The 144,179-nt window shown below is 39.1% G+C and overlaps 3 protein-coding genes across 7 annotated transcripts; 2 read left to right on the forward strand and 1 right to left on the reverse strand.

Annotated features, from left to right (window-relative positions):
* Positions 1–5,223: 5,223 nt before the first annotated feature.
* On the reverse strand, positions 5,224–7,918 carry LOC132357135 (melanoma antigen preferentially expressed in tumors-like). The gene is made up of 3 exons (XM_059910428.1): positions 7,629–7,918; positions 6,572–7,174; positions 5,224–5,737 (listed from the first exon to the last, which is right to left on the reverse strand). The coding sequence occupies exons 1-3, from the start codon at positions 7,916–7,918 to the stop codon at positions 5,224–5,226; spliced, it is 1,407 nt and encodes a 468-aa protein (XP_059766411.1).
* A 49,008-nt stretch (positions 7,919–56,926) lies between these two features.
* Positions 56,927–113,311, forward strand: GPRASP1 (G protein-coupled receptor associated sorting protein 1). Of its 5 annotated transcripts, XM_059911951.1 has the most exons (8): positions 56,927–57,081; positions 57,305–57,363; positions 58,935–59,014; positions 59,352–59,451; positions 61,234–61,290; positions 107,631–107,698; positions 108,052–108,127; positions 108,451–113,311. In XM_059911951.1, exon 8 carries the CDS (start codon positions 108,777–108,779, stop codon positions 112,926–112,928), a length of 4,152 nt encoding a protein of 1,383 aa, XP_059767934.1. In that variant the 5' UTR covers positions 56,927–57,081; positions 57,305–57,363; positions 58,935–59,014; positions 59,352–59,451; positions 61,234–61,290; positions 107,631–107,698; positions 108,052–108,127; positions 108,451–108,776; the 3' UTR covers positions 112,929–113,311. The 5 variants fall into 5 exon arrangements, with proteins under 5 accessions (XP_059767934.1, XP_059767932.1, XP_059767935.1 ...); XM_059911949.1 differs by lacking the exon at positions 58,935–59,014; XM_059911950.1 differs by lacking the exons at positions 56,927–57,081; positions 58,935–59,014 and adding an exon at positions 57,088–57,201.
* Positions 56,962–61,656, forward strand: ARMCX5 (armadillo repeat containing X-linked 5). Its single transcript, XM_059910430.1, is given in 3 exon segments — positions 56,962–57,406; positions 59,640–59,825; positions 59,828–61,656. Coding segments are annotated over 3 exon segments (2,133 nt in total). The 3' UTR covers positions 61,330–61,656.
* Positions 113,312–144,179: the final 30,868 nt, after the last annotated feature.

A 144,179-nucleotide genomic window follows, 5' to 3' on the forward strand; every position in this document is an offset into this window, starting at 1 on the left:
ACTTGTCATATACAAGGGAACAGCATAAGGCTATCAAGAGATTTCTGAAAAGAAACCTTGCAGTCCAGGAGAGAGTGGGATGATATATTCAAAGTGCTGAAAGAAAACAAGCGACCACCAAGAATACTCTATTCAGAAAAGCCGTCCTTCAGAAGTGAAAGATAGATGATGACATTCCCAGACAAACAAAAGCTGAGGGAGTTATTCACCACTCGACCTGCCTTACAAAAAATGCTAAAGGGAGTTCTTTGAGTGGAAACAAAAAATTAACAACATGAAAACCTACGGAAGCATATAACTCATACGTAAAAGTAAGCATATAGTCAAATTCAGAACACTCCAACATCGTAATGGTGGTGGGTAAAACACTTTTAACTTTAGTATGAAAACGGAAAGACAAAAGTATTAAAAATAAATACAGTTGCAATAACTCATTAGTACTCACAATATAAAAGATACAAACTGGGACATCAATAACCTAAAATGAGGTGGGAAGAGGTAAAAGTGTAGAGATTTTGCATATGATCAAAGTTAAGCTGTTATCATCTTAAAGCAGACTGGCATAACTAAAGATATTATATGTAAGCATGGTGTTAACCACCATGGTTAATTAATTTTAGTTTTCTTTTTTTTTTTTTGGTAAGTCTTTGAAATGCGGTGCATTATCTCAATATGTAAGCAATATGAACAGATTATTAAATAATTTTGCATCCTTTCTCTTCTTTTAATTGAAATATAGTTGATTTACAATATTATATTGGTTTTAGGTGTACAGCAGAGTGATCCAACATTTTTTCAGATTATACTCCACTACAAGTTATTATCAGATAATGCCTATAATTCCCTGTGCTATACAGTATATCATTGTTGCTTTCCCATTTTATACATCGTAGTTGTATCTCCTAAACCTATGCCCCTAATTTGTCCCTCCTACCTTCCCTCTCCCTTCTGGTAACCAAAAATTTGTTTTCTATATCTGTGAGTCTGTTTCCATTGTGCATGTGCATTCATTTGTATTATTTTTTAGATTCCATATATAAGTGGTATCATACAGTATTTGTCTTTCTATATCTGACATTTCACTAAGCATAATATTGTCTAGGTCCATCCATGTTGCAGCAAATAGCAGAATTTCATTCTTTTTATGGCTGAGTAATATTGCACTGTGTGTGTTTGTGTGTGTGTGTGTGTGTGTGTGTGTGTGTGTGTGTGTATGCCATATTTTTCTATCAATTCGTCCGTTGATGGGCACTTGGGTTGCTTCCATATCTTTGTTATTGTAAATAGTGCTGCTGTGAACCTTGGGGTGCGTGTATCTTTTCAAACCCATGCTTTTGTTATTTTTCTGTATATGTATCCAGGAGTGGATTTGCTGGATCATATGGTAGTCTTATTTTTAGTTTTTGAGGGAGCTCCATATTGTTTTCCATAGTGGCTGCACCAATTTACACTCCCACCAACAGCATACAAGGATTCCCTTTTCTCCACATCCTCTCCAATATTTGTTATTTGTAGACTTTTTGATGATAGCCATTCTGACAGGTGCGAGATGATATGTCATTGTTGCTGTGATTTGCATTTCTCTAAATATTAGTGATGCTGAGCATCTTTTCATGTGCCTGTTAACCATGTGTACATCTTCTTCGGAAAAATGTCTATTCAGGTCTTCGGCCCATTTATCATTGGGTTGTTTGTTGTTTGGATATTGAGTTCTATGAGCTGTTTATATATTTTGGATATTAACCCCTTGTCGGTCACATCATTTGCAAACATTTTATCCCAATCCTTAGGTTTTCTTTTCATTTTTGTTGATGGTTTCCTTTCCTGTGCAAAAGCTTTTACGTTTAATTAGGATTCGTTAGATTATTTTTGTTTTTATTCCTTTTGCTTTAGGAGATTTATCCAAAGGAATATTGGTATGATTTTTGTCAAAGAGTGTTCTGCTTATGTTCTCTTCTAGGAGTTTCATGTTTTGAGGTCTTGCATTTAGGTCTTTAAACCATTTTATTTTTGTATATGTTGTGAGGGAACGTTCTAATCTTTGTTTTACATGTAGATGACCAGTTTTCCCAACACCACTGATTGAAGAAACTGCCTTTTCTCCATTGTCTATTCTTGCCTCCTTTTCTGTAGATTAATTGACCATACGTGCATGGGTTTATTTCTGGACTGTCTATTCTATTCCATTGATCGATGTGTCTGTTTTTGTGCCAGTACCATGCTGTTTTGATTAGCTTCATTGCATAGTCTGAAATCTGGGCTGGTTATACCTCCAGCTTCACTCCTTTTTTTTCTCAAGATTGCTTTGGCAATTTGGGGTCTTTTGTGGTTTCATATGAATTTTTGGATTCTTGGTTCTAGTTCTGTTAAAAAAGGCATGGGTATACGGTAGGGATTGCATTAAATCTGTAGATTGCTTTGGGAAGTATGGACATTTTAACAATATTAATTCTTCCAATCCAACAGCATGGGATATCTTTCCATTTCTTTGTTCATCTTCAGTTTCCTGCATCAGTGTTTCATAGTTTTCAGATAGGGCTTTCACCTCCCTGGTTAGGTTTACTCCTAGGTGTTTTATTCTTTTCAATGTGATTTTAAACGGAGTTATAAAAAAAAAACCTTTCTGTTTGTGATATTTCTTTATTAGTGTATAGAAATGCAACAGATTTCTGTATTTTAATCTTGGATCCTGAAAGTTTGCTGAATTCATTCATTAGTTCTAATAGTTTTTGGGTGGAGGCTTTAGAACTTTCTATACAAAGTATCATGTCATCCGCAAAGAGTAACGGTTTTACCTTTTCCCTTCCAGTGTGGGTACCTTTTCTTTTTTCGCCTGATTGCTGTGGTTAGGACTTCCAATACTATGTTAAATATAAGTGGTGAGAGTGGGCATCCTTGCCTTGCTCCTGAATTTAGTGGAAAGTCTTTCAGCTTTTCGCCATTCACTATGATGTTGGCTGTGGGTTTGTCGTAAATGCCCTTATCATGTTGAGACATGTTCCCTCTATACACACTTTGTTGAGAGTTGTTGTCATGAATGGATGTTCAATTGTGTCAAAAGCTTTTCCTGCGTCTATTGAGATAATCATGTGATTTTTATCTTTCATTTTGTTAATGTGGTGTCTCACACTGATTGATTTGCAAATGTTGAATCATCCTTGTGACCCTGGAATAGATCCTACGTGATTTATGGTGTATGGTCCTTTTGATATATTGTTGGATTTGTTTTGCTAATATTTTGTCCAGGACCTTTTCATTTGTATTCATCAAAGATATTGCCCTCTCATTTCCTTTTTCTGTAGTGTCTTTGTCTGGTTTTGGTGTCAGGGTATTGGTGGCCTTGTTGCATTCTTATTTTATGATGTCTTTGAAATGCCATGTGTTATCATTTCAACAAAGCAACAACATATACAATTCATTTAACCTGTTTGTCTTTCTAAGTCAGAAATGCAGTAACAAAATGGAGGTAAGAACAGGTTATTAACTATTTTTATTAATTATTAATTTTTACATTATTTTCTCTGTTTTTGAAATGCAGTTTATCACTTCAACATGTAAGCAATAAGAAAAAATAATTGTAAAAACTTTTTTACTGAGTCTTTAAAATGTGTGTGTTATCATTTCAACAAGGAAACAGTGTAAACATCATTCATTACTTTTACATTCTTCTTTCTTACTAAGTCTTTAAACTGCAACCTGTTTTCATTTCAACAAGGAAAATGCAATCTGTTTTCATTTCAACAAGGAAACACTATACACAAAATACTAATTATTTTTCCATTCTTTTCTGTTATCAGATCGTTGACATTTTCTATGTTACCATTTCAACATATAAACAGTAGGAACAACCTATTAATTAACTTTATTTTCTCTCAGTTAGTCTTTGAAACGCAATGTTTTATCACGTTGACACGTAAAGATATAAACAGGTAATTATTATAACATTTTTCTTACTAAGTCTTTGAAATACAACGCTATCATTTTAACAAGTAAGGATATAAAGAATTTAATTTACATTCTTTTATCTGTACTGCCTTTGATATGCAGTATGTTATCATTTCAACATGTAAACAATACACGTAAATTATCAATTAGTTATTCTACACCCTTTGTTTCCTACTAACTCTTGGATACACGGTGCGCATTCAACACCTAGGGTACATCACATTTGAGAGTAGCCAAATTTCTAGAGTTCAGAAGCCACATATGGTTAGTGTGCACCATACCGAGCAGTGCAACTCTAGTGGAAGAGCAGAGGGAGCAAATACATATGCAACAATGTGTACCATGAAGGAAATATACATGGTACATTAAGAAAAAGCAGCAGCAGAATAAATCTACTTAAATGGGGAAGTAAGAGAAAACCTATCTGAGGAGGTAACATGTAAGCCATGACCTGAGGCCTGAGCAGCTATCCAACAGCATAAAAAGGCCAACATCATTTGAGCAGACTATATAAGGGGAAAAAGCGAAAAAAATACTGTGTTATGTGGGAATAAATAATTTCCCAAGTCCTCTAAGAAAGAGTAGAGAAACTGATAAATCATAGGAATGTCTACACTCTGAGTGAGATCAGGGACTTTATCTTTCTTAGCACCTGGAAAAGTACCTAAATCATAACAGATACTTGGTGAATGTGTGTGGAATAAGGAATAACTGAGCCAGGGGTCTGAGAACTGGGAAATCAGGCAGCGTTATGCTGATGAAGATACCAGTAGGTAGTGGGCATAGTTTGTTTCCTTTTAGTTGCATTTGGTTTCTCACAGGCCACCTGAGGTAATCAGAAACACAAGAAGTTTGCAGGTCCCTAGAGGGTAAAATTATTCAACAACTACCACCTCTAGGAAGAGTTTCAATTGATCTGACTTGTGTCAAGTGCCCATAAATGGATAAGTGAACCAATCAGTGTGGATAAGGAAATGATGTACCATGACTGGGTCAGCTTACGTCACATACCCAACACTCCGGTTAGTAACCAGAAGACGTAGCGGGCAGTGGCCAAGAGATCCAGAGGACCTTTCAAATTCCTGTATTTCCTTTTAAAAGTTCCTCTTTTATAGAGATCAGTTTACATATCCAGTGTTCCTAACCCAAGTTTCCTAGAACAGTAGAACTTTACATATGTGTCTCTACAAACTTGGGTTTCAGGCGAAAAAAAAAAAAAAAAGTGAACGCTTTAATGGCCACACATCAGTGTTGAAACACCTCCTTGTACTGTGGACATCACTTTGAACAAGTGGACCAGGTCATGTCGTCCCGCTGTGCCCCGTGCAGCATCGCCTCCAACTGAGCCTGGACTTCAGCAAGTTTCTGTTGGTCCAAACTCTCATGAAAATTCCATTCCTCGTAGCAATGGACAGGGACAGGATAAATCACGTACTTCAGCTTCATCAAGGATGTCAAGTGCTGCAGAAGGCTCTTGAGCACAGGCATCGTAATGGGATTGAAGGCAAAGCTAAGGACACGGAGGTGGGTACAGTGGCTCAGGGCTGGGAGGACGGCAGAGAGAGTAGAATCAGTTATCATACAATTATTTATCTCCAGATGTTGCAGGGTGCTTGAGACCTTCTCCAGCAGAGTCTGGAAGGGCTCATAAACTTCTGAGAAGATCTGGTTGTTACTGAGACTCAATACCCTTAGGTGGGTGGCCTGAGAGCTCTGGGACAGGACAGTGACATCTCTGCTAGAAAGGCTACAGAAAGGTAGATACAGTGTATCCAACTGAGATGGCACAACTCTAAAGAGAGAAAAAAGTAAGATTATTTCAGAAGAATGAGGGCAATGAGCCCCAAATTATAGGTACCTAAGGCTCTAGAATAAACTACTGTGTTCATGGTTTGCAATAGGTGGTTAACACTGTGGACTTTGGGATCAGACTTTATAGATTTGTGACCCTGAGAAAGTTACTTTACCACTCTGAGGTACAGGGTTTTAATCTTGAAAATGTGCACAGCAGTAATTATTATACAGAAGTGCGGGAAAGATTAAGTGAAGAAATTGCATGCACTTAGTATATACGACATAATCAGTGTTGGATCTGATTCACTAATTTGGCGAGGATGGGTCTGGGAAAGCAGCCAGCTGAGGGTTTCCTTTGACTAGTTCCCAGATGACAAGCTCTCAGTTCAGGGTCTAAGCCTTGGGGAAAATACAGGAGCAAAATTATCTGGCAGTGTTAACTATTGGGGCCCATCCATGGGCATGTGCATTAGTCCTATAGCTTAATGTTTCTCCATCTGAATGCCTCCCCTTCCTCTCTAGAGAGCTGTAAAGTCCAATAGGAGAAGGACTGAGTCTTTTTCACCAATATATTTACAGACTTATCATAGTGTCTGCCCACGGCCACTGAATGAATGAATGAATGAATGAGCACAGCTTCCTTTTCTAACCTCATCTGCTGCTCACCATAAGGTAGCCCTCTCTCCCCCAGCTAGGTTCAAACTCCCAGCAGTGCCTATGCTGAGGCAAAAGGAGAAATGGTTTACAAGGAGCTTAGGAAGACCCAAGCATGGTCTCTTCTGTCTTAACAATGAGGTGTTCAGGGAACCCAGGTTCTTCCCCACCCCCTCACCTGAGCAGTTTGTGCAGTTGATCTGTGAGGCAGAAGAAAGTCAAGCTGAGCTCCTGGAGATTGTCCAGCTGCCCAAGCCAGAGGAGAAAAGATCTGAAGTTCCTTCTCTTATAAGATCTAAAGGGGATGTTACACAGAGTAAGGCTGTTCAGGTGGATCACCCGAGCCAAAAGGGTGACAACTTCACTCAGATTAGCCTGATCCATTTCCAGGTGCTCAATGCACCCCAGATCCAGAAACTGCAGGATACTTTTGTGGGCAGACATTCTATCGATTTGCAAACCTCTGCAGCAGAGGTGCAAGGACCCAAGGTTCTGCTGAACTTTACTACAAAGGAAAGAGAGGAATTGCTCTGTTCTCACAGTACTATTGAGGGAAATTTCCACTAGTAATTCCATGGGTTCCTGAGCTGATTGAGGCTCAGACCCGGAATTACCAATCCCGAGGCACCTGACACTATGCTCAGCTTCTTCTATCTTAAGGATAGAGTGCTGAGAGTAAATGCATGACTGAAAACAGAAAGGGAATGCGGTCCCAATCTCAGAGCATATTGTCTCACAGTCCAGGTCACGCCTTAAATCTAGGATCCTCAGTTTGGGCCCCCTGTAAGGAAAGGAAGAGACAGAACACATGAGAGATAGCTGATTTTAATATAACCCAGCAAGATCAATGATGAGAAGCAGGGACAGAACACTTTAACCCTGGTTTTCACTTCATTGCCATTCACCAAGAAGTTCTTGCCACACAAATGCAGCGTCTTTCATCCTTTCCCCACCCCCTCCTTCACCTCCGGGCTTTCCCTGTCTCAATGCCCATATTCCACTTCTGTGTAATCGCACTCAGATCCATTCATAGTGTCCTCAAACACCTCTGTTCTATAATCAACTCTATAAGGCAATAGAGTCCCGAAGGTGACCCCAAGTGCTGACCGACAGCTCTGCAAAGACTGCAGTATTCACCATTGGCTACTGTTGGGAGACGGTTAGGTATCCCCCTGCCCCAGGCTACAGCATACCCTCCTGCTGACTCCCTGTGTCTCTACTGGTCATAGTCTTACCAAGAGGAAGAGTTCTGGGCAGGGAGGATCTGTAGACCATCAATCATGGCTTCCAAGATGTCATAGTATGACTCTCGTGTGTTCAATGACCCAATATGGAGACAGCGAAAAGGCCAAACCTGCACCATTGCCTTTAGCATCGTCTTATGCCCACCCAAGAAGGCAGCATTGAACAATGGAACAAAGAGGTCTCTTGGGATTTCGTCCAGGGCATGGATAGCTGCAGGCTCATTATTCAGCAGACTCTTTGCAGCAAGCTCTAGGAGTGTGCCTGTGGTCTTTTGGTCCATCTTCAAAAACCTGCTTCAGAGTAGAGAATATTTAGAAATCCTGAGAAGATATCTAGAGTCACTTGTTTGCTTCCAGGGTTAGCTATGGACAAAATACTTATTGAATAAGTATGTGGTGAATCATAGGGCCAACTCAAGTGACCTCTACTATAGGACTAGAATGAAAATGGACTTGTGTGTATATTTAATTATATATGTGTACACACACGTGTGCGTGCACACACACACACACACACACACACTTACGTGAGATAAAATGCCATTAGAAATCAGAGGTCAGTTAGCAGAAGACAATGCTGACCACCTAGCTGCCTTCCTCAAATTATTTCCTCCTGAGGAGCTTCAAGATGGCAGAAGAGTAAGACACGGAGATCACCTTCCTCCCCACAGATACATCAGAAATACATCTACATGTGGAACAACTCCTACAGAACACCTACTGAACACTGGCAGAAGACCTCAGACCTCCCAATAGGCAAGAAACTCCCCAAGGACCTGGGTAGGGTAAAAGAAAAAAGAAAAAAGAGACAAAAGAACAGGGACGGGACCTGCACCAGTGGGAGGGAGCTGTGAAGGAGGAAAGGTTTCCACACACGAGGAAGCCCCTTTGTGGGCGGAGACTGCAGGTGGTGAAGAGGGGAGCTTCGGAGCCACGGAGGAGAGTGCAGCAACAGGGGTGCGGAGAGCAAAGCGGGGAGATTCCCACACGAAGGATCTGTGCCGACCAGCACTCACCAGCCCGAGAGGCTTGTCTGCTCACGCGCAGGGATGGATGGGGACTGGGAGCTGAGGCTCAGGCTTCGGAGTTCGGATCCCAGGGAGAGGACTGGGGTTCGATGCGTGAACACAGCCTGAAGGGGGCTAGTGCACCACGGCTAGCCGGGAGGGAGTCCGGGAAAAAGTCTGGAGCTGCCAAAGAGACAAGACACTTTCTTTCCTCTTTGTTTCCTGGTGCGCGAGGAGAGGGGATTAAGAGCGCTGCTTAAAGGAGCTCCAGAGAAGGGCGCGAGGAAATAGTTAATCAAGTCCAGGAAGCACAGAGAGTCCCATACAGGATAAATCCAAGGAGAAACACGCCAAGACACATATTAATCAAACTATCAAAGATTAAACACAAAGAACAAATATTAAAAGCCGCAAGGGAAAAACGACAAGTAACACATAAGGGAATCCCCATAAGGTAAACAGCTGATCTTCCAGCAGAAACTCTGCAAGCCAGAAGGGAGTGGAAGGACATATTTAAAGTGATGAAAGAGAAAAACCTACAACCAAGATTACTCTACCCAGCAAGGATCACATTCAGATTTGATGGAGAAATTAAAAGCTTTACAGACAAGCAAAAGCTAAGAGAATTCACCACCACCAAACCAGATTTACAACAAACGCAAAAGGAACTTCTCTAGGCAAGAAACACAAGAGAAGGAAAAGACCTACAATAAAAAAACCCAAAGCAATTAGCAAAATGATAACAGGAACATACATATCGATAATTACCTTAAATAAATGGATTAAATGCTCCAACCAAAAGACATAGATTGGCTGAATGGATACAAACACAAGACCTATATATATGCTGTCTACAAGAGACCCACTTCAGACCTAGGGACACATACAGACTGAAAGTGAGGGGATGGAAAAAGATATTCCATGCAAATGGAAATCGAAAGAAAGCTGGAGTAGCAATTCTCATATCAGACAAAATAGACTTTAAAACAAAGACCATTACAAGAGACAAAGAAGGACACTACATAATGATCAAGGGATCAATCCAAGAAGAAGATATAACAATTGTAAATATTTACGCACCCAACATAGGAGCACCTCACTACATAAGGCAAATACTAACAGCCATAAAGGGGGAAATCAACAGTAACACAATCATAGTAGGGGACTTTAACACCCCTTTCACCAATGGACAGATCATCCAAAATGAAAGTAAATAAGGAAACACAAGCTTTAAATGATGCATGAAATAAGATGGACTTAATTGATATTTATAGGACATTCCATCCAAAAACAACAGAATACACATTCTTCTCAAGTGCTCATGGAACATTCTCCAGGATAGATCATATCTTGTGTCACAAATCACGCCTTGGTAAATTTAAGAAAATTAAAATCGTATCAAGTATCTTTTCCCACCACAACGCTATGAGACTAGACATCAATTACAGGAAAAACTCTGTAAGAAATACAAACACATGGAGGCTAAACAATACACTACTAAATAACCAAGAGATCACTGAAGAAATCAAAGAGGAAATCAAGAAATACCTACAAACAAATGAAAATGAAAACACGACGACCCAAAACCTATGGGATGCAGCAAAAGCAGTTCTACGAGGGAAACTCACAGTAATACAATCCTACCTCAAGAAACAAGAACCATCTCAAATAAACAACCTAACCTTACACACAAAGCAATTAGAAAATGAAGAACAAAAAGACCCCACACTTAGCAGAAGGAAAGAAATCATAAAGGTCAGATCAGAAATAAGTGAAAAAGAAATGAAGGAAACAATAGCAAAGATCAATAAAACTAAAAGCTGGTTCTTTGAGAAGATAAAGAAAATTGATAAACCATTAGCCAGACTCATCAAGAAAAAAAGGGAGAAGACTCAAGTCAATAGAATTAGAAATGAAAAAGGAGAAGTAACAACTGACACTGCAGAAATACAAAGGATCATGAGAGATTACTACAAGCAACTCTATGCCAATAAAATGGACAAGCTGGAAGAATTGGACAAATTCTTAGAAAAGCACAACCTTCCGAGACTGAACCAGGAAGAAATAGAAAATATGAACAGACCAATCACAGGCACTGAAATTGAAACTGTGATTAAAAATCTTCCAACAAACTAAAGCCCAGGACCAGATGGCTTCACAGGCGAATTCTAGCAAACATTTAGAGAAGAGCTAACACGTATCCTTCTCAAACTCTTCCAAAATATAGCAGCGGGAGGAACACTCCCACACTCATTCTACGAGGCCACCATCACTCTGATACCAAAACCAGACAAAGATGTCACAAAGGAAGAAAACTACAGGCCAATATCACTGATAAACATAGATGCAAAAATCCTCAACAAAATCCTAGCAAACAGAATCCAACAGCACATTCAAAGGATCATACATTATGACCAAGTGGCGTTTATCCCAGGAGTGCAAGGATGCTTCAGTATACGCAAATCAATCAACGTGATGCACCATATTAAAAAACTGAAGGAGAAAACCCATATGATCATCTCAATAGATGCAGAGAAAGCTTTCGACAAACTTCAACACCCATTTACGATAAAAACCCTCCAGAAAGTAGGCATAGAAGGAATCTTCCTCAACATAATAAAGGCCATGTATGAGAAACCCACAGCCAACGTCGTCCTCAATGATGCAAAACTGAAACCATTTCCACTAAGATCGGGAAGAAGACAAGGTTGCCCACTCTCACCACTATTATTCAACATAGTTTTGGAAGTTTTAGCCACAGCAATCAGAGAAGAAAAAGAAATAAAAGGAATCCAAATTGGAAAAGAAGAAGTAAAGCTGTCACTGTTTGCAGATGACATGATACTATACATAGAGTATCCTAAACATGCTACCAGAAAACTACTAGAGCTAATCAATGAATTGGATAAAGTAGCAGGATACAGAATGTATGCACAGAAATTTCTTGCATTCCTATACACTAATGATGAAAAGTCTGAAAGAGAAATTAAGGAGATACTCCCATTTACCATTGCCACAAAAAGAATAAAATATCTAGAAATAAACCTGCCTAAGGAGACAAAAGACCTGTATGCAGAAAATTATAAGACACTGATGAAAGAAACTAAAGATGATACAAATAGATGGAGAGATATACCATGTTCTTGGAATGGAAGAACCAACATTGTGAAAATGAGTCTACTACCTAAAGCAATCTACAGATTCAATGCAGTCCCTATCAAAGTACCACTGGCATTTTTCACAGAACTAGAACAAAAAATTTCACAATTTGTATGGAAACACAAAAGACCCCGAATAGCCAAAGCAATCTTGAGAAAGAAACACAGAGCTGGAGGAATCAGGCTCCTGGACTTCAGTCTATACTACAAAGCTACAGGAATCAAGGCAGTATGGTACTGGCACAAAACCAGAAATATAGCTCAATGGAACAGGATAGAAAGCCCAGAGATAAACTCACGCACCTATGGTCACCTAATCTATGACAAAGGCGGCAAGAATATACAGTGGGGAAAAGACAGCGTCTTCAATAAATGGTGCTGGGAACACTGGACAGCAACATGTAAAAGAATGAAATTAGAACACTCCCTAACACCATACACAAAAATAAACTCAAAATGGATTAAAGACCTAAATGTAAGGCCAGACACCATCAAACTCTTACAGGAAAACATAGGCAGAACACTCTATGACATAAATCACAGCAAGATCCTTTTTGACCCACCTCCTAGAGAAATGGAAATCAAAACAAAAATAAACAAATGGGACCTAATGAAACTTAAAAGCTTTTGCACAGCAAAGGAAAGCATAAACAAGACGAAAAGACAACTCTCAGAATGCGAGGAAATATTTGCAAATGAAGCAACTGACAAAGGATTAATCTCCAAAGCATACAAGCAGCTCATGCAGCTCAATATCAAAAAAACAAACAACCCAATCCAAAAATGGGCAGAAGACCTAAATAGACATTTCTCCAAAGGTGATATACAGATTGCCAACAAACACTTGAAAGAATGCTCAACATCTTTAATCATTAGAGAAATGCAAATCAAAACTACAGTGAGATATCATCTCACACCGGTCAGGATGGCCATCATCAAAAACTCTACAAACAATAAAACACATATCACATTATTAAACTAGGAATCTTGTTGAAAAACCAATATCATACAGATGGACAGAATGAAGGGAATTCCATACAAAACTTTGTAAAAAAAAAAAAAAAAAAAAGATAAGGAAACAAAAGTGCACACATATTAAACAACCATGAAGGAGAAAAAGACTGGAAGTCAACACTCCAAACAAAATTAATTATACTCAAGCAAGCATTGGAGGATATGAAACCCACCTTAAATAGAATATTTTAAAAAATCAAAAGACAGAGATTGACTAAAAAGAAAGGCTGAAGCAAAGATTTTATAACCAACTGGGGTGTCCTTTAAATATCACAGCCTACAGAAAAAGCTTTTCAACTCGTAGAAACTTAGGAAATTCTGCACCCCTCAGCCCTTCCTAAGGAAGCTACCAGAGCAGGGGTCTGCAAGCTGGCCCACTGAGCCAAATCCAGCCCACTGCTTGATTTTGTAAATAAAGTTTTATTGGAACAAAGCCATGATCAATCATTTATGTATTGTCTATGAATGCTTTTGCACTCCAGTAGCAGAGTAGAGTGACAGCGACACTGTGACCCAGGAACTTACAATATTTCCTATACTTCTCTTTACAGAATGTTTGCCAAGTAATCTAAAAGAGGAACTGGGATTGTGATCCCACTGCGATGAGAAGGAAAACTTCACCAAAATACCTAATGGTGAGTATTTTACATACAATAATAAAATCAAGGTGGAGGAAAGGGGAGAAGACTAATGTACAAAAGTTTTATGCTGTGAAAAAAAGACACGGAAACTGTGCAACTAAAAATGAGAGAAGGGAGAGAAGTAGAAGAAAATAGAACAAACTTTTTATCATAATGCACCAGGTGAGTGTTAAAAGATACTGGAGGAAAAAATGCGTAGACCAGAGAGTAAAGTGTTAAGAAAACAGGTGGTTCAGGATGATTTTAAGAAAGCATTAAACGGGACCAAAAACATGTCTTAATGATAAAAGCCAAAACTCACAATGAAGATATAAGCCTTAGGAATATTTATGCACCAATAACAAGCAAACACCTTTATAAAGCAAAAATGCAAGAAGACGTAGATAAGATAATAATAATAACAACAGGAAACAGAAACAGTAGGAGATTTAATACACCAAACTCAGTCTAAGACTGATCAAGTCATATAAAAAAAAGAAAGCTAATCAATAATGTTATATAGGCAATATATTCTTGTCAAAAATGCATCATAATTATCTCACAGAGTTGAGATAATTAATTTCTATAAAGTAGAAATAGTACAAACAATCCTCTCTAACCCCAATGCAATAAAAGTTAGTAACAAAAATTGAAAACAGAAAGGCCTTTCCACCTGAAAAAAATTTTTAAAGCTTCTCTTAAAAAATGTTGAACATAAGAGGAGATGCAAACTCAAGTTGCAAAGAAATTTTTTAAAAGAATGACTATGAAATACTACATATCGGCATCTATGGGATACATTTAGAGCGGTGATCTGAGGCAAGTTCACACAGTACACACTTTTATGAGTAAAAATGGAAGAATGAAGATAAATGAATTAAAGTATGGCCTCAAAAAATGAAACAAAGAAAAAAAAAACTAGGAAAAAAAGAACAACTAAAGAAAGCAAAACATAAAAGCAGAAATGAATGAGATACAAAATAGAAAAACAAAATCTTGCTTTTCAAAACGGACAAACCCCTAGCTGGCTTGATGAAGGAAGAAAGGGAGAGATCACACATAGACAAAATAATAAATGACAAAGGAGAAATAATCACTGAAACAGAAAATAGAAGAGATTACTTTGCCAACCTCTATGCAAATAAACTTGAAAATCTATGTGAAATAGGTAACTTCCTAGATAAATACAGATTACCAAAACTCTGATTCTAGTGTTAGAAAGCTTAAATTAGGCAATTTTCATAGAAGAAATAAAGTTATTACAGCAATACCCCCAAGAAGCACCTTGCTCAGATGGTTTTACAGGTGAATTCTAGTAAACCATCAAAGAACAAATAGTACCAAAGCCCTATGAGTTATGTAAGCACATTAGAAAGGAAGGAAACTTCCCTAACTTCTTTTATGAAGCCAGTAGGATGCTAACAGGTAAAACGTGGATACCAAAATACTAAATAGAATATTAGCAAACATCCAACAATACATTTAGAAACTAATATACTGTCATCAAGTGCAATTTATTCCATTAATACAAGGCTGGTTCTATATTAGGAATTCCATTGATATCATTCACCATAGTAATATAATTAAGGCCAAATATCATATGATTAAAACCACAGATGCCAAACAAATCTTTGGGAAACTTCAACACCCATTCATGTTAAGAAAAGAAAAACCTCAAGGAATGGGAAAGAGGGATGCATTCCTAACATGATAAAAGATATATAATTAATTCCTCATGCAAGTATTTTATTTAGTGGGGGACTACCAGAGGTTTTCCAATAAGGTCAGGAACAAGAAAAGTATGCCCATTATATCATTCCTGTTCAATCTTCAACTACGAGCATTAGTCAGTTGACTAGAGAAATCAATTAGATTTATGAGAATGAATAACAAGAAGTAAAGCCACCTCTGTGTGCAGATGATATTACCATACACCTGAAAAGCCCTATAGAAACAATGACAGATTAAGTAAAACAATCAGAGAAATCAGCAAGGTAGTAGGATATAAAGTTACATACAAAAGTCAGTGGTCTTTGTGTACACACACACACACAGCTGGAGGACACTTTAGTAGAGAAAATTCCATATACAGTAGCAAAAACAAAGCTTAAATGCATAGAAATAAACTTAATGAGACCATCTACGCAAGGAAAATTTTTAGACACTCCTGAAAGACACAGAAGGAAACTTGAATAAGCACAAAGACATTGGTCAATGTTCTTGGATAGAATAACTCAACATTAAAAAGATGTCGGTTCTCCCTAAACTAATGTATAAATTTAATATAATCTCAAAAATACCAGCAACCGTTTTTATGGAGTTAGATCCATGGATAATAAAATTAATATTCTTTTTTAAATCATGCAAGAATAGCCAGGATATAAGTGAAAAAGAAAACCTATACGTGGGGAGTAATGATACCAGACATTAAAGCACGCTATAAAGCCTCGGTAATTATAACACCGTGGTACTGGTACATGAATAGACAAATAGTCCAGTGAAATAGAATAGGAAACCCAGAAAAACAACAATAACATATGGACATTTCAGTATATGATGAAAGGGCATTTAAAATCACTGAGGCAAAGATGGACGTTCAATAAATGATGCTGGAACAACTGAGACATTTGGGAAAAGAATCAATGTAGATCCATATCACACACCATACACAAAAATAAACTGTAAACGGGTTAGGAATCTAAACAAATGAAACCATAACAAAATCTTTAAGAAAATATGGCAGGACTCTGCTTTAACCTCAGCGTAGGGAAAGGCTTTCTAACTGTGACTCAAATTTCCAGAGGCAATGAAAGAAAACAACGATCTATGTGACTACAAAGGATTTTTTTAACGTACGGCAAACACATCATAACTAAGTCAAAAGGCAATTGACAAACTGAGATAAAGTATTTGCAGCATGCCTCACGGACAAATGAATAATAGTCCAAGTATATACAGAACTCTGTATTCCTACAGAAAAATGGGAAAAGACATGAACAGAAAATTCACAAAAAATATATAAAACAGTCCTCAAAGTATAGTCAAACTTTCTCTTAATTAGACAAATGCATACGAAGACAATACCGAGATATCATTTCTCACCTACCACATCAACAAAGGTCACAAAAGTAGGGCAACATGTTCTCTTAGTGAGTCTGTGGGGAAACAGTCACAGTAGCTAGTGGGAGTGAAAACCAGTACAACCCTTCTGGAGAGAAATTTGGAAATACCTAACAGAACTACACATGCACTTAGCTTTTGGCCCAACAATACTACTGCTGGGAATAAAACTTGAAGATCCATTTCCACCAACACAAAAATACTTATGCCTAAGGTTATTCACTGCAGCACTGTTTGTAGTTGCAGAATGTTGAAAACAAGTTAAATGCCCCTACATATGTCAGCAGAGTCCAATGCAGTTGTAAAAAAACAAAAACAAAAAGAAAAACAATGAAGCCCTCTATGGCATAAAGAGATTTTTAATGGAATGCTGCTAACTGAAAAAGGAAAAGTGCAAAGGAGCATTATAAAATGCCGTCCTTCATTTAATAAACAAGGGAATATAAGAACACATATATGTATCAGTTCATTTGTGCAGAGTAAATACAGGAAAGATTAAACCAGAAACTAAAGAGATTGGTTATCTACAGGGGGAGTGTGGGAAATAAGTGGGGAACGGGAGGGGGTTAGAAGGCATGAGGAAAGAGTGACAGTTGTCTAATAGATGTTTCTGTGCAGCCCTGACTCTTTGAGTCACAGTAATATTTCACATACCCCAGAATTAAATAAAAAATTAAAATCAACTAAGATGTGGGGAGGAGGCAAACTCAAACACAAACACCAACAAATTAACCTAACTATACTACAAATGAATGTCTTAACCACAACTGAAGAGGTGAGAAAGAAAATAGCTAAGCTAAGCAACTTGGGAAAATAGTACTTCTTTGATTGCATCCTCTGAGGCCTATGGCATAAAGAACTGTACACAAACACAAGTTATCAAATCTGTTTCTAACAGGTGTATTGGGTAGCATTTCTGCAACTATTTCATGAATATATCAGGAATGAACAAGTAAGTAAATATTGAAGATAAGGAGAGCCAGGTCGGACAAAGAAGTTACAAACAAGGCTACAACGGATTAAAATTAGAAGTATCAGTATGAGCTCCTGGCTTTCAATATCTATACATATAGGTAGAGAAATTGAGAAGTATCTGTAAGCACGAGCATATACATACAGGATATTTCCTTCATTTGTGGATGGAGAGGGAGGACGTAGCAGCAATGAAACCGCAATAGCAACGAACACACACTGAGATATTGGTTTCTAAATGTCATTTTCCAAGAAAAGGAAGCATGGCTCTTTGCAGAAGTGTTTTGATTTCAGGGCCGTGGTGGGGACAAGAACACAAGACGAACAGGAATACCTTACAATGCCAGCAAGGAAGTACACAGAAAAGGATCAGGTCATGCTGAAAGAACACAGACCCCACCAAAGGGAGCTTGCGGTCACCAAAGCTGGAACAATTCAAGAAACTAAATAATGATATAATTTGATTATAAGTCACAATATAACATAGTTATTCATGATTCAATACTGACATAAATCATTTGATTAGTTATTTGATTCAATAATTTGAAATCAATTTTATAAAACAATTTTTATAAACAACTTGAAAATTTATAAATAAATACGTGGGGGAGAAAAGACAGCTCTTCAGAATTCCAATGAACCAATGTAGTAGGAATAAGGAAATAGAAAGTCACCATTAAGTCATAATTGTTGTAGGCAAGATCAACAGATGGATTTCAAAAGTCGTGAATAACAGTCTGAGAAGAAATAGGACATTTTCATAGCCTGAAAGTATTTCCTACACGATATTTACTACTTACAAATAGGAAAACAGTACCATTACAATGGAGCAACACAGTTGTCCCTACCTTAATCAAGTGTTGCAAATGAATATCATCATTAATACAACATATGGACACCATGTACCCCCTCACATGATGCTTGCAGAAGGGAACAGAATCGCTTTTGCAGCGCCGTGGTATAAGACCCAAAATTAAGGCACAGTGACATGTATGCCCTGACATTCGGGGGAAAACCCAGAGGGTCTCAAATGGACTAACCACAAGTTCCCAGTCCCCTTTTGTGCTCCCAGGAAGAAGGTCCCCTAGCCAAAGAACCAGCCTTATCATGGGAACTAGCCACAGTGCCTGCTTGCCCCTGACTATCGGGTTTCAGTTCCCTACCAGCTCACAGAAGTATTCAAACAAGCCAATCACATCCTCCCATGTGACCCAAGGGTCACCTCGTCCTCTTGCTACTACAGACTGCCCCCCACAGCCCCTGCTTGTTCACTCTCTTCCAGAGAAGGACTCCTGTGAGGCTCTACCTGGCCAGCAGTGTCCTCCTCCCCAGGCTGTGAGTAAAACGTTACTAATAAGCTGCTGTGGGTAGTATCTGTCCAGTGTCAGGTGTCGTGTGTTCAGCCACCCCCAGAGCACTAGGGTGGAAATTCCTCCATCACCAATGGGATGAAGGGGAGGAGAATAAAACAGGTATTGTTGCCAAAAATGTATAAGTTCAATCAAGTCACAAGAACACATCAGACAAACCCAAGTCGACAGACATTCTATAAAATACCTGACCAGTATCTTCAAAAGCGTCAAGATTGGGAAAGACCCAGAAAGCTGAAGGAACTGTCAGCCTGGAGGAGACTAAGGAGAAATGATGGCCAAATGCAATGTGGTATCCAGAATGGGATGCTGGAATAGAAAAATGAGATTACTGGGACAAATGGTGAAATTCAAATAAAGTATGTAGATTAGTTAATAGTACTGCATCAATGTTAATTTCCTAATTTTGATAATTTTTCTATGGCTATGTAAGATGTTAACATTAGGGAAATCTGGGTGAAGGCTTTCTATACTATTCACAAAGTATCTGTGAGCCTAAAATTATTTCAAAATAAAGCATTAAAAAAAATTCAGTGGTTAAAGGAATGGTTATTGTATAAACGACACTGTTTAATAATAGTTTAACTAATTGAAATACCGTTAGGAGGATGGATAAATGCTCGAGCCGCATCATCCATTACAAAACTATTTCAAACTGCTTTAGAGAGCCCATTAAAATAAATGAAAGTGCAGTCATCTCCAAGATGTAGATGAGTATTTATCTGCTCTTCAGAAGATAACCATTTTAAGTATAAAAGCAATGGAATACCATACATATAGAGAGAGAGAGAGAGACAGAGACCAGAGAGATACAGAGAGAGGTGGGGGAGGGGGGAGAGAGACATACATTTCAATACTTACAATTTAAAGTCTGAGATATCGAAACAAACCGCAAACAAAACTGAGGTGCAAAGGAGAAATGCCTTTTTTTTTTTTTTTAAGAAGCGGAAGGCTGATCGAGGGATTTTAAAGAGAGAGCGCGAAATGATTAGCCACACGACTGAAGCGAATCACAGCTGAGGAAAGAGGAACGCACGGAGCATGGACAGGACAGTGGACCAAGCAATCCGTTGGATTGCCTTTCCTATTAACCCCCAAACCTTGACCCTGGGTAATTTAATTTAGGTCAACAGAGGCGTAATTTATAGAAAGAATGCTGTTGTAACTTACCTGATTGGAACAAGAGTTGGAAAAAACTTGAGCTGTCCAAGACCCCAGCAGTAGGAGCACGTTCCTCCCTCTCTGAAGCTCGCAGCCGACAAGCCTCAGTGTTTCCGGCACTGGGCGTCTTAACGCTTCTCTCTCAAAGTTAAACTCGCCGGAAAAGGACTTGGATTGGTGCAGCTCAGGTCAGGTGACCCCCTATCCCTCAATCTACTGGGAGGCGGGGCCAGATTCCCGACCCCACCCAGAGGGACCGAGGGGAGAGAACCCTAGGCGTGAGAGGGTTCTTCTCAGGCGCCAACCCCACCCTCCTACATCTCCTTGGCACAGTGTCTCTCCTCGTGGCCTGGGCAATGCCTGGCCAGGGTTTCTGCCAGGCCCCGTCTCAAACCTAGAGAGCTGACGTCCAAATTGATAGGCTACACAACAGGGTGTGTGAACTTAAAAACGAGTGGCCACTGATGACAAAAAGCCGTCAGACTTTAGTGTCCCTGGGGCTCTGCTATAGATAGATAGATAGATAGATAGATATAGATATATATCTATATATCTATATATATCTATATTTAACATCTTTATTGGAGGATAATTGCTTTACAGTGGTGTGTTAGTTTCCGCTATATTAAACAAGCGGTCGAGTCCCCACCAAAAGATAGGAAAAATGTATTCTTGCCTCTGTGCAGTAAAGCCAGCAGAGCACTTACATTATTTGACAAAAGCAACGGAATGGAGAAAACTGCCGCCCGCTGATAACTCTCCTATCAATTGCAAGGATAGCTAATACTAATTTTTTCCAACCCTCTCCCTGGACTCCTGATTCCACTTCTTCCCTGTCTGCTTCCTTTTCTGGTCCCAATTGTTTACCACCTTTTGGAATACAATACACTTTATTCATATGCTGTTTTGTAAATTGGCCATCTCCCGTGGTGGAAAAATATAAATTCCAGGAGGGCAGGAATCTTTGTTGGTTTGTTCATTAACATATCCTAAGTGCCTATAGTAATGCTTGGTTCACTGGATACTTGAATATTTGTTGAATGAATTTTTCTCCAGCCACACTAGCCTCTTTTTTGTGCCTCTAACCCTAACTCACCAAACATGTTCCCCTACAATTATGTGTTTTCCTGTAACAGCCTGCCCCAGATAGCCCTATAACCACCTTCCTGACTAAACTCACATCTCTGTCACTTTATCAGACAAGCCTTACTTTTCTTCATGACACTTAGCATTTGATCACAGCTTTTCTGGGTTGTTTTTCTTTGTTTGTTCATTTGTTTTCATTTTTGTTTTTTATTTTGCTTTAGTTTAATTTTGTTTTTTTCTGTTTTCTTTCTTCAACACTTTTTCTTTTTTTCTGTGTTCTTTTTATTTATTTTTGGCTGCATTGGGTCTTTTTTGCTGCACACAGGCTCTCTGTAGTTGCGGCGAGCGTGGGCTGCTCTTCATTGCGGTGCGCAGGTTTCTCATTGCAGTGGCTTCTCTTTTTGCGGAGCACGGGCTCTAGGTGTGCGGGCTTCAGTAGCTGTGACACACGGACTCAGTAATTGTGGCTCACACCGTCTAGAGCACAGGCTCACTAATTGTGGTGCATGGGTTTAGTTGCTCCCTTGCTGTGGGATCTTCCTGGACAAGGGCTCGAACCCGTGTCCCCTGCATTGGCAGGCAGATTCTTAACCCGTGCGCCACCAGGGAAGCCCAACATTTTTTCTTATACTCTAATTGCAGACAAAGAAGTAGACCAACCACGGCCATTTTAATTTTTTTTTTAAAGACACTCCTCGTATTCTTATTTTTTAAATTAATTTATCTATTTATTTATTTTTGGCTGTGTTGTGTCCCCCTTTCTGTGCGAGGGCTTTCTCTATGCGGCAAGCTGGGGCCACTCCTCATCGCGGTGCACGGGCCTCTCACTATGGCGGCCTCTCTTGTTGCGGAGCACAGGCTCCAGATGCGTAGGCTCAGTAGTTGTGGCTCACGGGCCCAGTTCCTCCGCGTCACATGGGATCTTCCCAGACCAGGCCTCGAACCCATTTCCCCGGCATTGGCAGGCAGATTCTCAACCACTGCACCACCAGGGAAGCCCCCATTTTAATTTTTGCAGTACAATGTCATCTTTCAGTAGATGAGGTAATGGCATCAAATATCTTAAGACTGGATCCCTGGTTTTATGGCTTTACCACTTAGTGGTACCACAAGCTACATGACCTTGGCCAGGCACATCAACTCTTCCAAGATTTCATTATCCATATTCAAAAGGAGAATGGCAATTTTTTTTTGGAATTTTATTTATTTATTTATTTATTTTCAGCAGGTTCTTATTACTTATCTAGTTTATACATATTAGTGTATACATGTCAATCCCAATCTCCCAATGCATCCCACCACCATCCCCAACCCCCCTCCACTTTCTCCCCTTAGTGTCCATACATTTGTTCTCTACATCTGTGTCTCTATTTCTGCCTTGCAAACCGGTTCATCTGCACTATTTTTCTAGATTCCATACATATGTGTTAATCTACGATATTTGTTTTTCTCTTTCTGACTTACTTCACTCTGTATGACAGTCTTTAAGTCCATGCACGTCTCTACAAATGATCCAAATTTGTTCCTTTTTTATGGCTGAGTAATATTCCATTGTATATATGTACCACATCTTCTTTATCCATTCATCTGTCGATGGGCATTTACATTGCTTCCATGACCTATCTAATGTAAATAGTGCTGCAATGAACATTGGGGTGCGTGTGTCTTTTTGAATCATGTTTTTCTCTGGTTATATGCCCAGTAGTGGGATTGCTGGGTCATATGGTAATTCTAGTTTTAGTTTTTTAAGGAACCTCCATACTGCTCTCCCTAGTGGCTATATCAATTTACATTCCCACCAACAGTGCAAGAGGGTTCCCTTTACTCCACACCCTCTCCAGCATTTGTTGCTTGTAGATTTTCTGATGATGCCCATTCTAACGGGTGTGAGGTGATACCTCATTGTAATTTTAATTTGCATTTCTCTAATAATTAGTGATGTTCAGCAGCTGTTCATGTGCCTCTTGGCCATCTGTATGTCTTCTTTGGAGAAATGTCTATTTAGGTCTTCTGCCCATTTTTTAATTGGGTTGTCCATTTTTTTAATATTGAGCTGCATGTGTTGTTTATATATTTTGGAGATTGATACTTTGTCCGTTGATTTGCTTGCAAATACTCTCTCCCATTCTGAGGGTTGTCTTTTTGTCTTGTTTATAGTTTCCTTTGCTGTGCAAAAGTTTTTAAGTATCATTAGGTCCCATTTGTTTATTTTTGTTTTTATTTCCATTACTCTAGGAGGTGGATAAAAAAGATCTTGCTGTGATTTATATCAAAGAGTGTTCTTCTGATGTTTTCCTTTAAGAGTTTTCAGGTGTCCACTCTTACATTTAGGTCTTTAATCCATTTTGAGTTTATTTTTGTGTATGGTGTTAGGGAGTGTTCTAATCTCATTCTTTTACATGTAGCTGTCCAGTTTTCCCAGCACCACGTATTGAAGAGACTGTCTTTTCTCCATTGTATATCCTTGCCTCCTTTGTCATAGATTATTTGTCCATATGTGCGTGGGTTTATCTCTGGGCTTTCTACCCTGTTCCATCGATCTATATTTCTGTTTTTGTGCCAGTATCATATTGTCTTGACTACTGTAGATTTGTAGTATAGTCTGAAGTCAGGGAGTCAGATTCCTCCAACTCCGTTTTTTTCCCTCAACATTGCACTGGCTATTCAGGGTCTTTTGTGTTTCCATATAACTTTTAAGACTTTTTGTTCTAGTTCTGTAAAAAATGCCATTGGTAATTTGTTCGGGATTGCATTGAATCTGTAGATTGCTTTGGGTAGTATAGTCATTTTCACAATGTTGATTCTTGCAATCCAAGAACATGATATATCTCTCCATCTGTTTTTGTCATCTTTGATTTCTTTCATCAGTGTCTTATAGTTTTCTGAGTACAGGTCTTTTACCTCCTTAGGTAGGTTATTCCTAGGTATTTTATTCTTTTTGTTGCAGTGGTAAATGGGAGTGTTTTCTTAATTTCTCTTTCTGATCTTTCATTGTTAGTGTATAGGAATGCAAGAGATTTCTGTGCATTAATTTTGTATCCTGCTACTTTACCAAATTCATTGATTAGCTCTGGTAGATTTCTGGTGGCATCTTTACGATTATCTATGTAGAGTATCATGTCATCTGCAAACAGTGACAATTTTACTTCTTCTTTTCCAATTTAGGTTCCTTTTATTTCTTTTTCTTCTCTGATTGCCGTGGCTAGGACTTCCAAAACTATGTTGAATAATAGTGGTGAGAGTGGACATCCTTGTCTTTTCCTGATCTTAGAGGAAATGCTTTCAGTTTTTCACCACTGAGAATGATGTTTGCTGTGGGTTTGTCATATATGGCCTTTATTATGTTGAGGTAGTTTTCCTCTATGCCCACTTTCTGGAGAATTTTTATCATAAATGGGTGTTAAATTTTGTTGAAAGCTCTTTCTGCCTCTATTAAGATGATCATACAGTTTTTATCCTTCAGTATGTTAATATGGTGTATCACATTGATTGATTTACATATATTGAAGAATCCTTGCATTCCTGGTATTAATCCCACTTGATCCTGGTGTATGATCCTTTTGACGTTGGTGGATTCTGTTTGCTAGTATTTTGTTGAGGATTTTTGCATCTATATTCATCAGTGTTATTGGTCTGTAATTTTCTTTTTTTTGTAGTGTCTTTGTCTGATTCTGGTATCAGGGTGATGGTGGCATAGTAGAATGACTTTGGGAGTGTTCCTTCCTTTGGAAGTTTTTGGAAGTGTTTGACAAGGATGGGTGTTAGCTCTTCTCTAAATGTTTGATAGAATTCACCTGTGAAATCATCAGGTCTTGACTTTTGTTTTTTGGAAGATTTTTAATCACAGTTTCAACTTTATTACTTGTGATTTGTCTGTTCATATTTTCTATTTCTTCCTGTTCAGTCTTGGAAGGTTATACCTTTCTAAGAATTTGTACCTTTCTTCCAGGTTGCCCATTATATTGGCATATAGTTGCTTGTAGTAGTCTCTTATGATCCTTTGTATTTCTGCTGTGTCTGTTGTATCTTCTCCTTTTCATTTCTAATTTCGTTGATTTGAGTCCTCTCCCCCTTTTTCTTGATGAGTTTGGCTAAAGTTTTATCAATTTTGTTTATCTTCTCAAAGAACCAGCTTTTAGTTTTATTGATCTTTGCTATTCTCTTCTTTGTTTCTTTTTCATTTATTTGTGCTCTGATGTTTACGAATTCTTTCCTTCTACTAACTTGGGGTTTGTTTGTTCTTCTTTCTCTAGTTCCTTTAGGTGTAAGGTTAGATTGCTTATTTGGGATTTTTCTTGTTTCTTGAGGTAGGATTGTATTGCTATAAACTTCCTTCTTAGAACTGCTTTTGCTGCATCCAATAGGTTTTTCGTCGTCGTGTTTTCATTGGCATTTTTTTAAACATCTTTATTGGAGTAAAATTTCTTTACAATGGTGTGTTAGTTTCTGCTTTATAACAAAGTGACTCAACTATACATATTCATACATCCCCATATCTCCTCCTTCCCTCTTGTGTTCATTGTCATTTGTCTCTAGGTATTTTTTGATTTCCTCTTTGATTTCTTCTTGATCTCTTGGTTATTTAGTAACATATTGTTTAGCCTCCAGGCGTTTGTGTTTTTTACGTCTTTTTCCCTATAATTTATTTTTAGTCTCATAGCTCTGTGGTCAGAAAAGCTGCTTGATATGATTTCAATTTTCTTAAATGTACTGAGGCTTGACTTGTGATGCAAGGTGTGATCTATCCTGGAGAATGTTCCGTGTGCAATTGAGAAGAAAGTGTAATCTGCTGTTTTTGGATGGAATGTCGTATAAATATCAATTAAATCTATCTGGTCTATTGTGTCATTTAAAGCTTGTGTTTCCTCTTTAATTTTCTGTCTGGATGATCTGTCCATTGCTGTAAGTGAGGTGTTAAAGTCCCCCACTATTATTGTGTTACTGTCAATTTCCTCTTTAATAGCTATTAGCAGTTGCCTTATGTGTTGAGGTGCTCCTATGTTGGGTGCATATATATTTATAATTTTTATACCTTCTTCTTGGATTGATCCCTTGATCGTTATGTGGTGTCCTTCCTTGTCTCTTGTGACATTCTTTATTTTAAACTCTATTTTGTCTGATATGAGTATTACTACTCCAGCTTTCTTTCGATTTCCATTTACATGGAATATCTTTTTCCATCCCCTCACTTTCAGTCTGTATGTGTCCCTAGTTCTGAAGTGGGTCTCTTGTAGACAGCATATATATGGGTCTTGTTTTTGTATCCATTCAGCAAGCCTGTGTCTTTTGGTTGTAGCATTTAATCCATTCACATTTAAGGTAATTATCAATATGTATGTTCCTATTACCATTTTCTTAATTGTTTTGTGTTTGTTTTCATTGGTCCTTTACTTCTCTTGTGTTTCCCACTTAGAGAAGTTCCTTTAGCATTTGTTGTAGAGCTGGTTTGGTGGTGGTGAATTCTGTTAGCTTTTGCTTGTCTGTAAAGCTTTTGATTTCTCTGTCGAATCTATCCTTGCCAGGTAGAGTAATCTTGGTTGTAGGTCCTTCCCTTTCATCACTTTAAATGTATCGTGCCACTCCCTTCTGGCTTGTAGACTTTTTGCTGAGAAATCAGCTGGTAACCTTCTGCAAGTTCCCTTGTATGTTGTCATTTTTCCTTTGTTGCTTTTAATAATATTTCTTTGCCTTCAGTTTTTGTCAGTTTGATTACTATGTGCCTTCGTGTGTTTCTCCTTGGGTTTATCCTGCCTGGGACTCTCTGTGCTTCCTGGACTTGGGTGGCTATTTCTTTTCCCACGTTAGGGAATTTTTCGACTATAATCTCTTCAAATATTTTCGTGGGTCCTTTCTCTCTCTCTTCTCCTTCTGAGACTGCTATAATGCAAATGTTAGTGCGTTTATTGTTGTCGCAGAGGTCTCTTAAGCTGTCTTCACTGGTTTTCATTCTTTTTTGTTTATTCTGTTCCACAGCAGTGAATTCCACCATTCTGTCTTCCAGGTCCCTTATCTGTTCTTCTGCCTCAGTTATTCTGCTGTTGGTTCCTTCTAGTGTATTTTTCATTTCAGTTATTGTATTGTTCATCTCTGTTTGTTTGTTCTTTCGTTCTTCTAGGCATTTGTTCTTTCATTCTTCTCAGTCTTTGTTAAATGTTTCTTGCATCTTCTCGATCTTTGCCTCCTTTCTTTTTCTGACATCCTCAATCATCTTCACTATCATTATTCTGAATTCTTTTTCTGGAAGGTTGCCTATCTCCACTTCATTTAGTTGTTTTTCTGGGGTTTTATCTTGTTCCTTCATCTGGTACAAAGTCCTCTGCCTTTTCATTTTGTCTATCTTTCTGTGAATGTGGTTTTCGTTACACAGGCTGCAAGATTGTAGTACTTCTTGCTTCTGCTGTCTGCCCTCTGGTGGATGAGGCTATCTGAGAGTGGCAATTGATGTGACTTCTTAAGACTGTTGATTGTGTTCCATTCAGAAAATGCATAAATAGGGCTTAGCACAACACTTGACAGTGATGATAAATGGATAATTATGATCATTATCATTGTCTTATGTTATCAGAATTGAGCATCAAGAGATCTAGGGTTCTTCCTAGTCTCTATTGCTTAAAAATATATTTTCAATTTCCAAGAAGTCACTTTATTTTATTTTATTTTTTAAAAATATCTCCAAATTAAGGAATGTGCAAACTGTATTCAGCATTTTTTTAAATAAATAAATTTATTTATTTATTTATTTTTGGCTGTGTTGGGTTTTCGTTTCTGTGCAAGGGCTTTCTCCAGTTGCGGCGAGCGGGGGCCACTCTTCATCACGGTGCGCGGGCCTCTCACTGTCGCGGCCTCTCCCGTTGTGGAGCACAGGCTCCAGACGCGCAGGCTCAGTAGTTGTGGCTCACAGGCCTAGCCGCTCCACGGCATGTGGGATCTTCCCGGACCGGGGCACGAACCCGTGTCACCTGCATTGGCAGGCGGATTCCTAACCACTGCGCCACCAGGGAAGTCCAAGAAGTCACTTTAAACCACACTGTGCTTTAAATTGTGTTTCAGTCCAAGGGAATAATAACCCCTGTCAATACTATTTACCATAGGTGGTTTAAGGAAAATATAAGTATTTAACGTATCTCAAACCCAGTATCACTTTTTTAATGGGTAATCGTCAGTTAAAGTGCTTAGGCTGTCCAGAAAAATTTCTAAAGAGCCCCAGGCAAGGATAATGAAAACGCCTGTTCTCCCTCCATCAAAGGACAAGACATTAGCCCAGCCTAATGTCAGGTTCTTCCCAGACAATCCTGAACAGAAAACAACTGATAGGTTGAATTGGTGTGCCACTTATACAGACAGCAACTGGGCAGGGTGCAATGATAATGCATTTAACATCTTCCTCTAGGTGGACCATTGCTGGGTGAAGATCCAGAACGGCAGAAACTTTTCAAAAGAAGAATTTTAAGGTAATATTTTCCTTCTCATACCCCTACAAGAATCTTGAAAACAGGCTTCTCATATTTCTAATTTGAAAAGGATGTAATTTCTGGTATATTGTAGATATACCAGATGGATATGTTTTAGATATCCTTTTTCCAAATCTTTGTCCCAGATTACCCTTCCCCCTCCCCATATCCTCAAGTCCATTCTCTAGTAGGTCTGCATCTTTATTTCCATCTTGCCCATAGGTTCTTCATGACCAATTTTTTATTTTAGATTCCATATATATGTGTTAGCATATGGTATTTGTTTTTCTCTTTCTGACTAACTTCACCCTGTATGACAGATTCTAGGTCCATCCACCTCACTACAAAAAACTCAATTTCGTTTTTTTTTATGGCTGAGTAATATTCCATTGCATATATGTGCCACATCTTCTTTATCCATTCATCTGTTGATGGACACTTAGGTTGCTTCCAAGTCCTGGCTATTGTAAATAGAGCTGCAATGAACATTGTGGTACATGACTCATTTTTTTTTTAATTATGGTTTTCTCAGGGTATATGCCCACTAGTAAGATTGCTGAGTCATATGGTCATTCTATTTTTAGTTTTTTAAGGAACTTCCATACTGTTCTCCACAGTGGCGGTATCAATTTACATTCCCACCAACACTGAAAGAGGGTTCCATTTTCTCCACACCCTCTCCAGCATTTATTGTTTGTAGATTTTTTGATGATGGCCATTCTGACCGGTGTGAGATGACATCTCATTGTAGTTTTGATTTGCATTTCTCTAATGATTAATGATGTTGAGCATTCTTTTATGTGTTTGTTGGCAATCTGTATATCTTCTTTGGAGAAATGTCTATTTAGGTCTTCTGCCCATTTTTGGATTGGGTTATTTGGTTTTTTGATATTGAGCTGCATGAGCTGCTTGTAAATTTTGGAGATTAATCCTTAGTCAGTTGCTCCATTTGCAAATATTTTCTCCCATCCTGAGGGTTGTGTTTTCGTCTTGTTTATGGTTTCCTTTGCTGTGAAAAAGATTTTAAGTTTCATTAAGTCGCATTTATTTATTTTTCTTTTTATTTCCATTACTCTAGGGGCTGGATCAAAAAGGATCTTGCTGTGATTTATGTCAGAGCCTTCTGCCTATGTTTTCCTCTAAGAGTTTGACAGTGTCTGGACTTACATTTAGGTCTTCAATCCATTTTGAGTTTATTTTTGTGTATGGTGTTAGGGAATGTTCTAATTTCATTCTTTTACATGTAGCTGTCCAGTTTTCCAAGCAACACTTATTGAAGAGGCTGTCTTTACTCCACTGTATATTCTTGCCTCCGTTATCAAAGATAAGGTGACCATATGTGCATGGGTTTATCTCTGGGTTTTCTATCCTGTTCCATTGACCTATATTTCTGTTTTTGTGCCAGTACCATACTCTCTTGATTACTGTAGGTTTGTAGAATAGTCTGAAGTCAGCAAGCCTGATTCCTCCATCTCCGTTTTTCTTTCTCAAGATTGCATTGGCTACTCGGGGTCTTTTGTGTTTACATACACATTGTAAAATTTTTTGTCCTAATTCTGTGAAAAATGTCATTGGCAATTTGATAGGGATTGCATTGACTCTGTAGATTGCTTTGGGTAGTATAGTCATTTTCACAAAGTTGATTCTTCCAATCCGAGAACATGGTATATCTCTCCATCTGTTTGTAGCATCTTTAATTTCTTTCATCAGTGTCTTATAGATTTCTGCATACAGGTCTTTTGTCTCCTTAGGTAGGTTTATTCCTAGATATTTTATTCTTTTTGTTGCAATGGTAAATGGGAGTGTTTTCTTAATTTCACTTTCAGATTTTTCATCATTAGTGTATAGGAATGCAAGAGATTTCTGTGCATTCTTTTTGTATCCTACTACTTTACCAAATTCATTGATTAGCTCTAGTAGTTTTCTGGTAGCATCTATAGGATACTCTATGTATAATATCATGTCATCTGCAAACAGTGACAGCTTTACTTCTTTTCCGATTTGGATTCCTTTTATTTCTTTTTCTTCTCTGATTGCTGTGGCTAAAACTTCCAAAACTATGTTGAATAATAGTGGTGAGAGTGGGCAACCTTGTCTTCTTCCTGATCTTAGTGGAAATGGTTTCAGTTTTTCACCATTGAAGATGATGTTGGCTGTGGGTTTGTCATATATGACCTTTATTATGTTGAGATACGTTCCCTCTATGCCTACTTTCTGTAGGGTTTTTATCATAACTGGGTGTTGAATTTTCTCGAAAGCTCTCTCTGCATCTATTGAAATGATCATATGGTTTTTCTCCTTCAATTTGTCATATGGTGTATCACATTGATTGATTTGCATATATGGAAGAATCCTTGCATTCCTGGGATAAACCCCACTTGGTCATAATGTATGATCCTTTTAATGTGCTGTTGGATTCTGCTTGCTAGGATTTTGTTGAGAATTTTTGCATCTATGTTCATCAGTGATATTGGCCTGTAGTTTTCTTTCTTTGTGACATCTTTTTCTGGTTTTGGTATCAGGGTGATGGTGGCCTCATAGAATGAGTGTGGGAGTGTTCCTGCCTCTGCTATATTTTGGAAGAGTTTGAGAAGGATACGTGTTAGCTCTTCTCTAAATGTTTCATAGAATTCGTCTGTGAAGCCATCTGGTCCTGGGCTTTTGTTTGTTGGAAGATTTTTAATCACAGTTTCAATTTCAGTGCTTGTGATTGGTCTGTTCATGTTTTCTATTTCTTCCTGGTTCAGTCTTGGATGGTTGTGCATTTCTAAGCATTTGTCCATTTCTTCCAGGTTGTCAATTTTATTGGCATAGAGTTGCTTGTAGTAATCTCTCATGATCCTTTGTATTTCTGCAGTGTCAGTTGTTACTTCTCCTTTTTCATTTCTAATTCTATTGACTTGAGTCTTCTCCCTTTTTTTCTTGATGAGTTTGGCTAATGGTTTATCAATTTTGTTCATTTTCTCAAAGAACCAGCTTTTAGTTTTATTCATCTTTACTATTGTTTCCTTCATTTCTTTTTCATTTATTTCTGATCTGATCTTTATGATTTCTTTCCTTCTGCTAACTTTGGGGCTTTTTTGTTCTTTTTTCTCTAATTGCTTTAGGTGTAAGGTTATGTTGTTTATTTGACATATTTCTTGTTTCTTAAGGTAGGATGGTATTGCTATAAACTTCCTTCTTAGAACTCTTTTTGCTGCATCCCATAGGTTTTGGGTCATCGTGTTTTCATTGTCATTTGTTTCTAATTATTTTTTGATTCCCTCTTTGAATTCTCCAGTGATCTCTTGGTTATTAAGCAGTGTATTGTTTAGCCTCCATGTGTTTGTATTTTTTACAGATTTTTTCCTGTAATTGATTTCTAGTCTCATAGCATTGTGGTCAGAAAAGATACTTGACAGCATACTTGAGAGAAAATTTCAATTTTCTTATATTTATCAGGGCTTGATTTGTGACCCAAGATATGATCTATCCTGGAGAATGTTCCATGAGCACTTGAGAAGAAAGTGTATCCTGTTATTTTTGCATGGAATGTCCTATAAATATCAATTAAGTCCATCTCGTTTAGTGTATCATTTAAAGCTTGTGTTTCCTTATTTATTTTCATTTTGGATGATGTGTCCATTGGTGAAAGTGGGGTGTAAATGTCTCCTACTATGATTGTGTTACTGTCGATTTCCCCATTTTTGGCTGTTAGCATTTGCCTTATTTATTGAGGTGCTCGTATGTTGGGTGCATAAATATTTACAATTGTTACATCTTCTTCTTGGATCGATCCCTTGATCATTATGTAATGTCCTTCTTTGTCTCTTGTAATAGTCTTTGTTTCAAAGTCTATTTTGTCTGATATGAGAATTGCTACTCCAGCTTTCTTTTGATTTCCATTTACATGGAATATCCTTTTCCATCTCCTCACTTTCAGTCTGTATGTCTCCCTAGGTCTGAAGTGGGTCTCTTGTAGACAGCATATATATGGGTCTTGTTTTTGCATCCATTCAGCCAGTCTATGTCTTTTGTTGGAGTATTTAATCCATTTACATTTAAGGTAATTATTGATATGTATGTTCCTATTACCATTTTCTTAATTGTTTTGGGTTTCTTATTGTAGGTCTTTTCCTTCTCTTGTGTTTCCTGCCAAGATAATTTCCTTTAGCATTTGTTGCAAAGCTGGTTTGGTGGTGCTGAATTCTCAAAGCTTTTGCTTGTCTCTAAAGGTTTTAATTTCTCCATCAAACCTGAATGAGATCCTTGCTGGGTAGAGTAATGTTGGTTGTAGGATTTTCCCCTTCATCACTTTAAATATGTCCTGCCACTCCCTTCTGGCTTGCAGTGTTTCTGCTGAAAGATCAGCTGCTAGCCTTATGGGGATTCCCTTGTATGTTATTTGTTGTTTTCCCCTTGCTGCTTTTAATATTTTTTCTTTGTTTTTAATTTTTGATAGTTTGATTAGTATGTGTCTTGGCATGTTTCTCCTTGGATTTATCCTGTATAGGACTCTCTGTGCCTCCTGGACTTGATAGACTATTTCCTTTCCATATTAGGGAAGTTTTCAACCATAATCTCTTCAAATATTTTCTCAGTCCCTTTCTTTTTCTCTTCTTCTTCTGGGACCCGTATAGTTCGAATGTTCGTGCATTTAATGTTGTCCCAGAGGTCTCTGAGACTGTCCTCAATTCTTTTCCTTCATTTTTCTTTATTCTCCTCCGCAATAGTTTTTTCCACTATTTTATCTTCCAGGTCACTTATCCGTTCTTCTGCCTCAGTTATTCTGCTATTGATCCCTTCTAGAGAATTTTTAATTTCATCTATTGTGTTGGTCATCACTGTTTGTTTGGTCTTTAGTTCTTGTAGGTCCTTGTGAAATATTTCTTGTATTTTCTCCATTTTATTGCCAAGATTTTGGATCATCTTCACTATCATTATTCTGAATTCTTTTTCAGGTAGACTGCCTATTTCCTCTTCATTTGTTAGGTCTGGTGGGTTTTTACCTTGCTCCTTCATCTGCTATGTGTTTCTCTGTCTTCTCATTTTGCTTAACTTACTGTGTTTGGGGTCTCCTTTTCACAGGCTGCTGGTTCATAGTTCCCGTTGTTTTTGGTTTCTGCCCCCAGTGGCTAAGGTTGGTTCAGTGGGTTGTGTGGGCATTCTTGTGCAGGAGACTAGTGCCTGTGTTCTGGTGGATGAGGCTGGATCTTGTCTTTCTGTTGGGCGGGTCCATGTCTGGTGGTGTGTTTTGTGGTGTCTGTGGCCGTATTATGATTTTAGGCAGCCTCTCTGCTAGTGGGTGGGGTTGTGTTCCTGTCTCGCTAGCTGTTTTGCATCAAGTGTCCAGCACTGTAGCTTGCTGGTCGTTGAGTGGAACTGGGTCTTGGCGTTGAGATGGAGGTCTCTGGGAGACTTTTGCCATTTGACATTATGTGTAGCTTGGAGGTCTCTTGTGGACAAATGTCCTGAACTTGACTCTCCCACCTCAGAGGCACAGCCCTGACGCCTGGCTGGAGCACCAAGAGCCTGTCATCCACACGGCTCAGAATAAAAGGGAGAAAAAAAAGACAGATCAAAAGAAGATAAAATTAAATAAAATAAATAAGTTATTAAAATAAAAAATAATTATTAAAAAATTTTTTTAATTAATAAAAATAAAGAAACAAAGAAGAGAGTACCAAACCAAAAAGCAAATCCACCAATGATAACAAGAGCTAAAATCTATACTAAAAAAAACAAAAACAAAAAAACAAAAAACGTACAGACACAACCCTAGGACAAATGGTAAAAGTAAAGCTATACAGACAAAATCACACACAGAAGCATACACATACACACACACAAAAAGGGAAAAATATATATATATCATTGCTCCCAAAGTCCACCTCCTCAATTTCGGATGATTCGTTGTCTATTCAGGTATTACACAGATGCATTGTACATCAAGTTGATTGTGAAGATTTAATCCGCTGCTCCTGAGGCTGCTGGGAGAAATTTCCCTTTCTCTTCTTTCTTCACACAGCTCCTGGGGTTCAGCTTTGGATTTGGCCCCGCCTCTGTGTGTAGGTCGCCTGAGGGCGTCTGTTCTTCGCTCAGACAGGACGGGGTTAAAGGAGCAGCTGATTTGGGGGCTTTGGCTCACTCAGGCTGGGGGGAGGAGGGGTACAGAGTGTGGGGTGAGCCTGCGGCGGCAGAACCCAGCATAAAGTTGCAACAGCCTGAGGCACGCCATGTGTTCTCCCAGGGAAGTTGTCCCTGGATCACAGGACCCTGGCAGTGGCGGGCTGCACAGGCTCCCAGGAGGGGAGGTGTGGATAGTGACCTGTGCTTGTACACAGGCTTCTTGGTGGCTGCAGCAGCAGCCTTAGCGTCTCATGCCTAATCTGGGGTCCGTGCTGATAGCCGCGGCTCGCGCCCATCTCTGGAGCTCCTTTAAGAGGTGTTTTTAATTCCCTCTTCTCGCACACTGGGAAACAAAGAGGCAAGAAAATGTCTCTTGCCTCTTCGGCAGCTCCAGACTTTTTCCCAGACTCTGTCCCAGCTAGCTGTGGTGCATTAGCCCCCTTCAGGCTGTGTTCATGCAGCCAACCCCTGTCCTTTCCCTGGGATCTGACCTCTGAAGCCTGAGCCTCAGCTGCCAGCCCCCACCCATCCACGCGGGTGAGCAGACAAGCCTCTTGGGCTGGTGAGTGCTGGTCGGCACCAATCCTCTGTGTGGGAATCTCTCCACTTTGCCCTCTGCACCACTGTTGCTGCACTCTCTCCTCTGTGGCTCCGATGTTGCCCCCCTCCACCACCCGCAGTCTCCGCCCACGAAGGGGCTTCCTAGTGTGTGGAAACCTTTCCTCCTTCACAGCTCCCTCCCACTGGTGCAGGTCCCGTCCCTATTCTTTTGTCTCTTTTTTCTCTTTTCTTTTGCCCTATCCAGGTACGTGGGGAGTTTCTTGCCTTTGGGGAGGTCTGAGTTCTTCTGCCAGCGTTCAGTAGGTGTTCTGTAGGAGTTGTTCCACATGTAGATGTATTTCTGATGTATCTGTGGGGAGGAAGGTGATCTCCACGTCTTACTCTTCCACCTGCTTGAAGCTCCTCTGCAATATAGTTTTGTAAGATGTCACCCTGGGGAAACAGGATAAAGAGTATATGAGATCACTATGTATTATTTCTAACAACTGTATGTGTATCCATAACCATTTCACAGTAAAGAGGTTAAAAAGAATTTTAAAATATGGGACTAAATAAAGAATGTAGCATAGAAAAAATTAAAATCTCTGAAATTTTGCTATGTTAGGACAGGAAGCTCATGACAGATACCATTTCGTGTATTTCTAAAAGTCCCTTTAAAATTTGTTATTTCAACAAAAACATGGTCATTTAGGTGGATATTATGGAGTATTTCATATAAGACCAACCTCCCTCTGAGCGTTCACTAAAACTGAAAAATATGATAATTCACGTTAGTATCTCATTAGGTTTAGCAGCAGTATAGACATAGCAGAAGAGAGTTAGTAAACTTAAAGCTAAATCAGAAAAATATCCAGGCAGAACCACAGAGAGGAAAAAAAAAGAAAAAACAGATGAAAAATACAGACAAGGCATAAAGGCCAACATAAGTTGTTCTACTATATGGGTAATTGACATCATAAGACTTGGGGGGAGGGATTGAATGGAACAGAAGCAATATTTGAAAAGATACTTGATGAGGAATTTTCAAATCTGATGAAAAATATAAAGTCACATATTCAAGAATCTCTATAAAATCTATGTAGGATAAACACACACACACACACATACACACACTCACACTTACATACCTGGGATCATCATCTTAATAAAACTGCTAAAAAAATAAGTTAAAAAATAAAATCTTAAAATCAGCCAAAGGAAAATAGTCCATTACCATGAAAGAAGAACCAATAAAATTGATAGCTAAATTTCAACAAAAAACAATTGGAGGTGAAAAGATAATAGAATGACATTTTTAAGTGGTGAAAAGAAATGAGTACCAACCTAGAATTCTGCGCAGAGCAAAAATAATCTTTATATATTATGTTAAATAAAGGATTTTCAGACAAACAAAACAAGAATTCATCTCCCACAGATCCACATCAAAAGACAGGAGTTATTCAAGCAAAATAAAAATGAACCCAGACAGAAGTAGAGAAATGCAGAAATGGATGAAGATCACTGCAACAAGTAAAAGTGTGGACAAATGTAAATGAATGTTGATTGTATAAAACAATAACAATAATAATGTCTTTAAATAATATGTGGAGATAAAACCTCATTGAAACAGTAGCAGAAAAGACTGGAGGCATATAGTGTTAAAATGTACTATGGTTTTAACATTGACAGGGGAAGACTTAAAAACACTCATCTATCATAAATTTGAGTAGGTCAAAGCTGCATGTTGTGAAATCTAGGATAACCTAAAGGAATGATAAAAGAATGCACACCTAACAACTTAATAGAGGGGAAAATTGAATAATAATTTTTTAAATAATTGATTTATCCAAAAGAACAAAGCAAATGAGAGAAAAGTGGATCATGCCACAAGTGGGACAAATAGAAAATAAATAGTAAAATGGTGGAATTAAAACCAATTATATAAGTAATCACATTAAATGAAAGTGAACTAACAGGGATGATTGTGAGGCTGAATTTAAAAAGAAACTATTGAGCTGCAACAAGAGACATACATAAAAATAAAAACGCAGGAAAATTTAAAGGGGAAAAATGAATATATCATGCAAAACACTAACCAAAGGGTAACTGATGTAGCTATAATAATATTAAAAATGTAGACATGAAGGGAATAAGCAGCATTATATCAGATAGGATGCTTTCATGATTAAGGGTCAATCCTCCATGATGATATTACAATTCTAAATTTGCATATTCCAAATAACATAGTTCCAAAACATACAAAGGATAAATTATGGAACTAAAAGAACAAATACACAAAAACAGAGAGTGGGAGGCATTAACATAGCTCTCTTGGTAACTGTTAGAACAAACAGAAAAATCCAGTTGAGATATGAAAAATTTGAATAAAAAGACTAAGAAACAACCTCATTGACATAGATAGAATATTAAAATGAACAATTAAAGAATATGCATTCTTCATTATATACATTTATATACCATATTAAATACATACTTCCCAAGTGAATATGGAACATTTACCAAAACAAGAACAAATTTCTCACTACATTTCCAACAATTGAAATCAATAGGCCCAAAATGCCTGCTATAAAGAAGACAACAGAACCAAAATAGTCACTTATGCCAAGATCCTTGTTACCAAACTGAGAGTTAACTTAATTACATTTTTGGCCTCTCCCAGAGGTGTAATATAGGACCAGTCAGTCAGGAGCTGCCTGATCAGCACTAGTGAGGTAGTCTGCTTGGTTGACCCCTGTCATCTTCTAAAGCAAAATGACCTTGCCTTCATCTGGGACATATTCCTCTGCCATCTCATTTTGTCTAAATTTCTGTGGTTATGGTTTCTGTTCTACAGGCTGCAGGATTTTAGTTCTTGCTTCTGCTGTCTGCCCTATGGTGGATGAGGCTGTCTAAGAGGATTGTGCAAGTTTCCTGATGGGAGGGGTTGGCTCCTGCCCAGTGGTGGGTGCAGCTGGGTCTTGTCCCTCTGGTGGGCAGAGCCATGCTGAGGGAGACTTTAAGCCACTAGTCTGCTGATGTCGGGGGGTACTGTGTTCCTGCTCTGTTAATTGTTTGGCCTGAGGTGTCCCAGCACTGAAGCCTACAGGCTGTTGGTGGGGCTAATGGTGGCCTCCAAGAGAGCTCACGCCAATGAATATTTCCCAGAATTGCTGCTGCCAGTGTCTTTGTCCCTGCAGTGAGCCACAGCTGCCCCCCACCTCTACAGGAGACCCTCCAATACTAGCAGGTAGGTCTGGCCCAATTCCTTATGGAGTCACTGCTTTTTTCCCCTGGGTCCTGGTGTACACGAGACTTTGTGTGTGTCCTCCAAGAGCAGAGTTTTTGTTTCCCCCTGTCCTATGGAAGTCCTGCAATCAAACCCCGCTGGCCTTCAAAGCCAGAATCTCTAGGGACTCCTCCCATTGCCAGACCCCCAGGCTGGGAAGCCTGATGTGGGGCTCAGAACTTTCATTCTTGTGGGATACCATCTCTGATATAACTATTTTCCAGTTTGTGGGTCACCCACAGAGTGGGTATGGATGAAACCCCAGGTGAACAAGTAAGTGAAGTGGAGATAGCCAATCTACTGGGAAAAGAATTCAGAATAATGATAGTGAAGATGATCCAAGATCTCAGAAAATGAATGGAGGCAAGGATCAAGAAGATGCAAGAAATGTTTAACAAAGAACTAGAAGAACTAAAGAACAAACAAACAGAGATGAACAATACAATAACCAAAATGAAAAATACACTAGAAGGAATCAATAGCAGAATAGGTGAGGCAGAAGGACGGATAAGTGACCTGGAAGACAGAATGGTGGAAATCACTGCCACAGAACAGAAAAAAGAAAAAAGAATGAAAAGAAAAGAAGACAGTCTAAGAGACCTCTGGTACAACATTAAATGAACCAATATTCACATTATAGGGGCCCCAGAAGGAGAAGAGAGAGAGAAAGAACCTGAGAAAATATTTGAAGAGAAAATAGCTGAAAATTTCCCTAACATGGGAAAGGAAACAGTCACCCAAGTCCAGGAAGCACAGAGAATGCAAGGCAGGATAAACCCAAGGAGGAACATGCTGAGACACACAGTAATCAAACTGACAAATTAGAGACAAAGAAAAAATATTAAAATCAAGAAGGAGAAAGCAACAAATAACATACAAGGGAACTCCCATAAAGATATTAGCTGATTTCTCAGCAGAAACTCTGCAGGCCAGAGGGAGTGGCATGATATATTTAAAATGATGAAAATACTCTACCCAGCAAAGCTCTCATTTAGATTTGACAGAGAAATCAAAAGCTTTACAGACAAGCAAAAGCTAAGAGAATCCAGCACCATGAGACCAGCTATGCAACAAATGCTAAAGGAACTTCTCTAAGTGGAAAAGAAAGGACCACAACTAGACACAAGAAAATTACTAATGGAAAAGCTCACCAGTGAAGGCAAACATACAGTAAAGGTAGGAAATCATCCACACACAAATATGATATCAAAATCAGTAATTGTGAGGAGAGGAGAGCACAAATGCAGGATATTGGGAATGCATTGAAATTAAAAGACCAGTAACTTAAAACAATCTTGTTTATATATAGACTGCTATATCAAAAGTGCCTGGTAACTAGAAACAAAAATCTACAATAGATACACACAGAAAAAGAAAAAGGAATCCAAACACAACACTAAAGGTAGTCATCAAATCACAAGAGGAGAAGAGAATGAAAAAGGAAGGGAAGGAAAAAGACCTACAAAAACAAATCCAAAACAAGTAAAAAATGGCAATAAGAACATACATATCAATAATTACCTTAATTGTAAACGGATAAATGCTCTGACCAAAACATATAGACTGGCTGAATGGATACCAAAACAAGACCCATATATATACTGTCTGTAAGAGACCCACTTCAGATCTAAGGACACATACAGACTGAAAGTGAAGGGATGGAAAAAGGTATTCCATGCAAATGGAAATCAAAAGAAAGCTGGAGTAGCAATACTCATATAAGACAAAATAGATTTAAAATACTATTACAAGAGATAAAGAAGCACACTACATAATGATCAAGGGATCAATCCAAGAAGAAGATGTAACAATTGTAAATATATATGCACCCAACATAGGAGCACCTCAATATATAAGGCAACTACTAACAGTCATAAAGGGAGAAATCGACAGCGATGCAATAATAGTGGAGGACTTTAACACCCCACTTTCATCAACGAACAGATCATCAAGACAGAAAATCAATAAGGAAACACAGGCCTCAAATGACACATTAGACCAGATGGACTTAATTGATATTTATAGAGTATTCCATCCAAAAGCAGCAGAATACACATTCTTCTCATGTGCACATGGAACATTCTCCTGGACTGACCACATGCTGTGCCACAAAAGGAGCTTCAGTAAATTGAAACAACTGAAATCATATCAAGCATCTTTTCCGACCACAACACTAAGAGATTAGAAATAAACTACAAGAAGAAAACTGTAAAAAACACAAACAACGTGGAGGCTAAACAATATGCTACTAAAACCAATGGACCACTGAAGAAATCAAAGAGGAAATCAAAAAATACCTAGAGACAAATGAAAATGAAAGCATGATGATCCAAAACCTATGGGATGCAGCAAAAGCAGTTCTAAGAGGGAAGTTTATAGCAATACAACCTTACCTCAGGAAACAAGAAAAATCTCAAATAAAAAACCTAACCTTACACCTAAAGCAACTAGTGAAAGAAGAACAAACAAAACCTAAGGTTAGTAGAAGGAAAGAAATCATAAAGATCAGAGGAGAAATAAATGAAATAGAAACAAAGAAGACAATAGCAAAGACCAATGAAACCAAAACTGTTTCTTTGAAAAGATAAACAAAATTGATAAACCTTTAGCCAGACGCATCAAGAAAAAAAAGGGTGAGGACTCAAATCAAAAAAACTAGAAATGATAAAGGAGAAGTTACAACTGAAACTACAGAAATACAAAGGATCGTAAGAGACTACTATAAGCAACTATATGCCAAAAAAATGGACAACCTGGAAGAAATGGACAAATTCTTAGAACGGTACAATCTCCCACAATACACCAAGAAGAAATAGAAAATACAAACAGATGAATCACAAGTACTGAAATTGAAACTGTGATTTTAAAATTCCCAACAAACAAAAGTCCAGGACCAGATGGCTTCACAGGCAAATTCTATCAAACATTTACAGAAGAGTTAATACCTATCCTCCTGAAACTGTTCCAAAAAATTGAAGAGGAAGGAAAACTCCGAAACTCATTCTATGAGTCCACCATCACGCTGATACAAAAACCGACAAAGATACCACAAAAAAGAAAAATTACAGTCCAATATCACTGATGAACACAGACGCAGAAATACTCAACAAAATACTCTCAATCCGAATCCAACAATAAATTAAAAGGGTCATAGACCATGATTAAGTGGGATTTATCCCAGGGATGCAAGGATATTTCAAAATCCACAGATCAAACAGTTTGATACACCACATCAACAAATTGAAGAATAAAAACCATATGATCATCACAATAGATGCAGAAAAAGCTTTTGACAAAATTCAACACGGATTTATGATAAAAAAAAAAAACCCCTCCAGAAAGTGGGCATAGAGGGAACCTACCTCAACACAATAAAGGCCATATATAACAAACCTACAGCTAACATCATACTCAATCGTGAAAAGCTGAAAGCATTTCACTAAGATCAGGGATAAGACAAGGATGCCCACTCTCCTCACTTTTATTCAACATAGATTTGGAAGTTCTAGCTATGACAATCAGAGAAGAAAAAGAAAGAAAAGGAATCCAAATTGGAAAAGAAGATAAACTGTCACTGTTTGCAGATGACATGATACTATACATAGAAAATCCTAACGACACCACCAGAAAACTACTAGAGCTCATTAATAAATTTGGTAAAGTCGCAGGTTACAAAATTAATACACAGAAATATGTTGCATTTCTATGCACATTAATGAAAGATCAGAAAGAGAAATTCAAGAAACAATACCATTTACCATCACATCAAAAAGAATAAAATGCCTAGGAATAAACCTACCTAAGGAGACAAAAGACCTGTACTCCAAAAACTATAAGATGCTGATGAAAGAAATTGAAGATGACACAAACAGATGGAAAGATATACCATGTTCTTGGATTGGAAGAATCAATATTGTCAAAATGACTATACTACCTAAGGCAATCTACAGATTCAGTGCAATCCCTATCAAATTACCAATGGTATTTTTCACAGAACTTGAAGAAAAATTCTTAAAATTTGTATGGAGACACGAAAGACCCAGAATAGCCAAAGAAATCTTGAGAAAGAAAGACAGAGCTGGAGGAATCAGGCTCCCTGACTTCAGACTATACTACAAAGCGACAGTCATCAAAACAGTATGGGACTGGCACACAAATAGAAATATAGATCAATGGAACAGGATAGAAAGCCCAGAAATAAACCCACACACTTATGGTCAATTAATCTATGATAAAGAGGCAATACTATACAATGGAGGAAAGACAGTCTGCTTAGTCAATGGTGCTGGGAAAACTGGAGAGCTACATGTAAAAAAAAAATGAAATTAGAACACTCTTTAACACCGTACACAAAAATAAACTCATAATGGATTAAAGACCTAAATGTAAGACCAGACATTATAAAACTCTTATAGGAAAACATAGCAGAACACTCTTTGGCATAAATTGCAGCAATATCTTTTCCAATCTGCCTCCCAGAGTAATGGAAATAAAAACAAAAATAAACAAATGGGACCTAATTTAACTCAAAAGCTTTTGCACAGCAAAGGAAACCATAAACAAAACGAAAAGACAACCCACTGAATGGGAGAAATTATTTGCAAAAGATGCGACCAACAAGGGATTAGCCTCCAAAATTTACAAACAGCTCATGAGGCTTAATATCATAATAACAAAGAACCCAATCAAAAAAATGGGCAGAAGACCTAAATAGACATTTCTCTAAAGAAGACATACAGATGGCCAAGAGGCACATGAAAAGATGTTCAACATTGCTTATTATTAGAGAAATGCAAATCAAAACTACAATCAGATATCACCTCACACCAGTCAGAATGGCCATCATCAAAAAATCTATGAACGATAAACGCTGGAGAGGGTGTGGAGAGAAGGGAACCCTCTTACATTGTTGGTGGGAATGTAAATTGGTACAGCCACTGTGGAGGACAGTATGGAGGTTCCTTAAAACACTTAGAGTTACTATATGATCCAGCAATCCCACTCCTGGGCACATATCTGGAAAAGACGAAAACTATAATTCAAAAAGATGCATACGTCTGAATGCTCACTGCAGCGCTGTTTACAATAGCCAACACATGGAAGCAACCTAAATGTCCATCGACAGATGAATGGATAAAGAAGATGTGGTACATATATACAATGGAATATTACTCAGCCATTAAAACGAATGAAATAATGCCATTTGCAGCAACATGGATGGACCTAGAGATTGTCATACTTAGTTGGTGAAGTAAGTCAGACAGAGAAAGACAAACATTGTATGATATCACTTATAGAATCTAAGATAAATGATAAAATGAACTTATTTACAAAGCAGAAACAGACTCTAGACTTAGAGAACGAACTTATGGTTACTAGGGAGGGAGAGTGGGGGGGAAGGATAGTTAGGGAGTTTGGGATTGACATGTACACACTGCTATATTTAAAATGAATAACCAACAAGGACCTATTGTATAGCACAGAGAAGTGTGCTCAATATTATGTAATGACCTAAATGGGAAAAGAATTTGAAAAAGAATAGATACATGTATATGTATCACTGAATCAATTTGCTGTACACCTGAAACTAACACAACATTGTTAATCAACTATACTCCAATATAAAATTAAAAGTTTAAAAAAAAAGATATAGCAAAAAACAATGAACTTGCCATAAGCAATGTCCTTGTTGCTAGCATAACTTCCTTGCCCCGCTCCCTTCAGCACCATCAAAATCAAGATATAGAATATTTCCATTATCTGAAAAAGTTTCCTCATGCCTCTTTGCATTCATACTTCCCCCATTGCACACTCAGAAATGCACTGATCCGTTTTCTATCACTGTAGATGATTTTTGTTTTTTCTAGAATTTTATATAAATGTAATCATATCTTATGTAGTACTTTGTATATGGCTTATTTTTTGGAGTATAATGCTTTTGAGACATTCCGATTCCATGTTGTGGCATGTATTCATTGTTTGTTTCTTTTTTTGATACATAATATTCCATTGAATGTATACACAATGTTTACATTTCTGTTCACATATTGATGAACATTTGGGTAGTGCCTAGTTTTGGTGACTATGAATAAGCTTTCACGTGCAGGTTTTCATGTGAACATAAACTTTTTTTTCTCTTGAGTAGATATCTGGGAGTGATATTGACATATCACTTGCCACATATTATGGCAAGTATATTTTTAACTTTATAAGAAACTGCCCAACTGTTGTCCAAAGTTGTTGTACCGATTTTCATTCCCATCAGAAATGTATGGTAGTATTGTCAGCCTTTTTAAATTTAGCAGTTATAGGGAATTCATACAAGTTTTGCATTTTAGTTTTAATTTGCATTTTCAGGATGATTAATAATGTTGAACATTTCTTTACATGCTCATTGGTCACTTGTATCTCCACTTGTGATAAATTCATTCGAGTTGTTTGTTCATTTGATATTTTTATATTTCATTTTGAACTTTATATTAGATTGGATTTTTATAGGATTTTAAAATATTTTTTATTTGATCTTATATTGGGCCATCTGTCTTTATATTATTGAGTTGTAAGTTTTCTTTTTATAGACTCCTTTTGCAAGTCCTTTGTTAGAATCTCCAGCAAGTCTTTTTATTATCTTGGTGTTTTTTTTCTAAGAACAAAACTTTTTAAGATGTCTAATTTAATTTTTATTCTCTTATGGTTCATGCCTTTTTGTCCTAAGAAATCTTTTGTCTACCTCAAAGGTACAAAAAATTTCTCCTATGTTGTTTTGTAGATGCTTTATAGTTTGAGTTGTTATGTTTAGGTCTATGATAAATTTCAAGTTAATTTTTGTGCAGTATGTGAGTTAAGAATCTAGGTTCATTTTTTTCCCCAAAATGGACATCAAGTAGTATCAGCACCATTTGTTGGAAGGACTATCAATTCCCTTGATATCTCAAAGTATTTGAGTACTTTTTCAAAAATCAATTGACCACTTATATGTGGGTCTATTTTGAGCCTCTATTCTGCTTCATTAATCTAAATGTATGTCCTTTAACCAATGCCTCACTTGTAGCTTGAAATCAGTAGTGTAACTCTTCCAACATTGTTTTTCCTTTTTGAAATTTTTATTGCTATTCCAGTCCTTTGAATTTCTAACTAAATTTGAGAATCTGGTTGTCTATTTCTATGAAAAATATATCTAATAAGAAACTTGGATTCAGAATATATAAAGAATTCTTAAACTCAACACCAAGAGACAAAAAAATCTAATTAAAAATGGACAAAGGACTTGAATAGGCACTTCTCCAAATAAGATATATAAATGAACAATAAGCATATCAAAAGATGATCAACACCAGTAAACATTAGGGAAATGCAAATTAGAAACAACAATAAGACTCCACTCTATACCCCATAGGACGGCTATATTAAAAAACAAAACCCACAGAACATAAGTGTTGGAAGTGTTGGAGAAGATGTGGAGAAACCCTTCTGTATTGCTGCTAAGAATGCAAAAATGGTTCAGCCACTGTGGAAAACAGCATGGTGGTTCCTCAAAAAAATTAAACATAGAATTGACATATGACCCAGCAATTCTACTCCTAGGTATATGCCCAAAAGAATTGAAAGTAGGGACTCAGACAGATACCTGTACACCAATGTTCACAATAGCTAAAATGTGGAGACAACCCAAATATCTATTGACAGATGAATGGATAAACAAAATATGGTACATATTGAATACATGCAGTGGAATAATACTTAGCCATAAAAAGAAATGAAATTCTGATACATACTACAACATGGATGAACCTTGAAAACATTATACTAAGTGGAGGAAGTAAGTAACAAAGGACCACATACTGTATGATTCCATCTATATGAAACAACCAGAATATGAAAATCCATACATATAGAAAGTAGATTAGTGTTTGGCAAGGGCTAGGGCAAAGGGGAAATGGGGCATGACTTCTTACTGGATATGGGGTCTCCTTTTGGGGTGATGAGAAAGTTCTGGAACTAGATATTGGTGATGGTTGTACAAAATTTTATTGTACTAAATGCCACTGAGCTGTACACTTTAAACAGGTTAAAGGGGTGAATTTTATGCTATGTGACTTTTTCCACAATAAAAATATAGCTAAAACATGGATGAATCTTGAAGACATTCTGCTAAGTAAAAAAAGACACTTATATGAAATAGGCAGAATAGGTAAGCAACAGGAAAAGAAAACAGATTAGTGGTTGCCAGGGGCCGTGTGGAGGCAGAATGGGAGTGAGGGCTTAATAGTACAGGATTTCTGAATAATTTGTGAAACTAGATAATGATGATGATTATACAACCATGTGGATGTACTTAATGCAACTGGATTGCACACTTTAAAATGGTTAAAATGGTAAATTTTATGCTGTCTGTATTTTACCATAATTTTAAAAAATCCACAGTGGAGTCCTTTAAAAGTAATACTGACTTCATCATGAATATAATATACTTACTGTAGAAATGTAGAAAATACAGAATAGTATAAACCATAGGGAAAGAAACCTCACATAAACCAGATCATAAGTGCAATCACTACTGCTGATTTTTGCTTTTCTATGCACATATCTTTTAATTATATAATATGTTCTGGATAAAATCAATTTTGAAAATATATTCTTTTACTTGATATCATTTCATAAGAATTCTTCCTATGTCATTAAAATATACCTAAATATTTTTTGAAAGTCAAATGGCAAAATACTAAAAATAAACAAATAGAAAAATCAATGAAGCAAGAAGTGGCAGGAGCAGAAGATTTTGGAGGAAGAGGGGTCAAGAGAGTGTGTTTTTAAAATAGGAGAAATAAGGACCCTGCACTGGGAGGCCAAGGAAAGGAGTTGCTGATTGTTGGAGGTTCTTTTGGTCATTGTGGGTTTTCACAAATCCATTATGATGCTGAGAAGATTAAACCGTGTGGCTGACAAGGTCTTGGTGCTCCGGCCGGATGTCAGAACTAGCAAGACAGGAACACAACCACACCCATTAGAAGAGAGGCAGCCTAAAATCATAGTAAGTTCACAGACACCCCAAAACACACCACCAGACGGGGTCCTGCCCACCAGAAAGACAAGATCCAGCCTCATCCACCAGAACACAGGCACCATTCCCTCCACCAGGAAGCCTACAAAACCCACGGAACCAACCCTAGCCACTGGGGGCAGACACAAAAAACAATGGGAACTACGAACCTGCAGCCTGTGCAAAGAAGACGCCAAACACAGTAGGTTAAGGAAAATGAGAAGACAGAGAAATACACAGCAGAAGAAGGAGCAAGGTAAAAACCCACCAGACCAAACAAATGAAGATGAAACAGGCAGTCACCCTGAAAAAGAATTCAGAGTAATGATCGCAAACATGATCCAAAACCTTCGAAATAGAATGGAGAAAATACAACAAAGGTTTAACAAGGACCTAAAAGAACTAAAGAGCAAACAAACAATGAGGACCAACAAAATAAATGAAATTAAAAATTCTCTAGAAGGAATCAATAGTAGAATAACTGAGGCAGAAGAAAGGATAAGACCTGGAAGATAAAATAATGGAAGTAAATACCACAGAGCAGAATAAAGAAAAACGGATGAAAAGAACTGAGGACAGTCTCAGAGAATTCTGGGACAACATTAAACGCACCAACATTAGAATCATAGGGGTCCTAGAAGAAGAAGAGAAAAAGAAAGGGACTGAGAAAACATTTGAAGAGATTATAGTTGAAAATTTCCCCAATATGGGAAAGGAAATAGTCTGTCAAGTCCAGGTAGCGCAGAGAGTCCCATACAGGATAAATTCAAGGAGAAACACGCCAAGACACATATTAATCAAACTATCAAAAATTAAATACAAATAAAAATATTAAAAGCAGCAAGGGAAAAGCAACAAATAACATACAAGGGAATCCCCATAGGGTTAACAACTGAACTTTCACCAGAAACTCTGCAAGCCAGAAGGGTGTAGCAGGACATATTTAAAGTGATGAAGGGGACAAACCTACAACCAAGATTACTCCACCCAGCAAGGATCTCATTCACATTCAAAGGAGAAATTGAAACCTTGACAGACAAGCAACAGCTAAGAGAATTCAGCACCACCAAACCAGCTTTACAACAAATGCTAAAGGAACTTATGCTAAAGGAACTTATCTAGGCAGGAAACACAAGAGAAGGAAAAGAACTACAATATGAAACACAAAACAATTAAGAAAATGGTAATAAGAACACACATATGGAAAATTACCTTAAATGTAAATGGATTAAATGCTCCAACCAAAAGACATAGACTGGCTGAATGGATACGAAAACAAGACCTGTATATATACTGTCTACAAGAGGCCCACTCCAGACCTAGGGACACATACAGACTAAAAGTGAGGGGATGGAAAAAGATATTCCATGCAAATGGAAATCAAAAGAAAGCTGGAAGAGGAATACTAATATCAGACAAGATATACTTTAAAATATAGACTATTACAAGAGACAAAGAAGGACACTACATAATGATCAAGGGATCAATCCAAGAAGAAGATGTAACAACTGTAAATATTCATGCACCCAACAAAGGAGCAGCTCAAAACATAAGACAAATGTTAACAGCCATAAAAGGGGAAATCGACAGTAACACAATCATAGTAGGGGACTTTAACATCCCACTTTCATCAATGGACAGATCATCCAAAATGAAAATAAATGAGGAAACACAAGCTTTAAATGATACAATAAACAATATGGACTTAATTGATATTTAAAGCACATTCCATCCAAAAACAACAGAATACACTTTCTTCTCAAGTGCTCATGGAACATTCTCCAGGATAGATCATATCGTGGATCACAAATCAAGCCTTAGTCAATTTAAGAAAATTGAATCAGTATAGAGTATCTTTTCCAACCACAGTGCTATGAGACTAGATATCAATTACAGGAAAAATTCTGTAAAAAATACAAACAAATGGAGGCTAAAAAATACACTACTAAATAACCAAGAGATCACTGAAGAAATCAAAGAGGAAATCAAAAAATACCTAGAAACATATGACAATGAAAACATGATGACCCAAAACCTATGGGATGCAGCAAAAGAAGTTCTAAGAGGGAAGTATATAGCGATACAACCCTACCTCAAGAAACGAGAATCATAACAAATAAACAACCTAACCTTACACTTAAAGCAAGTAGAGAAAGAAGAACAGAAAAACCCCAAAGTTAGTAGAAGGAAAGAAATCATAAAGATCAGTTCAGAAATAAATGAAAAAGAAATGAAGAAAACAATAGCAAAGATCAATAAAACTAAAAGCTGGTTCTTTGAGAAGATAAACGAAATTGATAAATCATTAGCCAGACTCATTGAGAAAAAAAGGGAGAAGACTCAAACTAATAGAATTAGAAATGAAAAAGGAGAAGTAACAACTGATACTGCAGAAATTCAAATGATCATGAGAGATTACTACAAGCAACTATATGCCAATAAAATGGACAACCTGGAAGAAATGGACACATTCTTAGAGATGCACAACCTTCCGAGACTGAACCAGGGAGAAATAGAAAATATGAACAGACCAATCACAGGCACTGAAATTGAAACTGTGATTAAAAATCTTCCAACAAACAAAAGTCCAGGACCAGATGGCTTCACAGGCCAATTCTACCAAACACTTAGAGAAGAGCTAACACCTATCCTTCTCAAACTCTTCCAAAATATAGCAGAGGGAGGAACACTCCCAAACTCATTCTATGAGGTCACAATCACCCTGATAACAAAAATAGGCATAGATGTCACACACAAATAAAACTACAGGCCAATACCACTGATGAACATAGATGCAAAAATCCTCAACAAAATACTAGGAAACAGGGGCTTCCCTGGTGGCGCAGTGGTTGAGAGTCTGCTTGCCAGTGCAGGGGACATGAGTTCGAGCCCTGGTCTGGGAGGATCCCACATGCCGCGGAGCGGCTGGGCCCATGAGCCACAACTACTGAGCCTGCACGTCTGGAGCTTGTGCTCCGCAACGGGAGAGGCCGCGACGGTGAGAGGCCCGTGCACCACGATGAAGAGTGGCCCCCGCTCACTGCAACTGGAGAAAGCCCTTCCACAGAAACGAAGACCCAACACAGCCAAATATAAATAAATAAATTAATTAATAATCTTCTTTAAAAAAAGAAATACTAGGAAACAGAATCCAACAGCACATTAAAAGGATCATACACCATGATCAAGTGGGGTTTAACCCAGGAATGCAAGTATTCTTCAATATACACACATCGATCAATGTGATACACCATATTAACAAATTGAAGGATAAAATTCATATGATCATTTCAATAGATGCAGAAAAAGCTTATGACAAAATTCAACACCCATTTATGATAAAAATTCTCCAGAAAGTAGGCATAGAGGGAACGTATCTCAACATAATAAAGCCATATATGACAAACCCACAGCCCACATTGTTCTCAATGGTGAAAAACTGAAACCATTTCCACTAACATCAGGAACAAGACAAGGTTGCCCACTCTCACCACTATTATTCAACATAGTTTTGGAAGTTTTAGCCACAGCAATCACAGAAGAGAAAGAAATAAAAGGAATCCAAATCGGAAAACAAGAAGTAAAACTGTCATTGTTTACAGATGACATGATACTATACATAGAGAATCCTAAAGATGCCACCAGAAAACTACTAGAGCTAATCAATGAATTTGTTAAAGTAGCAGGATACAAAATTAATGCACAGAAATCTCTTGCATTCCTATACACTAATGATGAAAAATCTGAAAGAGAAATTAAGGAGACACTCCCATTTACCATGGCAACAAAAAGAGTAAAATATCTAGGAATAAACCTACCTAAGGAGGCAAAAGACCTGTATGCAGAAAACTGTAAGACACTGATGAAAGAAATTAAAGGTGATACAAACAGATGGAGAGATATACCATGTTCTTGGATTGGAAGAATCCACACTGTGAGAATGACTATACTACCCAAAGCAATCTACAGATTCAATGCAATCCCTATCAAACTACCACTGGCATTTTTCACAGAACTAGAACAAAAAATTTCCCAATTTGTAGGGAAACACAAAAGACCCCGAATAGCCAAAGCAATCTTGATCAAGAAAAATGGAGCTGGAGGAATCAGGCTCCCTGACTTCAGACTATACTACAAAGCTACAGTAATCAAGACAGTATGGTACTGGCACAAAAACAGAAATATAGATCAATGGAACAGGATAGAAAGCCCAGAGGTAAACTCATGAACATATGGTCACCTTATCTTTGATAAAGGAGGAAAGAATATACAATGGAGAAAATACAGCCTCTTCAACAAGTGGTGCTGGGAAAACTGGAAAGCTACATGTAAAAGAATGAAATTAGAACATTCTCTAACACCATACAGAAAAATAAACTCAAAATGGATTAAAGACCTAAATGTAAGGCCAGACACTATCAAACTCTTAGTGGAAAACATAGGCAGAACACTCTATTACAGAAATCACAGCAAGATCCTTTTTGACCCACCTCCTAGAGAAATGGAGATTAAAACAAAAATAAACAAATGGGACCTAATGACACTTAAAAGCTTTTACGCAGCAAAGGAAACCATAATCAAGATGAAAAGACAACCCTCAGAATGGGCGAAAATATTTGCAAACAAAGCAACTGACAAAGGATTAATCTCCAAAATTTACAAGCAGCTCATGCAGCTCAGTATCAAAAAAACAAACAACCCAATCCAAAAATGGGCAGAAGACCTATATAGACATTTCTCCAATGAAGCTATACAGATTGCTAATAAACACATGAACGAATGCTCAACATCACTAATCATTAGAGAAATGCAAATCAAAACTACAATGAGCTATGACCTCACACTGGTCAGAATGGCCATCATCAAAAAATCTACAAACAATAAATACTGGAGAGGGTATGGAGAAAAGGGAACCCTCTTGCACTTTTGATGGGAATGTAAATTGATACAGCCACAATGGAGAACAGTATGGAGGTTCCTTAAAAAAATAAAAATAGACCTACCATGTGACCCAGCAATCCCACTACTGGGCATATATCCTGAGAAATCCATAATTGAAAATGAGTCATGTAGTACAATGTTCATTGCAGCACTATTTACAATAGGCAGGACATGGAAGCAATCTAAGTGTCCATCAACAGATGAATGGATAAAGAAGATGTGACACATATGTACAATGGAATATTACTCAGCCATAAAAAGAAATGAAATTGAGGTAATTGTAGTGAGGTGGATGGATCTAGAGTCTGTCATACAGAGTGAAGTAAGTCAGAAAGAGAAAAACAAATACCGTATTCTGACACATATATATGGAATCTAAAAAAAAAAAAAAAAGGTTCTGAAGAACCCAGCAACAGGACAGGAATAAAGACACAGACGTAGAGAATGGACTTAAGGACACAGGGAGGGGGAAGCGTAAACTGGGATGAAGTGAGAGAGTAGCATGGACATATATACACTACCAAATGTAAAATAGGTAGCTAGTTGGAAGCAGCTGCATTGCACAGGGCGATCAGCTCGGTGCTTTATGACCACCTAGAAGGGAGGGATTGGGAGGGTGGAACGGAGACGCAAGAGGGAGGGTATATGGGGATATATGTATACATATAGCTGATTCACTTTGTTATACAGCAGAAACTAACACACCATTGTAAAGCAATTATACTCCAATAAAGATGTTAAAAAATGATAAAAAAATACTAAATAAATAAAATAAGAGAAATAATAGCGTGTTTTATGCTGCTGGAAAGATAACTGATTACAGTGAAATAAACATAATGAAATCATTTTTGGTGAAGATATATGTGTATATTTGTGTATGCATGTGTATGTGTGTGTCTGTATAGACACAGACTGCCACTGATATAAGTCTGGAAAGATATATACCAAAATGTTAGCAGTATTTATCAGTGTTAGGATATGCAATACCTTTCCTAAAAGTTTTTCTTATAATTACCAATTTTTCTACTGTGAGCATATATAACTTAGGTAATAAAAAATAAGTTAAAGGATAGGGAAAATAGACATTCCCAGAAATTTCAATTAAACAAATTGCAATAGGACTTCCCTGGTGGCACAGTGGTTAAGAATCTGCCTGCCAATGCAGGGGACATGGGTTCGAGCCCTGGTCTGGGAAGATCCCACATGCCGCGGAGCAACTAAGCCCGTGTGCCACAACTACTGAGCCTGTGTACCACAACTACTGAAGCCCACATGCCTAGAGCCTGTGCTCCACAACAAGAGAAGCCACCACAATGAGAAGCCTGCACACTGCAATGAAGAGTAGCCCCTGCTCGCCACAACTAGAGAAAGCCCGTGCACAGCAATGAAGACCCAATGCAGCCATAAATAAATAAATTAATTAATTTAAAAAATTGCAATAGAAAAGTTAAATGAGTTTCAGAACAAAGGACATTTCTAAAGCAGCATATGAATTCAGTTAAGAGTATAATCATGAGAACTATCTCACCATTCTTTGTTTCCTCCAATGGAAGGACCAAAATCTGGGACCACCCTAAAACAAAAAAGGTGCCTAAAAAATAGAAAGCTTATCTTCCATAATCATTATTTTCAATGGCTACCCTTTCTGCTCTTTGGATATTTTCTAAATATCAAGAGTGCTGTTTCACGTCACACTTCTATATGGATCCAGATACAGTCTCCTCGATGGAAAGCAAAATTATCTTTAATAGTAGTAATAGTGTCCATACAACATTTATTATGGACTTACCCTGTAAAACAGATTGTGAATCTCACAGGAGAAATGTGTAGTTAAGGGCCTCTTGGAAGTTTGTCCTTCAAATCTGGAGGATAAACCATCTACCCTCGTTAATGCCATTTCAGAATTGGAAACATTTCTAAGACAACCAGTGGGCCTTTCTCACTGTCTTTTACTAACATGGTGGCCTGGTTTAGAATCTAAGCATGTAAGTCTGAGGATTTGGAGCATTTCTAAGAATATGTGGTGTGTTTTAAATATCCTCTGATTATAAGGCATATTTTATTTAAGTTAAAATTTATTTTTGAATAGTTATTATAAATATGAGGTTAGAAATTCGAAAAGCACACACAAAAGTTCATACAAGTAAGCCTCCAAGTCTCTTTCACATCTTTGTCTATCAATAGGTTACCCTCCAAAAGAGGCAAGCCACTAACAATGTATAAGGATGCCAGTTTTCCCACCTTTTCTCCAATCCAATTTGTTTCCAAACTTCTTGTTCTTTGCCAATATGATTGATGAGAAACTATATATCATTGTAATTATAATTTGCACTTCTGTTATTATCAGTGAGATGAAACATTTTCTCATATATTTAAGAAACGTTGATTTGTCTTTTTTATGAACAATCTGTTCATATATTTGCTTATTTTTCTACTGGGTTGTTGGTCACTGGTCTTTTCTTTATGATTTCATAGGGGTTTGCTATATATTAAGGAGCTTAGTAAGGCATAGTTTCAAGCATGAAAAGAAGACAGAAAAGGAAAAAAAAAGCTATCAAATCTAAATTACGTGTATCCTCCCAAATGTTCATTGCAAAATGTAATATTAAGATTCTCCAGGTTTCTTTCCAAAATGTATTTTTAAAAAAATCTTTGCTTCCTTCCTACATTGAAAATTATACACAGAGCATCTCCCATGTGGCAGACACTAGGCTAAGCCTTGGGGTTACAGACATCAAAGGCAAAGACAAACCTAGAGATAGGCCTTGATCTGCAAACAGTAGAAGGTGCCATGGAATTTTCATGACTCAATGGCCCCTCACTTTTTTCAACTTGGAATGGAAAATCAAAAAAAATTTATATGTTCAGGGAGAATGAGCATATGCATTCATTAGGCAGGATGTAGTGGTGAGAGAAGTCAGGAGAGCAGCTAGGATCTCCCTTGAGAAGTGCATGGGTAGTGTCCCTTTTTCCTTACAGAGGACAGTGAAGAGGAGCCAGGTGAGGCCCTACCTGGTGCCTGACACCTGGCTGTGGGGTGAGACAGGGAGGGTTGTCTGAGCCGGTGCGGGTTCTGACAGGGAAAGACCCTCTTTCCTGGGCAACTGTGGGGACGGCGAAATGGCAAAGTGTGCTACCGTGCTACCACTGCGACTGAGAAAATGGCAGTGTGGCAGAAAGAATGACGACACTGGCACAGACAGGTGGTTTGTTTCCTCAGGCCAGAGGTCTATCTAGGGCTGCCGTCCCTTAGAAGAGGGGCAGTGGCTCGGCCTCCACGGGCGCCGCCTGCCACCTTCCTCCCGTCCGTGGTCCCAGGAACAGTGAAAGCAGAACTGGGGAGGGCTGCCCAGAACCTCGGGGGTGGTCTGGCCTCAAATCGCCTCTCCTCTCCCAGCCTCCTTTTCTGATATTTCCTCTACCTCATCTGACTTTTTGTGCAGGCAATATGGTGGGTCAGGCGTAAAAAGGGCCCCGCAACGAGATAGTTAGGCATTTAATCCCTTCTCACTTTAGTGCTGCTTTCTTAACTCTCTTCTACTTCATCTTCCATTTTAGGTGACAAATAAGGAAACCCTGCGGCGGGGTTGTGGGGTGGGAAGTGGCTCAAGAGTACAAAGATATTTGAGATTCATCCTCTTCCATGAGTACAGAGTTGTTTTCCACATACCCATGCTCAGGCTCCTGCATGTTTAGGTGCAGAAAATATCGTGGGCGTCAGGGGGGGAGGCAGGGCATAAGAATGCCTTATGTACACACCGGGGTAGTTTGGTATTAATAGGCTTCTCTCCGTCCATCTGTGCTTTCCCTATATTCTCATCCCACCTTACCTTCGACTATTTCTGTGCAAGAAATACGGTAGGCAATAAGGGCGAGAAACTTAGAGAAGAACAAGAAAAGACTAAGGTGTTTGATATTGATCAGCAAGTCGGACTAGAGCAGCTTTCCAGACGCCCCGCCCCGCCCCTGCCCTTTAGTTCAAAAGGCTGATTGCTGAGAAGGGCGCTTTGAAGGGGCTTCTCTCATAAAGGGGACGCATAGTTTTTGGAATAGATCAGAATTCACCTTCCTCTTTCAGTCTTGAGCCTCTTTCCTGACCTTCTTACCTCGGCCCCCTCCCCCAACCCACCCACTACGGCGGGCCGCAGGCTTTGGAGAAGGGAATTTGTAACAACTATATTTTGGTATCCGTCCGCCTTATCGGGCCGAAGCGGATTCACTGATGCCACCTCCCGAAACCCGTATACATTTCAGTTCAGGGGAATAGATTGTAGGTTTGGGGTGGAGGAGCTCCCTAACAGAGGGGAACTAATACCGAGACCCTTTGGTTTAGTCGGCTTCTCTCCGTCCAGCGCTGCTTTCTAAAAATCCAGACCCCGCCCCTGCCCACTCCAGTACCGAAACGGCCAGGGTAGGCGGGACGGAGCTCGCGGACAGAGAAAGTGGCGCTATGCAAGGCCTGGTATCACTCCGCTTCGGTGAGGCCGAGTCGCCTTCAACTCCCCTTTGCTGCTCCCGCTGTCGGTTTTGGTTCTGGGGACGTGGAGAGACAAAGTCTGCGGAGGAAAAGGTAGCTGTTAAAAGAATCACTAGGAGCGGGTCCCTGAGGAGTCCTGGGGGCGGTAAGGAGAAGGAAATTCCAGAAAGTTACAGTCGTTTGCCAGTTACGGCCCTTCATCTGATAAAGCAGGTATCTCGTCGTGAATCCGCCGTGCCGGGCCAAACCCCAAACATAGTCGCCGCCATTGTCTCGTGTCCTTGTATCCGTCTGACTGTCCGTCCCTCTTTCTTAGGGCTCGGCAACCCTCGAGGCAAGGAAATGAAAAAACTGCTTCTCATCCAAGCAGAGCAGGTCAGTGAGAAGGCGGGCATTGCTTGGGAGTGTGGATATGGGTGTCAGAGATGAACGTGGGAAATGTGACTTGGTCATGGGGCGCGGGTGGTGAGAGGGAGAGAGGGACAGGGGTCATTTGAGCGGCACGCAGTGATAAATTAAAATGATCTGCCTCTTGCTAGCTTGATTTCCAGACACTGCCCTCCCCCCACCCACCATGTTTGGGGAGGGAAAGGAGTGTAGTAGCGGCTTCTAGCGGAGAAATGATGGATTACATTAATAGGAGGAGGGGCTGCTGCTTGCTGTCTGTGAGAGCAGTGGTCTGGGGAGCCCTGGGAGGGAAAGAGTGTAAAAAGCGGTTGTAAGTGTTTGATAATCAAGGCCCTGGATTAGAAAAGGGTCTCCTGTCCTGGTTACTAGGCTAACTATTAATAACCAAGTCTCTCCCACTGTCTTTTCATTGGGTCGTTGAGTATGTATCATGCGTTTATATGTGTAGGTCTGTTTCTGCATTTGCGGTACTCTATGTTTCTGTAAAGACCGGTAGGGGGCAGTGAACCTCAAAGGGTATAAGAAAAAGAAAATTGGCTTAATTTCTGTAGAGAGGTCAGTGCTTGGATGTGGTAGATGGCTAAGACTAGAGCAGGTAGGGATCTTGGGGAAATTCCAGATCTCCTTTCTGCCAGCTTTCCAAACAGCCCTCCCTTATTCCCGTTGTGTTGAAGAAAATGATAGGCTTTGGGGAGAAAAAGGAAACACAAGAACTTAGATGAAATTTGGAAATCATACTTTTCATTGATTTCGAAGCCAATTTCCATGGTTTGAGCATTCCATCCCTACTAACACCACCACTATCTTGCAGCGATTTTTGAGTTGTCTCTGCAGGGGAATTGTCAGACTTTGAGAATGGAGCAGAGGAGCTTGGAGATTTGGGGGAGGGGAGGAAGAAAGAGAGAAATTTTTGGCAATCAGGTACTTGTATCCAGAAAGGATCAGTGTCCTATGTGCTGATCTCTACCAAGGGCTCGGTCTCCATTGTCTCTATTTATTTATTTATCTCTGCATTTGTGAATCTTTGCGTGTAGGTCTGTCCTTAGGTCTGTGGAACTCTCAGTTGTTGTGAAGGCTTGTAAATGGTAACCCAACTTGAAGCTAGGAAATAATGAAGAAGAGAAATGTGTCCTATATCTGTTTGGATTGGTGTGAGGGTAGAGTGATTGAGACTAGAGAATTCTATCTCTTCTGTTTTGCCAGTTTACTAACCCGTTTGGTCCCCTGCTGAATTAGTTGGGAGCCTTCCTAAGCTTTGGGGGTATAGAAGGGTAATACCTGCTTTTATTACTTCCCACTTGGTTTTACTATTCTTATACTTCACCCCAGCCCATTTTTGAAACAGGGAAATGCCAGGGCAGTCACTGAAGAGGAAAATGGTGGGAAACAGGGAGGAGGAGCAGTCCTGAAGCAGGCAATGGGGGAAGGGACCAGAAGGAGGGAAACACTAGACAAACTACATATATAGGGACCAGGGACCAAGGTCAGTCTACCAAGAGATCAGTTTCCAATCCTCCTGTTTGTTTATTTGTCCATAGATCTGCCTTTAGGTCTGCTGTAGGGCTTGTCATCATTGGAAGCAAGGAAAGGAGGAGAAAATTACTCCAGATCAGAGAAGGTTAGTGTATGTGGAGACTTCCTCAGTAGACCTGTAGGATGAAGTAGTGGAGATGTGCTTGGGTGCAGTAGGGGTAGAGAGCCAGTCTAGGGATTCTTCAGTCTCTCTCACTCCCATTCAGCTTTTCCACTCTCCATACTCTTGATTTGTGTCTGGAAAAAAGATCGGTTGCAACTGCAGTAGTAGGGAGCATGAAATGAAGGGAGAAGGAGTTTGCTAATTATCTGCCTTTTACACTTAGCACTGAATTTTCATACTTTCCTGTCTCTCTGTGCTAATCAACATGAGCAAAAAGTTGGAAAAGACTCAAAGCCCCATTTCCTTCCTCCACCCCTAGGTCCAACTTCAGTGGCAGATCTGGTGGCCTTGGAGTGGCTGAAGACCACCACCCTCCACAGGGCTGCGCTCAGGCACACAGCCATCCTTCCCTTCCCTGAGTGAGCTTCCTCTGCACGTTGTTTATATCACTGGCAGAGCCTATAGTTGGAAAGGGGGCTGAGTGACAACTGGACTTTGTATGAAAACACCAACCTGGGAGAGACCTTCAGTCAAGGCTGAGACGGGGGTGGGGATACATAACTTGGCCTTGCCTTTAACTTGGATCATGACTGGCTTCGAGGCTAAGGCAAGGGCAGAGGAGGGGCTGGAGCTGGCCTGAAAGCTGGAATCAGTGGCCCTGCCAACACTAGAACCAAGGCTAAGATCCAAGCCAAGGCAGTGGCTGAGGCAGAATTGGAAACAGGACCAGTGACCCAGGCCAAGCCTGGGGATGGAGCAGTGGCCAGGACACAGGCAGTGACCTACGCTGAGGCCGTGCCTTGAAAAGGGAAGTGAGCAAGATGGAAGCTAAAACTAAGACTAGAGTTGTGGCTGAGACTAAGGCAGACCCCCCTACAGAACCTGGTATAGTGTCCCAAACCAAGTCAAAGGCCATGCCTATGTCCAGGGTCAGTGCTGTGACCAAGTATGAAGTCAAGGCTGGTGCTGGAAGTGAAGCCAATATCAGGTCCTTTGCCAAGGCTGATGATAAAGACAATATTGGGTCCAGGTCCCAGAGAAGGAGAGAGGCCAGCATCAAGTTGAGGGTGGGGGACAGAGCTGGTATTGTAATCGAGTCCAGTGATGAGGCTGAAGAAAATGTCTGCTCTTGGTTTTGGACTGGAGAAGAGCCTAGTGTAGGATCCTGGTTCTGGCCTGAAGAAGAGACCCCTTTTCAAGTGTATAAGCCTCCACGTAAGATCCAGGAAAAGCCCAAGCCCACACCCAAACCCAAACCCGAACTTACTATAAAGCAAAAAGCAGCAGCATGGTCAAGGGCCAGGTTTTGTGTCCTAGTCCCAGTAGAGGGAGGGGAACGATCCTTGCCTCCAGAAGGGAACTGGACTCTGGTTGAGACCTTGATTGAAACTCCTCTTGGGATTCGGCCTCTGACCAAGATCCCACCCTATAATGGGCCTTACTTCCAGACCTTAGCTGAGCTCAAAAAACAGGTTAAGTATAGGGAAAAGTATGGGCCCAATCCAAAAGCCTGCCGCTGCAAATCACGTGTTTTTAGTTTAGAGCCTAAAGAATTTGATAAACTCGTTGGCCTACTTAAGTTAACTAGGGATCCTTTCATTCATGAAATAGCTACAATGATAATGGGTATCAGTCCTGCTTATCCATTTACCCAAGATATAATTCATGATGTAGGTATTACTGTTATGATTGAAAACTTGGTCAATAATCCCAATGTTAAAGAACACCCTAGAACTTTAAATATGGTGGATGACAACTCTGAGTCTTCTGGAGGACCAAAAACAGGAGAGTCATATGTAAACCAAGTTTGTAAGGACATAATCTCTTATACTTTGAACTCCCCTGAGCAACTGGCTGGACTAAAATTATTAGTGCAGCTGAGTGTAAAATTTGAGGACCACCATATGATTGTCAATTACATTCCAGGTTTCCTCACCTTGTTAAACAAGGGAAGTGGCAAAACCAAGTTTTATGTTTTAAAAGTGTTTTCGCGCTTGTCTAAAAATCAAGCCAATACAAGAGAACTGATCAGTGCCAAAGTACTGTCATCATTGGTTGCGCCCTTTAACAAAAATGAGTCAAAGGCCAATATTCTTAATATCATTGAAATATTTGAGAATATAAATTTCCAATTCAAAAAGAAGGTGAAGCTATTTACCAAGGAAGAGTTCACTAAATCTGAACTTATTTCCATATTCCAGGAAGCAAAAGAGTTTGGTCAGAAACTACAAGACTTAGCAGAGCACAGTGATCCTGAGGTGAGAGATAAAGTTATACGATTAATACTCAAACTCTAAATAGTCGTATATTCTCACAAAGCCTTGAATAATTTTTTGGTGTTGTAATATGAAATGAATGCATATTATAAGTTCAATATTTATGCCATCTGTGCTGATTGAAGGAGCCAGTTTTATGGATACCAAATGATCTTGAGAGCTTGAATGTTTGTTGATTTTTATTGTGCTATATAAATTGAGATATTTTTAGTACTTCTGCAATATGACCTAATAATGAACTTATTCATCCTGAGTAAGCTATACTTCTGTGCTTTATATTGACATAAGTGTATTCATTTAATACTTCATTTACGTGTAAATAAAGTTGCATGCTAAAACTGGTGAAAACATTGTCCTAGTTCTTCAGTTGAAGTCTAGTCAGAGGGATAAAGCACAAGTAACAGAATAGTAAAGAGCACTGTCTGTGTCTGTAGTGGGGTACAAACAAAACAAGTTTACATTGAAAGATCACTTAGTTTCAGCATGTTCAAAGAGTAGAATCACTCTTTACACAAGAAGACAGGACTGTGCTACTGGCTGACATCTGGGCAGACCTGGAGAAAGGAGTGAAGACATAGACTTAGCAGTAAAGGAACACAGATGCTTTCATTCCAGTCTGAGTCCCAGAACTTGTGCTCAGCCTTTCACATAAGATGTCTCATCAGGATATCTTGAAGCTTTTTAACCTCCAAGAAAATTCCTGGTTCTCATTCCCATTTAGCAAAGCCATGGAAGTGTGGTTCTAAAAGGACCTAGTCCCACTGTGCCCTCAACATCCAGGTGCCCCATCTTGGGGTACCGAGTTTACTGCTTCATCTGAGGCTCCCTCCCCCTGTATTCCTGGGTCTCAGAGGAGGGCCTTTCTAGGGTCTAACTACAAAAATTGCTTCATGGAAAATCTCATTTGCCCCATCTTTATGACTGTTTGTTCTCATACTTGCTTTTGTTTGCTGACCAATGCTTTGGACTTGGTGATTTGCACCTATGCTTGATGACAGTGCCGTGTTTGTGCTGATCCCTTTTGATTAGAGCTCAGCTCTATGAGACAGCCACAGGAGACCAAAGTCCTTTAGGAGTGTGTGGTTAGGAAGAAATTAATTCCCCTAATCCCACTATCCTATTTATTTGTACAGTTTACAGAGCTGAAGCTATGTTGTCTATACTACCTCAGCTCCTCCTGTTTATACCTAATAAAAGCTAAGTTCTGGTTAAGAGTTTGTGGCATAGAATGCCAGAGTTTAGATTGGGATCTGGGGTCACCTCTGCCTCTCCTACCCTCTGTCTCCTTTGCTGTTATCATTCCTCTTTCCTTAACTGCCCAGAATTGGGAAATTGGGTATTGAGAAATACAGTGTACAAATACTGGTCTTTCTATTGAGCTTCCTCTCTCTCCTAACTTTTTATGTGTTTGGGGGAAGGACTAAACCTACAAATCTCAACAAGGTGTCATGTACCCCTAGTTTTAGCAGCTGTCTTTAGTTTAATTTCTGTTGAGGTCAAATCTGAATCTATCTTCTGTATATCTAGGACTTAAAATGAAAGACAACCAACCACATTTGTGCATTAAGGGTGAAAAAATGTAGGTAGGCTTTTTGCAACATACAGTTGCAACTTAGATGATTTTTGGAGTTCTTTATAACTTGTTTTTAATCCACAAAACTCCCATAGTCTGGAATTCCAGCTGTGGATACTGCTTTCAGAATTGGGGATCTTCACAGTACAATTGGACCAGACCCTTTGGAAATATTCTGTGTCTCAAATGCCCTATGGAGCACACACTTAATCAGTTGATGGCTGTGGAATTTTCCGTTAGTTAAAGAGAACAGTGAGTTTGGGGTATGTAGGTGTTTGTATCAAAGCAAGAAGCTGATGGTCTGTCCTTGAGTAGGAATTACGGAAGACAGAGTCAGTTCCCAAATTGTTCCTGGGGTGTACTCAAAGTCAAAACCCCATTGCTCATCTCTTGTTTCATGTCCTTTTCTGGAAAAATAATTCAGGCAAGCCCATGTAGTATCAGGGCTGATCCAGATGTTACTTGTCTCAATATGTTGCTGGCTGGGGGTAAAAATCAGTGTAGATTTCTCATCTTTCCTGTCATCAAGTAAAGCAGGAAATCTTCCTGCAACACAGCTGGACTATTAGCACCTACCGACCCTTTGCTGGGCCCTCAATTTTATTTATTTATTTATTTATTTATTTATTTATTTATTTATTTGCCCTCAATTTTAAATGAGGAACTTTCAGGGGAATCCATCTGTATAACATCACCAAATTCCCTAGCAAGTCTTTCAAGGCTCTATATCCTTCAGCATATTTTCATTGTCCCCATTATATCCCACCTGCATTCAAGCCACATGGGACTTCAAGCTCTCTTAAGCACCTTAGGTGAGAAATCCTCATCCAGAACTAATGATTCATCCCTCAGTGAGCCAGTGACCAAGTACAAAAAAGCTTTTAGAGGAGGGGCACACTATCATCCTTCAGTTTTCATAACAGATAATTTCTTCTGAGTCAAAACTAGTCTGGTATGAAAAACAAAAACTTCTGTGGCTGTCATCCCTTGGTGTATAAATCTCAAATGGATAAGAAACAAGAGGAAATGGCTCAAAGGTTGTGCCTTTTCCATTTGAGCCTCCTGTTAAAGTAATGTCGTTTTTCTGGTATACCAAGAACAATGGTAGGAACTTTTATAATTTACATAAATCCATTAATGCCATTATATATAAAGTTTTGAAATACAATATTAAAATTACCAAAGATAGCCTAGATGAACGACTCTATTAAGTGAAAAGCTTTACAATTAATTCCCGCTCCCTTTCTCTTCATTCTGCCAGAAACCCATGGCTCCACTGTACAGAAAAATATGTTTTCTTTTTGGGACTGTTGTGGCCACCCCTCAGAGACAGGATACACTATCACCCCAGATTTGGTTCAGATGCTGCTACTGATGATGTCACACACATACACACACCAAGACAGAATGAAAAGTTATTACTCAATAATGAGTGTGTGTATCTTCTTTGTCCATTCATCTGTTGATGGACATCTAGGTTGTTTCCACATCTTGGCTCTTCTAAATGCCACAATGAGTATAGGGGTGCGTATATCTTTTCAAATTAGTATTTTTGCTTTCTTCCAGTGAATACTCAGAAGTGGAGTTGCTGGATGGTATGCTAGTTCTATTTTTAATTTTTTGAGGAACTTCCATACTGTTTTCCATAGTGGCTGCACCAATTTACATTCCCACCAACAGTGCATGAGGGTTCCCTTTTCTCCACATTCTCGCCAACATGTTACTTCTTGTCTTTTTGATAATAGCCTTTCTAACAGGTATGGGGTGATATCTCGTTGTGGTTTAGATCTGCATTTCCCTGATGATTAGTGATGTTGAGCATCTTTTCATATGTCTATTGGCCATCTGTCTGTCTTCTTTAGAGAAATGTCTATTCAGGTTCTCTGCCCATCTTTTAATTGGATTGTTCATTTTTCTTTTTTTATATTGAGTTGTGTGATTTCTTTATAATTTGGATATTAACCTCTTATTGGATATATCATTTGCAATTATTTTCTGCCATTCAGTAGGTTGTCTTTTCGTTTTGTTGATGGTTTGCTAAGTGAAATAAATCAGACAGAGAAAGACAGGTACCATATGAGCTCACTTATATGTGGAATCTAAAAAACAAAACAAACAAAACAAAATGGAAACAGTAGGAGTTCCTTGGTGGCCTAGTGGTTAGGATTCTGGGATTTCAGTGCTGTGGCCCAGGTTCAATTCCTGGTCAGGGAACTGAAATCCCGTAAACTGCACGGCCAAAAAAAAAAAAAGAAAAGAAAAAAAAAACAAAAAGAAACCCTGGAAAAACATGAACAGACTTACAGATACAGGGAGCAAATTTGTGGTTGCCAGAGGGGAGGGGGGTGGGGGATTATGGGGCAGTAGATGAAGAGGATTAAGAGATACAAACTTTCAGTCATAAAATAAGTCATGGAGATGTAATATACAGCATAAGGAATAGAGTCAATAATACTGTAATAATTTTGTATGGTGACAGATGGTTACTGGACTTGTAGTGATCATTTCATAATGTATTTAGTTGTTGGATCACTATGTTGTACACCTGACACTAACATAATATTGTCTCAACTATACTTTAATAAAAATAAATGAATAAATAAAATACACTGGAATAAAAACAAGGAATAACAAACCAAAAATGCAATAATACTGGCATTTAAAAAATTATTTGACTTTATGTTTTAGAGCAGTTTTAGGTTTACAGAAAAATTAAGCAGATAGTACAGAGAGCTCCCCTATACTACTACTTTTTTTTTTTTTTAAGGGGACTCAGTATATAGTGTAGACATTGCCCTCCTTTCTTTTTTTTAAAATTTATTTATTTATTTATTTATTTTTGGCTGTGTTGGGTCTTCGTTTCTGTGCGAGGGCTTTCTCTAGTTGTGGCAAGTGGGGGCCACTCTTCATCGCAGTGCGTGGGCCTCTCACTATCACGGCCTCTCTTGTTGCGGACCACAGGCTCCAGACACGCAGGCTCAGTAGTTGTGGCTCACGGGTCTAGTTGCTCTGCAGCATGTGGGATCCTCCCAGACCAGGGCTCGAACCCGTGTCCCCTGCATTGGCAGGCAGATTCTCAACCACTGCACCACCAGGGAAGCCCTATACTACTACTTCTTCTCCACCACCTCCTTTCCCTACACACAGTTTCCCATATTATTAGCCTCTTGCATTAGTGTGATATATTTGTTACAGCTGATGAATGAATATTGATACATTATTACTAACTAAAGTCCCTAGTATATATTAGGGTTCACCCTTTGTATTGTACATTTCTACGGTTTTTTAAAACTTATGGTAAAATAACATATAAGGTTTGCCATTTTAACCACTTTTATGTGTATAATTCAGTGACATTAAGTACATTTACACTGTCATTTAACCATCATCAATATCAATCTCCAGAACTTTTTTTTATCATCCCAAACTGAAACTCTGTATCCATTAAACAATAACTTCCCACTACCCACTCTGATCAGGCCCTTGTGAGCACTATTCTATTTTCTATCTCTACAAATTTGACAAATCTAGATACAATGTATCCAGAATGTATCTATAATATTTGTTACTTTGTCTGGCTGTTTCATATAGCATAATATTTTCAAAGTTCATCCTTGTAGCATGTATCAAAATTTTATTTATTTTTAAGACTGAATAATATTTCATTGTTTGTATATACCACATTTTATTTATCTATACATCTGTCAATGGACATTTTGGTTGTTTCCAATTTTTGGCTGTTGTGAATCATGCTGCTAAGAACATTGGTGGTACAAATACCTGTTCGAGCCCTTGCTTTCAATTATTTTGGGTAAATAACTAGAAGTGGAATTGTTACATCATATGGTAATTCTATGTTTAATTTATTTGAAGAACTGACATACTGTTTTCCACAGTGGCTGAATCATTTTTCATTCACATCAAAAATTCACATGGGTATCAATTTCTCCACATCCTTGCCAACATTTGTTATTTTCTGTGTTTTGATAATACCCATCTTAATGTGTGTGAGGTGGTATCTCATGGTTTTGCTTTGTATTTCCCTAATGACTAGTGATGTTGTGCATCTTTTCATGTGCTTATTGGCCATTTACATATCTTCTTTGAAAAAAATGTCTATTTGAGGCCTTTGCCCTTAAAAATAAATCCTTAAAAATAGGGTTGTTTGGTCTTTTTTGTTATTGTTGTTAGGTTTTAGGAGTCCTTTAAATATTCTTGATATTAACCCATTATCATATATTATGATTTGCAAGTATTTTCTCCCACTCTATGGCTTGCCTTTTCACTGTCTTGAAAGGGTCTTTTGATGCACATAAGTTTTTAATTTTGACAAAGTCCAATTTATCTTTTTTAATGTTTTGGTGTCCTATCCAAGAAATCATTGCCAAACTCAATGCCATAAAGTTCTTTCCTATGTTTTCTTCTAAGAGTTTCAAAATTTTAGCTCTTGAGTTTGTCATTGATCCATTTTGAGTTAAACTTAGTATGTGGTATAAGGTAACGCTCCAAATCCATTCTTTTGCATGTGGATATTCCCAACACCATTTCTTGAAAAAAATGTCCATTTCCCATTGAATGATCTTGGTACCCTTGTCAAAAATCATTTGGCCACATATGCAAGGGTTTATTTCATGGCTCTTTATTCTGTTTCACTGGTTTATATGTCTATCTTTATGTTGGTACCATACTGTTTAGATTGCTGTAGTTATTTTAGTAAGCTTTGTGTGATGTTGTGATTCATAAGTAATATAATTGGTCACTCAGAGGACCAAAATATATTTCTCATATATATTTGGTCTCCATCCATGGTTCCTGGCTCACAGCTCCTGAAACCCTTGAAATTTCCTGAATGATAAGAGCAATGGGAGCCATTTTGTCATAATATTTGGTCTCTTGTCCTCAGTTTCTAAAATCCACTTCAGAGCCATTATGGTGAAACAGGTGTATTATTACTCATAACAAGCCTTTTTCCACCACAACTGGGTTTATGTTAATGAGGTGACTTTTGGAAAGCACCAAAGATGGTGTCTGTCACCGGAGGAACCAACTCTGTGATTAGAAGGTCGTAATATTCAGTTGAAACCCCTCCTATTACTTCCTGGGAGGGGAGAGAGGCTAGAAGTTGAATCAACCACCAATGGCCAATGATTTAATCAGTCATGCCTATGTAATGAAGCCTCCGTAAACACCCAAAACGATGGGGTTTGGAGAGCTTCTGAGTTGGAGAACATGTGGAGATTCTGGGACAGTGGAGCGCTGGGAGAGAGCATGGAAGCTCTGTACCCATTCTCCATACCTTGCCCTACGTATCCATCTGGCTGTTTCTGAATTACATCCTTTGATAATAAACCAGTAATCTGGTAGGTAAAATGTTTCTCTGAATTCTGTAAGCCACTCTAGCAAATTAATTGAAATCAAGGAGGAAGCCATAGGAACCTCTAATTTATAGCCAGTTGGTAGCTGGCTAGCCGTACAGGTAGCAACCTGGATTCGCAGTTGGCATCTGAAGTCCAAGGAGGGGGTCGTGGAAACCTCCAATCTGTAGTTGGTCGGTCAGAAGCACAAGTAATAACCTGGGCTTGAGATTGACATTTGAAGTGGAGAGCAGTCTTGTGGGACTGAGCCCCTGACCTGTGGACTCTGATGCTCTCTCTGGGTAGATAGTGTCATAATTAAGTTTAATCGTAGGACACCTTGCTGGCATTTGAGAATTGTTGTTGTTGTAGGAAACTATCTTCCCCCCAACACCCCGACACACACACATTGGAATTGGGTTCAGAACCACTTTAGTTGGTGTCAGAGAAGTGAGATTAGCTAGAAAGCCCTGGCTCACATAAACATGTAGTTTGGGAAAAGAAAGGATGAAAGGGTGGGGGTTGAGGAACCTTTGATTCATGGTCATGCATGGTATGGAACAACAGCTGTGCTACAATCCATTACTAAGGGTAAAAGTTACCAGTGGAATTTAGGGATGGATCTGTTGATGAAAAATTGACAGTCAGTCTAAGAAAGAAATAGAAAATTTTATTTGAGACAGCCTGAGGATTATAACTAGGAAGGCAGACTTTCAGAAAGCTCTGAGGACTGTTCCACCTGTTAGAGGTCAAAGCACAGTTATATACATTTTTGAGAAAAAGGATTATATATCAAGTGATGTATTGACAGTTTACACTATCAGGATCTACATGTACAAAGTGAGTAGGGGGCCATCATGACCCCTTACAAGATTAAGAAGGAAGGTTATCTCCTAGGGAGGTCTGGTTAGTGCAGATGCACAATACACACTAGAGGAGAGGGAGGAAGCCCGAAGGGGCAGAGAAAAATTTTACGTTTAAATTTTTCTTGTCTTGCCATAAACTATGAATTTTATTTCATCAAATCCAACTCCTGGGGAGTTGTCTCACTGGATGAATAAGGAAATGCAGACTAATAAGAAAGAGGTAAAATGTACAATCCCTTGGTAACTATTATCTGTTAATAGCTAAACTTAAAGTAAAAGAGAGTGCTGGATCAGACCCTGATGCTAGACCAAGCTCAGATTTCAGTGAGTCTGAGCTTCAGCCACTAGCCTCACAGCTGCCCCCACTCCAAGGTAAAAATTATGCAGGGGCAACAGAAAGTACTTCTAAGACCTCTGGTCACCAAGAAGGTAGTCATTGTAGGGTGAGGGGAAAACCAAGAAACTATTGAAACCAGAGGACATAGTGTGAAGGAGTTGTTTTATTTGGTAGATTGATATCATCAGTTTACTGAGGAACCTTTACTGAAATAAATTGTGAGAGTGACTAATTTAGGAGCTGTGTCTTTGGTTTTGAGTGCTGCAGAATGAAAGAGCATGTTTGGGTTGGTACAGGTTGCACAGATCACTATAGAACAATCACAGATGGCTATGTGTGATCCAAACACACAAGAGGTTTTTTCTGAAGGAACAACTAGCCTGGTAGATGGGATAAAGACCACTGTAAGGTCTGTTTACCCTGAGAAGGGGACTGTCCATCTTCCTCTATGAATGCCAAGCGGAACACCCCAGATGAAGCAGCTGATATGCTTTGTATGCAAGCCATGTGGGACTGGCTTTATGATGACCAGGATATTCACCCAATGAATATACTTGTTATCCAGGTCATAGTAGATGCTGTGGTTAAAGGGCTTCTTTTACATGGATACCCCATTGTAACCTTACTGCTGCAAAACCGAGGGATAGTTCAAGAAGCCTTATGGAATTTGCTGTCTCAGCTTCCCCTCATGGTCTTATAGATGCTAATAAAAATATTAGGTTATTAACAAGAGAATGGAGACAGCAGAGGAGAGAATCAAGAGAATAGTTTTAGCAGGGTAGGAAATTTTAAAGTTATTAAGGAATAAGGTGAATAAAGCAAATGTTGATAGGAGTGGAACAAAGAAGATAGAAAGAGGAGAGTCATGGGACTCATCCCAGCAGGGTGGAAATCTTTAGATGATAATTAAGAAGCAGAGTGAATAAAACAGATCTTGATGGGCTTAAAACAGAGATTTTAATACAACACTACCAAAGGACTTGCTGGCCCCCCAACATTAAAGGGCCCTAAAGAAGTCAACTCTGTTTACCACAATTTGGAGAAATTTTGAAAGCCAGAAAGCAGAAATTACAATGAGAAATCTGACCAATCACTTAGGACAAGGGGTAAACAATTAATATAAGATTGACAAATCTTATATAAGATTTAAGATATATAAGACTTTATATAAGTGTTCATATAAGTCTTATACATAAGACTTTATGTGACTTATAGAGTCCTTTGGCTCTACCCCTTGCTAAGGATCCAAAACCTTTTGCACAAGCTTGGGTAAAATAGTCGGGGTGAAGAAAAGTTTCCAGGACTCCTTGATACAGGAATCCTATGAACTGTGGTACCAAAATCCATTGGTGAAACCTTGACTCGGGCTACAGTTCAATTGAGAGAACATAAAAGTGTAACGGTTAATTGAATTATGAAAGTTGGAATGTTACCTGAATGTTTTCTGGGAATGGAAACTATGTCTGGCTGGGGAACACCTCCCTTACCTAGTATTGTAAAACCAAAACCTGTTGATGAAGTCCTAGTGGAGGCTACAGTTAGGAATATAAGGGTTGATGAAATTAAGGTAAAAGTTTGTAGGAGAATTGGTATATTTAAACAGGTTTTATGTGAAGTGGTTGCATCTTTTTTTTTTCTCTTTTTACCTGATTGTATTGTGGGGATGGACATTATAACTGACTGGTGAATGTTTCCCATACCTAGTATTGTAAATAGAAGGCATGTAAATCTACCCTTCAAGCAGTGTTAATTGGACATGCTAAATGGGAACCAGTAAGATTGCCCGAGCCAAAACAGCGTGGAGTAGAGGCTGAGGTGCTGATAGGCTGTGTGATACCCCTATGTGAGGCATAGAATAGACTGGGGCATATGACAAGAGCTGTGAGCACCTCGACAACTACTGGCACTTTGGACTAGAGAATTTCCATTTGAGGGGCATTTACTACCTTGCAATCAGTGATTAATTGAAGCTACCCCTAAGACTGACTGAAGGACATAAAGTGATCTTGAAACTTGAAACAGCCATAATATCTAGGATTATGGGGATGGCAGTGCCCAGAAGAGTTCCATAATAAAATGGAAATGGTTTATAAAGGAACATGCTGCCTGGGAGATGCAAGGAGGAGATACTCCTGAGAGCAGGGAGCCTCTTTTAACCAAGGACTGACTCTGGAACTGTGTGAGGAGCTACTGGATTCTGTTGTAACTTGGACAGTGCCCTATAAAGAGCCCTTAACTGACCAACAAAGAGCTGCTTGGCTTGTGGATGGCAGTTCCATGGTGAACAGACAATATCTTGGAAATGTTTGGAAAGTCACCACTCTGATTGAAGAAGGTAAAAACAGATCAGCCTAGTGTGCTGAATTGCATGCTGTTTTCCTAGCAGTGGTAGAAGAATTGAGCAATGGCAAAAGCCCTTATGTTTGGGTTTTTACCTACACATGGACAGTAGCCCATGGCCTGGCCATATGGTCAGGTAGATAGACAATGGAAAACTGGACTATTAAAGGGATGGCCTTAATAGGGCACAGCCTCATGGAAATCACTGGGAATTTAAGGGGTACATTAAAGTAGGACATGTTGATGCCCATCAGAAGAACCCCCTTCCAAGGTTCAGAAGGTGATTGGAACCACTAAGTGGACATTTTGGTGTGCTTCCTTGATGTGGCCACCTGGGTCCATGAAATGAGTGGACATGGGGGAGTTGCAGCAGTGCAAAGATGGACCGAATCTAGACATATTTCTCTTGCACCCTCTGAGGCAATGCCAATAAGAACTGTTCCGTATGCCAGCAAAAGAGACAGACTGCAGATGGCTATGTGGCAGATTCCTTGGGGGTTGCGGGGAGGCCCTGATTAGAGCTGACAAGTCAGACTAATGCTGGTAGCCCTGGGAGGCTACAAATGAGTCCTGACTGGAATATAGGAATAGACGTTGACTCTGCACTGGGCTTTGCCTACCCAGTAGTAGATGCAAATGCTCAAAAGTACTATAACAGAAGATATTGCACAAATTTGGACGGTTGAGAATCATTTCTTTAGACCAAGGAACAAACACACTTTACATCGCATGATGTCCAGCAGTGGTCAGAAAAATAACCTCTTTAGAGTCATAGTTTGATAGAGAATTGGAATGGGCAGTTAAAATATTGGCTGTCTAAAATGGTGGTGGGGGGAAATAAAGGCATGAAGGGCTGGCTTACGTGCCTTCACGAGTATGTGCTCACACTCAAGCTGAACATGAGTGGGGCTAAAAGAGTGCCCCCACAGGATAGATTTCTGTTTTTCTGGTGGATCAGGGGAAAAGGGGGTGGGGAAAATGTTGGTATTCTGTCTTCATATCACCTCAACTTTTTCTTTTCCCCACCACTTGATACAATGGTCACAGGACCAGGGCTGCAACTACAAGGGCATGAAACAAGGATGATTCCTAAGCAAGAAACTATTTACCTTTATGTCAGAATTCCTAAGGGCCTGATGGGGCAGGATATGCCTTCACCCAATCTGGGAAAATTAGGATTAACAGTGAATGCAGCTATATTGCCTGGTGATAAAGATAGCTCACCTGTGTAACTTCTGCACCTGTGTTACCTTACCTTATCTGACTAGAAGTGAGCTGAGGGGGTGGGACTTGCTAGACTAGTATTGCTGCCTGCCATCTAGACCAGTACAGTGACTGAACCTAATGTCCTTTCCAAAGATGGAAAAGTTTGGGTGTAAGTGGAGAGAATGAAAAATAGTAGCTGTGGGTTAGAAAATGAATAAATGGTTATGTAATGAGAGAAATCCAGTATTACATGAACATCTCAAAAGAGGCCCAGAGCAAAAGATGATATTGCCTCTCGGCTCAATTATACTAGATCACTGAAAGGGTGAAGCCATATATTGCTGAGATCACTCCTGCTTTTGGAAACTGACAAGATTGAATAGAAGCCTGCAAACCTCAGTGGCCTTGCCCTGGGAGACATTTTCATAAGATTTCATAATGGATTCAATAGTTATTAGTGACTGAATGAGATTCTAGTAATGTGCCATATCTTTTGACATTTTTTATTGTTTTGCTATAAGGGATCTGTGTTCAAAGACCAAGAGGTGGACTGCAATACTGTGATTTATAAGAAATATATTTTGTCATTAAGATGATCAAAATATATTTCTCGTATATATTTGGTCTCCATTCACGGTGCCTGGCTCACAGCTCCCAAAACCCTTGGAATTTCCTGAGTGATAAGGCAATTGGAGCATCTTTTGTTATAATATTTGGTCTCTGTCCTCAGTTCCTAAAATCCACTTTAGAGCCATTAAGGTGAAATGGGTGTCTAATCAGACTTTTTGCCCATTTTTTTAAATGGGTATTTGTTTTCCTGTTGTTTAGTTTTAAGAATTCTTTGTATATTTTGGATATCAGTCCTTTATTATATATGTATTTTGCAGAGATTTATTCCCAGTCTCTGGCTTGGTTTTTCATTATCTTAAAACATTTTTTTTCAGGGAGCAGAGGTTTTTAATTTTAATAAAGTCCTACTTAAGAGGTTTTTCTTTCATAGATCATGCTTTTGGTGTTTAAGGACTCATTGCCAGAAGTGATGTTAGCAACATGGCCAAATACGACATTCCTCGAACGTATGCCCCATTCAACAATAACAATTTAGCATCCATCTACAGACAAAAGTGCCTTTGTGAAAGCTGTGGGATCCAACACCATATGCCACAGGACCCGGAAGGAGTCTCACCCACTCGTGCCTCAGGTAATACACATACAGATCTCAGTCCTGGCTGCGGACCCTGCAGTGAACCATGTGCTGGTCCCAGTCCCTCTCAGCCGTGGTCTGGGAGACCCTGAAGAACACTGTCAATCACCTACGGATGAGACAATCACCCATGGACAAGAAAGCCTTTATGGAATTCTAGGTTTCCAGCAGAGAAGGTCCAGCATGCTGTTGGAGGAAACAAACAAACAAATATATAATATATATATTTGAGTTTGGATGCATTGGAGAGGGAAGGAGTAACATTTTGACTTTACCTGCACCACCCCTCCCCCAAGCAATACCCCTCAGTTCCAAGAGACACTTTCTTGGCCAGTGATTTCTCCTGCGGGGATGGGGGGAGGAGTGAAAGTGTGTTAAGGAGTGCCTGGCTTTCCCAGCTGTGTGGGACACGGCCAAGAGGCCCATTTCTCTCTCATTCCATTCAGAGTACCGAGTCATCAGCTGCATGACTGGGAGTGGGAAGAGGCTGAGAGAGTGACATATAGGACTTTTGGAGGGCACTAATGGGACATAGATCCTACTAACTGCTTCACGGACTCTATCAAGAAGCCAGCCCACAAGCCACTTGGGACATCTCACGTGTGGATCCCTACAACTGGCCCACTGGCACCCCCAGAACACTGCTTGCCTCACCCCCACAAACCTCCACCCTGTGGCCCACTCTGTGTTCTCAAAGGCAGCAAGAGCAAAGCTCTGGCAGACGGCTTGTGAGCATGCACAGAAGGCTAACCTGAATCTGAGAGCCACGGAGAGGCCACAAATTTGGCCTCTTTAGCTTTAGCTCTGCCCTTGGAAAAGCAAAAGGGAGGCTGTCAGCACCCAGTCTGGTGCATTGCAGGATTGAGAGAAGTATACAAATTTATGAATTCTGCCACAAGCAGGAGCAAGAAGTGAGAAGCAGTCATATCCATAAAAGATCTGTGAAAGCCTCAGAATCCCTAGCAGGACTGAAGGAAGGTATTTCTCTCCTTAAGTTAGTAAAGACTGAAGGAGATGACTACTACTTTAAATGCAAAGAGTGCAATGCAAGACTTCAAGGAACAAGAAAAATCAAGGAAATTTGACAACACCAAAGGAAACATGACATCACCAAAGTAAGGAGGTTGAATCAGTAAACAAAAATCTCATAAAGAAAAGCCCAGGACCATGTAGCTTCCCAGGTGAATTCTACCAAACATTTCAAAAAGAATTAATGCCAGTCCTTCTCAAACTCTTCCCCAAAATGGAAGAGGATGAAACATTCTCAAACTCATTTTATAAGGCTTGCATTACCCTTATACCAAAGTCAGACAAGGACACCACGAAAAGATGTTCTCAGTTTTTCACTATTGAGAATGATGTTGGCTGTGCTTTTGTCATATATGGCCTTGATTATGTTGAGGTAAGTTCCCTCTATGCCTACTTTCTGGAGGGTTTTTATAATAAATGGGTGTGGAATTTTCTCAAAAGCTTTTTCTGCATCTATTATCATATAGATTTTATCCTTCAGTTTGTTAATATGGTGTATCACATTGATTGATTTGCATATATTGAAGAATCCTTGCATTCCTGGGTTAAACCCTACTTGATCATGGTGTATGATCCTTTTAATGTGCTGCTGGACTGTTTGCTAGTATTTTATTGAGGATTTTTGCATCTATGTTCATCAGTGATATTGGTCTGTAGTTTTCTTTCTTTGTGACATCTTGTCTGGTTTTGGTATCAGGGTGATGGTGGCCTTGTAGAATGAGTGTGGGAGTGTTCCTCCCTCTGCTATATTTTGGAAGAGTTTGAGAAGGATAGATGTTAGCTCTTCTCTAAATGTTTGGTAGAATTCGCCTGTGAAGCCATCTGGTCCTGGGCTTTTGTTTGTTGGAAGATTTTTAGTCACAGTTTCAGTGCTTCTGATTGGTCTGTTTATATTTTCTATTCCTTCCTGGTTCAGTGATGGAAGGATGTGCTTTACTAAGAATGTGTCCATTTCTTCCAGGTTGTCCATTTTATTGGCATACAGTTGCTTGTAGTAATCTCTCATGATCCTTTGTATTTCTGCAGTGTCAGTTGTTACTTCTCCTTTTGCATTTCTAATTCTATTGATTTCAGTCATCTCCCCTTTTTTCTTGATGAGACTGGCTAATGGTTTATCAATTTTGTTTATCTTCTCAAAGAACCAGCTTTTAGTTTTATTGATCTTTGCTATTCTTTCTTTCATTTCTTTTTTTTTATTTAACATCTTTATTGGAGTATAATTGCTTTACAATGGTGTGTTAGTTTCCGCTTTATAACAAAGTGAATCAGTTATAAATATACATATGTCCCCAAATCTCTACCCTCTTGCGTCTCCCTCCCTCCAACCCTCCCTATCCCACCCCACTAGGAGGTCACAAAACACCGAGCTGATCTCCCTGTGCTGTGCGGCTGCTTCCCACTAGCTATTTTACGTTTGGTAGTGTATATATGTCCATGCCACTCTCTCACTTTGTCCCAGCTTACCCTTACCCCTCCCCGTATCCTCAAGTCCATTCTCTAGTAGGTCTGCGTCTTTATTCCCGTCTTGCCCCTAGGTTCTTCATGACCTTTTTTTTTTTTTTAGATTCCATATATATGTGTTAGCACATGGTATTTGTTTTTCTCTTTCTGACTTACTTTACTCTGTATGACAGACTCTAGGTCCATCCACCTCACTACAAATAACTCAATTTTGTTTCTTTTTATGGCTGAGTAATATTCCATTATGTATATGTGCCACATCTTCTTTATCCATTCACCTATTGATGGACACTTAGGTTGCTTCCATGTCCTGGCTATTGTAAATAGAGCTGCAGTGAACATTTTGGTACATGACTCTTTTTGAATTATGGTTTTCTCAGGGTATATGCCCAGTAGTGGGATTGCTGGGTCATATGGTAGTTCTATTTTTAGTTTTTTAAGGAACCTCCATACTGTTCTCCATAGTGGCTGTATCAATTTACATTCCCACCAACAGTGCAAGAGGGTTCCCTTTTCTCCACACCCTCTCCAGCGTTTATTGTTTGTAGAGTTTTTGATGATGGCCATTCTGACTGGTGTGAGATGATATCTCACTGTAGTTTTGATTTGCATTTCTCTAATGATTAATGATGTTGAGCATCCTTTCATGTGTTTGTTGGCAATCTGTCTATCTTCTTTGGAGAAATGTCTATTTAGGTCTTCTGCCCATTTTTGCATTGGGTTGTTTGTTTTTTTGATATTGAGCTGCATGAGCTGCTTGTAAATCTTGGAGATTAATCCTTTGTCAGTTGCTCCATTTGCAAATATTTTCTCCCATTATGAGGGTTGTCTTCTCGTCTTGTTTATGGTTTCCTTTGCTGTGCAAAAGCTTTTAAGTTTCATTAGGTCCCATTTGTTTATTTTAGTTTTTATTTCCATTTCTCTAGGAGGTGAATCATAAAGGATGTTGCCGTGATTTATGTCATAGAGTTTTCTGCCTATGTTTTCCTCTAAGAGTTTGATAGTGTCTGGCCTTACATTTAGATCTTTAATCCATTTTGAGTTTATTTTTGTGTATGGTGTCAGGGAGTGTTCTAATTTCATTCTTTTACGTGTAGCTGTCAGTTCTCCCAGCACCACTTATTGAAGAGGCTGTCTTTTCTCCACTGTATATTCTTGCCTCCTTTATCAAAAATAAGGTGATCATATGTGTGTGGGTTTATCTCTGGGCTTTCTGTCCTGTTCTATTGATCTATATTTCTGTTTTTGTGCGACTACCATACTGTCTTGATTACTGTAGCTTTGTAGTATAGTCTGAAGTCAGGGAACCTGATTCCTCCAGCTCCGTTTTTCTTTCTCAAGATTGCTTTGGCTATTCGGGGTCTTTTGTGTTTCCATACAAATTGTGAAATTTTCTGTTCTAGTTCTGTGAAAAATGCCAGTGGTAGTTTGATAGTGCTGCATTGAATCTGTAGATTGCTCTGGGTAGTATAGTCATTTTCACAATGTTAGTTCTTCCAATCCAAGAACATGGTATATCTCTCCATCTATTTGTATCTTTAATTTCTTTCATCAGTGTCTTATAGTTTTCTGCATACAGATATTTTCTCTCCTTAGGTAGGTTTATTCCTAGGTGTTTTACTCTTTTTGTTGCAATGGTAAATGGGAGTGTTTTCTTAATTTCACTTTCAGATTTTTCAGCATTAGTGTATAGGGATGCAAGAGATTTCTGTGCATTAATTTTGTATCCTGCTACTTTACCAAATTCATTGTTTAGCTCTAGTAGTTTTCTCGTAGCATCTTTAGGATTCTCTATATTGTATCATGTCATTTGCAAACAGTGACAGCTTTACTTCTTCTTTTCCAATTTGGATTCCTTTTATTTCTTTTTCTTGTCTGATTGCTGTGGCTAAAACTTTCAAAACTATGTTGAATAATAGTGGTGAGAGTGGGCAACCTTGTCTTCTTCCTCATCTTAGTGGAAATGATTTCAGTTTTTCACCATTGAGGACGATGTTGGCTGTGGGTTTGTCATATATGGCCTTTATTATGTTGAGGAAAGTTCCCTCTATGCCTACTTTCTGGAGGGTTTTTATCATAACTGGGTGTTGAATTTTGTTGAAAGCTTTCTCTGCATCTATTGAGATGATCAAATGGTTTTTCCCCTTCATTTTGTTAATATGGTGTATCACATTGATTGATTTGCATATATTGAAGAATCCTTGTATTCCTGGGATAAACTCCACTTGATCATGGTGTATGATCCTTTTAATGTGCTGTTGCATTCTGTTTGCTAGTATTTTGTTGAGGATTTTTGTATCTGTGTTCATCAGTGATATTAGCCTGTAGTTTTCTTTCTTTGTGACATCTTTGTCTGCTTTTGGTATCAGGGTGATGGTGGCCTTGTAGAATGAGCATGGGAGTGTTCCTCCCTCTGCTATATTTTGGAAGAATTTGAGAAGGATAGGTTTTAGCTCTTCTCTAAATGTTTGATAGAATTCGCCTGTGAAGCCATCTGGTCCTGAGCTTCTGTTTGTTGGAAGAATTTTAAACACAGTCTCAATTTCAGTGCTTGTGATTGGTCTGTTCATATTTTCTATTTCTTCCTAGTTCAGTCTCAGAAGGTTGTGCTTTTCTAAGAATGTGTCCATTTCTTCCAGGTTGTCCATTTTATTGGCATACAGTTGCTTGTAGTAATCTCTCATGATGCTTTGTATTTCTGCAGTGTCAGTTGTTACTTCTCCTTTTTCATTTCTAATTCTATTGATTTGAGTCTTCTCCCTTTTTTTCTTAATGATTCTGGCTAATGGTTTATCAATTTTGTTTATCTTCTCAAAGAACCAGCTTTTAGTTTTATTGATCTTTGCTATCATTTCCTTCATTTCTTTTTCATTTATTTCTGATCTGATCTTTATGATTTCTTTCCTTCTGCTCACTTTGGGGCTTTTTTGTTCTTCTTTCTCTAATTGCTTTAGGTGCAAGGTTAGGTTGTTTATTTGAGATGTTTCTTGTTTCTTAAGGTAGGATTGTATTGCTATAAACTTCCCTCTTAGAACTACTTTTGCAGCATCCCATAGGTTTTGGGTCGTCGTGTTTTCATTGTCATTTGTTTCTAGGTATTTTTTGATTTCCTCTTTGATTTCTTCAGTGATCTCTTGGTTATCAAGTAGTATATTGTTTAGCCTCCATCTGTTTGTATTTTTTACAGATTTTTTTTACTGTAATTGATATCTAATCTCATACGCTGTCGTTGGAAAAGATACTTGATGCAATTTCAATTTTCTTAAATTTTCCAAGGCTTGAGAATATTCCATGAGCACTGGAGAAGAAGGTGTATTCTGCTGTTTTGGGATGGAATGTCCTATAAATATCAGTTAAGTCCATCTTGTTTAATGTATCATTTAAAGCTTGTGTTTCCTTATGTACTTTCATTTTGGATGATCTGTCCCTTGGTGAAAGTGGGGTGTTAAAGTCCCCTACTATGATTGTGTTACTGTCGATTTCCCCTTTTATGGCTGTTAGTATTTGCCTTATGTACTGAGGTGCTGCTACGTTGGGTGCATAAATATTTACAATTGTTATATCTTCTTCTTAGATTGATCCCTTGATCATTATGTAGTGTCTTTCTTTGTCTCTTGTAATAGTCTTTGTTTTAAAGTCTGTTATGTCTGATATGAGAATTGCTACTCCAGCTTTCTTCTGATTTCCATTTGCATAGAATATCTTTTTCCATCCCCTCACTTTCCTTCTGTATGTGTCCCTAGGCCTGAGGTGAGTCTCTTGTAGACAGCATACATACGGGTCTTGTTTTTGTATCCATTCAGCCAGTCTATGTTTTTTTGTTGGAGCATTTAATCCATTTACATTTAAGGTAATTATCAATATGTATGTTCTTATTACCATTTTCTTAATTGTTTTGGGTTTGTTATTGCAGGTCTTTTCCTTCTCTTGTTATTCGTGCCTAGAGAAGTTCCTTTAGCATTTGTTGTAAAGCTGGTTTGGTGTTGCTGAATTCTCTTTTCTTTTGCTTGTCTATAAAGGTTTTAATTTCTCTGTGAAATCTGAATGAGATCCTTGCTGGGTAGAGTAATCTTGGTTGTAGGTTTTTCTCCTTCATCACTTTAAATATGTCCTGCCACTCCCTTCTGGCTTGCAGAGTTTCGCTGAAACATCAGCTGTTAACCTTATGGGGATTCCCTTGTGTGTTATTTATTGTTTTTCCCTTGCTGCTTTTAATATTTTTTCTTTGTGTTTAATTTTTGATAGTTTGAATAATATGTGTCTTGGCGTGTTTCTCCTTGGATTTATCCTGTATAGGACTCTCTGTGCTTCCTGGACTTGATTAACTATTTCCTTTCCCGTATTAGGGAATTTATCAACTATAATCTCTTCTAATATTTTCTCAGTCCCTTTCTTTTTCTCTTCTTCTTCTGGGACCCCTATAATTCGAATGTTGGTGTGTTTAATGTTGTCCCAGAGATCTCTAAGTCTATCCTCAATTCTCTTCATTCTTTTTTCTTTATTCTGCACTGCAGTAGTTATTTCCACTATTTTATCTTCCAGGTCACTTATCCGTTCTTCTGCCTCTTCTGCTATTGATTCCTTCTAGAGAATTTTAGTTTCACTTATTGTGTTGTTCATCATTGTTTGTTTGCTCTTTAGTTCTTCTAGGTCCTTGTTAAAGGTTTCTTGTTTTTTCTCCATTCTTTTTCCACGATATTGGATCATCTTTGCTATCATTACTCTGAATTCTTTTTCAGGTAGCCTGCCTATTTTCTCTTCATTTGTTAGGTCTGGTGGGTTTTTGCCTTGCTCCTTCATCTGCTGTGTGTTTCTCTGTCTTCTCATTTTGCTTAACTTTCTCTGTTTGGGGTCTCCTTTTCGCAGGCTGCAGGTTCGTACTTCCTGGTTTTTTTGGTGTCTGTCCCCAGTGGCTACGATTGGTTCATTGGGTTGTGTAGGCTTCCTGGTGGAGGGGACTAGTGCCTGTGTTCTGGTGGATGAGGCTGGATCTTGTCTTTCTCGTGGCAGGACTGCATCCGGTGGTGTGTTTTGGGGTGTCTGTTGCCTTATTATGATTTTAGGCAGCCTCTCTGCTAATGGGTGTGGTTGTGTTCCTGTCTTGCTAGTTGTTTTGCATCGGGTGTCCAGCACTGTAGCTTGCTGGTCGTTGAGTGGAGTTGGGTCTTAGTGCTGAGATGGAGATCTCTGGGAGAGCTTTCGCTGTTTGATATTACGTTGGGCCGGGAGGTCTCTGGTGGACAAATGTCCTGAACTCGGCTCTCCCACCTCAGAGGCACAGGCCTGACACCTGGCCAGAGCACCAAGACTCTGTCAGCCACATGGCTCAGAAGAAAAGGGAGAAAAAAAGAAAGAAAGTAAGAGAAAAATAAAATAAAATAAAAGTTATTAAAATAAAAAATAGAATAGTTATTAAAAGTAAAAAAAAATTGAAAATTAATAAAAAATAAAGAAAAAAGGACAGACAGAACCCTGGGACAAATGGTAAAAGCAAAGGTATACAGACAAAATCACACAAAGAAGCAGACACATACACACTCAGAAAAAAGAAAAAGGAAAAAAATATACATATTAAAAAAAAAAGGAAGAGAGCAACCAAATCAGTAAACAAATCTACCAATGATAATAAACTCTAAATACTAAACTAAGATAAACATAAAAGCAGAAACAAATTAGAAGAAGAAAGCAAACTCCAAGTCTACAGTTGCTCCCAAACTCCACTGCCTCAAGTTTGGGATGATTCGTTGTCTATTCAGGTATTCCAGAGATGCAGGGTATATCAAGTTGATTGTGGAGCTTTAATCCACTGCTCCTGAGGCTGCTGGGAGAGATTTCCCTCTCTCTTCTTTGTTCACACAGCTCCTGTGGTTCAGCTTTGGATTTGGCCCTGCTTCTGCATGTAGGTCGCCTGAGGGTGTCTGTTCTTCACTCAGACAGGACGGGGTTAAAGTAGCAGCTGATTCTGGGGGCTCTGGCTCACTCAGGCCGAGAGGAGGGAGCGGTACGGAGTTCAGGGCGAGCCTGTGGCGGCAGAGGCCGGCGTGACATTGCAACAGCCTGAGGCATGCCGTGTGTTCTCCTGGGGAAGCTGTTCCTGGATCACAGGACCCTGGCAGTGGCGGGCTGCACAGGCTCCCAGGAGGGGAGGTGTGGATAATGACCTGTGCTTGCACACAGGCTTCTTGGTGGCTGCAGCAGCAGCCTTAGCATCTCATGCTAGTCTCTGGTGTCTGTACTGGTAGCCGCGGCTCACGCTTGTCTCTGGAACTCATTTAGGCGGTGCTCTGAATCCCCTCTCCTCATGCACCCCAAAACAATGGTCTCTTGCCTCTCAGGCAGGTCCAGAGATTTTCCCGGACTCCCTCCCGGCTAGCTGTGGTGCACTAACCCCTTCAGGCTGTGTTCACGCAGCCAACCCCAGTCCTCCCCCTGGGATCTGACCTCTGAAGCCTGAGCCTCAGCTCCCAGTGCCCACCCACCCCGGCGGGTGAGCAGACAAGCCTCTTGGGCTGGTGAGTGCTGGTCAGTACTGATCCTCTGTGCAGGAATCTCTCCACTTTGCCCTCTGCACCCCTGTTGCTGAGCTGTCCTTCGTGGCTCTGAAGCTTCCCCCCCACTGCCCCCCCCCGTCTCTGCCAGTGCAGGGGCTTCCTAGTGTGTGGAAACCTTTCCTCCTTCACAGCTCCCTCCCAGTGGTGCAGGTCCCATCCCTATTCTTTTGTCTCTGTTTTTTTCTTTTTTCTTTTGCCCTACCTGGGTACATGGGGAGTTTCTTGCCTTTGGGGAAGTCTGAGGTCTTCTGACAGCGTTCAGTAGGTGTTCTGTAGGAGTTGTTCCACATGTAGATGTATTTCTGATGTATTTGTGGGGAGGAAGGTGATCTCCACGTGTTACTCTTCTGCCATCTTGAAGGTCTCCTGTCAGATCTCGTTTTTTAATCCTATCCTGACAGTCTCTTCCTTTTAATTGGTGTATTCATACCATTCATATCAAAAGTGATTATATTGAATTAATATTTACCACATTTGTAACTATTTTCTGTTCATTGCCATGTTTTTGTTTCATCTTTTGTCTTCCACTCTTTTTCTGCCTTCTCTTGTTTTAATTGACCATTTTTTATTATTCTGTGTACTCTCCTCTCTTAGCATATTAATTATGTATGCTTTTTAAAATTTTCTTAGTGGTTGCTCTAGAATTTGTCATTTACATTGGTGACTAGTCTAAGTCCAGTTTCAAATAATACTGTACTGCTTGTGTAGTTCTTATACTTTATTACAATGTACTCCCAATTCCTCTCTCCCAACCATTACAATATTGTTGCCATTCATTTCAACTATATACAGTAATCACTGAATATATTGTTTCTATTGTTATTTTGAACAAACTGTTATTTGATCATTAGGAATAAGAAAAATGAAATATCTTTTAAGTTCATCTATTCATTCTCAAATTCTCTTCCTTTCTTCACATAGATAGATCTTGGTTTCACACCTATATAATTTTCCTTCTTTATGAAGAATTTAACATTTTTTACAAGGCAAGTCTACTGTGAATAAATTCCCTCAATTTTTATTTACTTGAGAAAATCTTTATCTCTTCTTCACTTTTGAAGAAGTATTTTACTTGATACAACATTCCAGGTCAGTGTGTTTTTTTCTTCAACACTCTAAATATTTTACTCTACTCTTTTCTTGCTTGTATAGTTTCTGAAGAGAAGTCCAATGTAATTTTTTCCTTATTCTCCTATAAGTAAGGCATTTTTTCCTTTGGCTTCTTTGAAGATTTTCTTTTGTCTGATTTTCTAAAGCTTGAATATGATATGCCTAAGTGTAGATTTTTTGATATTTATTCTGTAGGGTGTTCTCTGAGCTCCTTTCTGTAATTTACATCTATCATTAACTTTACAAAATTTTCAGCCATTATTACTTCAAATAGGTATTCTGTTTATTTCTCTCTTTCATCTCCTTTTGTTATCCCATTATTCATATGTTACAAATTTTTTTTAAATGGTATAAGTTATTTTCGATATATTTATTTTGCCTTACAGGCCTCTTCAGGAATTCAAAGCAGTTTCTGCCCTGCATCGAGGCCCAGAGATAGAAGAGAAACTGCTAAAAGCTTACAGTTACACACAGAAAGCACAACTTTTGTAATTGTCCCACAGTTCTTAAATATTCTGTTCTTTGTTTTTCATTCTTTTTTCTATTTGTTTTTTAGTTTGCATAATTTCTATTGGCATATCTCCAAGCTCACTGATTCTTTCCTTGGCCATGTCTCATCTACTGATGAAGGTATTCCTCACATGCATTCTTCATTTCTGTTAGAGTGTTTTTAATGTCTAGCATTTCATTTTGATTCTCTCTTAGGGTTTTCATCTCTCTGCTTACATTACCCGTCTGCTTTTGCATGTTGTCCACTTTTTCTATTAGAGCCTTTAGCATACTGGTCTGATTGTTCCAAAATTTGTGCCATATCTAAGTCTGATTCTGACACTTGCTTTCTCTCTTCAGACTGTTTTTTCCTTTTAGCATGCCTTGTAATTTTTTGTTGAAAGCCAGACAGGATATATTGGGCAACAGAACTGAAATAGGCCTTTAGTGTAAGGTTTTATGTTTATCTGTCTAGGAGTCGTTAGACTGTGTTTAATGTTTTCTGTAGTTGTAGGTGTCAGAGACTAAAATTTTCTCTAGTGTCCTTGCTTTTCCCCTGCTCTGTTGTCTTTGGCTTCCTTAGAGAATCCTTCCTCTATAGGGTCTGAGACTTATAGTTGTTTCAGCTGTAATACCTTGTTAGTATACAGGAGCCTAATTGCTATGGTAATAAAGTGTGAGGACAAGGGGAATTTTTCTATAGTCTTATGATTAGGTCTTAGTCCTATAGTGAACCTGTACCCCTGTGCTGCTACCTTTATACATGCTTCTCAGCTCTGTGCTCCCCATTAAGTGGTACAGGAAGGCTAGAGGGGACTGGAGATAAGTATTTCCCTTCCCTTACATTGAATGCTAACAGGGGCTGGAGTTTGGTGTTTCATTCCCCTAGGTCAGTTAGGCTCTGGTAAAACTCAATTCAGTTAGGCTCTGGTAAAATAATTTCCCTTGGGGGTAGCAGGCATTTGTTAAGGAGAACAGAATGCTCTGGGTATATTTCAGATGGTTACTTTTTCTCTCCACCTACTAGAGGAACAAGGATATATTTCTCCACTCTTTACCTTGAGAACCTGGCAGGGCTCTTGATGGTAAAACTCATGAAAGTATGGAGACCCCTCTCAGGGAACCCCCTGGATTTTTTAATTCTAAAACTAGATCACACAGAGCCTCCAGCAATTCATCAATTACTGTATAAGTGTTCCAGTACTGACTCCAGTATTAAGAGAAACATTTAAACTTCATGAGAGCCCACTGAGAGCAGTGGGTTTCTGCTCTCAGTAACCTATGGTTCTCAGTATCCACTTCTCTCTTTAGTTTTGGGTGCATTGGCTTGTCCTGTGACCTCAATTCTCTGATGGATCTCAAAGATATTGATTTTCAGTTTGTTCAGTTTTTTTCTTACAGTGACAAAGGGAATGATGACTTCCAAGCTCTTTACATGTCAGACTGTAACCCATAAGTCTCAGTATTATGATTTTTTTGAGTGTTCTTTCATGCTACTGAGCATTTCTTGGTAGATATTATCTTAGTCTTAAGTCCCCTAGTCACAGGGCCATGTAGGTATCATAATGTCCTTCTTAAAAAAAACAAGTTTGAGAACAACGTTTTTTCTTTTTTTTTTGGCTCATGCTACGCAGCTTGTGGTGGGATCTTAGTTCCCTAACCAGGTATTGAACCCAGGCCCTCAGCAGTGAAAGCTCAGAGTCCTAACCACTGGACCACCAGGGAATTCCCTAGAGTTATTTTTTATATATGGTATGAGGTAGGGGTCCAACATCATTCTTTTGCATGTGGCTTTCTAGTTGTCACAGAAGCATTTATTGAAAAGACATTTATTTTCTTATTGAATGGTCTTGGTACCATTGTCAAAAGTCAGTTGTCCATAGATGTAGGAGTTTATGCCTGGACTCTCAAATATATTCCATTTATCTATATATGTATTCTTATGCCAGTACCACTCTGTTTTGATTACTGTAGCTTTGTAGTATGTTTTGAAATTAAGAATTGTGAAGGGGCTTCCCTGGTGGTGCAGCGGTTGAGAATCTGCCTGCTAATGCAGGGGACACGGGTTCGAGCCCTGGTCTGGGAAGATCCCACATGCCGCGGAGCAACTAGGCCTGTGAGCCACAACTACTGAGCCTGCGCGTCTAGAGCCTGTGCTCCGCAACAAGAGAGGCCACGATAGTGAGAGGCCCGCGCACCGTGATGAAGAGTGGCCCCCGCTTGCCGCAACTAGAGAAAGCCCTCGCAGAGAAACGAAGACCCAACATAGCAATCAATCAATCAATCAATCAATCAATCTTTAAAAAAAAAAAAGAATTGTGAGTCTCCCAAAGTTGTTCTTTTTCAAAATTGTTTTGACTATTTGAGGCCCCTTACAATTCCATGTGAATTTGAGAATCTGTTTTTCCAATTCTGCTAAAAAGGCCTTTGGAATTTTGATATTGATTGCATTTGTGGATTTTTAGCAAGAGCCACATGGTCTCTGTTCATTTTTTTTATTGAAGTATAGTTGATGTACAATATTAAATGTTACACATGTACAATATAGTGATTCACAATTTTTAAAGATTATACTCCATTTATAGTTATTATAAAATATTGGCTATATTCTCTTGCTGTACAGTATATCCTTGTAGCTTATTTTATACGTAATAGTTTGTACCTCTTAATCCCTTACCCCTTTATTGCCCCTCCCCTCTTTCCTCTCCCTACTGGTAACCACTAGTTTGTTCTTTATATCTGTGAGTCTGCTTCTTTTTTGTTATATTCACTAGTTTATTTTTTAGATTCCACATATAAGAGAGATCACACAGTATTTGTCTTTCTCTGACTTATTTCACTTAGCATAGTACTCTCTGGGTCTGTCCATGTTGCTGCAAATGGCAAAGTTTCATTCTTTTTTATGGCTGAGTAGTATTCCATTGTGTGTGTGTGTGTGTGTGTGTGTGTGTGTGTATGTGTGTTTGTGTATCACATCTTCTTTGTCCATTCATCTATTGATGGGCACTTGGGTTGTTTCCATGTCTTGGCTATTGTAAACAATGCTGCTGTGAACATTAGGGTGCATGTATCTTTTTGAATTAGTGTTTTTGTTTTTTTCAGATATATACCCAGGAATGGAATTGCTGGGTCATATGGTAGTTCTATTTTTAGTTTTTTGAGGAACCTCCATGCTGTTTTCCATAGTGGCTACGCCAATTTACAATACATTCCCACCAACAGTGTACGAGGGCTCCCTCTTCTCCATATCCTCGCCAACATTTGTTATTTGTGTTCTTTTTCATGATAGCCATTCTGACAGGTGTGAGGAGATATCTCATTGTGGTTTTGATTTGCATTTCCCTGATGATTAGCAATGTTGAGCATCTTTACATGTATCCGTTGGCCATCTGCATTTCCTCTTTGGAAAAATGTCTCTTTAGGTCTTCTGCCCATTTTTTAATCAGGTTGTTTGTTTTTTAAATATTTTTTAATTTTTAAAAAAATTTTTAAAGTTTAAAAAATTTTTTTTAATGTTTCAAACATTTTTTTTTTTTTTTTTTTGCCACACCACGCAGCATGTGGAACTTCTCCAACCAGGGGGACCAGGGATTGAACCTGTGCCCCCTGCAGTGGAAGCATGGAGTCTTAACCATTGGACCACCAGGGAAGTCTGGGTTGTTTTTTTGATGTTGAGCTGTATGAGCCATTTATATAATATATGTTGGCTATTAATCCCTTATTGGTCATATCATTTACAAATATTTTCTCCCATTTAGTAGGTTGTCTTTTCGTTTTGTGAATGCTTTCCTTTGCTATGCAAAAGCTTTTAAGTTTAATTATGTCCCATTTGTTTATTTTTGCTTTTATTTCCTTTCCTTTAGGAGACAGATCCAAAAAAATACTGCTACGATTTATGACAAAGATTGTTTGGCCTGTGTTTTCCTCTAGGAGTTTTATGGTTTCTGGTCTAGTCTGTTCATTTTGATTATGAGGCTCTTTTATTTAGCAAGCTACATTGTCAAAGATGCAAATGAATCTTAGATTCTGGTAGTAAACACAATGTGGAGACTTTTTAACCTCATCACTTTCGTAAACTCTGTATATCAGAGATCCAGAACCACCATATTTATATGTTAGTTGGAAATAATTCATCATCATTAATCCTTGCAGGGAAAAATACCATAAATTGAATGTTTGGGACATGCTATTATAGTTTGCTATTCAAAGGATGCTAGCAGTTATAGCATCTCTTTAAAAACATTGATAATATCATATATGCTTTTCTGTACCTTTTTAAACATTACAAATAGCTTTTTCCAGGAATAGAGAGGCTAGTCAGGACTTAGGAAAAGAAGGGCTGTTGCTACTCCTCAAAGGATTCAATAGACATTAGGGAACATACTAGTTAGTAATCATACACTTGTAGACCGTATGCTGAGTTTTTCCACCTACTTTATTTTTATCTGCCACTGTTATCACAAAATAATACTTACGAGTTCACCTTTCCTCACAGAGCAGTAAACAAGCTTGAGATCTTTAAGCCTGAAAATAGGCCTTGGTGCTATTTCCTAAATTCTAAATAATCCCCTTAAACTCCAGCAACGTCTTATCAGCTGTTGTTTTACAGCCTTATGATTTAGAGCATACAGCAGTAGGGTTAGGGCAGAGTGGATAGGGACTTTGTGATGTGCTTAATATCAATATTCTCAACAATTCACCTAGGTAATTCCCTAAAGAAGAGTTCTAGTATATCTCTCTACTGCTTAAAATCAGAGACCACTTTTCTTAGTTTCCTATTGGTCCTGTGACAAATTACTACAAATATGGTTGCTTAAGACAACATGAATTTATTATTTTAGTGTTCTGGAGGTCAAAAGTCCAAAATTAGTCTCACTGGGATATATGAAGATATTGGCAAGGCTGATTCCTTCTGGAGGCTGTGAAGGGTGAATCCATTGCCTTGTCTTTTTTGAGCCTCTAGAGTCTGCCTACATTCCTTGGTTCATGGTCCTTTCCTTGCATCATTCCAAACTTTGATTCCATTGTCCCATCTCTTCCTTCTGTCTTTGACCTTTTTGCTTCCCTCTTTTAAGGATCCTGTACTTACATTTGCCCATCTTCATAATCCAGGATAATCTTCCCATTTCAAAATCCTTAACTTATTTACATTAGCATGTAAGGTAACATACTGACAAGTTCCAGGGATCAAGATATTGACATCTCTGGAGGGGAGGGGCATTATTCAGTCTACCATACAACTTACAGTAAAGGCAGTGGTCACAGAAACAGTAAAGCAAGTTCCAGATGGGTAGATACTGTGGTAAAACAGGCTATTCATATATTTTGAGTTTTTAGTATTATATGGACATATTTGACAGACATCCATCGAGTCATCACCCATGAGTTCACACAAGGGTGTATTATAATAAAGTGCAAACAAATGATGTCAAACTCCCCAGGTTTCCTTTCCAAAGTGGAGTTGTGGAATTTTACCATTCTGTACATTTCACCTCACAATGAACTAAACAACTTGGAAACCTGTTCTGTGGTGGACTTCCTGTACATATGATAAGGGTTCATTTTAACTTTCTCTTTATCATGATAACCCTCTGTTATGGGCTAAATTGTTCCCCTTTCCCCAAATTCATATGTTAAAATCCTAACCTCTTATACCTCAGAATGTGATTATATTTGGAGACAGGGCATTTAAAGAGGTGATCAAGTTAAAATGAGGCCATTAGACTGGTGTCCTTATAAGAAGTGGAAATTTGAACACACAGGGAGACATCAGACATGCATGTGCACAGAGGAAAGACCACATGAGGACACAGCAAGAAGGTGACCATCTGAAATCCAAGGGGAAAGGCCTCAGGAGAAACCAAACCTGCTGACACCTTGATCTTGGACCTCTAGCCTACATACCTGTGAGAAAATAAATTTCTGTTTAAGCCACCCAGTCTGTGATATTTTGTTATGGCAGCCCCAGCAAATTAATACATCCTCAAACTTTTATTTATTGGCTTGGCATCTTACATCAGTTTGGGAAAACAGAAGACCCATGTTTATGGTTAATATATAGAATTTTGTGGACATTTCTTTAAAATTCCAAATTTTATAAATCCTAGCAAACCAATAGCCCTTTTTCAGTATTATATCCAATTCCAGTGTGGTAGTGTGTATACATTAACTTTCTATCTGCTTTAGATGGCAGAATAAAAAAACACTGGGTGGGGTACTTTCACCATTACCAACAAAAAATATTATCTCCAACAAACTAATTAGTCTAAAGATTTTTAATGGGGTGCTTCTTAGTTTGGTCAGTGATAGAAGCACGTAAAAGTGTAATAACTCTCAGATTTAAAATCATAGTGTAAACTGATATGATTTATATAATCAACAGAAAAGACACCCCAGTGTTCTGGAGGCATTTATATATTCAACAGGTATTTATTAAGCAATCCATTATGTGCCAGGAACTGTTCCTAGGTCCTGGGAATATAGCATAGAAAAAAATAAAGTGTCATCCTCATAGAGCTTACATTTAGGGATGAAGGGAAACATAATAAAGTAAATATATAAAATATGTAATGTAATATTAAGTAGTGATAAATGCTATGGAGAAAAGTAGAACAGGGTATGAGGATAGAGGATACTGGAAGGGAGGATACTATTTTGGATGAGATAGAGAAGTTCTCTGTGAGTAAATACATGAAAGAACTGAGGGAATGGAGCATGAAGCTATCTGCGGAAGAAGTATTCTAGGCAGTGGGAACAACAAATGTAGAGCTCCTTGGGTAGAGATGTGATTAGCTTATTCAAGAAACAGCAAGGAGGCCAGTGTGGCTCAAATGTAAGCAAAGAGAGAGTGGTTGGAGAGAAGTGTAAAGTGGTAGCCAGGGGCCAGATCTTGTGAGATACTGTAGGCCATGGAAAGAAATTTAGGTATTATTCTAAGTGTTATGGGAAGCCATTAGAGGATTTTGACAAGGGGAGCAGTGTGATACAACTTATGTTTTTAAGGGATAATCCTGTCTGCTGTGTAAAGAATGGACCCTAGGGAAACAAGAATGGAAACAGGGAGACCAATTGGAAGCTAGGAAGTAATTGCAGTGGTCTAGGTCAGAGATGATAGTGGCTTGGACTAAGGTGTTAGCTGTGGAAATGGTATTAAGTGTCCAGCTTTGGCATATATTTTAGCGGTAAATCCAATGGATATTATGCATGGATTGAATGCAAAGTAAGAGAGAGGAATCAATGATGATTCTGATGCTGAGCAACTGAGTGAATAAAGCTGTCATTTACTGAGATGAATGAAGACTGGGAAGAGCAGGTTTTAGGGGGAAGGTCATGAGCTCAGGTTAGGACATGTTGAGTTTGAGATGCCTTTTATATGTATACATGGAGATGAAAAGTAGGCACTTGGATATATGTGTCTCGGAATGTTGAAAGAGTTCTAGATTAGAGATAGAAATTTGAGAGTCATCAAGGTACAGATGGTATTTAAAGCCATGAAACTGGATGAGATCACTAAGGAATATAGATAATGTAAGTAGCAAGGGAAGAAGTCCAAGGATTGAGCTCTGGGGCATTTCAATATTGAGATATAGGAGATGATAATGAACTAGTAAAAGCAAAATCGAAAAAAGAAAACTAAGAATGTGCAGTCAGGAGTAGCCAGTAAAGTAGGAGAAAAACCAGGAGAGTATGGTATCCTGAAAGCTAAGTCAAGATGTTTCAAGAAGGAAGTTTTCAACCCTGCCTAACACTGCTGATAGGTAAGGTGACAGAATATTCCTATTTTCCCAGGAAAGTCCCAGTTTATGTCTGTTGTACAGAAATAATTGTTAACAAAATCCTTTTTCACTCTCAGAAATGTTGCAATTTGAATGATAAATTGTATGGTCACTAGGATGGTAGGTCAAGATGAGGATTGAGAACTGATTATTGGATTTACCAACATGGACATCATCAGCAATTTTGACAAGAGCAATTTCAGTGGATCAGTGAAACTTCATTGGATGTTGGAGATGAAAGATTAGCAAGGTTTCAAGAGAAAAGGAGGAGACAGCATTGATATGGTAACTGAAGACCACAGTTGTAAGGAATTGTGTAGCAAAAGGAATCTGAGAAATGGGGTAATAGCTATTGAATGATATGGGGTAAAGAGAAAATTTTGTTTTTAAGATAGGAGATAGTACAGTATGTTTGAATATTGATGGGAATATTCCACGAGAGAGGGAAATTTTTAGGATAAAAGAGAGAAGAAAATTTTGGAACAATGACCTTGAGTAGGAGAGTTGGGATATCATCCAATGGACAAATGGACAGGCAAGCTTTAGATAGCAGCATGGACATTCATTCAGAGAACATCAGAAAAGGCAGAATTTATGGGCACAGATGCAAGTAGATATGGCAGTAGGAGTTTGTGGAAGTTCTCTTCAAACTCCTTTTATTTTTTCAATGAAATAAGAAGCAAGGTTATCATCTGAGACTGAGGAATAGGTAGGAGGTAATTGGGGTTTGAGGAGAGAAGAGAAGGTATGATGTCTTTTTTTTAAATATATATGACATAAGATTTGCCATTTTAATTAACTATATTAAATTTTTTTTTAATTTTTATTGGAGCATAGTTGATTTACAATGTTGTGTTAGTTTCAGATGTATACCAAAGTGAATCAGTTATACATATACATATATCCACTCTTTTTTTTTTAGATTATTTTCCCATATAGGCCATTACAGAGTATTGAGTAGAGTTCCCTTTGCTGTACAGCAGGTTCTTATTGGTTATTTATTTTATATATAGTAGTGTGTATATGTCAATCCCAATCTCCCAATTTATCCTTCCCCCTTATCCCCTGGAAACCATAAGTTTGTTTTCTACATTTGTGACTCTATTTCTGTTTTGTAAATAAGTTCATTTACACCCCCTTTTTTTAGATTTCACATATAAGTGATAGCATATGATATATGTCTTTGTGTCTGACTTCACTCAGTATGATAATCTCTAGGTCCATCCATGTTGCTGCAGATGGCATTATTTTGTTCTTTTTTATGGCTGAGTAATATTGCATTTTGTATATATGTACCCATTTTAACTATTTTAAGTGGATAATTAAGTGGCATCAGTTGCATTCATAGTGTTGTATATCCATCACCACTATTTCCAAAAACTTTAATCATTTGTTATGAGTTGAATTGTGTTCCCCCAAAAGATATGTTAGAGTCCTAACATCTACAAAAATCAACTCAAAATGTATTATAGTCTTAAACATGTGACCTGAAACTAAAACTGTTAGATAAAAGCATAGAGGATGACAAAACTAAACAACAACCTACTGAATGGGAGAAAATATTTGCAAATGATATGACCAATAAAGGGGTTAATATCCAAAGTATATAGATAGCTCATACAACTCAGTATCAAAAAGACAAACAACCCAATTAAAAAATGGGCAGAAGACCTGAATAGACATTTTTCCAAAGAAGTCATATAGATGGCCAACAGGCACTAATCAACATTGCTCATCATCATCAAAGATGCTCAATGTCTCTAATCATCAGAGAAATGCAAATCAAAACCACAATGAGATATCACCTCATACCTCATCAGAAAGACCACAAATAGCAAATGGTAGCAAAGAGTGGAGAAAAGGAAACCATAATACACTGTTGGTGAGAATATAAATTGGTGCAATCACTATGGAAAACAGTGTGGAGGTTTCTCAAAAAACTAAAAATAGAACTACCATAGACCCAGCAATTCCACTCTTGAGTATATATCCGGAAAAAACAAAAACTCTAATATGAAAGATACATGCACCCCAGTGTTCACCACAGCACTGTTTACAGTAGCCAAGACATGGAAGCAACCCAAGTGCCTATCAACAGATGAATGGATAACGAAGATGTTGTACAAATGGACTTACCTACGAAACAGAAACAGACGCACAGACATAGAGATCAGACTTGTGATTGCCAAGAGGGAGGCAGGGGTGGGGGAGGGATGGGTTGGGGGTTTGGGATTAGCAGATGCAAACTATTATATACAGAATGGATAAACAACAAGGTCCTACTGTAGAGCACAGGGAACTATATTCAATATCCTGTGATAAACCATAATGGAAAAGAATATAAAAAAGAATGTATATATATGTATAACTGGATAACTTTGCTGTACAGCAGAAATTAACACAACACTGTAAATCAACTATACTTCAATAAAATAAAATTTAAAAAAAGATGTGGTATATATATATACAATGGAATACTACTCAGCCATAAAAAAGAATGAAATTTTGCCTTTTGCAACAACATGATTGGACTTGGAGGGTATTATGCTTAGTGAAATAAGTCAGACAGAGAAAGGCAAATACTGTATGTTATTACTTATATGTGGAATCTAAAAAATAAAACAAACTAGTGAATATAACAAAAAAGAACCAGACTCACAGATATAGAGAACAAACTACTGGTTGCCAGTGGGGAGAGGGATGTGGGGAGGGACAAGATAGGGGTAAGAGATTAAGAGGTACCAACTACTATGTGTAAAATAAATAAGCTTCAAGGATATATTGTACAGCACAGGGAATATAGCCAATATTTTATTATAGCTATAAATGGAGTATAATCTTTAAAAATTGTGAAACACTGTGTTGTACACCTGAAACATATAGTATTGTAAATCAACTATACCTCAGTAAAAAAAAAAAAAAAAGAAAACAACATAGGTGAAAGTCTTGATGTTGGTCTTGGAAGTGATTTCTTGGATATAGCACCAAAGCCACTGACAACGAAAGCAAAAATAGACAAATGAGACCATATCAAACTAAAACGTTGTGCACAACAAAGGAAATAATCAACAGCATGAAAAGGAAGACTACAGAATGGGAGAACATATTTGCAAACCATATATCTAAGGGACTAATACCTAAAATATGTAACGAACTCCTACAACTTCATAGCCAAAAAAAGAAAAAACAGGCAAAGGACTTGAATAGACATTTCTCCAAAGAAGACATACAAATGGCAACCAGGTATATAAGAAGGTGCTCAACATCACTAATCATCAGGGAAATGCAAATCAAAACCAAAATGAGATATCCCCTCACACCTGTTAGGATGGCTATTATCAGAAAAACAAAAGATCACAAGTGTTAGCAAGGATTTGGAGAAATTGGAACCCTTAGACACTGCTCTAGGAATGTCAAATGGTGCAGCCACTATAGGGTAGAGTATGGAAGCCCCTCAAAAAAACAAAAATATCAGGGTGATGCTGGCCTCGTAGAATGAGTTGGAGAGTGTTCCTCCCTCTGCAATATTTTGGAAGAGTTTGAGAAGGATAGGTGTTAGCTCTTCTCTAAATGTTGGATAGAATTTGCCTGTGAAGCCATCTGGTCCTGGGCTTTTGTTTGTTGGAAGATTTTTAATCACAGTTTCAATTTCAGTGGTTGTGATTGGCCTGTTCATATTTTCTATTTCTTCCTGGTTCAGTCTGGGCAGGTTGTGCATTTCTAAGAATTTGTCCATTTCTTCCAGGGCAATATCACTGATAAACATAGATGCAAAAATCCTCAACAAAATACTAGCAAACAGAATCCAACAGCACATTAAAAGGATCATACACCATGATCAAGTGGGGTTTATTCCAGGAATGCAAGGATTCTTCAGTATACGCAAATCAATCAATGTGATACACCATATTAACAAATTGAAGGAGAAAACCCATATGATCATCTCAGTAGATGCAGAGAAAGCTTTTGACAAAATTCAACACCCATTTATGATAAAAGCCCTGCAGAAAGTAGGCATAGAGGGAACTTTCTGCAACATAATAAAGGCCATATATGACAAACCCACAGCCAACATCGTCCTCAATGGTGAAAAACTGAAACCATTTCCACTAAGATCAGGAACAAGACAAGGTTGCCCACTCTCACCACTATTATTCAACATAGTTTTGGAAGTTTTAGCCACAGCAATCAGACAAGAAAAAGAAATAAAAGGAATCCAAATCAGAAAAGAAGAAGTAAAGCTGCCACTGTTTGCAGATGACATGATACTATACATAGAGAATCCTAAAGATGCTACCAGAAAACTACTAGAGCTAATCAATGAATTTGGTAAAGTAGCAGGATACAAAATTAATGCACAGAAATCTCTTGCATTCCTATAGACTAATGATGAAAAATCTGAAAGTGAAATTAAGAAAACACTCCCATTTACCATTGCAACAAAAAGAATAAAATATCTAGGAATAAACCTACCTAAGGAGACAAAAGACCTGTATGCAGAAAATTTTAAGACACTGATGAAAGAAATTAAAGATGATACAAATAGATGGAGAGATATACCATGTTCTTGGATTGGAAGAATTAACATTGTGAAAATGACTATACTACCCAAAGCAATCTACAGATTCAATGCAATCCCTATCAAAGTACCACTGGCATTTTTCACAGAACTAGAACAAAAAATTTCACAATTTGTAGGGAAACACAAAAGACCCCGAATAGCCAAAGCAATCTTGAGAACGAAAAATGGAGCTGGAGGAATCAGGCTCCCTGACTTCAGACTATACTACAAAGCTACAGTAATCAAGACAGTATGGTACTGGCACAAAAACAGAAAAATAGGTCAGTGGAACAGGATAGAAAGCCCAGAGATAAACCCACGCACATATGGTTACCTTATCTTTGATAAAGGAGGCAAGCATATACAGTGGAGGAAAGACAGCCTCTTCAATAAGTGGTGCTGCAAAAACTGGACAGGTACATGTAAAAGTATGAAATTAGGACACTGCCTAACACCATACACAAAAATAAACTCAAAATGGAGTAAAGACCTAAATGTAAGGCCAGACACTATCAATCTCTTAGAGGAAAACATAGGCAGAACACTCTATGACATAAATCACAGCAAGATCCTTTTTGACCCAGCTCCTAGAGAAATGGAAATAAAAACAAAAATAAACAAATGGGACCTAATGAAACTTCAAAGCTTTTGCACAGCAAAGGAAACCATAAACAAGACCAAAAGACAACCCTCAGAATGGGAGAAAATATTTGCAAATGAAGCAACTGACAAAGGATTAATCTCCAACATTTACAAGCAGCTCATGCAGGTCAATAACAAAAAACAAACAACACAATCCAACAATGGGCAGAAGACCTAAATAGACATTTCTCCAAAGAAGATATACAGATTGCCAACAAACACATGAAAGAATGCTCAAAATCACTAATCATTAGAGAAATGCAAATCAAAACTACATTCAGGTATCACCTCACAACGGTCAGAATGGCCATCATCAGAAAATTTGCAAACAATAAATGCTGGAGAGGGTGTGGAGAAAAGGGAACACTCTTGCACTGTTGGTGGGAATGTAAATTGATACAGCCACTATGGAGAACAGTATGGAGGTTCCTTAAAATACTAGAAATAGAACTACCATACTACCCAGCAATCCCACTACTGGGCATATATCCTGAGAAAACCATAATTCAGAAAGAGTCATCTGGGGCTTCCCTGGTGGCACAGTGGTTGAGAATCTGCCTGCTAATGCAGCGGACACGGGTTCGAGCCCTGGTCTGGGAAGATCCCACATGCCGCGGAGCAACTAGGCCCGTGAGCCACAACTCCTGAGCCTGCGTGTGTGGAGCCTGTGCTCCGCAACAAGAGAGGCCGCGATAGTGAGAGGCCCGCGCACCGCGATGAAGAGTGGCCCCTGCTTGCCGCAACTAGAGAAAGCCCTTGCACAGAAACGAAGACCCAACGCAGCCAAAAAATAAATAAATTTAAAAAAAAAGAGTCATGTACCAAAATATTCATTGCAGCTCTATTTACAATAGCCAGGACATGGAAGCAACCTAAGTGTCCATCATCGGATGAATGGGTAAAGAAGATGTGGCACATATATACAATGGAGTATTACTCAGCCATGAAAAGAAACGAAATTGAGTTATTTGTAGTGAGGTGGATGGAGTTAGAGTCTGTCATACAGAGTGATGTAAGTCAGAAAGAGAAAAACAAATACAGTATGCTAACACATATATGGAATCTCAGGAAAAAAAAAAAAAGGTCATGAAGAACCTAGTGGTAAGATGGGAATAAAGACACAGACCTACTAGAGAATGGACTTGAGGATATGGGGAGGGGGAGGGGTAGGCTGTGACAAAGTGAGAGAGTGGCATGCACATATATACACTACCAAACGTAAAATAGATAGCTAGTGGGAAGCAGCCGCATAGCACAGGGAGATCAGCTCGGTGCTTTGTGACCACCTAGGGGGGTGGGATAGGGAGGGTGGGAGGGAGGGAGATGCAGGAGGGAGGAGATATGGGAACATATGTATATATATAACTGATTCACTCTGTTATAAAGCAGAAACTAACACACCATTGTAAAGCAGTTATACTCCAATAAAGATGTTTAAAAAAAAATAAAATAAAAGCACTTATTAAAAAACAAAAATAGAATTGCCATGTGATCCAGCAATTCCATTTCTGAGTGTAAATTCAAAATAATGGAAATTAGGATCTCAAAGGGATTTCTGCTCTCCCTTGTTCATTTGCAGCATTATTCACAACAGCCAAGATATGGAAAGAACCCAAATGTTCATTGATAAATGAATGGATAAAGAAAATGTGGTATATAAACAGAATTGAATATTATTCAGCCTTAAAAAAGAAGGAGGGCTTCCCTGGTGGCGCAGTGGTTGAGAATCTGCCTGCCAGTGCAGGGGACACGGGTTCGAGCCCTGGTCTGGGAAGATCCCACATGCCACGGAGCAACTGGGCCCGTGAGCCACAACTACTGAGCCTGCGCGTCTGGAGCCTGTGCTCCACAACAAGAGAGGCCCACGCACCGCAATGAAGAAGAGTGGCCCCCACTTGCCACAACTAGAGAAAGCCCTCGCACAGAAACAAAGACCCAACACAGCCATAAATAAATAAAAATAAATAAATTTTTAAAAAAAAGAAGGAAATCCTACCATTTGTGACAACATGAACCTGTAGAACATTATGCTAAGTGAAATAAGGCAGTCATAGAAGGACAAACACTACATGATTCCACATATACATGGTATTTAAAATAGTGAAACTCATAGTGAAGAGAGAATGGTGGTTACCAGGGATTGGGGGAGAGGAAATAGGGTGTTGTTGAATGGGTATGAAGTTTCAGTTATGCAAGATGAATAAGTTTTAGAGATCTGCTGTACAACATAGTGCCTATAGTTCACAATACTGTGTTGTGCACTTAAAATTTTGTTAAGAAGGTAGATCTCATGTGTTCTTACAACAACAACAAATGGGCACAAAGAAAATTAGAGGTGATAGATATGTCTATTATCTTGATGGTGATGATGGTTTCATGAGTGTATACTTATGTCCAAACTAACCAAATTGTATACATTAAATATATTGTTTTTAATATATCAATTATATCTCAATAAAGCTGTTTTAAAAAGACATCATCATACTGAACATCATCAAGGTTTTCTCCTATGTTATCTTCTAGGAGTTTTATAGTTTCGCATTTCATATTTAGGTCTATCATCCATTTTCTGTTGATTTTTGTGAAGGATGTAAGGTCTGTGTCTAGATTCAGTTTTCTGCATGCGGATGTTCATTTACTCCAGCACCATTTGTTGAAAAGACTGTCTTTGCTCCATTGTGTTGTCTTTGACCCTTTGTCAAAGATCAGTTGATTATGTTTATGTTGGTATATTTCTGGACTCTCTGTTCTGTTCTGATGATGTTCCATTGATCTGTTTGTCCATTCTTTCACCAATATCACATCATCTTGATTACTGTAACTTTATAGTAAGTCTTGAAGTCAAGTGATATCAGTCCTCTGACTCTGTTCTTCTCCTTCAATACTGAGTTGTCTATTCTGGGTCTTTTGCCTCTTCATATAAACTTTGGTATCTGTCAGTATTCACAAAATAACTTGCTATGCTTTGGTTTAGGAAGAGCTGGTTAGGAAGAACTAGTCTTGACAATATTGAGTCTTCCTATCCATGAACATGGACTATCTCTCCATTTATTTAATTCTTGTATGATTTCATTAATCAGAGTTTTGTAATTTTCCTCATATAGATCTTGTACATATTTGTTAGATTTATACCTATGTACTTCATTTTTGAGGGTGCTAATATAAAAGGTACTGTGTTATTAATTTCAAACTTCACTTGTTCGTTGCTGGTATATAGAAAAGCAATTGCCTTTTTTTATATTAACCTTATCCTCTAACCTTACTGGAGTTGCTTATTAGTTCCAATCTTTTTGGATATTCTTTTAGATTTTCTACATAGACAAACACATCATCTGCAAACAAAGGCAGTTTTATTTCTTCTTCCCAATCTGTATTCCTTTTATATCCTTTTCTGGTCTTAATGCATTAGCTAGGAATTCCAGTACAGTTTTGAAAAGGAGTGGTGAGAGGGGGCATCCTTGACTTTTCTTGATCTTAATGGTAAAGCTAGTTCCTAACCATTATGTATGGTGTTAGCTGTGGTGTTTCTGTATATGTTCTTTATCAAGTCAAGGAAGTTCTATTCTATTCCTAGTTTGCTGAGACAATTTTATTCTTTTGCATGTGGATATCTAGTTGTCCCAGCACAGCTTGTGAATGGATGGGATTTTCAACAAATGGTGATTGAATTCCAATCAATGAAATGTAAGTGTAAATGATGTAGGCATTTCTTTACCATGGATTTTAAGAAGCAGGTGGACTACCTCTACTCTTTTTTTCCCATTTTGCTGGCTAGACGCAGACTACGGTGATGCCCCATCGCATATTTTTTCTGTTTTGAAAAGTTACTTTAACATTCAATTAACTGCCAATATTCGCTGGCATTGTGGAAATTCAGGATTTCTTCTCCCTGCAAAGTTAATAACCATGAACTCACCTCACCAGCCCCTTTAGTTCTAGAAATCTGCAAGGGGTATTTCCCATGTCCTGAATTTTGATGGTTTTCACACCATTTTTCCATGTGTGGTTGCCACAGTAAGCTTTACTGTGAAGCACTTAAGTCCCTCCAATTGCTCCCTCTAATTTGTCCAACCACTACCCATACCCAGAGTCCTCATCATGTTAGAGTTGAGTACTACTCTAAATTTTAAAGCCATGTTGGAGAGGAGGACGTTTTCCTCTCTTTAGGTTATACTTTATAAGTGGGATCTGCACCCCAGAATATAATTTCTTTGCAAACTGTGCTTTTCAGGACAACTTATGAACCTGCCTTTGTTGTAACAGACATACAGTTGAAGGCCTATGTTAGAAGAGGCAAAAATAGGAGTCCTAATCCCAGTGCTGCCATTAGAATAGCTATACTCCCCTAATGAAAAGGCATTGTTCCTGGGCTGAGGTCATTGTGCCTGGCTCTGTTTTCCTTCAGCATAAATTCTCTTAAAGAAGAACCCACTCCAAATATAACCTGAAAATATTCTTGGGTCAGGCCTCCCCACAAGTTCTTTAGATGTGCTTTGTCTCAAGTAGTAGACACAGTTTAGATCTTTCCTAGAGGTTCTTCAGTCTCTACTGAAGGTAGACATCTATTTTTTTTTGCACATTTTTTTGATTAATTTTTTTTTTTTGGCTGTGTTGGGTCTTCGTTTCTGTGCGAGGGCTTTCTCTAGTTGCGGCAAGCGGGGGCCACTCTTCATCGCGGTGCATGGGCCTCTCACTATCGCGGCCTCTCTTGTTGCGGAGCACAGGCTCCAGACGCACAGGCTCAGTAGTTGTGGCTCACAGGCCCAGTTGCTCCGCGGCATGTGGGACCTTCCCAGACCAGGGCTTGAACCCGTGTCCCCTGCATTGGCAGGCAGATTCTCAACCACTGCGCCACCAGGGAAGCCCAGTAGACATCTATTGATCCAGTTTCATAGTTTACAAGAATGCAACCCAGCCTGGTTGGTCCCACCTGCAAGGGACTTGAGTTCCTGTGTAAAGCTCCTGAAACTCAGGAATATGAGAATGGATATATTCTAAGAATACATAGGGTTTGGATCAACCTTGAACAAAAGGGAGATCCCAGAGGGAAAGTTTGCCTGAGGCACATGAAGGACAGAAGAAAGGTAAATTAAGCTAAATGGGGAAAACTAGGTCCATGACCACAATGACTGAGAGAGACAAGAGTAGATCACTCAAGCTGCACAGGCGAGGGATATGCTAGTGTGAAAGTTCATGTGCATGTATGTGGGAGGTGGGGTGGGTATAGTGCAGCAGCACAGCTGCTTCTGTATCCCAGGCTTACTGGTGGGCGAATTATTTTGGGGGAAGAGAGAGACAGAGAGAACATGAAGCTGGGGCTCTGCTTTTATTAGGGTCCCAGTGTAGAGAGCCTAGGATTTGTCAGGATTTGTCTTTATTGGCTAATTTAAAGCACAAGAGCAGATAGTAGTCTCAGGAAGGAAAAGGCAGGATCTCTCAAGGACTCAGTTGTCTAGGTTAACCAAGGCTTTCTGAAAGAGGGAACTTAATGAGTGGGAGCGGCCTAGTTCCTTCTCAGGTCCTTTTGCTGGTAGCTATGTCTTACAGCCCATAATATGATTATTCAAGCTGGTTTTCTTTTGAAATGGATGCCTTGGCAAACAAAAGCTTAATGTCAGGCACTTAAACTGAAATCAAAAAGCATAATGCCCAGCACTTACACTACAGAAATTTATATTTCAGAGGCTAGTCAGGGTTACACAGGTGCTAGTGGAGACACTGGAGAGTGAAACTGTGGCTGTTGCAATCACACGAGAATCCATTTTAAAAGGAAGTAAATATAATATTACTTAACAGACAGACATAGACCAGCATCTTGTTTAAATCTTTTCTTTGCTCTCTGATTTTAAAGATGACACTTAATCTATCTGATAGATACACATAAAGAGCTAACACATAAAAAGTTTAAAATAGGACTTTGCTCAGTTCAATAAATGTTAACAGCAATAGTGTCTTCTGTAAATGAATTTAGAACAAATTGTCCAAAAGATATTTCAAAGTCTCACAGTAAAATCAGTCAGTTTTGGTAGATCCACTCCCCTGCCAGTAAATATTTTGGGATCAATATCCCAGCACCTGGAAATTACCAGAGAAGCTTGCATTGGTATGACCATAAACTTTTAGGATAGAAAGCTAAATAAAATAGAAAACACAAGTAAATGTAAACTCAAGAGAACAGAGATTTCTTTCCAGTGTTTTTTTTCCTACTGCATCTCCAGTGCCTAGGGCAAAGCAGATACTCATATATATTTGTTGAATGAATAAAAGGCACCAGACACTTTCAGAAGGGGAAGGAACAGTTCAGAGAGGCAAAGAGATTCATGCACACGCACAGATCCCAGAAGAGCTCAGACTCCCTTCTTCCACCCTGGCATTCACCCAAGAGAGTATACTTTGGAACAAAGAAAATCCACAGTTCAGCTGAGGCCATTGAAAGAGCACAGTGAAAGACTTTCCTCTGAAAACTGACATCTGTTGTCTCTAGATATAGTATAGAATCATCTCTAGATTTTTTCTCTATCACCTACATATTGTACAGTTATAATAAATATCTAATAACAAAAGCTGATATGAAAATCCATGGTAAGAATAAGGTTCCCTTTTCATCCTGGTAAGCATCCATGATATTCAGTAAATAGGGACTTTCTCCAAGACGAACCTCAAAGATGATTGCAAAATCTCTCTTCTTTAGAAAAGAGAGAAGGCGCTTAAGAGGGTGGTTATAGTGGTGAGAGATGAGCGCCCAAATTGATCCTCCCAGGGGCTGAAGCCCAATTCAAGAAAGTGAAGGGGAATGGACTTTATCAGGATGGTGAGTGAATTCGGTTCCCACTGCTGCTGTAACAAATTACCACAATCTTGCTGGCTTAAAAAAACAAAAACAATAAAATATTATCTTACAGTCCTGAAGGTTGGAAATAGGAAAAGGGTCTCTCTGGTCTGAAATAAAGGTGATAGGAGGACTTCATTCTTCCAAGGGGTTCTAGGAAGAATCTGTCTCCTTGCCTTTTCCAACTTCTGGGTCTGCCTGCAGTCCTTGGCCTCTGGCTTCCTTCCATCTTCAAAACTAGTGATATCCCGTCCACTTGTGGCGTCTTTCTCATGCAACTTCACTGTGACACTGACTCTTCTGCCTGCCTCTTCCACATTTAAAGTAGCCTTGCCATGGCATTGGCCAAGATACAGCAGTGTAATCTTACTTTACATTCAGCTGATTGGCAATCTTAATTCCATCTGCAACCTTAATTCTCCTTTGCCATGTAACATCACATATTTACAGGTTCTGGAGAACAGGACGTGAACATCTTTGGGGGACCTTTATTCAGCTTACCACAGCGAGCGTGCCATTTAGGTGGGTTTTAAAACGGGCAACAGTGCCAGCAGGTTTGTGCTCAACCACAGGTGTGCTTAACCAGGGTTGCTGTTTGCCCCATAGAGCACAGAAAGGAGGGGCTGGAGACTACAGGAAGGATACAGGAGTGCAGGAATCAGAGGATTCAAGGGTCAGCAGGTTTCTGTCTTGGGGAAGTGGGTGCCTGGTGGGGCCTTCTCCAAAGAATGGCTGGGGAAAGTAGACTGGTGTGTATGGCAAGTGTGTGAGATCCCAGTTGGTTCTAATCCCTGCCACATTCCCACCCTGCCAAAGATGATGAGCGCTTGGAGGCAACTGCAAGAGAAGACCTGACAGAACCCGGGGAGAGAAGCCAGGACCGGCCCTACCTGGTGCCTGACACGTGGCTATGGGATGAGAGACAGGGAGGACTGTCTGAGCCGGTGCGGGTCCTGAGAGAGAAAGGCCCTCTTTCCTGGGCAACTGCGGGGGCGGCGAAATGGCAAAGTGTGCTACCGTGCTACCACTGCGACTGAGAAAATGGCAGTGTGGCAGAGAGGATGACGACACTGGCGCAGACAGGTGGTTTGTTTCCTCAGGCCAGAGGCCTATCTAGGGCTGCCTTCCCTTTAGAAGAGGGGCAGTGGCTCGGCCTCCACGGGCGCCGCCTCCCACCTTCCTCCCGCCCGCGGCCCCAGAAGGTGGAAAGCAGACCCAGAAGGTGGAAAGCAGACCCAGGGAGGGCCGTCCTCACAGCTCCTCTGCCACTGGCGCCCAGGGAGGATGGCGGGCGCGATGGGGGAAGGTAGGGGGGCGGACTCCGAGCAGTCCTGTACACACACACACACACACACACACACACACACACACACCCTCCCCCCGGGACGATCTGTATCCATCCGCTGCTCCCTCCAGCGCGGCCCCTCCCTACCCTCCCAACCCCGGCCCCCACCGCCCGCCGGCCCCACACGCTGCGGTGCCAGAAGTGTACGGGGCGGGGAGGGTGGTCGCCCGACGGGGGGCGGTGGAGGGCCGGCGTGGCCCCGCCCCTGAGGCCGGGACTCCTCCCGGCCCCGCCCCTTTCTGGGTCGGAACTACGGTGGGCCTGGGAGGGGGCGTCGAGCCCATTCGTGCCGTATCCCTCCGCCCCCTTCCCGACACCCTCGCCGCGAGCTGTTGGTGCCGCAGCCTTCGCGGCCCCTGCCCGGTTTGGCGCAGCCGCGCGGGGGGCGGGACGCCTCTTTGCCGTTCTGCCCGCACGGCGAGCGGTGGGAATCCGAGTGAGGAGCTGCGACAGGAGGGGGAGGCCGACCATCGGGACCCTGCGCCTGCGAAGGCAAGTGGGGGTGTCTCGGGGGCGACGACCGGCTCACACCCTGCCCCGCGGACCCTGGCAGCCTGACGAGGGGGAGGCAACCGGGTCGGAGCGGGTCCCTGAGAGAGGTGCGCAGCGCCGGGGGACCCCTGGCGCTGAGGAGGCGGCGACCGGCGCGGACCGGGCCCGGGGCGCGAGGTCTTGGCCGCAGGGCTTCCCTCGGATCCTGGGGAGGCGAACGGCGCGGCCGCTCCCCGGCGGGCTTTCTGGACTCCCGCGCCCCGCCGTCGACGGTGCCTGTGCCAGGAGAGGGCTGTGGGGGAGGCTGCTGCGGGCGAAATGGCGGAGGGGAGCCGGGGTGGGGGCGTCGGGGAGGCCGCCGGGGGTGGCGGTCGGAGCCGGGTGCCGAGCGGGCGGGCGCGGGGGGCCGCCCGCCCGGTCCCTGATCCTGGAAAGGGGTTTGTCGGACCCCGCGTGCCGGGTGCTGTCCCTTCCCACAGGCGCCTCTTTGATGCCGGGGTGTCCTGTGTGCGCGGTAGGTCTGGCGATTTCAGGCCACGGCGTGCATCTGTAGAGGAGAGGCTTGAGAAAAACTAGGGACGGGAAAACGGCCTGTATTTCTGACGTTGTGTGGGGATGGGGGGTGAGGGTGGGCAGCAGCCATTGACTGGACACCCGAATCGGGATGGGGTGACTGCGACCAGAGCAGGTCAGGCATCCAGGAATACCTCCTAAAAGTCTCCTCTCTACCTTGTTTCTCCACACTTCCTGGCCTTCCTCCCTCACCTCCATCCAAAATTGGGGGTGGAAAAGATGGACTGGGAGGTGAGGGTGGGACAGAAGTCGTAAATACAAGTACCACCGCACAACCTGTTTTCTAGAATATGCGGGCGCCCTTCCCCCAATCTCTGTTGTATAGCACAAGGGATGTGAACACCAAGTAGTGAATCTTCAGAATTGGAGAAGAGACTAAGAGGAAGTGTGTGATGTGAAGATGAGTTATCCAGAAGCCTGATCCATAGGGCTTAAGTTAAAAGAAAATATTCCAACCAACGGGACTGTAAATGTTAAAAGATAGATAACTTGGGTACTCCTATGTTTGTTGTTTGTCTGTCCACCAAGCACTCAGCTGCTACCATTATTTCTTGACCATCTTACCTTTGATCTGTTTTTCCATAGGCCTGCTTTAAGGCTGGTCACTTCTGCAAGGAAAGAAAGGAGGAGGAGTCTGGTTCAAATCTCTGGAGGTTTGTGTGAAGAGGGGCGATGCAGGAGACAGCTGCACAGTATTATCATGGCAGGTTCTTTGATCCAAGTGGTTTCAGGGCCTCCTCCACCTCTCCTACTCTCTGTCAAATTTGCACATTGCCGCAGAACCCCTTGCCCATTTCCTGCAGGAGATATTAGGAATAGTGGGGTAAGTGTGGATTGAGTCATGAATGGGAGGAAAAGACCTAAGTGTAGGAACCAGGAGACAGAAAACATTAGACATATTAGACCCTTAAACAGAAAGAGAGATGTTTGTATCAGGGGTCAGGGTTCTTGCTTGTCTATCTAGCAGTCAGGCTCCATTCTCTGCTATATGTTTACTTGTACCCAGGATATGCAGGCTGCTGTAGAGTTTGACGCCACTGGAATCAAGGAAAGGAGCGAGAAATTGTGCCACATCAGTGCAGGTTGGTATGGGAATGGGTACAACTTTTGGGTGGGGTAGAGGAGACCAACATAGGTCCAAGAGTGATTAGGGTCTGGCCTGGGTGCTCCTCAGTCTCTTCCATTGCCCAGATACTTTTCCACCATCTTCATAACTTGTTTAATAACAGGCAAAGTAATATGGCAGCTTTGGGGATAAAAATTGTAGAAAAATGAAGGTGATAGAGAGACTTCTAATAGCCTAACTCTCCCATCAAGCATTCCAGGTCCAGTCTCTCTATGTGAGTCTTCATGGAGTGACACAGTTGGAATAGACTCAAAGCCCCATGTCATTCTCGCTTCCTAGATTGACTTCCAGTGGCAGCTCTGGTGGTGTTGGAATTGCTGCTGACCACCACCCTCAACAGGTCTACACCCACCCAAGAATCATCCATCCTCTCCCAGCTTGGTTGTGCTTTTTCTTCACTCTGACTGTAGTATTGGCTGAGGCTGGGATTGGGAAGGAGGCTGATTGACTGCTGGACTGGTGATTGACTCTAACTTTTGTTTCCAACTGTATCACCTGAATCATCGAAAGATTAGAGTGTGAAGATAGAAAACTGTGACAGATCTGTGGTAGAGGCTGAGACTGGGATAGTGGTATTTAATCAGGTCTCCTCTGTAACTTGTACTATGACTGGGGCTGAGATTGAGCCTGGCATCCAGGCCAAGCCTGAAAAGAAGCCTGGAGAAGAAGTTGGGGGTGGGGCTGAGAGAGAGAATGAAGTCCCAGTGGTGGTCAGACCCAAGGTTAGGACCCAGGCCCAGGTAATGCCTGGAGCAAGGCCCAAAACTGAGACCATGGCAGTAGTTGGGACACATCCTAAGAGTGAGGCCAAGGCAGTCACTGGGGCAAGGTCCATGGATGAAACCTATTCATGGGCCAAGACTGAGTTTCATGCTGAGGCACTACTGAAGACAGAGGGAGTGTCCCAAACCAATGCTGTATCCTGGTCACTGATCAGTACTGAGTCTGGGTCCATTGCTAAAACTAAGATCTGGTCTATGGATAGGGAACTGGTCAGTATGGATGCTGAGTCCTTTCCTGGCACCAAGGTCAAGTCCCAGTCAGGTATCCAGCCTTTGTTTGAGTCAGAGGAGGAGACGAATATGGGGTCCTGGTGCCATCCCAGGCCTACATCCAAAAAAGAGACTTCTCACAATTGTGATTTCAGATGGGTGGATAGATCCTCTCTGAGCTCCTGGTTCTGGAGTAGAGAAGAGGTCAGTACAAGGCTTCATCCTAGAGACAGGGTAAAGGCCAGTACTAGGTCCAGGCACATGGCCAAAGAAGAGGCCATGTCTAGGCCCAAAACCAGTCGGGAGCTTTATGTTGCATCCAGTTCTGGTTCTGAGGATGAATCTATTAAGACATCCTGGTTCTGGGCCAGAGAAAAGACCAGTGTCTGGTCTAGGCCCAGGGAAGAGACCAATAGTAGGTCCTGGTTTAGGTCTAAGAAAGAAGTCTCTGAATCTAATTCTGGGTCTGAATGTGAGGACAATGTAAAATCCTGGTTCTGGGCTGGAGAGGAGGCCAGGTACAAACCCAGAGCCAGGAAAGGGGCCGATGTCAGGGTCAGGCACAGGGCCAAGCGAGAAGCTTCCATTGATTTCATTTCTGGGTCTATGGATATAGTCAAAAAAGAGTCCTGGTTCTGGCCTGGAGAAGAGGCTAATAACTTGTCTAGGCCCAAGTCCAAGAAAGAGGTCAGGGCCAGAGCAATGGCAAAGGAAGAGGCCAAAATCAAGGCCAGAGCCAGGACAAAGCGAGAAGCCAGGTCAGAGGAAGAGTTCCTCACTGGGGCCTGGTTCTGGGCTGCAGAAGAGTCCAGCATAGTGGGTGGGGACACTGTCAAGTCCTGTTCTCAAGTGGAGGATGAGTCCATTGTTGGCAGTTGGTTCTGGACTGAAGAAGAGGCCAGTATGGGGACTGAGGCCAGTGGTAAATTCAGACCAAAGACTGAGCAGGAGCCTATTGGCAATTCTATGCTTGGAACTGGGGAAAAGACCAGTGTGGAAACTGAGGCTGATGCCACTTCCAAATCTGTGCCAGCAGATGATACAGAAAAGGTCACTGCCAGTTTCTGCTTCTGGGGTAATGAAGAAACCAACCCAGAGGCTAAAGAAGAGACCATTTTTGGGTCTTGGTTTTGGGTCAGTGATGAGGCCAGTGTGGAAGCTGGTATTGGGGCCAGCTGTGGGTCCAGGCCAAGGTCTGAGGAAGAAGAGGTCATTGGTCCCTGGTTCTGGGCTGGAGAAGAAATCAATACAGAACCTGAGTTTAGAGAAGAGGCCAGGCCAGGAGCTGAAGAAGAGACAATATTTGGGTCCTGGTTTTGGGCTGGAAACCAGGCCCAGATGGATTCTGGGGCTGAAGTCAATTGTGACACTATGCCAGAGACTGAAGAGGAGGAGCCCATTATTCGGTCATGGTTCTGGGCTGGAGTAGAAGCTTGTGGGAGGGCTGAAGTCAGCAACAAGTCTAGCCTGGAGGACAAGGAAAAGGGTATTATATCATCTTGGTTTGGGACCACTGAAGAGATCAGTATGAAGTATGCCACTGGTGCCCAATGTAAATTTATGACAACTGCTGAAGAGATCAATACTGAGTCTGACTTCTGGTCAGGAGAAGATCCCTGTATGTTTGCTGCCAATGGAGGCAGCTGGAAGTCTAGGCCAGAGGAGGAACAGGACACTGTTGATTCATGGTTCTGGTCCAGAAAATATACAAGGCCAGAGACCACTGTAGGGCCCTGGTTATGGGCTGTGGAAGAGGGCAGTATAGATGATAGGACTGAAGAAGAAGCCAAGGCACCAACCAAGGAGGAGACCATGATCACGTCCTGGTTCTGGAAAGGGGATAAAGCCATTATAGAGGCTACAGATAGAGAAGAATCCAGGCCAGATGCTGAAGAGGAAGACATTATTGGTTCTTGGTTCTGGGCTGGGGAGGAAGACAGGCTTGAAACAGAAGCAGAGGCTAGAGAAGAGGACAGGCTGGCAGCTGAAGAGGAACATTTTGTTGGGTCTTGGTTCTGGGCCAGGGAAGAGGCCATTAGGAACAAGACTAACATTTGCAGCAAATACAGTCCAGAAGCTGAAGAGGAGGAAGTCATTGTTGAGTCCTGGTTCTGGGCTGAAGAAGAAGCCAGTCTGGAGGCAGGGGATAGTTTTGAGTCCAAGCATGGCACTGAAAAGGAGGAAATCATTGTTGGGTCCTGGTTCTGGGCTGAAGAATATAATATAGACGTTGGACCCCAGGCAATAGAAGAGACCACATCAAGGTCTGGAGAGGAAACCACTTTTGGATCCTGGTTCTGGGATGCAAAAGAAATCAATGTAGAAGCAGAAACATGCTGTGCATATAAGCCAGAGGATGATGAAGAGATGATTGTTGAGTCCTGGTTGTGGTCTGGAGACAAGGCCATTAATGAGACTGAAACTGTGGCCACCTCTGAATCCAGGCCAGAAAATGAGGAAGGGGCAGTTGTTGGGTCCTGGTTTGGAGCTAAAAATGAGGCCAATAACAGGACTGGTAATGGAACCAACTATGAGTCAAGGACAGTAGCTGAGGAGGATGAAGCCATAGTGGGGTCCTGGTTCTGGGCAGGAGATGAGGCCCATTTTGAATCAAATCCTAGCCCTGTGTACAGGGCCATTTGCAGGTCCACATGTTCAGTTGAGCAGGAGCCTGATGCTTTACGCAGGCCGCAGAGCTGGGAGGAGGTTGCTGTTCAGTTCAAGCCTGGCCCATGGGGTAGGGTTGGCTTCCCATCCCCAAGCCCCTTTAGATTTTCAAAAGAAGCAGCATTTCTGTTCTCTGAAATGTTTGGAGGAAAGCCCAAGCACATGGAACTGAGCCTAGAAGGGGAAGAGCAGGAATCTTTGCTTCAGCCTGATAAGCCTGACCCTGAGTTCCCATTTCAGTATGATCCGTCCTACCGGTCAGTCAGGGAAATTCGAGAACATCTTAGGACCAGGGAGAGTGCAGAACCTGAGAGTTGGTTCTGCACCTGCATACAGTGTGAGCTTAAAATTGGTCCTGAAGAGTTTGAAGAACTCCTTCTATTAATGGACAAAATTCGAGATCCTTTTATTCATGAAATATCTAAAATTGCAATGGGTATGAGGAGTGCTTCTCAATTTACTCGTTATTTCATTCGCGATTCAGGTGTTGTCTCACTTATTGAAACCTTGCTCAATTATCCCTCCTCCCGAGTTAAGACAAGGTTTTTGGAAAATATGATTCACATGGCTCCACCTTATCCAAATCTAAACATGATTCAGACATACGTATGTCAAGTGTGTGAGGAAACTCTTGCTTATAGGTTGGATTCCCCTGAGCAGTTATCTGGAATAAAGATGGTTAGACACCTCACTACAACTACTGACTATCACACACTGGTTGCCAAGTATATATCTGGGTTTCTCTCCTTATTAGCCACGGGCAATACCAAAACAAGATTTCATGTTCTGAAAATGCTACTGAATTTGTCTGAAAATCCTGTCATGACAAAAGAACTACTCAGTGCTGAAGCAGTGTCAGAATTTATGGGCCTTTTTAACAGGAAAGAGACAAATGACAATATTCAGGTGGTTCTAGCAATGCTTGAGAATATTGGTAACAATATTAAAAAAGAGGCGTTGTGGTTCACTGATGATGATTTCAGTCTTGAGCCATTTATTTCTGCATTCCATGAAGTTGAGAAATTTGCTAAGGAACTGCAAGGCAAAACAGATGATCAGAATGACCCTGAGGCAGAACAAAAAAATGAGTATGATTAATCACTTGCCTCTGATTGTCCTTATGTTCCTGAGTTAGGGTCCTTGAATAATGCTTTAGTTTTCAAAGTTGGTTCTATGTTGTAATGTACACTTTAATGCTGATACTGACTTTGCCAAACTCTGTGTATGAGCTGGATCAAACTTCTGATGCCAAACGAATATTAAAACTGAAAGCACATTTGTTGATACTTGTTTGTGTCTAGATTGTGAATTTACCATTTAAGCTTATAGTGAACTGAGCTATCATAAGTAAGCAAAGTAAGTGTTATTGATGTCTATTTGAATCATGTTGTGTTTTCAATAAAGTTCTGTGTTAAAGTTGGCAGAAATCACCCTTCTCCGTGAACTTAAAATATACATGCAAAAAATAACATACGATAACACAGGGGTAATTAGCATATGAATAATAATGCTCCTTGAAAAAGCTATTCTCGTATCTTTAAATGAAAATGTTACCATGGGCTGCTACTCAGGGTATGCTTCAGAGAAGAAGGACCCAATTAATTTGGGCTCTGAAATGTAAGGAAGAGGTTGGATGTTGTGAAGAAAAGCTTGGAGTTGGAAAAAGTGTTCCTATGGGAGTGAGGTATCCAGTCTGCCTGGAGTGGCTGGGAGGAGTGTATTAAGGGATATAGAGGATAAGGTAAGTTTTTAAGAGCTGAGAAGTTGCATTTTGCAGTTCAAAGTATGGGTGTTTCTTTGATCTTGCTTAAAGGTTCAAAGAATAAGACCAGAAAGCACACAAATTTAACTGTCAGGAGTTCCATTTCTTCATGGTGGTGCCATGGAAAGTGTTAAGGTAATAGCATACAGGCCACTAAAATTGATGATATATAGGTTTTAAAATTGGCTAAGAAAAGCTCTGATACCTTCTATATTTGGTGAAATAGAAAAGACTGGTATCATACATGGAAAGATGATCCCTCCCCCCAAAAGATGTGTGAAATGGACTGAATTTATGCAAATGTATATTATTTGATTATGGAAAATCCTGCAACCATGTAAAACATGTCAAAGGAATAAAGAAGTGTGAGAGACTACAACTTCAGAAGCACTGGCTTGCTAAATAAAAATGCATAATTTAAAGGGAGTAAGCTGTAAACTTTCCAAAGTTTCTGAGTTTATGGTACACATTTTGCGGATTCACAAAAGTAATAACGTATCCTCAGACAGGAGCAAAAGTCAGGGATAAAGTTGGTTTGGGGTGGGGGTAGTCCAGGCTAAAGGAAAATATACAAAGTTTTATTCACTTTTCGTTTGTCTCAGGGTGCAAAGTGCTTTTTTCCTACCGGATTCTAGGCTGCAAGGTTTATGGAAGTAGGGCAAAGTGGCAGTTTTGCCTCCATTCACAAACCACAAGTGCTAACAGAGATCGTCCTGGTGGTGGAAATTGGAGATTGGATGTTTGTTTTGGCTATCAATATTTTCCAAGACAGATCCTGTGTGTGTTTTAATATGTCGCCCGAGTTTTGCACAGAATATTAAAAGTCAGTTGGTCTCCAAACTCCTCATGGGGTGTTCCTCGCCAGCCCTGTGCTCCTACAGAGCAAGGCCCAGGCTTAGGGCTGGAAGCTTTGGCTCCGAATCCAGCCTTCCTTTCAGCTCTCTATCTTCACCCCCATCGGGAGCTTCAGATTGTTCTAGCAAGCAGCTCACCCCCAGAGGCAGAGGACTGTGCCTTGCGTGCTGCAGGGCTGCGCAGACTTCCAGAGTGCGCGGTCACGTGGGACTAACTGTGGGTCACGTGACCGCACTCTCACTTGGACCGGCGTAGAGGTTTGTCGCGCTGGAAAGGGACGGGAAAGACTTGCACCTGACGCTTGACAGACGGCCGTGAGAGGAGTGGTAGGACGTGATGGTGGGTGCGTGGGTGGGTTTCTCTCCATGCTGCACTAGCCTGAAAGCTAATCCCTCAAGCGCCCAGAATTATGGCCTTTGTTGGCGGAGGACACAATCCCTCAGCCAATCGTGAGCGTCTTAGCCGGGGTCTGTTTTTGCCCGGGAGCTCAAGAGGCAGGAAGTCATCCTGCGGGAGGCATAAGTGGAGAGAAGCATCGGCCGCTGCTAGAGGAGGTGGGCTCGAGGCCATATATTGGCATCCGTGGGAGGTGGTGGTGGAGACTAGATCCGGGCAGAGGAAGTGTCTCGGAGCCTCGCGCTCCCTCCTGCCTTCTGAAAGCCCCTACCCCACCCCCGTCTCCCCGCCCAGCGCTGCGTGACTCTGTTTCTCTGTGTGGGTGGGAGAGGTGGACACGTGGAAGCAGTTGGCTTCAGGGGAGCCCAGAGAGAGGAAACGGTGAAGTGACAATTTGTGAACACCGGTGGCCCTGGATCAGGAAACGCAGGTGTGAGGATAGGAACTGTGAGCTACACTCCCTTCCTCCCACCTAGTTGGCACTCACTCTTCTGTCTGTCTGTCAGACAGCGGGGATGGCTGGGCTCAATATTGTGGGCAAGTTAGTGGCGGGGGTGGGGTGGGGGTAATGAGAGGGCAACAGGACTGACTTTTACTCTAAGGTTCCAGCTGCCTGGAGATGCAAGAGAGGAATGAACCTCAATCTGGGCAGCTCTAGGGAAGGGGAGAGACAACACACTCACAAGGAGGGAACCTAGATGCTTTGGGCCCTTCACATAGGATTTCTCATTGGGTTATAAGCAAGCTTCTCAACCCTCAAGAGGATCCCTGGATCTCAACCCAGGCAGCAGCATCCTGGGGGTCTGCCCTGGATGTGAGATTCTGAAAGAGCTTAGTCCCACTGTGCCCTCAACAGTTCCCATCTAGAGACACAAGGGTCATTGTTCCACCTGCTCCATCTGAGGCTCCCTCCCTTTTCAGTCTTGGGTCTCAGAGGAGAGTCCTTCTGGGAACCACCTACAAACTGCCTTATGAATATTCTCACAAGTTCGCCTCCGCTGACCCTTTGCTCTTTTCCTTGTATTTTTTTTCTGGCCAGTGCTTTAGACTTGGTGATTTGCATCTATCCTTAGTGGCACTCCCTTATTTGTGCTAATCCATTTTGGTCAGAGCTCAGCTTTAGGAGGTATCCACAAGATGCCAAAGTCCTTTTAGGAGAGTATAGTTAGAAAAGAATAAATTTTACTAATCCCATTAACCTCAGTATTTGCACATTTTACAGATTTGAAGCCAATTAGTACATAGCAATCTTTTTCATTTCTTTTTTACAGATTCATATTCCTCCATTATGTGTCACTACTATAATTTGTTCAATTACTCTCCTATATATGGGCATTTGTTTCCAATATTTTGCTGTTGCAAACACTGCTGGAAGAATAACCTTGTGCAATTGTAATTTTTGTATGGTTAGAGGTATATCTTCAGGGTAGATTCCTAGAAGTGGGGATGGTTGATCAAATGATAACTTCATATGTAGTTTTATTAGATACTCTGAAATATCCCTCCAAAGGGGTATTACAGAATTTCATCCCTATCAGCAATTTATGGGTTGTCTGTTTACCTTCAGCCTTGCCAATAAATTTCTTATTATCCTTTTGATGTTTGTGAAATATCTAGTGATGTCATCTCTCTCATTCCTAATGTTGGTAATTGTGTCTTCTCTCTTGTTTTCCTTTATCATTCTGGCTGGAGGCTTATCAACTTTATTGACCTCAACAAACTAGTGTTTAGTTTTATTGGTTTTCTTTATTGTTTTTCTTGTTTCTATTTCATTGGGTTTTGCTCTTATTTTTTTTTATTTGGTTTACTTTGTGTTTGTTACTATTTTATTTCTAGCTACTTGAAATAGAAGCTGAGGTCATTAATTTGAGACCATTGTTTTTCTAATATAGGCTTTTTAGTACTGTAAAATTCCCTCTAATACTGCTTAAGCTTTATCCCACAAATTTTAATATGTTGTGTTTTCATTTTTCTTCAATGGAAATTACATACTAATTTCTTTTTTAGTTTCTTCTTTGATCCAAGAGTTATTTAGAAGTAGGCTATGTAGTTCCTAACTATTTGAGGCTTTTCCAGATATGTTTCAGTTATGTATTTCTACAGTGCTGACCACAGTATCATTGTGGTCAGAGAACTTACTTTGTGTGGCCTGAATCCTTTTAATTTATTGAGTCTTCCTTTATGGCCCAGAATATGGTCTATCTTGGTAAATATTCCAATTGCACTTGAAAAGAATGTGTATTTTTCTGTTGTCCTGTGAACTGTTCTATAAATGTCAGTTAGGTCTAGTTGGTTCATAAACTTGTTTAGGTCTTCTGTTGTATATCTTTACTTATTTTGTCTGTACTTGTTATTGAGAGAGAGGTGCTGAAATCTGACTGTAATTGTGGATATGCCTATCTCCTTGACATTCTATCACAGTATTTTTTTTGTTGTTACTGTTTTTTAATATACTGCTAGATTCAACTTGCCAGTTTTTTCATTATTCTTCATGAGTGATATTGGTCTATGATTTTATTTTTTTATGCCGTAGTTTTCTCACCATAGTTTCAAAGTTATATTAGTCTTATTAAATGAGTTAGGATAGTTTTTGTTCTTTTTCTAGTCTCAGGAAGAGTTTGTATAACATAAAGAATGTCTTTAAAAAGACATTCTTTTATGGCAGAATATACATTATATAGCATTTTACAGGTAACACAAAATAGGCTTTCACAGACATTATCTTCACCACAGCTTATTCACACAGTTCCTTGCACCTGGAGGGGTCAACTTTCTCACTCACTTGTCCCTTCCTACCAGTCATCTCCAGCCCCCTATAATGTCTTTCAAAGGCCTATCCATTCTTCAGAGATTTTCTAGAAGGCCATCTACCCCCTTCATAGTGACACTCGTGATCCCTTTCATCAGCTCCATGAACTCTCACCTCAGGTGTCCAATGCTGGTCGGGTGGTCATGCCTTACTCAAGAGTCAAGCAAGGACTTCTTCCTTTGGGATGGGGCTGTAGGCTGGATAATTTGTCTTAGAACTGTATAGTGAGCTTAGTAGATACAGTTTTTAATAGGTCTATAACCCTAGTAGCAAAATTTTTAAGTCCTGTACTAATAGAATTGGGGAACATGGTATTGCATTGTTGTTTTGATATTATTAATGAGATTAAACCTACTTTGAGATGTTTATTAGCCAGTTTGGTTTTCTTTTTGTGAGCAGCGTATGTGTAGGCTTTTCCCATTTGCCTTTTAGAGGCTCTTGGTTTAGAGGTTCTTAAAGGTTCAAGAACTCCTTATTGATTTGTATATACACACAAGCCTGTGAATAGTCCAGGGAATTTTGAAAGAAAAATAATATGGAAGTTGGAAAGTATTTGCCCCACAAAGAATTTTTAAAATTTTGTCAAATCTGTTGGCAAAACAGAGTAGAACTACTCAGGAAAAGTTAAATGGAATACAGATAGAGAGCCCTTATATTGCCACATATATGTGGGCAGTTATAGTAGGGTGACAGTTCAGATTCATGGAGAAAAGTGAAAGATTCAATGTGTCAGGGATCCTCAAGACCATTCACAGGTTCAATGATTCGCTAGCAGGACTTACAAGGTTCAGTATACAGTTGTACTCACAGTTATGATTTATTACAAAAGAATGCAAAACCAAATCAGTGAAAGAAAAAAGCGCATGGAGCAAAGTTAAAAAAAAACCAGGTGCAAGCTTCCAGGAGCCTTCTCCCAGTGGAGTCCCACAGAATACACTTAATTCCTCCAACAACAATTGATGACAACATGTGTGAAATGTTATTTATCAAGGAAGCTTATTAGATACTCAGTGCCCAAAATTTGGGGGAGGTTGGGGTACCCTTTGCCTAGCATGTACCGAAATTCCAGACTCCCAGAAGGAAAGAAGTTATTCAGCATAAACCATATTGTTTGCACAAAGAATTTAGGTACAGTGAGCCAATCTTATCTGTTCTGGGAATGGTGGGAACCTTCTTTAAATCCAGGTTAACAGAATCCAGCCAAAGGCCAACCTTGTAAGCAGTTTATAAGGCTAGCAATCTCAGGTCTGCTGTGCTAACTCTTTTCTACACATTTAGTGAGTGGTGTTAGAATAATTAGCTAATCATTTGGGAAAACAAGTAATGTTATATCACAGTACATGTGAACAAATTCCACTAAGATTTACATACCTTAAATATATCAAAAGGGGTGGGAGGATAAAGAAAAAGAAACACTCAATTACCTAGAATGAACTTTGGCTTCTGATATGTAGAGGGAAATGGAAATGGATCCTTTCCACATAATACCAGTATCATTTATTAAATAATATGCCCTTACTCCAACAATTTCTCATGTCTCTTTTGTACTATATGGAGTTATCTTCAAATATGTTTCTGAGGTAAATTCTCTCTGGTGTTAGAAGCATACAGGTTTGCTTATTGCAGTTTATAACAAACTAACAAACACTGTGGGTTATCTGAAATGTAATATCCATAATTCATACATGATTACTCTCCAATTAATTTTACCATTTTATCTTATCTTTAATATCATATTGATTGAGGTGGAGGGGTACTAATATTCTCATACAACTCCTTTGAAATTCTCTTGGAGTTTCAAAATGGAAAAGTGTGTTGGCCAGGCCAAAGAATATGTCTCTGTGTTGCCATGTCAAATGGCATAATTTCCTTTTATTCTCATGGCTGAATTTTATTTATATATGTAAATAAATGTTATACATATTTATATATATAACATTTTCTTTATCCATTCATCTGTCAGTGCATATTAAGGTAGTTTCCATGTCTTGTCTATTGTGAATAATGCTTCAATGAACATGGTAGAATAGATATCTCTTAGAGATGGTGATTTCATTTCCTTTGAATATATACCCAAAAGTGGGATTACTGGATCATGTGGTAATTAATTTTTAATTTTTTTAAAAGCCTCCATGCTGTCTTCCATAGTGGCTGCACTAACCTACATTCCTACTAACAGTGTATAAGAGTTTGCTTTTCTTTATATTCTCATCAACACGTATTATCTCTTGTCTTTTTGATAATAGTCATTCTAACAGGTTGAAGTGATACCTCACTGTGGTTTTGATTTGCATTTCTCTGATGACTAATGATGTCATCTTTTCATGACATTAGTGATGTCATCTTTTCATGGAACTGTTGGCCGTTTGTATCTCTTTTGTAGAAAACTGTCTATTCAGGTCCTTTACCCATTTTAAAATCAGATTATTATTATTATTTTTACTATTCAGTTATATGATTTCCTTATATATTTTAGATATTAAACTGTTTTCAGATACAGGTTTTGCAAATGTTTTTCCCCATTCTGTAGGTTGTCTTTTCATTTTGTTGATCATTTCTTTTTCTGTGCAGAAGCTTTTTAGTTTGATGTAGTCCACTTGTTTACTTTTGCTTTTGTTCCTTGTGATTTTGGTGTCATATAAAGAATTTTTTTTGCCAAGACCAATGCCAAGGAGCCTTTTCCCTATGTTTTCTTTTAGGAGTTTTACTGTTTCGGGTGTGACATTTAATCCATTTCAAGTGAATTTTTATGAGTGGTGTAAGGTAGGGGTTCAGTTTCATTCTTTTGCATGTGAATATCCACTTTTCCCAGGACAATGTATTGAAGAGACTATATTTTCCAATTGATTTTTCTTGGCTTTCTTGTCAAATATTAGTTTACTGTATATGTGTGGGTTTATTTCTGGGCTCTTGATTCTGTTCCATTGGTCTACATGTCTGTCTTTATGCCAGTACCATAGTGTTATGATTCTATAGCTTTGTAATAAAGTTTGCAATTACAAAGTGTAATTCCTTTAGTTTTGTTCTTTTTTTCAGGACTGCATTGGTCGCTTGTGGTTCCATACGAATTTTAGGATTGTTTTTTTGTTTAAAATTCTATAGGAATTTTGATAGGCATTTCATTAAATCTATAGATCACTTTGGGTAGTATGGACATTTTAACAATATTAATTATTCTGATCAATGAACACAGGATATATTTCCATTTATTCGTTTGTTCTTCACTTTCTTTTTATCAAAGTCTTATAGCTTTCAATGTACAGATCTTTCACTTATTTAAATTTATTCCTAAGAATTTTACTGTTATTGATGCTATTGTAATTGCAATTGTTTTCTTTCTTTATTTTTCAGATAGTTTGTTGTTAGTGTGTAGAAACACAACTGATTTTTCTGTGTTGATTGTGTAACCCGAAACTTTACCAAATTCATTCCAGCAGTTTTTTGGTTGAGTCTTTAGGCTTTTCTAAATATAAGTTTATTTCATGTGCAAACACAGACAGTTGTACTTATTCCTTTCCAATTGGGTTGCTTTTTATTCCCTAATTTCTCTGGCTAGGACTTCCAGTACTATATTGAATAGGGGTAGTCAGAGTGGGCACACTTGTCTTGTTCCAGATCTTAAAGGAAATGCTTTCACCATTGACTATAATATTAGCTATGAGCTTCTCATGTATGGTCTTTATTATGTTGAGGTACATCCTTGTATACCCTATTTTTGAGAGTTTATCATGAAAGGGTGTTGAATTTTTTCAAATACTTTTTTTTACATCTATTAAGATCATATGATTTTTATCCTTCATTCTGTTAATGTAGTGGATCTCATTTATTGATTTGCATATGGTGAAGCATGCTTTCATCTCAGAGATAAATCTCACTTGATCGTGGAATATGATCCTTTCAATGTACTGTTGAATTCAGTTTGCTAGCATTTTGTTCAGAATATTTGCATTTGCATGTATTTTCATCATGGATATTGGCTTGTAATTTTCTTTACTTTTTTTAATTAAAAACATTTTTGTGGCATAGTTTTATTGTTTTTTATTTTTTTGATTTTTTAATTAAAGTCTAGTTGATTTACAATGTCATGTTAGTTTCAGGTGTACAGCACAGTAATTCAGTTATACATATATATTCTTTTTCAACTCATCTAATTTTCTTTTCTTGTAGTGTCCTTCTTTGGCTTTGGTATGACAGTGATGGTGGCCTCATCAATTGAGTTTGGGAGTGTTCCCTCTCTTCAATTTTTGAGAAATATTGGCATTAATTCTTCTTTAAATATTTGGTAGAATTCATCACAGAAGCCATCTGGTACTGGGCTTTTATCTGTTGAGAGGTGTTTGATTACTGATTTGATCTCTTTACTCATTATTAGTCTGTTCAGATTTTCTATTTCTTCATGATTCAGTCTTGGTAAGTTGCATGTTTGTAGGGATTATGCAGTTTATCCAATTTGTTGGTGTATAATTGTTCATAGTAGTCTCTTATGATCCTTTGTATTTCTGTGGTATCAGTTGTAATGTCTCCTCTTTCATTTATAATTTTATTTATTTGAGTCCTCTTTCTTTTTTTCTTGGTTAGTCTAGCTAAAAGTTTGTCAATTTTGTTTATCTTTCAAAACACAATTCTTAGTTTTGTTGATATTTTCTATTGTTTTCTTTTTCTTTTTTGTTTAGTATTAGTTGTTTTGTTTGTTTTTTTATACTGCAGATTCTTATTAGTCATCAATTTTATACACATCAGTGTATACATGTCAATCCCAATCGCCAAATTCAGCACACCACCATCCCCACCCCACCGCAGTTTTCCCCCCTTGGTGTCCATATGTCTCTTCTCTACATCTGTGTCTCAACTTCTGTCCTGCAAACCGGCTCATCTGTACCATTTTTCTAGGTTCCACATACATGCGTTAATATACGATATTCGTTTTTCTCTTTCTGGCTTACTTCACTCTGTATGACAGTCTCTAGGTCCATCCACGTCTCTACAAATGACCCAATTTTGTTCCTTTTTAAGGCTGAGTAATATTCCATTGTATATATGTACCACATCTTCTTTATCCATTCATCTGTTGATGGGCATTTAGGTTGCTTCCATGACCTGGCTATTGTAAATAGTGCTGCAATGAACATTCGGGTGCATGTGTCTTTTTGAATTACGGTCTTCTCTAGGTATATGCCCAGTAGTGGGATTGCTGGGTCATATGGTAATTCTATTTTTAGTTTTTTAAGGAACCTCCATACTGTTCTCCATAGTGGCTGTATCAGTTTAAATTCCCACCAACAGTGCAAGAGGGTTCCCTTTTCTCCACACCCTCTCCAGCATTTGTTGTTTGTAGATTTTCTGATGATGCCCATTCTAACAGGAGTGAGGTGATACCTCATTGTAGTTTTGATTTGCATTTCTCTAATAATTAGTGATGTTGAGCATCTTTTCATGTGCTTCGTGGCCATCTGTATGTCTTCTTTGGAGAAATGTCTATTTAGGTCTTCTGCCCATTTTTGGATTGGGGTGTTTGTTTCTTTGATATTGAGCTGCATGAGCTGTTTATATATTTTGGAGATTAATCCTTTGTCCGTTGATTCATTTGCAAATATTTTCTCCCATTCTGAGGGTTCTCTTTTCATCTTGTTTATGGTTTCCTTTGCTGTGCAAAAGCTTTGAAGTTTCATTAGGTCCCATTTGTTTATTTTTGTTTTTATTTCCATTACTCTAGGAGGTGGATCAAAAAAGATCTTCCTGTGATTTATGTCAAACAGTGTTCTTCCTATGTTTTCCTCTAAGAGTTTTATAGTGTCCAGCCTTACATTTAGGTCTCTAATCCATTTTGAGTTTATTTTTGTGTATAGTGTTAGGGAGAATTCTAATTTCATTCTTTTACATGTAGCTGTCCAGTTTTCCCAGCACCACTTATTGAAGAGACTGTCTTTTCTCCATTGTATATCTTTGCCTCCTTTGTCATAGATTAGTTGACCATAGGTGCGTGGGTTTATCTCTGGGCTTTCTATCCTGTTCCATTGATCTATGTTTCTGTTTTTGTGCCAGTACCATATTGTCTTGATTACTGTAGCTTTGTAGTATAGTCCGAAGTCAGGGAGTCTGGTTCCTCCAGCTCCGTTTTTTTTCCCTCAAGACTGCTTTGGCTATTCGGGGTCTTTTGTCTCTCCATACAAATTTTAAAATGATTTGTTCTAGTTCTGTAAAAAATGCCATTGGTAATTTGATAGGGATTGCATTGAATCTGTAGATTGCTTTGGGTAGTATAGTCATTTTCACAATGTTGATTCTTCCAATCCAAGAACATGGTATATCTCTCCATCTGTTGGTATCATCTTTAATTTCTTTCATCAGTGTCTTATAGTTTTCTGCATACAGGTCTTTTGTCTCCCTAGGTAGGTTTATTCCTAGGTATTTTATTCTTTTTGTTGCAATGGTAAATGGGAGTGTTTCCATAATTTCTCTTTCAGATTTTTCAACATTAATGTATAGGAATGCAAGAGATTTCTGTGCATTAATTTTGTATCCTGCAACTTTACCATATTCATTAATTAGCTCTAGCAGTTTTCTGGTGGCAGTTTTAGGATTCTCTATGTATAGTATCATGTCATCTGCAAACAGTGACAATTTTACTTCTTCTTTTCCAATTTGGATTCCTTTTATTTCTTTTTCTTCTCTGATTGCCGTGGCTAGGACTTCCAGAACTATGTTGAATAATAGTGGTGAGTGGATATCCTTGTCTTGTTCCTGATCTTAGTGGAAATGCTTTCAGTTTTTCACCATTGAGAATGATGTTTGCTGTGGGTTTGTCATATATGGCCTTTATTACATTGAGGTAGGTTCCCTCTATGCCCACTTTCTGGAGAGTTTTTATCATAAATGGGTGTTGAATTTTGTCAAAAGCTTTTTCTGCATCTATTGAGATGATCATATGGTTTTTATTCTTCAATTTGTTAATATGGTGTATCACATTGATTGATTTGCGTATATTGAAGAATCCTTGCATCCCTGGGATAAATCCCACTTGATCGTGGTGTATGATCCTTTTAATGTGTTGTTGGATTCTGTTTGCTAGTATTTTGTTGAGGATTTTTGCATCTATATTCATCAGTGATATTGGTCTGTAATTTTCTTTTTTTGTGGTGTCTTTGTCTGGTTTTGGTATCAAGGTGATGGTGGTCTCATAGAATGAGTTTGGGAGTGTTCCTTCCTCTGCAATTTTTTGGAAGAGTTTGAGAAGGATAGGTGTTAGCTCTTCTCTAAATGTTTGATAGAATTTGCCTGTGAAGCCATCTGGTCCTGGACTTTTGTTTGTTGGAAGATTTTTAATCACAGTTTCAATTTCATTACTTGTGATTGGTCTGTTCATATTTTCTGTTTCTTCCTGGTTCAGTCTTGGAAGGTTATACCTTTCTAAGAATTTGTCCATTTCTTCCAGGTTGTCCATTTTATTGGCATAAAGTTGCTTGTAGTAGTCTCTTAGGATGCTTTGTATTTCTGTGGTGTCTGTTGTAACTTCTCCTTTTTCATTTCTGATTTTATTGATTTGAGTCCTCTCCCTCTTTTTCTTGATGAGTCTGGCTAATGGCTTATCAATTTTGTTTATCTTCTCAAAGAACCAGCTTTTAGTTTTATTGATCTTTGCTATTGTTTTCTTTGTTTCTATTCATTTATTTCCACTCTGATCTTTATGATTTCTTTCCTTCTGCTAACTTTCGGTTTTGTTTGTTCTTCTTTCTCTAGTTTCTTTAGGTGTAAGGTTAAATTGTTTACTTGAGATTTTTCTTGTTTCTTGAGGTAGGCTTGTATAGCTATAAACTTCCCTCTTAGAACCGCTTTTGCTGCATCCCATAGGTTTTGGGTCGTCGTGTTTTCATTGTCATTTGTCTCTAGGTATTTTTTGATTTCCTCTTTGATTCCTTCAGTGATCTCTTGGTTATTTAGTAACGTATTGTTTAGCCTCCATGTGTTTGTGTGTTTTACGTTTTTTCCCCTGTAATTCATTTCCAATCTCATAGCGTTGTGGTCAGAAAAGATGCTTGATATGATTTCAGTTTTCTTAAATTTACTGAGGCTTGATTTGTGACCCAAGATGTGATCTATCCTGGAGAATGTTCCGTGCACACTTGAGAAGAACGTGTAATCTGCTTTTTTTGGATGGAATGTCCTATTAATATCAATTAAATCTATCTGGTCTATTGTGTCATTTAAAGGTTCTGTTTCCTTATTTATTTTCATTTTGGATGATCTGTCCATTGGTGTAAGTGAGGTGTTAAAGTTCCCCACTATTATTGTGTTACTGTCAATTTCCTCTTTTATAGCTGTTAGCAGTTGCCTTATGTATTGAGGTGCTCCTATGTTGGGTTCATATATATTTGTAATTGTTATATCTTCTTCTTGGATTGATCCCTTGATCATTATGTAGTGTCCTTTCTTGTCTCTTGTAACATTCTTTATTTTAAGGTCTATTTTATCTGATATGAGTATTGCTACTCCAGCTTTCTGTTGATTTTCATTTGCATAGAATATCTTTTTCCATCCCCTCACTTTCAGTCGGTATGTGTCCCTAGGTCTAAAGTGGGTCTCTTGTAGACAGCATATATATGGGTCTTGTTTTTGTATCCATTCAGCAAGCCTGTGTCTTTTGGTTGGAGCATTTAATCCATTCACGTTTAAGGTAATTATCGATATGTATGTTCCTATGACCATTTTCTTAATTGTTTTGGGTTTGTTTTTGTAGGTGCTTTTCTTCTTTTGTGTTTCCCACTTAGAGAAGTTCCTTTAGCATTTGTTGGAAAGCTGGTTTGGTGGTGCTGAATTCTCTTAGCTTTTGCTTGTCTGTAAAGCTTTTGATTTCTCCATCAAATCTAAATGAGATCCTTGCTGGGTAGAGTAATCTTGGTTGTAGGTTCTTCCCTTTCATCACTTTAGGTATATCATGCCACTCCCTTCTGGCTTGTAGAGTTTCTGCTGAGAAATCAGCTGTTAACCTTATGGGAGTTCCCTTGTATGTTATTTGTTGTTTTTCCCTTGCTGCTTTCAATAATTCTTCTTTGTCTTTAATTTTTGCCACTTTGATTACTATGTGTCTCGGCGTGCTTCTCCTTGGGTTTATCCTGTATGGGACTCTCTGTGCTTCCTGGACTTGGGTGGCTATTTCCTTTCCCATGTTAGGGAAGTTTTCGACTATAATCTCTTCAAATATTTTCTCTGGTCCTTTCTCTCTCTCTTCTCCTTCTGGGACCCCTATAATGCGAATGTTGTTGCGTTTAATGTTGTCCCAGAGGTCTCTTAGGCTGTCTTCATTTCTTTTCATTCTTTTTTCTTTAGTCTGTTCCGCAGCAGTGAATTCCACCATTCTGTCTTCCAGGTCACTTATCCGTTCTTCTGCCTCAGTTATTCTGCTATTGATTCCTTCTAGTGTAGTCTTCATTTCAGTTATTGTATTGGTCATCTCTGTTTGTTTGTTGTTTAATTCTTTTAGGTCTTTGTTAATCATTTCTTGCATCTTCTCAGTCTTTGCCTCCATTCTTATTCCGAGGTCCTGGATCATCTTCACTATCATTATTCTGAATTCTTTTTCTGGAAGGTTGCCTATCTCCACTTCATTTAGTTGTTTTTCTGGGGTTTTTTCTTGTTCCTTCATCTGGTACATAGCCCTGTGCCTTTTCATCTTGTCTATCTTTCTGTAAATGTGGTTTTTGTTCCACAGGCTGCAGGATTGTAATTTTTCTTGCTTCTGCTGTCTGCCCTCTGGTGGTTGAGGCTATCTAAGAGGCTTGATGGGAGGCTCTGGAGGTGGGTAGAGCTGACTATTGCTGTGGCGGTCAGAGCTCCTTAAAACTTTAATCCACTTGACTGTTGATGGGTGGGGCTGGGTTCCCTCCCTGTTGGTTGTTTTGCCCGAGGCAACCCAACACTGGAGCCTACCCGGGCTCTTTGGTGGGGCTAATGGCAGACCCTGGGAGGGCTCACGCCAAGGAGTACTTCCCAGAACCTCCGCTGCCAGTGTCCTTGTCCCCACGGTGAAACAGAGCCAGCCCCCGCCTCTGCAGGAGACCCCCAAACACCAGCAGGTATGTCTGTTTCAGTCTCCCCCAGGGTCACTGCTCCTTCCCCTGGGTCCTGATGCACACACTATTTTGTGTGCACCCTCCAAGAGTGGGGTCTCTGCTTCCCCCAGTCCTGTCGAAGTCCTGCAATCAATTCTCACTAGGCTTCAAAGTCTGATTCTCTATGAATTCCTCCTCCCGTTGCCAGACCCCCAGGTTGGGAAGCCTGACGTGGGGCTCAGAACCTTCACTCCAGTGGGTGGACTTCTGTGGTATAAGTGCTCGCCAGTCTGTGAGTCACCCACCCAGCAGTTATGGGATTTGATTTTACTTTGATTGCGCCCCTCCTACTGTCTCACTGTGGCTTCTCCTCTGTCCTTGGACATAGGGTATCCTCCTTGGTGAAATCCAGTGTCTTCCTGTCGATGATTGTCCAGCAGCCAGTTGTGATTCTGGTGCTCTCGCAAGAGGGAGTGAGAGCACGTCCTTCTACTCTGCCATCTTGGTTAATCCTCTCTATTGTTTTCTTTATTGCAGATATTTCTGTCTGCTCTAATCTTTATTATTTACTTCTTTCAGCTAATTTTAGGCTTAGTTCTTATTCTAGTTTTATGAAGTGTAATGTTAGGTTGTTTATTTGAGATCTTTCTTTTTTCTTAAAATGAAAATTTATAACTATAAACATTCAGAAATAATTTTGCTGCCTCCCATAACTTTTGGTATATTGTGTTCCTATTTTCATTGGTGTCAAGAGTTTTAAAATTTCCTTTTAGATTTCTTCTTTGATTCATTGGTTGTTCAGGAGTAGGAATGTGTTATTTAATTTCCACAAATTTGTGAATTTTCCAGTTCTCCTCCTGTTACTGAGTTGTAGTTTCATACCATTGTGGTAGAAAAAGATTCTTGGTATGATTTCAATAATTTTGAATTTGTTAAGACTTGTTTTGTGGCCTAACATATGATCTTTCCTGGAGGTTGTTCCATGTACACTTGAGAAGAATGTGTATTCTGCTGCTGTTGGATAGAATGTTCTGTATATGTGTGGTAGGTACATTTGATCTATAGTGTTGTTCAAATTTGCTTTTCCCCCATTGATTTTTTGCCTGAATGATGTATCCATTGTTAGGAGTGGAGTAGTAATGTCACCTACTATTATTGTATTGCTGTTTATTTCTCCTTTTAATTCTGTTAACATTTGCTTTAAATACTAAGTGCTCTGATGTTAGGTGCATAAATATTTACAACTGTTACATCTTTATTAATTGACCCCTTTTTCATTATATAATGATCTTATTTGTCTCTTGTAAGCACTTTTAACTTAAAGTCTATTTTGCTTGGTACATGTATAGCCACCTCTGTTCTTTTTGTTCCCATTTGCTTGGAATATCTTTTCTATCCATTCACTTTCAGCATATGTCTGTCCTTAGAGCTAATGTGAATCTCTCATAGGTAGCATATCATTGTATCTTGTTATTTTTTTAAATCCATTCAGCCATTCTATGTCTTTTTTAATAATTCTTTTTTAAACTGAAATATAGTTGATTTGCAATGTTGTGTTTCATGTGTACAGAATAGTGATTCAGTTATTTATATATATTCTTTTTCAGATTCTTTTCCATTATAGTTATTACAAGACATTGAATATAGTTCCCTGAGCTATACAGTAGGACCTTGTTGTTTATCTATTTTATATATAGTAGTGTGTATCTGTTAACCCCAAACTCCTAATTTATCCCTCCCCCCCTTTCCCCTTCAGTAACCATAAGTTTGTTTCCTGTGTCTATGAGTCTGTTTCTGTTTTGTAAATAAGTTCATTTGTATCATTTTTAAGATATCACATATAAATAATATTATATGATATTTGTCTTTGTCTGACTTACTTCACTTAGTATGATAATCTCTAGGTCCATCCATGTTGCTGCAAATGGCAAGATTTCATTCTTTTTTATGGCTGACTAATATTCCATTGTATATATATGCCACACCTTCTTTATCCATTCATCTGTCAGTGGACACTTAGGTTGCTTCCAAGTCTTGGCTATTGTAAATAGTGCTACTTTGAACATTGGGGTGCATGTATCTTTTCAAATTAGAATTTTTGCCTTTTCTAGATATATGCCTAGGAGTGGGATTGCTGGAATATATGGTAGCTCTATTTTTAGTTTTCTAAGGAGCGTCCATACTGCTCTCCATAGTGGCTGTACCAATTTACATTCCCACCAACAGTGTACAAGGGTTCCCTTTTCTCCACATCCTCTGCAGCATTTATTATTTGTAGACTTTTTGATAATGGTCATTCTGACTGGTGTGGGGTGATACCTCATTATAGTTTTGATTTGCATTTTGCTAATAATTAGCAATGTTGAGTATTCCTTTTCACATGCCTTTCGACCATCTGTGTGTCTTCTTTGGAGAAATGTCTATTTAGGTCTTCTGCCCAATTTTTGATTGGGTTGTTTGTTTTTTATATTGAGCTGTGTGAGCTGTTTGTATATTTTGGAATTTAATCCCCTGTTGGTTGCATTGTTTGCAAATATTTTCTCCCAGTCTGTAGGTTGTCTTTTCTTTTTGTTTATGGTTTCCTTTGCTGTGCAAAAGCTTATAAGTTTGATTAGGGCCCATTTGTTACTTTGGCTTTTATTTCTTTTGCTTTGGGAGACTGATTTAAGAAAGTATTGCTATGATTTATGTCAGAAAATGTTTTGCCTAAGTTATCTGTGTCTTTTGATTGGAGAGTTCAATCCATTTCTCTTTAAAATAATATTGATAGGTTAGGACTTACCAGTGCCATTCTGTTGTTTTCTGGCTTTTGTAGTCTCTTCCTTTTTTCTCTTGCTGTCATATATATAAGGTTTTTTAAAAAAATTTTAGAGTTGAAATTGTTTTATACATCACCATTACAATATTAGAGAATCTGAGTATGTACCTTCAGCAATGAGTTTTACTCATTCATATGTTTTACACTGTTAAATGGTATCATTTCTTTTCAGCTTGAAGAACTCCCTTTAGTATTCCTTGGAAGCCAAGTCTAGTGCTGATGAACTCCTTCATCAGTTGTTTGTTTGGGAACATCTTTATCTCTCCTTTATATCTGAGGACAGCTTTGCTGGATATAGTACTCTTGGTTGACTTTTTTCTTTCAATATTTTAAATGTATCTTCCTGTACTCTCCTGGCTTGCAAGGTTTCTGCTGCAAAATCCACTGATAATCTTATGGGGCTCCCTCGTATGTAACAAGTTTCTTTTCCCTTTTGCTTTCAAAATTCTTTGTCTTTAACTTTTTACAATTTAATTATAATGTATCTTGGTGTAGCCCTTTTTATGTTCATCCTATGTGAGGAATTTTGGGCCTTGTGAATCTCAATGTCCTTTTCTCTCCCCAAGTTTGGACATTTGCAGCCATTATTTCTTTAAATAAACATTTATCCCTTTCTTTCTCTCTCCTTCTGGGATTACCACAATCCCAGATATATTGTTTCACCTTAAGGTGATCTTTAAGTCCTGTATGCTTTCTTCTCTCTTTTTCATTCTTTTTTCTTTTTGCTCCTCTGACCTGGTAATTTCAAATGACATGTCTTCAAGTCGGATTTTTTATTTTGCTTCATCAAGTCTGTTGCTGAAGCTCTGTATTGAATTCTTCAGTTCAGTCATTGTATTTTTCAGCTCTAGGATTTCTGTTGTTGTTGTTTTTAATGGTTTGTATTTCTTTGTGGAATTTCTAGTTATTTTCATGTATTGTTTTCCTAGTTTTGTTCAGTTTTCCAGTTGTGTTTTCATGTAGTTCACTGAACTTCTTTAAGAGGATTATTCTGAATTATTTGTCATCAATCATTTCTTAGATCTCCATTTTTTTAGGGTCAGTTATTGGAGCTTTATTAGTTTTCTTTGGTAGTGTCATGTTTACATGATCCTTCATGATCCTTGTGTTCGTATGTTAGTATCTGTGTAACTGAGGAAGCCGTCTCTTCTTCTAACCTTTACAGATTCAATTTAGCAGGGAAAGTTGTTTATCAGTCAGTCCAGTTTGGGGTTCTGGATGTACCACTTATAGTGTCCATGGGCAGAGAGGGCTTGCTATCACGGTCTCTAGTTTGGTAGGACCACTTCCCATACTGTGAGATCAGGGGAGTGGTGGCCAATGGCTATGCTCCATGGTCAGTTAAGCCTGCTGGCTGGCCTCCATGTTAGGGCAGGGCTGCTGTCAGGGCTCCCTGGTTGGACATACCTGCTAGCTGGGCTCCAGAGTCAGGTGGGCCAGTAGTCTGGGTTTCATGATTAGACCAGGCCTCAGGCTGTCAATAATCAGGAAAAGCCATAAGCTTTGCCTTACAGTTGGCCAGGGCCATAGCGTAGTCTCTCCAATGGGGTACTTGCCCAGGCTCCCTAGTCTGGCATGGCCACCAGCTATACTCTGCAGTTCTGTGAGGTTGTAGGATGTGCTGTGCAGCTGGGTGGGATGGCTTTCTGTTCTCCCTAGACAAGTGAGGCAATGGTAGGTACTCCATGATTAGGCAGAGCTGGTGGTTAGGCTCCTTACCCATATGAGGCAGTAGGCTGTGTTCACCAATTGGGCAGTACCATAGGCTGGACATTATGGCTGAGCAGGGTTGCTACCCAGGCACCCTTGTTGGGTGAAGCTGCAAGCCCTGTTCCACAGTTAGGTGGGGCTGCTGGTTTGACCACCCATTCAAATATAGCCCTGTAGAATGGGCTCTGTGGCTGTCCGAGGTTATTATTCAGGTTCCCCACTTAGAGGAGGGTGGGGCGAGGCAGAGGCTATCCTCCACATTTGGGCAGGGCTACTTTCTTGGCTTCCTGCCCAAGTGGGGCTGAAGAATGTGGTCCACAGTCCAGGACCTCTGGCCAGGCTTCCTGATTGGGCAGGGCTGGAGGCTATGCCCAACAATTTGGCAGGGAATTCAGCTTGGCTCTCTGCCTGTGTGGAGCTATAGAGTGTGTGCCATGGCTACATGGTGTCACAGCTTATATTCCCTGGTCAAGCGGGACCAGATGCTATATTCTGTAGTTTGATGGGGCTGTTGGTTTGGCTCTCTGCCTGGATGGGGGTCATGGGCTATAATCTGAGGTTGCTGTTTGGGATCCCAGCTCAGGAGAGGCTGGAAGCCATGCTCCAAAGTTGAGCAGGACTGCTGGCTTGACTCACTGCCTCAGTGGGCCATAGGATGGGCTCTGTAGTTGCTTGGGGTCTCTAGCCAGGCTTACTGGTTGGGTGGGACTGGAGACTATGCTTAGAAGTTGGGCAGGGCTACTGGCTTGCCACTCTGTCCAAGTGAAGTCATATGATGGACTCCGTGGGACAGCCTGTTGGCTGAGGACCTAAACCAGGCAGAACTGCCAGCCAAGCTCCCTGCCGACTTGAGTCCACTGGCACGGTTCTGAAGATGGCTGAGCTCTCTGCACAGGAGCTGCTGCCAATTGGAATACAGTCTGCCAAGATCTGCTTGCTGGTTGCTGTGAGCCTCACCCCCTTTTCATCTCTAGCAGATCCCCTGTAGTCTAGGCCCACTGGTTCCCCTAGTGATCCCCATGAAGTAAGACTGAAGTGGGACTCCCAGGAATCGTCTAACACTGCTGGGGAACCTGGATGTCCACCTTGAGCTCTCTTTTTCATGCTGGAGTAGCCATAAACCCAGAGGGACCCTCAGTGTGGCATTCTGCTGGGCTGGAGGCGGGGCAATGCAATGAAAGTGAAATTGCTCGTCTATCTTTTCTAATGTAGTTTTTCTGGCCTTTTTTTTTTTCTGTCCAAGGGAATGCTTCAGCCTCACCCCCAGGTTCTGGGATATTCACAAAAGTGTCTTGTCTCTGATAAATGCTAGTTGTCTTTCTGAGAGGGTGACTGAATCCAGGGACCACCTGTTTCACCATCTTGCTGATGTTCCTCTCATATGATCATTCTTGAGTGATGCTACCCAAAGTGCCAGTCTAAAATGAAAAAAAGGAATTTGTGCCAAAATTTGAATGGACTACATCAAAGCACACATTATTTTTGTAGCAAAATTTTCTTGATGAAAGTAGCTATGAGTACGTTTACATTTTGATGAAAGCTAGTTATGTCTTTGCAAACTGGTAACAAACAGTTTGCCACCTATTGAAAAACAGTCCATATATTCACTTTAGCAAGAGTATTGACATGGAATATTTCATTATAGGATATGTGGACAAAAATCTGATCCCTTCAGAGGGAAGCAAAAACTCCATTTAGAAGTCCACCAGCTCTGGTATTTTTAATTTGTTTACTAGAAAGATTGTTACTAATATATGGAATACGGTGAAGAATTTAAATGCAGAAGTCATGAAAATACAGGCTCATTGCAGAAACAGTAGATAAAGTGACATTCTGAATGAGAGGAGAATGGAATGAAATATCCTAGACATATTGTGACAACAGATTAACTATTGATAGGAAATAAGCCCAGGTTCCCACCCAAAACATACACCTAAAACAATCAGATGGGTTAACTTTTTTAAAAACCCTTTCTCCTTTGTTACAAAAGTAAATCAAGATCTTTGTACAAAAAGTTATATACCATGACTAAGTGGGATTTTTCGATGTATGAAAGCCTGGTTCAATTTTCAAAAATCAATTAATGTAATCCATCACATCAACAAGCTAAAAAAGAAACATCACATGATCATATCAGTGGATACAGAAAAAAGCATTTGATAGAAATGTAACACCCATTCATGATAAAAACTTTAAAACTAAGAAAAGAGGAGAACTTCCTTAGATTGATAAAAAGTATCTACAAAAAGCCTACAGCTAGTATCATGTATAGTGGTGAGAAACTAGAACCTTTCCCAAAGAGATCAGGAACAGGGTAAAGATGTTTCCTTTCATCACTGCTTTTAACATCATATTTGAAGTCCTTGCTAATGCAATAAAACAAGAAAAGGAAATAAAAGGGATACAGATTTAGAGCAAAAAATAATAATAATAAAACTGGGGAGTTCCCTGATGACCTAGTGGTTAGGACTCCAGGCTTTCACTGCCATGGCCTGGGTTCAGTCCCTGGTCAGAGAACTGAGATCCCACAAGTCACATGGCACGTCCAAAAAGAAAAAAAAATCTCTTTGTTCACAAATGATATCATTATCTACCTAGAAAATCTGAATCAACAAAAAGCTTCTGAACTAATAAGTGATTATAGCAAAGTTGCAGGATACAAGATTAATATTACAATGCCCATTGTTTTCCTAAACACCAGCAATGAAAAAGTGGAACTTGAAATTACAGATTTACATTAGCACCTAAAAGGTGAAATACTTATATATAAATCTAACATAATATGTGTAAGATCTATATGAGGAAAACTACAAAACTCCTATGAAAGAATTCAAAGAAGAGCTAAATAAATGGAGAAACACTCAACGTTTATGGGTAGGATGACTCAATACTGTCAAGATGTCAGTTCTTCTCAACCTGATTTATCGGTTCAATGCAGTCCCAATCAAACTCCTAGCAAGTTTATATGATACTAAAGTTTACATGAAGAAGCAAAAGACCCAGAATAGCCAACTCAGTACTGAAGGAGAACAGAGTCAGAGGACTGATATTACCTGACTTCAAGACTTAGTAATCAGGATGGTGTGATACTGGCAAAAGAATAGACAAATAGATAAATGGAACAGGATAGAGAGTCCAGAAATATACTGACATAAATATAGTCAACTGATCTTCAACAAAGGGCTAAATGCAATAGGATGGAGAAAAGTTAGTCTTCTCAATAAATGGTGCTGAAATATCTGGACATCCACATGCAAAAAACTTAATCTATGAGGTACAGACCTTATATCCTTCACAAAAATTAACTCAGAATGGATCACAGGGCTAAAGTTTAAATGAAAAACTATAAAACTCCTATAAGCTGACATAAGAGAAAATCTAGATGACCTTGGGTTTAGTGATGACTTTTTAGATACAACACTAAAAGCACAGTCCATGAAAGAAATAATTGATAATCTGGACTTTGTTGAAATTTTAAAATTCTGCTCTGCAAAAGACACTGTCAAGAGAATGAGAAGACAAGTCACAAAGTGGTTGAAAATATTTGTAAAAAATATATCTGATAGAGGACTATTACCCAAAATATACAAATAACTCTAAAAACTCAACAGTAAGCAGCAAACAACGCAATTAAATGGGTGAAGTACATTAACAGACACCTCACCAAAAAAGATATACATGACAAATAAACATATGAAAAGATGCTCAACATCGTATATTATCAGGGAAATGCAATTTAAAACAATTATGGGATTCTATTACACACCTATTAGAATGACCAAAATCCAGAACACTGACAAAACCAAATGCTGTTGAGGATGTGGAGGAACAGGAATTCTTGCTCAATGTTAGAGGGAATGCAGAATGGTACAGACACTCTTGAAGGCTGTTTGGCAGTTTCTTACAAAACTAAACATACTCCTACCATATCATCCAGCAATCATATTCCTTAGAATTTACCCAAAGCAGGTGAAAACTTGTGTCCACGCAAAAACCTGCACAAGATTGTTTATAGCAGCTTTATTCATAATTGCTAAATCTTGGAAGCAACCAAGGTGCCCAGGTAAATGGATAAATAAACTTTGGTAAATCCAGACAATGGAAAATTATCATTACTAAAAGAAATAATCTATCAAGACATGAAAAGACATGGAGGAAACTTAAATGCATATTACTAAGTGAAAGAAGTAAATCTGAAAAGGATACATAATATATAATTACTACTATTTGACATTCTGGAAAAGGCAAAACTGTGGAAACAGTAAAAATTTCAGTGATTGCCATGGGTTAAGGGAGAGAGAGTTATTAATAGGTGGAGCATGGAGGACTTTTAGGGCAGTGAAACATTTTGTATGATATTATAACGGTGGATACATGTCAATATACATTTATCCAAACCCATGTAATATACATGAATAGTTAACCTTAATGTAAATTATAGACTTTAGGTGATCATGATATGTCAATGTAGGTTCATCAGTTGTAACAAATGTACCATTCTTGTGGGGGGATGTTGATAATGGGGTAGGCTAATGTGTGGGGGCAAGGGGCATATGGGAAATCTCTGTACCTTCTGTTCAGTTTTGCTGTGAACCTAAATCTGCTCCCAAAAATGAAGTCTATTTAAAAAGTTACATAATATTGGCATGGTAAAGGACTCCCTACATATGACAGTAAAAGGGGAAAATACAAAAGAGATTAAGAGATTTGGCTGCATAAAATAGTGTCCATATAACAATATGTATGTCAAACTGGTAATACATCTAATATATTATGTAAAAGCTCTTGTAAATCAATAAACACTACTACCTCCAAAAATTTATAAGGAATTTAAAAAGCCATATCACCCAATCACAAATATAATAATGGCCAATAAATACTTGAAATTGTGAGATGTAACTGTTCGCCATTCACTGGTCTAATTGAAAAAAAAAGCCATTTTGAAATTATAATACCTTGTATTTCTTACCCTTCTAAGGAGGCTTTTTAGACAATATTTTCCCCATTACCCATACCCACCCCTGGAAATTTTAATACCTCAGATATATTGAAGTCATATGCTGGGTCATATGGTAATTCTATGTTTAATTTACTAAGGTATGGCCAAACTCTTTTCCACAGTGACTGTAACATTTTACATTCCCACCAGCAATGTACAAGGGTTCCACTTTCTCCACATTCTCAACAATACTTTTTAAATGCCATTTAAAAAATTATTAATATAGGCTTCCTAGTTAGTGTGAAGTTGTATCTCATTGTGGTTTTCATTTGGATTTTCCTAATGGCTACTGATGTTGATCAGCTTTTTGTACACTTGTTGGCCATTTGTATATTTATTTGAAGTAATGTCTATTCAAGTACTTTGCCTATTATTAATTGGGTTTGTTTGGGGGTTGTACACTTTCTTTATATGTACTGGTCAGTGGATCTTTATCAAATACATGAGTTGCAAATATTTTCTTCCAACAGTGAGTTGTCGTTTCATTTTTTGGTAATATCCTTTGATGCACAAAAGTTTTTAATTTTGATAAAGTCCAATTTATTTTTTCCTTTTGAAGCTTGTACTTTTCATGTCATATTTAAGAAACCATTGATAGATACAAAGTCATGAAGAATTATCCCTATGTCTTTTGCCCAAGAGTTTTATAGTTTTAGCTCTTATGTTCAGGTCACTGATCCATTTTGAGTTAATTTTTGTGTATTGTATGAGGCAAGGATCCAAATTCATCATTTTACATGTGGATATTCAGTTGTCCTGACATAACTTTTGAAGAGACTGTTCTTTCCCATTGAATGCTCTTGGCATTATTCTTGAAATTGTTTTAGCCACAAATGTGTAGGTTTATTTCTGGACACTCAATTCTATTTCGTTGGTCTATATGTATATTCTTATGCCAATATCATACTATTTTAAGTACTGTAGCTTTGTAGTAAGTTTTGAAATTGGGAAATGTAAGGCTTTCAATTTTTTTTCTTTTTCAGGATTGTTTTGGCTATTTGGGGACCCTTGCTGTTGCATAGGATTTTGAGGTTTAGTTTTTCCACATATTAAAAAAAGGCCATTGGCATTTTCATAGAGATAGCATTGAATCCGTATATCAATATGTAAAGTATTGCCATCTTAACAATATTAAGTCTTCGAATCATAAACATGGGGAGTCTCACAAATACTTAGGTCTCATTTAATTTCTTTCTGTAGTGTTTTTTACTTTCCAGAGTATGAATCTTGCATCTCCTTCCTTCATTTAATTTCTAAAGATTTTATTTAGTTGCTATTTTAAATGAAATTTAAATTACTTTAATTTCCTTTTCAGATTATTCATTGCAGACATGCAGAAACAAAACTATTCTTTGTGTGTTGATGTTATGCCCTATAATTTGGATGGATTGGTTTATTAGCTCTTGTAGCTTTCTTGTAGATTCTTTGGATTTTTTAATGTACAGGATCATCAGGAAATAGAGTTTTGCTTCTTGCTTTCCAATTTATATGACTTTTATTCCTTTTTCTTGCCTAATTGGTTTGGATAGAACTTCCATTTCAATTTTGAATTGATGTAGTGAAGATAGATATTCTCTTGTTTCTGATCTTAGGAGTTTCCTTATAAGTTTTTCATCCTTAAGTATGGTGTTAGCTGAGGGTTTTTCATAAATGCTTTTATCATGTGGAGGAAGTTCCCTTCTATTCCTAGTTTATTCAGTGTATTTATCATGGCAATGCATTGGATGTTTTTTAACAATGATACTTTTATTAGGGAGTATTGCATTAGGTGTGGTATTTGTATTAGATGTGATACTGGCATATTTTTTAATTTAAGAAAATTTTTTATTGGAGTACAGTTCATTTACAATGTTGTGTTTAAGTTTCTGGTGTACAGCAAAGTGAATCAGTTATACATACACATATATCCACTCTATTTTAGATTCTTTTCCCATATAGGCCATTACAGAGTACTGAGTAGAGTTCCCTGTGCTATACAACAAGTCATTATTAGTTATCTATTTTATATATAGTAGTGTGTATATGTCAATCCCAATCTCCCAATTTATCCCTCCCCTTACCACATGACAGCCATAAGTTTGTTTTCTACATCTGTAACACTATTTCTGTTTTGTAGATAAGTTCATTTGTACCCTTTTTTTAGATTCCACATATAAGTGATTTCATATATTTGTCTTTATGTGTCTGACTTACTTCACTCAGTATGACAATCTCTAGGTCCATGCATGTTGCTACAAATGGCATTATTTCGTTCTTTTTTATGGCTGAGTAATATTCCATTGTATATATGTACCACATCTTCTTTATGCATTCCTCTGTTGATGGACATTTATGTTGCTTCCATATCCTGGCTATTGTAAATAGTGCTGCAGTGAACATTGGGGTACGTGTATCTTTTCGAATTATCTTTTTCTCTGGATATATGCCCAGGAGTGGGATTTCTGGATCATATGGTAGCTCTATACTTAGTTTTTTAAGGAACTCCATACTGTTCACCATAGTGGCTTTACAAATTTACCTTCCCACCAACAGTGTAGGAGGGTTCCCTTTTCTCCACACCCTCTCCAGCATTTACTGTTTGTAGAATTTTGATGATGGCCATTCTGACTGGTGTAAGGTAGTACCTCATTGTAGTATTGATTTGAATTTCTGTAATAATTAGTGATGTTGAACACCTTTTCATCTGCCTCTTAGCTATCTGAATGTCTTCTTTGGAGAAATGTCTACTTAGATCTTCCCCCCATTTTTTGATTGGGTGTTTTTTTTTAATTGAGCTGCATGAGCTGTTTGTATATTTTAGAGAATAATTCCTTGTCAGTTGCTTCATTTGCAAATATTTTCTCCCATTCTCAGGGTTGTCTTTTCATTTTGTTTATGGTTTGCTTTGCTGTGCAAAAGCTTTGAAGTTTCATTAGGTCCCATTTGTTTATTTTTGTTTTTATTTCCATTATTCTAGGAGGTGGATCAAAAAAGATCTTGCTGTGATTTATGTCAAAGAGTGTTCTTCCGATGTTTTTCTCTAAGAATTTTATAGAATCCGGCCTTACATTTAGGTCTTTAATCCATTTTGAGTTTATTTTTATGTATGGTGTTAGGGAGTGTTGTGATTTCATTCGTTTACATGTAGCTGCCCAGTTTTTCCAGCACCACTTATTGAAGAGGCTGTCTTTTCTTCGTTGTATATTCTTGCCTCCTTTGTTATAGATTAGGTGACCATAAGTGAGTAGGTTTATCACTGGCCTTTCTATCCTGTTCCATTGATCTATATTTCTGTTTTTGTGCCAGTAACATACTGTTTTGATTACTGTAGCTTTGTAGTATATTTTGAAGTCAGGGAGCCTGATTCCTCCAGCTCTGTTTTCCTTTCTCGAAATTGCTTTGGCTGTTCGTGGTCTTTTGTGTTTCCATACAAATTATAAATATTTTTGCTCTAATTCTATAAAAAATGCCATTGGTAATTTGATAGGGATTGCATTGAATATTAGATTACTTTGGGTAGTTTAGGCATTTTGGCGATATCGATTTTTCCTATCAAAGAACATGGTATACCTCTCCATCTGTTTGTGTAATCTTTGATTTCTTTCATCAGTATCTTATAGTTTTCTGAGTACAGTTCTTTTGCTTCCTGAGGTAGGTTTATTCCTAGGTATTTTATTCTTTTTGATGTGATGGTAAATGGGGTAAATGATTTCTCTTTTTGATCTTTCATTGTTAGTGTTTAGGAATGCAAGAGATTTCTGTGTATTAATTTTGTATCCTGCAACCTTACCAAATTCACTGATAAGCTCTAGTAGTTTTCTGGTAGTATTTTTAGGATTTTCTATGTATAGTATCATGTCATCTGCAAACAGTGACAGTTTTACATCATCTTTTCCAATTTGGATTCCTTTTATTTTTTTTCTTCTCTGATTGCCCTGGCTAGGACTTCCAAAACTATGTTGGATAATAGTGGCAAGAGTGGGCATCCTTGTCTTTCTCCTGATCTTGGAGGAAATGCTTTCAGTTTTTCACCATTGAGAATGATGTTTGCTGTGGGTTTGTCATATATGGCCTTTATTATGTTGAGGTAGGTTCCCTGTATGCTCACTTACTGGAGAGTTTTTATCATAAATTGGTGTTAAATTTTGTCAAAAGTTTTCTGCATCTACTGAGATGATGGTTTTTATTCTTCAATTTATTAATGTGGTGTTTCACACTGATTGATTTGCAGATATTGAAAAATCCTTGCATCCTGGGGATAAATCCGACTTGATCATGGTGTACGATCCCTTTAATGTGTTGTTGGATTCCCTTTGCTAGTATTTTGTTGAGGACTTTTGCATCTATGTTCATCAGTGATATTGGCCTGTAATTTTCTTTTTTTGTGATGTCTTTGTCGGGTTTTGGTATCAGGGTGATGGTGGCCTCGTAGAATGAGCTTGGGAGTGTTTCTTCCTCTGCAATTTTTTGGAAGAGTTTCAGAAGTGTAGGTGTTAACTCTTCTCTAAATGTTTGATAGAATTCACCTGTGAAGCCATCTGGTCTTGTACTTTTGTTTGTTGGAAGATTTTTAATCACAGTTTCAATTTCATTACTTGTGATTGGTCTGTTCATATTTTCTCTTTCTTCCTGGTTCAGTCTTGGAAGGTTGTACCTTTCTAAGGATTTGTGCATTTCTTCTAGGTTGTCCATTTTACTTGCATATAGTTGCTTGTAGTAGTCTCTTATGATTCTTTGTATTTCTGTAGTGTCTGTTGTAATGTCTCCTTTTTCGCTTCCTATTTTATTGATTTGAGTCCTCTCCCTTTTTTTCTTGATGCTTCTGGCTAAAGGTTTATCAATTTTGTTTAACTTCTCAAAGAATCAGCTTTTCGTTTCATTGATCTTTGTTATTGTTTTCTTTGTCTCTATTTCATTTATTTCTTCTCTGATCTTTATGATTTCTTTCCTTATACTAACTTTGGGTTTTGTTACTTTAGGTGTAAGGTTAGGTTGTTTACTTGAGATTTTTCTTGTTTCTTGAGATAAGATTTATTGCTGTAAACTTCCCTCTTAGAAGTGCTTTGGCTGTATCCCATAGGTGTTGGATTGTCATGTTTTCATTGTCATTTGTCTCTAGGTATTTTTTATTTTCTCTTTGATTTCTTCGTGATTCATTGGTTATTTAGTAACATATTGTGTAGCCTCCATGTGTTTGTGTTTTTTACATTTTTTTTTCCTGTACTTGATTTCTAATTTCATAGCGTTGTGGTTGGAAAAGATGCTTGATATGATTTCAATTTTAAATTTACTGAGGCTTGATTTGTGACCCAAGATGTTATCTATCCTGGAGAATGTTCTTGTGCACTCGACAAGAAAGTGTATTCTGCTTCTTTCGGATGGAATGTCCTGTAAATATCAATTAAGTCTATCTGGTCTAATGTGTCACTTAAGGCTTGTGTTTCCTTATTAATTTTCTGTCTGGATGATCTGTCCATTGGTGTAAGTGGGGTGTTAAAGTCCCCCACTTTTTTTGTGTTACTGTCAATTTCCCCTTTTATAGCTGTTAGCATTTGCCTTATATATTGAGGTGCTCCTATGTTGGGTGCATATATATTTACAATTTTTATATCTTCTTCTTGGATTGATCCCTTGATCATTATGTAGTGTCCTTCCTTGTCTCTTGTAACAGTCTATTTTAAAGTCTATTTTATCTGATACGAGTATTGCTACTCCAGCTTTCTTTTGATTTCCATTTGCATGGAATATCTTTTTCTATCCCCTCACTTTCAGTCTGTATGTGTCCCTAGGTCTGAAGTGGGTTTCTTGTAGACAGCATATATACAGGTCTTGTTTTTGTATCCCATCAGCCAGTCTGTGTCTTTAGGTTGGAGGATTTAATCCATTTGCATTTGAGGTAATTATTGATATGTATGTTCCTATTTCCATTTTCTTAGTTTTATTGGGTTTGTTTTTGTAGATTTTTTTTCTTCCCTTCCCCTTTTGTTCTCTTCTCTTGTGGTTTGATGACCGTCTTTAGTGTTGTGTTTGGGTTGGTTTTTCTTTTTGTGTGTGTGTATGTGCTGTAGCTTTTTGATTTGCATATCCTATGAGGTTTTGATAAAACAGTCCATATATATTCAAGGTCGTTTTTAGTTGCTGGTTGCTTACTTTCAAATGCAATTCCCATTTCCTGCATTCATACTCTACTCTTCTCACGGTTGCTGGTTTTGATATTATATTTGTATATGGATGATTTCCTGCTTTTACTGTAGGTCTGTGTTTTCCTGTGAGCTTTCCCATTTGTGATTTTCTTATTTCTATTTTTGCCCCCCCCCTTATTTTCCCCCTGCCTAGAGAAGTTCCTTTATCATTTGTTGTAATGCTGGATTGGTGGTGCTGAATTCTCTTAGCTTTTGCTTGTCTGTAAAGCTTTTGATTTCTCTGTCAAATCTGAATGAGAGCCTTGCTGTGTAGAGTATTCTTGGTTGTATGTTTTTCCCTTTCATCACTTTAAATATATCCTGCCACTCCCTTCTGGCCTGCAGAGTATCAGCTGAAAAATCAGCTGACAACCGTATGGGGATTTCCTTGTGTGTTATTTGTTGCTTTTTCCTTGTTGCTTTTAAGATTTTTTCTTTGTGTTTAATTTTTGTTAGTTTGATTAATATGTGTCTTGGCATGTTCCTCCTTGGGTTTATCCTGTATGGGACTCTCTGTGCTTCCTGGACTTGAGTGACTATTTCCTTTCCTATGTTAGGGAAGCTTTTTACTATAATCTCTTGAAATATTTTCTCAGGCCCTTTCTCGTTTTCTTCTTCTTCTTCTGGGACCCCTATAATTCGAATATTGGTATGTTTAATGTTGTCCCAGAGGTCTCTGAGGCTGTCCTCATTTCTTTTTATTCTTTTCTCTTTATTCTGTTCTGTGGCAGTGATTTCCACCATTCTGTCTTCCAGCTCACTTATCCATTCTTCTGCCTCAGTTATTCTGCTA

The sequence above is a fragment of the Balaenoptera ricei genome, chromosome X (genome assembly GCF_028023285.1).
Source record: "Balaenoptera ricei isolate mBalRic1 chromosome X, mBalRic1.hap2, whole genome shotgun sequence".
In the NCBI taxonomy this organism is placed as follows: domain Eukaryota; kingdom Metazoa; phylum Chordata; class Mammalia; order Artiodactyla; family Balaenopteridae; genus Balaenoptera; species Balaenoptera ricei.

Bases quoted from the DNA above. Each gene is read 5' to 3' on its own strand.
- GPRASP1 (XM_059911951.1), top strand. From the start codon at position 108,777: ATGACTGGGGCTGAGATTGAGCCTGGCATCCAGGCCAAGCCTGAAAAG.
- LOC132357135 (XM_059910428.1), bottom strand. From the start codon at position 7,918: ATGGACCAAAAGACCACAGGCACACTCCTAGAGCTTGCTGCAAAGAGT. The intron at 7,175-7,628 runs GTAAGACTATGA...CTTTCCTTACAG, and splicing joins GCCCAGAACTCTTCCTCTTG to GGGGCCCAAACTGAGGATCC. The intron at 5,738-6,571 runs GTGAGGGGGTGG...TTCTCTCTTTAG, and splicing joins CAACTGCACAAACTGCTCAG to AGTTGTGCCATCTCAGTTGG.